The 144,179-nt window shown below is 40.4% G+C and overlaps 1 protein-coding gene across 1 annotated transcript; it reads right to left on the bottom strand.

Annotated features, from left to right (window-relative positions):
• Positions 1 to 21,268: 21,268 nt before the first annotated feature.
• On the bottom strand, positions 21,269 to 107,313 carry ADTRP (androgen dependent TFPI regulating protein). Its single transcript, XM_056132533.1, has 6 exons — positions 107,161 to 107,313; positions 96,764 to 96,898; positions 93,855 to 93,956; positions 49,990 to 50,105; positions 28,884 to 29,035; positions 21,269 to 21,303 (listed from the first exon to the last, which is right to left on the bottom strand). The coding sequence occupies exons 1-6, from the start codon at positions 107,311 to 107,313 to the stop codon at positions 21,269 to 21,271; spliced, it is 693 nt and encodes a 230-aa protein (XP_055988508.1).
• Positions 107,314 to 144,179: the final 36,866 nt, after the last annotated feature.

Here is a 144,179-nt window from a genome sequence, read left to right on the forward strand (position 1 = left end):
CCGTGCTTCTGCCCTCCCTGCCCTCTGATACCCCTCTATGTATCTACTGTGAATGTCTCAGGCATCTCAGGAGCCTTGGAATTAGGCTGGGAAGGAGGTTCAGTGATTAAGCACGTTCAGCAAAGGCTTTGTGGATAAGATCTTAGACTCACATGTTGGGATTTGAAACTAGAAAAAGTTTGAGGGACTGGAGCAATAATGCAGCAGGAAGGGTGTTTGCCTTGCACTCAGTTGACCCTTGTTCGATTCCCAGCATCCCATGTGGTCCCCTGAGCACCACCTGGAGTAATTCCTGAGTGCATGAGTCAGGAGTAACTGAGTATGACCCCCCAGAAAAGCAAAAAAAAAAGTTTGAGATCCCATCTGATACTAGAAATATTTGTTTTAACTTAATACACCTAGGGCCAAAGGATCAACTTATATTTTACCAAAGAAATTCAGGGACTCTCTGATGAAAGATCTGTTCATATAATACAAAAAAAATCCAACCCAAAATTTAAAAAAAAATCATTCTATTTGCAGTAAGGTTTGAACCCAAGATCTTCTGTGTGAAGCATGTATTCTATCACTGAACTACATCCCCTGCCCTAGTCTCTAGGTTGTTTTTGATTTTAATTTTACAACTCTTTCATTTAATAGCTCAAGTTGGTACAAGCTTTGCAAGCAGCAAGGTCAGAAGCAGGGGAAGGAGAAAGAAGCCAAAAAGTTACGGGGGCACTTTAGTCTCTGATTTTCAGAGAAGAGATCAAGAAACTATTTCTATCAGTATCCTGCAAGGGGAAATGTTTTTGCTCTGATCTCTGACCAGAATTCTGGTGGGGCTGGAGGCAGTCAGAGAAAATGTGTTGGTTTCAGAGAGCACGAGGGAAGTGGCAGGAGAAACAAGAGTTGGACTTACTGGGTTTCCCTGGAGTAACAACCTGAGAATTAAACTTTTTAAAAATATTTTTATTAGTGACAAACCAAGAGGTACAGTTGTAGACTTACAAATTTTTGTGCTTGGGTTTCAATTATACAATGATTAAGTACCCATCCCTCCACCAGTGCCCATTTTCCACCACCACGGATCCCAGTATCCCTCCTACCCCCCAATTCCCCCCATTCCACCCTGCCTCTGTGGCAGGGCATTCCCTTTTGTTCTCTCTCTCCTTTTGGGTGCTGTGGTTTGCAAAAGAGGCATTGAGTGGCAATCATGTTCGGTCTATAGTCTACTTTCAGCATGCTTCTCCCATCCTGGGCAGATCTTCCCAACACCCTTTATTTGGTGCTCCCTTCTCTATCTGAGCTGCCTTCTGAGAATTAAACTTAATGTAAGTTTCTAAAGAAAGGGGAAAAAGACCTCAATAGAGAAAGTGAGTAAGTATAGCAATGTTGATGAGCTGTTTTAACTGTGACACTTGGACCAGAAATAGTGAGTTTACAAGGAAGGCAAGACCATAAGGTTATTGGACCCAGAATTGATCATGGGTAGTACCTTATCTGCTCTGGAGGGAACTATTTCCTAGAGGGTCATAATATTGCTCCAGTATTTAGGATATCCCAGCGCAGGAAAAAAGCAGATGTCTGAGGAACTTGCCTATGTTCGGAGCCCTGAGACATCTCTGTGTCTGATTTATTGCCGAGGCAGAGGTGTGATTAAGTCACAGTTTTGTACTGATCGATGCAGCAGAATCAAGCTGACAACCACCCTCTTTAGGTTGACTGCACTCAGAACAGCTATCTGTTCAGCGAATGAACATGGACTGTGATATGGTGAGACCTCACAGCCTTTAAATTTGCTCTTGGAATGATGTTTCCAGGCAAGCGAAAGATAATCTCAGTGTTGCAAAGCTCAAAGGACAACTAAAAATTAGCTACAAAGAGCTTGTCATGCTTCCTTGATGTATAAAACATGAATACAGCCATCAGTCAGGCACTTTATGCTTAGAATAAACCTCACTTTACACACCTTGTTCACATTATTCCTATTTGTTCAGTGAGAGCAGCAACTTTTAATCTAAAGAGTTGAAAGATTCCATGAACGAAGAAGGGAAAACTGATGTTTACACATATTTTGACTTCATGCTGGAACCTGATGTGACTGATGACAGCTTCTTCCCTAATGCATGTTCTAGTTGGCAGTTTTGGTTAAAAATCTGGTATAAAAGAAAGAGCTTGCATGAAGTCTGATCAGGACTCCTCTTGCTAGAGAATTACAAGTGTAGCGGAGATATAAATATGAGCAGGATCATGTTGTGATTAGGTCAAGACCGGTCATGGCAGCAACTCTCTATTGACCATTGGATCGATGCCTGCGACGTGCTGGGTTTTTGATGCATGAAAGCTGATATTTACAAGTAGCTGATAAGTTTTGTTGACTCGGCAATATACCTAAGAATACATACATTCTGTTAGAGGTCAGATGCTGCTGTTGACAGTGATGACTGTGGCAATGATGATGATGAAGAAGATAATGTGGTTGAAATCTTACCCTTAATCATACCTTTTTGCTTCAGGATATATTTTGAGTAAATAAAGGGTCTTACTGGGTCCCTATAGTACTTAAGTAAATCAGGCTTAGTCAATATTATTATTATAATTTTTTTTGTATTGGAAACCTTGTGCTTAAACTACATTCAAAAGTAATACATCTTATGAGAATGGAGAGATAGTACAGTGGGGAGAGTGCTTGCCTTGCACACAGTGACCTGGGTTTGATCCCTGGAACTCCATATGGCTTCCTGGGCACTGTTAGAACTGATACCTGAGTGCAGAGAAAGGAGTAAGCCCTGAGCACCACTTTCTGTGCCTTCTGCACCCTCTAAGCCATACCTGTTAAAATAAGAACTTATCAAAATACATAAAAATAAATTATTGCATAAAAATTATCCTTCCTCTTCACTGCAGTTCCATCAAACTAGCTGTGTGACTTTAAGCAACTTATTTAACTTCTTTTGACCTTGTCTTCTTATCTCAACTTTTGAAGTGCAAGGAGTGAAGATGATGATCACTGCAAATAGTTTAGTTTTGTTGTGATTCAATGAATTTTAGTCAGTTAAAAACAAGTTATTCTATGGCCATGATCCAGAGACTCCCAAATAAATCTTGGAAGAGAACAAAAGACTGCAGAGATGCCTCTGGATCCCAAAGTTATCATCCAGTTGGGAGTTTAACTCCAGCTGTTATCACCGTACTTGAAATTTTAGAATTCCTGGACATCTCATACTCTCCTCCACTGGTGTATCGAGAGTAACACACCATATTTGATGGGGTGTAAAGTAGAAGACAACTAATCTCGATTAAAAAAAAAATAGCATGCAAGGCGCAACCTGTAACTACATGTTAATTATCTTATATACAAAGTTAAAATGGCTCCAGGATGAGATGTATGTAACAACCTTCACACACTTTCCTCTGAAGAAACATTTTGAGATCATTTTTAGCAGATTATTCAGAACAAGCAATATAAAATAAATTACTTAGGAACTGCTTTGGGGGCAGGTTTGGGTGGTGGTGGGAAATTTCAAAATAATGGTGGTGGGAAGGCGTAATGGTGGTGGGATTGGTGTTAAAATATGGACAGAAATGAATTATTGTGAGCAACTTTATAAAAATAAAATTAAATTAAAAAACAAAACAAAACATTTGTTCTAGATATTTGGATTTCCTTTGACCTTTTCCCCAAGTATCTGTTTTACAGAGCTGGCAGAACAGGCTTTTAGTAATAACAACAATACTTCTAACAATAGTAGGCCCAGCCGTGTGGGCATCATGGTCTACGCTTGTTTCTGGTGATGCAGTAACTGAGGACCGCACAGCCTATATCCTACAGTGAACAGGGGTCATTCAAGGCTAGGGACTGGATTTGGTGTCTCACATATGAGTCATGCTCGCCAGCCCTTTGAGTTATCTTCTAGCCCCAGTGAGTGCATTTTACCCAATAACTCCACTTCTCTGTGAGATCTTCCAAACAATAATTCAGCAACTATCTTCAGAGCAAAAGGCTTTTCTTTCTTTTCTATATCCTTGAAGTCTCAGATCTTGGTCCAGTAATTCCTGGTTGTAGTATTTATTTGATGCTTTAACTAAAAGTTAGGGAATTATTTTATTCATTAATTTTGGTTAGTTTTACTGGAAAACGAGATCAAATGACCTAGTTATTATTGGGCATGAGGAGTATAAATAGTCTTTATTATCATTTATAAATTTAAAATTAAAGAAAGAAGTCAGAGAGCGGCCAAGAGGGAGAAGTAGTTGGAACTGATACAAAGAAGCCCAGAATCAAGAGAGAGACTTATTTTCTTAATATATTTAAATACGTACATTATTGGGTTGGAGCGATAGCACAGCGGTAGGGTGTTTGCCTTGCACGCAGCCAACATGGCCGGCCCGAGTTCGATCCCTCCGCTCCTCTCGGAGAGCCCGGCAAGCTACCGAGAGTATCACGCCCGCACGGCAGAGCCTGGCAAGCTACCCCTGATGTATTCGATATGCCAAACACAGTAACAACAAAGTCTCCAATGGAGACGTTACTGGGCCCGCTCGAGCAAATCGATGAACAACGGGAGGACAGTGACAGTGATGTATATTATTATTAATTCCTATATATCAAATTACTTCTACAGTTACCTGCTTAGGAGAACAAATGTGTATTTCACAATTCTTAAAGCTAGAAATCTGAAAGCAGAGTATGATTCTGGCTTAGAGTTTCTTATATGATTGTAGTTAAGGTGTTGGGTGTGGCTATAATCTCATCTGAAGGCTCAGATACGGTGTGATACCTGCTTGCAAGGTTTTTCACAAGACTCTTGGTGGGAAACTTAGGTTTCCACTGGCCACTTTCTGGAGATCTTATCATATGCTCTTGTTCTTCAGCAACTAGCTGAGATGATGGCTGATTTTCTCCCCATAAGAGACTCCAGGGAGCGAACCACCAAAAGAGAAGTGTTTAAGATCCTTTATAAATTCATCCTGAAAATTAAATTTCATCATTTTTTCCATATACCACAGCTTCCTAGACGTTTTCCACTACTGATGCCTTTTTACCTGAGAAACTTTTACACAACCCCAGGGTCATAGGTATATAAAATAGGTGTATAAATAGAAGTTAGCGATAATAAATCATAAGACGTTTATTTTAAAACAAGCATGTAAGTTTTTTTTTTACAGTCCCCACATTCAGTGACCTATGGAGTTGCCACTCACAGTTTAAGAAGTGAGGCTTATCTAGTGATCCCTCAGAACACCCTGGTTGCAATACAGGAGGGATTTATGCAAAGTTGTGAATATCAGAGTGTTGATTATCTGTGACTATCCAGGAAATTACCTGCTACAACTTCCTAGAATTCAATAACAAATTAAAAAAAAAATCTCAACACCAAAAACTGGATCACTATCACTGTCCTCCCGTTGTTCATCGATTTGCTCAAGCGGACCCAGTAACATCTCCATCGTGAGACTTGTTGTTACTGTGTTTGGCATATTGCATACATAATGGATAGCTTGCCAGGTTTTGCCGTGCGGGCGAGGTACTCTCGGTAGCTTGCCAGGCTCTCCAAGAGGGGTGGAGGAATCGAACCCGGCTCAGCCGGGGCGGCTGCATGCAAAGCAAATGCCCTACCTCTGTGCTATCACTCCAGCCCAAAAACTGGATAAAAGACGGAATAGAAAATGCATGTAAACAATGCAAATTAACGTATCTTAAGTAAAAAATATCTTCAACCTTTCTCAAAATTAGAATACTGTCAGAATTACATTGAGGTATCATTTTTATTCACAAGATAATGTCATGCAATGCACTTTTGAGGATTTAGGAAAATCGGGCCTCATATTTTGTCAGGTGGTAAAACTTCTATGATGAACAATTTGGAAATAATTATCAAAAGTAAAAATACACATTTTCCTTCATCCAACAATTCTATTTTTAGGAATTTTTCCTAAGCATATTCTGTCACATGTGCAAAATGATGTTTGTATGAAGGTATTTCCATATCAACTTACAATAGTGAAAGATTGGGAACCATCTGAATTTTTGTCAATAGAGAAGTGATTGCATAACTATGGTAAAGTACATATAATAGTCCATGCATTTTATTTAAAAATGAAACAGCGCTCTTTAATTTAGAATTTTCTTCTGTATGTACTTAAAGATGTAAAAAAAAAAGCAGTGAAAGCAAAGTAAAAGGCAGTGAAAAAATATATATCCATAAAATAAAAGAATGGGAGACTTACACCCAAGATTAGTAGAGATGAGTACCAGGAGGATTGCTCCACTGTTTGGAATCTGGCCTCACATGCTGGGGGAGAAGGCAGCTCAGACAGAGAAGGAAAAACCAAGTAAAGGATTCTTGGAGAGCCCGCTTGGGATGGAAGAGGTGTGCTGAAAGCAGACTATAGGCCAAACATGATGGTCACTCAATACCTCTATTGCAAACCACAACACCAAAAAGGAGAGAGAGAGCAAAAGGGAATGCCCTACCACAGAGGCGGAGTGGGCTGGGGGGGATGAGGTGGGGGTGGTGGGAGGGATCCTGGGATCATTGGTGGTAGAGAATGGGTACTGGTGGAGGGATGTGTACTTGATCATTGTATGACTGAAACATAAGCACAAAAGTTTGAAAGTCTGTAACTTTACCTAATGGTGATTAACTAAAATTAATTAAAAATATATAGTTAGACTTAGGTTATTGCTAATTTTTTAAGTCTTTGAATGACCAACTGTCCTAGCATCATTTGTTGATAAGTTCATTTTTCCTCATTGAAATGCTTTACACTTTTGTAAAAATTATTTAGGAATGTTTTGTAGACTTATCTCTGAATTATCTCTTCTGTCCCATTGATCTATGTGTCTGTCTTTTTGTCAATGACAGTCTTGATTGTGCTAGTTACATAATCAGTCTTTATATCAAATATACTGATTTTCCCAACTTTCTATTTTTCAAAATATATATATATATCTATACATCCGAATATTCTTATATAGGAAAACAGCAAATCTGAAAGCATATATTAGGTACTGGAATTATAAGAGAGGAACTAGGTCATTAGGGAAGTAAGAATATGAAAAGACAATTAGTTTTATGTTATTTTTATTCATAGCATTGCAATTTTTAATTTTATAGTACATGCAATTATCAGCCATTCAAAAATAGCTAAAATATAATTAAAAGAATATTTTAATGATCTAAAATGATGGTGCCTTAATCTAAGTTGATAACATTAGAGATTAAGAAAAGTACAATTGTCAGAACATGATGAATAAGTGAACTGGGAAGCAGAAGAACTGAGTCAAGAATGGTGATTACCCAAGAATGGCTGAGATTAGTACCAGGAATTTTGCTCCATGACTTGGAGGTCAACCACACATGCTAGGGAAAAAGGAAGCTCAGATAGAGAAGGGAGCACCAAATAAAGGGTGTTGGGAAGATCCTCCCAGGATGGGAGAAGTATGCTGAAAGTAGACTATAGACCAAACATGATTGGCACTCATTGCCTCTTCTGCAAACCACAACAACTGAAAGGAAAGAGAGAACAAAAGGGAATGCCCTGCCACAGAGGCAGGGTGGGATGGGGGGCTGGGGGGTGGGAGGGATACTGAAATCCGTGGTGGTGGGAAATGGGCACTGGTGGAGGGATGGGTATTTGATCATTGTATAATTGAAACCCAAGCACAAAAATTTGTAAGTCAACAACTATACCTCATGGTGTCTCACTGAAAAAAAAAAAAGAATGGTGATTAGATTATTGCTATAAGAACTCAAGTAGATAGAAGATAGAGAACCTAGGAGCATCACACTTTAAAAGAAGATTATGTATATGATAAAACAATTAAGCTTTTGCTTTTCTTTTGTCTTTTAGGGGCCACACCTGGCAGTGCTCGGGGCTTACTTCTAACTCTATACTCAGGGATCATCTCGGGGGAGCTCAGGTCACCTGCGTAGAGGTCACCCCCTACCATTGTACTATTGCTCCTGCCCCTGATTAAGGTTTTTTCCTATTTTGGTCACACCCAGCGATGTGCAGGGGTTACTCCTGGCTTTGCACCCAGGAACTACTCCTGGCGGTGTTTGGGGACCATTGGGAATCGAACTGGGGTTGGCTGAGTGCAAGGCAAACACCCTGCCCGCTGTATTATCACTCCAGCCCCCTGATTAAGTTTTACAGAAAAATCAGAACACTTTGAAAAAAAATTGAGGTTATTCTTTTTACTAGTGTTTCATAAGCTTTTAGCAGTTAGGTATTATATTGAAAAATAATTCTGTAGGTACTATAGAAGATTCAATCCCTAGCTGATATTTGTCATATTTCTAAAAATTAAATTTCTGAAGACAAGTTGTATCCCTTCAGAAGATAGATTAAATGTGCCCAGATATTTGAACTCAGTGAGTATAAAAAATATTAAAAATAAAATATCTCATCTTCTTTTTAACCTCAGGGTACGGGAAGATAGGTGGAAAACAGATGTAGTTCCTGCAGCAAGTTGTTAATTAGATTGTGGCATTTACAAAACACAGGATAGTTTGTTTTACTATCTCTAAGAAAAGGGAGGAATCTAGTTAGCCACCAGAGGGCTCTCATCATTCCATTTACTTGTAAGCCTAGAACTATTAATGTTACAATGGAAAATACAGTTGAAAACCAGAAGAGAATATATATTCTCTTTTACCCCATTAACTTTATACCACCACTGTCAGGGCATTCTGCCAAGGCTTTTTGTTATTAGATGAAAGACTTGAAACTCAGCAAATGTGCTTTAAATACTGTGTCTCCAAATGTCAAGGAGGGCCTCTTTGTCTTTTGTGAATTAAAAAAAAGAAGAATATGTCTCTAGTGCTTTGTAATGCAAGAACTGATTGGGAAGAATTCCCATATATTGGGTGGCAAAAATAAGAATGTTTGCACGTGACTGTGGCCATGTTTGTTGAAACTTTAGCCCTGTGTAAATACTTAGAAAACTCTACACTTAAGATTATTATAATTTTGTTGCCTATTTCCTGTTTAATTCTGTTGAATCATGTGTATGTTCTCTTTCCTCTCTCATTAGTACCTCAATAAATGGAATGGACCTAGGATAACGTGATGAGATCTTTAGATTGATTTTGTGAAGTTATGCACACAAATTTGTTTCCCTCCCATTAAAATATTTTGTTTTGGTTTGGGGGCCACACCCAGCAGTACTTACAGCTGGCTCTTCTGCTCAGTGGACCATATGGAGTGCTGTGGATGGATCCTGGGTCAGCCTTGTGTAAGGCAAGCATTCTGCCTGCAGTACTATCACGCTGGCCTCTCAAAATCTCTGACCCCTGTTACCTTCTTCAACTAGTTAATGTAATTCAACACTGGACTAATTTCTAGAGTCATTATAGTATTCTATCTGTATAATAACTCTAACATAAGGTAAGTATTACACCCAGTTTATATTCTAGAAAACCCACCTTTGAAAGGTTGAATGAATACTCATAGATAGTAAATACTATGGAAGCAGGACTAAACTTTGCCAATAAAGCACACATATTTTCTAATGCAGTCTTTCCCCAATTCTCCTCCGCATAATAAGTACATGGGCTTTTATTTTGGAATTTATCTCCTGAATATCATCCTCCTCCCAATCTATTCTGAATTGTTCAGAATTTCGTTTTAATGGTGGTGTGGTTGTGTGATCTGTGTCCTCTGCAATGCCTACTGGAAATATAGCTTAAAGATAGGGGCAGAACATAACAGCACCCTCCACGTGTGGAAGGAAGGGAATAGTAGTGCTCCCAAATCCTCCATCATCCACAGTGGAGGGAACAATATTTAAACCCAGGCAGGTCTTTTGAATTAACTGTCATGGTTAATGACAAGAGACTCTAAAACCAAGCTCCAGGAAGAGAACAAGGCAGAGTCTCCTGCCCTCGCGCCTGGCTGTCCTCACCGGGGCCCCTTGGAGGATGATGGGTTGAGTTTCCCTCTCTGCTCCTAGCAGAGCTCTGACAGCTGAAGACCTCTGGGACCCAGCCAAAGTCATGCTGAGACCACTCTCTACACACTTGGACGAGGAACCGGCAGAAGAACCCAGGTGTGCGGAACCTGGGGCTGAGATCTCCAAGCCTGCTCAGTTTGGGACTGGGTCTCCCCCACCCATCTCCCCCACCTTCCATTATCTAGACAGTTACACCCACCAACTGCTGTGTAACCCCATCAACGACCATCGAGAGACTCTAAAACCAAGCTCCCTGAAGCGCAGCCGCATTTGTGGCTGCGCAACCTCTTATTCTTTAGTTCTCACTCTCAGAGAACCCGGCAGGCTATGAGATTATCATACCCGCCTATGCCTGACTAGGAACACCTGTAAAGATGATTAGAGGCTGCCCCAAGAGCCTCCATCCGTCTCGGAAAGCCCGGCAAGCTACCGAGAGTATCCCACCTGCACGGCAGAGCCTGACAAGCTACCCGTGGCGTATGCAATATGTCAAAAAACAGTAACAATGAATGATCCTCATACCCCTGACCCTGAAGGAGCCCCCAATATGTCACCGGGCTACACTTGCACCTGACAGGGATGAATGGAGACATTACTGGGCCTGTTTGAGCGAATTGAACAATGGGGTGATAGTGATAGTGGTAGTCATGGCTTAACCATGTATACTCTGCCCGTTCTAGTGACTAAAAACCTCTGACTCTGTCAGCTAGCGTAAATAGGCCACCAGAACAGAAATTCTGATCCTTAATGCAGATTTCATGTACTGATCACTTGTGTTAAACTTGTATAATAATAGGTCTTGTTTCCAATGGAATGCATATGGGCCCACTGCCCAAACGACAAAGGTTTATGAGTTTTCCGCTTATCTTTCTCATCAATTCTTCTGGTAAACAATGATCAGGATGATATATGGTGTTGGTTATAAAAATTTGTCTCCAAAAGAGTAGATATCACAATCAGAAGCTGTGTCCAAGGCCATAGCCTCGTGAACATTGCTAGCCTCTGTGAGGATGCATATGAACATGCATATGAGTAGAACAGATCCAGCATCTCACATGCAAGCTTCTAAGACTGAGCATTCTGAAATACCAAGGCTGATTTTAGTCACATGTGGAACAGTCTCAGAAGTTAATTTCCAAAGCAACACCACACATTTGGGTTTTCTTTCTGAAATCTGTTCCACCGAATGGGCTCATCTGAGGGAGGACAGATTGTTGTTTCCTTGGTTGGATGATGTAGGATTTCAGGAGACTCTTGAATGAAGAGAGGAGAGAGAATTTAACAAACAGAAGAAGAGGCTTATTATAGGTATATGAGTCACAGGGAATTTAGAATAATTTTCTGTGGAGGGACAAGAGAGTAAGGGTGGGTACAGAGCAGTTCTGGACAAAGGGAGAGAAGGAAGCAAGGCCTGGGAGAGGAAGAAAGAGATGTGAGACAGTCAGAGTTCTCCAGAGAAACAGAACCCATGGGATGTTCATATAATATACATATATCTACATCTTTAGATACATATGTCTATCTTATTAGATAGATGTATATTATATATTTCTATCCTTATTAAATAGGACATAGATGTCAAGACATATGTCTGTCATTACATTTATGTCTTATCTAATCTCTACTATACATAGATAGATACTTTAAAGAATTAGCTCATGCTATTTTAGAGTCTGACAACTCCAGTATATGTGGGATTGGGGTAGCAGCCTGGAAGTTAGGGAGAGTCAGTGTCATACGTTAGGCCTGGAATAGTTTTACGGGAGACCAAAGGGAAGAGTCAAGGCTGCTGTTCACGTCCCAGATTGACTGCTGGCAGAATTCCTACAAAGATATTCCTCTGTGTTCTTCCAAGCTGGGGCCCTTTCACTGCTAGAGAAGTGCATTGGGGCCTGCAAGTAGACGTAGAAAAGATCAGCCAGAAAACTCTGCAGGGTGTTCAAAACCATTCCAACAGCCCGGTGCTGCATATTCTTCAAAGTCACCTCTAGCATTGTCTCCAATACTAGCCACAAAAGGGGTTAACTTGATAGTGATTGATGGTACCAGAGTATTGAGAGTGGGTGTGGTGTGAGACATTCACTATTAAGATATAAAGCTGTACTCCTGGAACTTATACAGTATTTCCAACCAATGGTAAATTAACTAAAGAAAAAAAAACCAAGGGACCAGTTACAACACCAAATTTGCCAAGTTCCAGGGTGACAGGACATCTGAAGGCAGCTAAGAAAGGTGATGACTTTCCTAGGTGTTATTTAAAACAATCTTGTGAGTGTGCATGTGTGTGTTCATGTGTGTGCTTGGTGTGCTAGAGACCAAACCCAGGGCCTCACACATGCAGGGCAAGTACTTTACTGCTGAATCACACCCTGATCCCTATTTATAACAATTGGAATCTTCTTATATTCAACCTTTTCTGCTGCAAAATCCAAAGAAGTTTCAAAATGAATTCCCATGTACCAGTGTCTAACTTTGTACATTAGAAGGACCTAGAAGTGCTTTGGAAACTCCTACAATTTATTCCATAGCTCAGACCAATGCAGAATCTCTGGAGGAGGAATATGGGCACTAGGACTTTATAAGCTCCCAGGATGACACCTGTTATGTGGGCAAAACTGAGTAGCTCTGCAATGTACTCCTCCGTAGAACCAGAGATTTCTTAGCCTAGGGTCCTCTCATTTAGCTGATTTTCATGGTCATTCTAGTTGCTTCAGCTCAGAGTTATTTTATTTATATTACAATAATATTTTCTCAGAGCCTATACCATTCCTACATGTTTTAGTTTTTTGTTTGTTTGTTTGTCTGTAGTCACACCCAGCAGTACTTAGGACTTAGTTCAAATTTTGCTTGGGAATTATTCCTGGCAGAGTTCCCGGGATGGGATGCTGCGGAGAGAACCTGAATTGGCCACACGCAAGGCAAGAATGATATCTCTGGGCTCTGTTTCTGGTTTACAATGAAAATGTTTACCTTTACCCTTGTGAGACAGAAGGAAAGGTATGATCTACTCAATGCATCATAAAGGAGAAATCACCCTGGACTTCTTGGTTCCTTCATTTGTAAACAATGTTAATGAATTAGGATAGTGTCCCTTAATATTTATGACTTCAAATACACTCAGAATGTGACCTTATTTGGTGGTTGTGAAGAAGTTGAAGATGTGAATACTTAAGAATCTTAAAACAAAACTTTCCTGGAGTTAGGGTGGTTCCTAAAATCAGTAATTGGTGTTTATATAAAAGGAGAGGGAGATTGAAACACAGATTTCAGATTTTCTCTGAAATTACACAATAGACACTTATAGGTCAGAAAGTTATATAAAGATGGAAGTAGAGATTGAGGTCATCAATCACAAGCCAAGTATTAGGAGAAGCTTTTAGAAGGAAGATTCTGCTCAAGAGTCCTTAGAGAGTTTGTGGTGCTGTCTACGCCTGGGTTTCCGACTGCTAGCTGGCAGAGCTAGGAGGGAACCAATTTGCATTGTTTTTAAGCCATCCAATCTGCAATCTTTTGCTAGGAGACCAAAAACAGGATAGATAGAAATAACCACACTGTTTTGAGTCTGTTGCAACACAAATTCATTTATATTGTAAGTAAATCATATTAAAGTCAGCAACGGTAAAGTTTTAGCTAAGTGTTCACAGAGATCACTTAGATAGTGGGTGAAGAGACTAGCTTGATGCATTTCTATGCGAGGTGCCAAAACTATGGGAACTGTGTAAGGGAGAAAAGAAAGAGAAATAGCAAGTGCTGATTGATTATGGGAGGGGGTCAGGGAAGGCAATAAACTGAAATCAAAGATCTACCTATCCTGGGCACTTCTTACTAACCAGAATACAGGACTGACTGCTCTTTGATATCAGACTCAAAAACCTAGCTCCTTGTAACACACATGATCACATTAACTCACAAATAAACTAGAGCTTCACTGGCTTTCATCTTCCTAAAGATTGCACCTCAAGTTTACTTCCCTTCCATCTTCCCAATAAGCAACACAAATGATTCATGTTCCTCAGATATTTCCAGTAACTTCATTAGGCTATACAGGAAAGTTCCCCTTTCACGTAGTTAATACATTCACTCTAATAATCCCTGCCTATCCTTGGACACGGATGAACTCTATGTTTGCTTTTTGTTTTAAAGCAGGGATTTTATTCCCCTTATTTTAAGATTTACACTAAAATTCACAGCCCTAACCTCCACCGGAGGGAAACTGTGACTAAATTAGTGGCAGACAGATCTCCCACTTAGCTGGATGACATCAGTTACTCAAAGGTTGACATGGCAGGAAAAACCTAACACAGGAAAATACAGTCAGTGTCAATGCAATCTCCTTACAATGAAAAGAATTTTATTTAACATTTAAAAATTGGCAAATCTGTGTTAATGTATCTGTAATATGGCAACAGAAGTGCATTTTAGAAGGGAGCTAGAAATCTTTCTGTATGGAATAAAACACATGTAGACTGAGAGTTTTCAGAGTCACTTACCAGATTCCTGGCAAGGTAAAAGTCAGACTGTATTTGTTTTCCTGCCTCTACGTCATCGAACTTCATAATTTGAATCTTAATAAAATTAAGTGCTGAGTGAAAACAAATCCCTAAAGTGTAACCAAATATATCTGCTCAGGCCGGACTTAAGCCTCAGCGGAAGGTTTTGTAAGCTCTTGTAGTGGAAGCATTTTTTCTCTTCTTCCTGTCAGCATCTCAGAGGAGCTGAGTCTAACAGAACAGCTGCTAACAGCGAGCTGAAAAAACAAGACTTGGTTCTATGTTCCCAAAGGTGTTGCAGGATGGGAGGATGTAAACCTCTAATCTTAAATGCAAATGGTCCAAGTGATGACAACTATATCCCTGCCCTCAGGCCATGCCATGCCCATGGTCTGGTGATACATGGTAAAGTGCCTTGTTCAGTAGAGGAATGAACAGTACTTGGATTCTCTTATTGGACTTAGAAATCAATTACATTTTTATCTCAAATAAAATATCAGAAAATGAAAGGACAGAAAAGAAAGGGATCTGAAGCATATATTAATAGTACGAGTGTTTCTTCTAAGTTGCAAAGTAAATTGTGTTTCTGGAGATGTCTATCAAGAAAGATTAAAATCCATTGTTGGAGTAGAAACTGTTGGCTCCCATAGGTGTTTGGATTTATTTTTAGGGAGCCACATCCAGCTTGGAGGTGGGGCATATGGTACTGGGGCTCCAACCAGAAGTTCCAGAGGCAATGCTCTCTAATCCTGTGAGCCATCTCCTCAGCTCATGAGTTTGAATTCTGATGTGACCATGAGACTGTCTTAAATCTGAGTGTCAACTGTGTATTTAAATCTGCTATATATTATACACTGTGAACTGTGTAAAAGACACAGCGGTGCGGAGTCATTCCCTTGGCAAAGACAGTCAGTGTGCTCTTAATAAGTGTCAGTCTGTCTTCAACATTTCAGGATCTCTGTGACTGGCTGATAAGGTTTTGGGGGGTAAGAAGGAATCTTGGGAAAGTTCAGCCCTGGCAAAAGCTCTCCAGGAGTCAGTGAAATCCATTTTTCCCCCTTTGCTTTTGCTCTGTTTCCTCTCTTCTTAAGAATGGTGACAACCCAGTACCACATTTTATCCCTAACCATTAAGCGAGTCTAAATTCCTGTCATGCCAGCTCCAGAAAAATAAAAACTGGAATTAAACAGAATGGTATGTCACAGCTATGCCTCCTCTTTCCACTCCTCCAAAGGCATGCAGAATGTTGTTGACCCGTCGTGACTGTATAGCTCTATTTTGAGATGCTCTAACCATAGTGAGCTCCCTTGGGGAGGGCTGGAGAGCCAAGACACATACCCACACGGTAAAACATGATGAACAAGTGAGGTTTGTTCTCAGAGCTTGCACATAACCCTTCTGTATGTATTCCTTTTCTCACAATATTCCCATTTGAATGCAGCCAACCATATCTTCTCTCACATTAAACTTTGCATTTATCAAATATCCTTCTTTGATCGTTGAATATGAGTAAGTCAACAGGTCACCTCATGAGCATTTATATATTGGATTTGTGTCTCCCTATAAAATGGAAGACAATCTTTCGCAGAGATTACTCTGGTTCATTAGTTACATTTGGGGTGACAGGAAGAAACGGGTCCTTTTTGTAGTCCCAGAAGATTCAGATCATTAAAGTGCTAAAGTGTTATCTGTTATGATGAAGTTAAGAGTCAGACTAGATCTGACTAGTCTAGTCTAGTCAGACTAGATTCTACTGATAGCAGATGTTAACTATAAGGAGTGAGTGAGCAGGATCTAAAGGAACAATTGTCATGGGAACAACATTTATCATTGGTGTTCTTTAGTACTTTCGAATGGTGCAGTTAGGTCTTGTTAAGGTCATGGACAACATGTCCCTTGTTTCAAGGAACTTGCAAAAAAAATAGGGGATGTGAGATATCTTGGTCCTGAGCATTTGCAGTCACTATTTTAAATGGTGACTTTATTTAATCAAGGTAGGTATTGTCACATGATTTAAAGAAAAAAGACTCAAAAGTAATTTTCCCTGGCTTCTATGTGGTGAGAAATTGGATGAGGATTTGGATTCAGACCAGGTTTCTGCTGGTTTATGTTCTTTTCAGCATTCCATACTGTTATGGATAGGAGTGGAAGAGAGTCAGTTGATGCAGACTGATGGAATGCTGGTAGAATTGTTGTGACTATAGTTGGAGGAGGGAAGAAGCCCAAGATAATGGTAGAGCAAGTGCTAAGCATGTGCAAAGTCCTGAGGTTGATCTCAGCGCTCTATGGCTTCCCAAGCAAAGCTGGGTGTGGTCCCGGTGACCCCCAAGGATTACTATGTATGACAGTTACAAAAATAAGGTCTAGAAAGATGGTACAGTGGGAAAAATGCTTATCTTGCCTGCAGTCATCCTGGGTTTGATCCCTGGCACTCCAGGTGGTCTTCCAAGTAGTCAGGAGTGATCCCTGACCACAAGCCTGGAGTAAGACTTGATCATTGCCAGATATTGCACGCGCGGCGCACACACACACACACACACACACACACACACACACACTAAAACTTTCTAGAAGTGACTTTCCAGTAAGTTCTGATTTGACAATTATATATTCCACAGAGACCACTGTTTAGGAAGCGTACCCACTTTAAGGAAAATCTTAGGGATAGAAACAGAAATGTATTAAAACCAAAGGAAGGAGACTGGATTCAATTTTTTTTTTTTTAAGGAGACAGGAAATAAAAATTCCTGATGGTCCACCCTCCTTTTTGCTCTCATCCTAATTTCTCCAAAGGAAGGAAAGACAAAGCAGGGAGGGCTGCTGTTCAAGACCAGGATCTTCCCTGCCGTGTTCCCTGCACACACCGCCTGTTCAGAGGAGGATGTTCAGGGACCCCAATGCTGGGAAAGACAAGCTTTCGGAGGAGGGGTTGGGGGGCTGCGGAAGGGAGCCTGGCATTTCTCCCTTCCCCTCAGAATCATGGCCAGTTTCAATTTACATAACACAGCTTAATCCTCAGAAACAGGAGCCATGAGGCAGGTCTTTCTCTTTTTTTTTCCCCCCTCTCCAAGACACGGAAACCTTTATTTTTCTCCCTCCACCATAAACTGGGGCTGTTAAATAATATTGGATAATTGCACCTGTCGTATTCCCCATATTGTGCTGAGGAAAAATAATTGCTGGTTTTCTGCTTTGCAGTTTAGCTGTGACTCCATCATTTGACTTGGAGCATGTCATTTTCTCCCATTTTAGACTGTGTACAGTCAAACCGAGTGAAAGGACTCACGGATAGCAACCCTGCATGTGTGAGTGGGCGCCGGCCTCATTCAGCAGCGATTTCTAATTTATACAGCATTGAAAATCCACGGCTATAAATAAACAGTTCTGACTGGCTTTGCTGCCTACTCAAATGCTTTATTAAAAAAATAAAAGGCACCACCAACTGCATGAGACAGGAAAACAATGTCTGGCTATAGATTCTGATTTCTGACACTTGGACCTGGGGGCGTGCGTGAGGGGTGGGTGGGGGGGAACCCAGACAGGCTGACGTCAGTGATCTGCCAGGCAGCCTTCTGGGAGGCCGGCCCCTCTCCTCCCTCCAGCCCCCTCACCAGTCCCACGTGCAGGCTCAATGGGTTTGGGGATTACAATGTATGAAACTGACTTCCTGTTATGACAAATATTGCAAGCAAGTAGGTGCAGGGTTGCTGAAAATAGCTTGAGAAACGCAAGACCCTTTTGGAGGGAGGGCGGGGCTAATTATTGTTGAGGCAAATGCATTTAGTGTTCTCCCCCAAATCTGAATACAGAGCCTGAGCACCACTTGGTTGGACCAGTCTATGCAGCAGGTGGGGTCACCATTCCCTCTGAGAGTTTTCACTGAGTGGAAGTTCCGAACACCTTTTATTGTCTAAGTCTTGTGAAATCATGTCTTTAAAGGCATCTACAATAAAGAGGAAAGAACGTGGGCTTGGGAATCAACCATCATTGTGACCTTGGTTCAAGGCTTCTCATCCTCTGTCACAGCGGTATGCCCAGACTCCTTACACAGACTGGAGAGGACCAAGGGTCTATTCCCATCACTTTTCAAATATTTGTGCAGCTTGGCAAAAGCTTATACCCTGGTGGAGGGCTTCAAATGTGAAAAAAGAGAAAACACAATAAATCAGGGCCTTAAATTTTTATTTTTCCCAGAAATGATTTTTATAAAATTTCTAGCACACAGTATCAGAAATTATGTTCTCATTGGCAAAATAAGGACAGAACACATATCTGTGTAGACAAAAGAGATTGTGAAGTGCACATGGTTGTAAATTATACAATGCTGTACAGATTTTGTTGCCAGTAATTACTATTATTGGTTTGTAATCTATTTCCTAACTATGACAGGCCTAACACAAGGAAAATGTTAATAGATGTTCAAACAGGGTTCAATGTTTGTCTTTTGTGGCTTCTTTATTATGCTCCTGCAGCACTGATGAAACATTCCATGCTTGTGTTTGTGCCCAGTGGGAAAGGGTATGATGTATTTTTTGGTGTTGGAATAAATATTAACAGAGGTCAGTCATGCAGCAATCAAAGTTTAATTTGGTTCCAGGGAGAGTGAAGCCACAAATAGAAATGTGAAGCCCAAATCTTACTATGATTTGGAGAAGTATACAGCCCAAGTCATCTCTGGGGTGTGGAAAATTTGGGTGATCTCCTGTGAGCTTCACACTTGGGGAATTTCCACCTGGACAATTGCTTCTAGGCTCTTGGTGAGATCAAGGCCTGAGAGCAGTCAAGAAACAGAAGGTGTGAGAGGTGTTTCCGGCTCAATCCAAAAAGACACAGGACTCATATTCAAATGATAAGAGTAGGAACCAGGCCTTGACAATGAACTTGATAATTGTCAGTGTCATCTTAGTCTCCTGGATTACCCCTCCTACGGAGATCCAGTCCTCTTCCCTAAACCCTCAAGACTGCTCTTGATGTCTAATTAAACCATTATTCCTCCTGTATAATGTTATATTGCCCAGCACCAGAACTCATGACCCAACCCTATGGATTGGTGACAGTAGATTTGAACATATTTGCCCATTAGACAACAGTGATTTGAGATTTCTTTTTCAAAATGTGTGCGTAAATAAAGAACTATAAAATATCCACTAGAAAAAGTGGAGCAGGATTCATTAATGTGAATATCAAATTACCTAACAGTCTGCTTTGTTAAACCATGAAGTAACTCAGTAAAGTGCATTGTCAAAAGCAGCCTCAGCAATCTTCATTAATCATATCACTTCCTATTCAAATTATGCCACAGGTAAAATTTACATGTATTTAATGAATTAATATTTGAGTAATATTAATTATTTTAGGGTCACACCTGGCAGTGCTCAGAGATTACTCCTGGATCTGAAGTCAGGAATCACTCCTAGTGGACTTGGGGAACCATATGGTGTGCTAGGGATAGAAACCAGGCTAGGTATAGGATGCCTGTGTGCAAGGCAAGTACCCTACCTGCTGTACTATCTCTCTGATCACAGAGTATAATATATTATAACATTGTTACTATAGGTAAAGGTAAAAAGGTAAAGGCCCTCCCGTTGTTCGTCGATTTGCTCGAGCTGGCCCAGTAACGTCTCCATTGGAGACTTTGTTGTTACTGTGTCTGGCATATCGAATACGTCACGGGGAGCTTGCCAGGCTCTGCCGTGCGGGTGAAATACTCTCGGTAGCTTGCCGGGCTCTCCGAGATGGGCGGAGGAATCGAACTCGGGTTGGCCATGTTGGCTGCGTGCAAGGCAAACGCCCTACCGCTGTGCTATCGCTCCAGCCCCATTGTTACTATATTCAATGTTTATGCCTGCTCAGAATATCTTCTCACAGAGGAACGGATTTCCCAATATGTTGCATAATATTTTCTCTTTACCCTAAAAAATTTTTTTATCATACCAAATAGTCAACTTCAGATGAAATCATCTCTAGTTCTGTCTTGGTCAAAGGGAGAAATCAGTGAACAATCCATTAAAAATAGCTAGCACAAAAAAATGCTTATTTTAAAGAATGTTGGTATTACTCAAAAGTGGCAAAGTGGGAATTAGAACTAGGAGAAAAAGGCATATATTATATTTGGGGTGACAGGAAGAAAAGGGTCTTTTTGTAGTGACTTTCCAGTAAGTTCTGATTTGACAATAAATTATATATTCCACAGAGACCACTGTTTAGGAAGCGTACCTGCTTTAAAGAAAATGTTAGGGATAGAAACAGAAATGTGGTGCTCAGGCTCTGTATTCAAATTTGGGGGAGAACACTAAATGCATTTGCCTCAACAATAATTAGCCCCGCCCTCCCTACAAAAGGGTCTTGCGTTTCTCAAGTTATTTACATAATCTTGGTTCTTGGATTAAGTGTCTGGCCTCACACTGGTAACTTCTTATCTAAATTATTAGCATCCTTCTCTGTAAAGAGTTTGGATGATCCTCACTACTGTCTTCTCTAAATATCCTCTACCATCAACTCTTCATGAGCTCTTTTGGTCTTTGGCTAGACTTTGACCGTAACCCATTCTCCACTGAGGTCAGATGAAGGTTACAAATTCTGAAGAGCGAGAGGTGTTTGTAGTACATCCATTAAACCTTCCCAAAGAAACCAAGAGTTCACAGATTCAGCTATCTCCATATTGAATTCAAATATCAGCCCCTGTTCCTTTCTATTTTCTGTGCTGTTCAATGCTTCTCTCCACCATCCCACTACAAGAAAGAAAGAAAGAAAGAAAGAAAGAAAGAAAGAAAGAAAGAAAATGAAAACTCAAACGCATGTTTTTCTTCCTTCTTAATTCTTGGAAAATGGTGTGTAATCACTTCCTCTTCTTCTTTGGCTGTATCACTTCACCTGCACAAACAAGAACAGAGAGAAACCTCAGGCTCAGGGTTTCCCTACCACCACACTGTGGTGTGGGTGGACATTCAACCATTATTTGGGTCAGTAGAAAGTTGATAAATTTTTGCACAAATCAAGAAGGTATACTATAAGGAGAGGCAAAACCAAACCAAACCAACCAAACGAACCCCCCCCCCAAAAAAAAAACCAAAACAAAACAAAGCAAAAAACCCACACCTAAACCAAACCATACACCACTGCAACTAATGGAGAAAGAAGCAAACTTACTGCCCCTCCCTTTGACAGTCATACAACTTGCCACATGGTGCCCCTTCCCTCCCTTTGGCTTCTGAAAATATAGTATTAGACATTCAGGATTATTTTTATTCAATCAACACATTGGTATCTCCATAGTCAGTGATTATAAATTTTTCAATTAAATTTTGAAAATTCTGAAACTGTTGTTGTTGCCAAATGCAATTAATACTGCCTTGAAAACCTTTTTCAACTAAGCTCCTCATTTATCCCGGAAAATAGAGCCTTTTAAAGGAGTCTTGATCTGGTATTTGCTACAATGACCTCAAGCTCCTAATTCTATGCTTCACACTCTAAACAGAAAACATTAATTATATTGTAAACAGAAACCATTAAATATATTCTTCAAAATTTACTTTGCTGGCACTGTCCTTCAGAGGTTTTAGAAAATGATAACAAAGTATTACCTGTGGCTTTCTCAATACACTGATATCCTGTTAACTCCTCTCCTGAGCATACAGCCATTCTGTCATCCGTGTGTTCATACCTTTTAACCATTTAAAGGGCAATCCTCTCCTGCCTCCTTCTAACTATCAATCCAGACTACCCCCTTACTAATTTATCCAGCTTTAGAGGCTTCATACTGTTTTCAATTATGCTCCCACTTATCAAAGAATTTTGATGTGAACTATCTCTTCTCCAGTTAAATTTTTTTTTGTTAGATCTTTAAGTAGAAACAGTATCCCCTTATTTCTGAATTTTACAGATTGGACCTTTAATGAGCTCTTTTTTTTAAACTAAATAACACATAATTTCCTCATGGTCAAGAGTTCAGTTAATATAAACTTCTCAAATTTACTCCACGGCATGGCTCCTAAAACTTTATACATATTAACTAACCCCAGGCTCTAGCGTCTAATGACAAACCACATTCCATTTCTCCACCCCCAAGAGCCAAGTATTAAGAATATGTCACATTGAGAAATTGCAACTAAATATGAAGAAAAGCAGCTCAAGCAAAGTAAAGATGGTGGGAAGCTACTTTGAAGGAGAGTGGGTGCTCCTTTCCTTGGTTGAGTCTCTCACATCCAATACTATGAAGCATTAAGAAAGTCCCATATACCCAATACACAAAGAACTACCCTCTCCAACTGTGTTTTCAGGTACAAAAATTACTTTATTTTGCCTGGCATGATTATCACAGAAATCATATTTTCAAATATGTTTGTAGCTAATGGAAAGGGTCCTCATTCATAAATGAGGAGCCTTTAAGCTTGAGTCTTCAAAATTTACCTATCACCATATTTCCATAGTGATCATGATAAGGAGCTGGAAAATAAGGACTCCTATATTTTCTTATCAAAAATATTTCACAAAATGATTTTAAACTTAGGGAGAAATGTTGCTTGTTATCACCCGTTATTTCATAAAGGTAAGTTTTCCCAGTGATTACAGTTTGGTTAATTAGGAAGTTATGATCAACCCACATTTATTTTTATTCCTTATTTATCCTGTTAAATAATATCAGAAAGTAAATTTATTATCAGAACATACATTTAATGTTCATTTTGTGGAATTTTATTGCTGACACAAAAAACTAATTTTTTAAAATCAATATCACTATGCATACTGTTTGTAATTTATGCCTAAGTATTTTACTAGGTTCACAGAATAAATAAAAATAGCATTCACAAAGATTTACACATACGTATATACAACCAATAAACTGATAAACTTGGTTATGAAAACTTCAAATACTTATGGCTGGAGCGATAGCGCAGTGGTAGGGCGTTCGCCTTACAAGCGGCCAACATGGCCGACCCGAGTTTGATTCCTCCGCCCCTCTCGGAGAGCCCGGCAAGCTACCGAGAGTATTCGATATGCCAGACACAGTAACAATAAAGTCTCTAATGGAGACGTTACTGGGCCCGCTCGAGCAAATCGACGATCAACGGGAGGGCCTTACCTTACCTTACCTTAGTTTTAGTGGGCTGACTTGGATAAGGATGGAAGGCTGTTAGTTGGAGCATGAGGAATTAAAGCAATGAGGTTTAAGCATCGATGAGTAATAGTAAGTAAGTAAAGGCCCTCCCGTTGATCGTCGATTTGCTTGAGCGGGCTCAGTAACGTCTCCATTGGAGACTTTGTTGTTACTGTGTCTGGCATATCGAATACTCTCGGTAGCTTGCCGGGCTCTCCGAGAGGGGCGGAGGAATCGAACTCGGGTCGGCCATGTTGGCTGCGTGCAAGGCAGACGCCCTACCCGCTGTGCTATCGCTCCAGCCCCGATGAGTAATAATAATTCAAAATTAATGGGATGAAGATGTTACTAAAGTCTGGATGGACAAGGGACAAGACTGAAGAAGTGGGAGAAGAACTAATTCTGAGTAGACTGACTTTGAGAATGAGAAGACATTAGGATAAGAAAGAAAACTCTGATATAATTTTTGTAATGACCATTCTGAAAGTCTGAGGATCTAGTTCCTTCTTGTGTACAGGGTCAGCTCTCTGCATCTACCTACGTTCAGAGGTTGTCCCACACATTCCAAGTTTACACTGATTCCTAATCTCACATCCAATCACTGCTCTTGTCAGTCTCTTCAGTTTTTACCCACTAACAGGAGACAAAAAAATGGGTAGAGGCATTCTGCAACTGTGGCCAGTACTACCCCTCAGTCCAGTAGTTGACCTGGGAGAACCCAAACCTCGACAAGAATGTTTGTAGATAGATGGTAATGTTTACATATTAATAAGATAATATCTTAGATACTAATAAGTTGGAAGGAGTTCAGGGTCCTGCAGCACCCAGGTTCTTGTCCTAGACCTGCATTGCAGTGTTTCTTGAATACATTAGAAGCAGAATCACAAGCTATCACTCCATCTCTACTCAAGCAATCTACATTTTTAACAAGTCTCATAATTTGAGAGGCATTTAAAGACACAGTAAGGAATGCTGCTCTCTGACAGTGATTTTTTTTTTTTGGCTTTTTGGGTCACACCTGGTGATGCACAGGGGTTACTCCTGGCTTTGCACTCAGGGATTGCTCCTTGTGGTGCTGGAGGGACCATATGGGATGCTGTGGGAATTGAACTCGGGTCAGTCGCGTGCAAGGCAAATGCCCTATACACTGTACTATCGGTCTATCCCCCTCGGACAGTGATTCTTAATGCTGATTATACACTTAAATAACTGGGAGGCTTTAAAAAATATCCCCCGTTCTTTACTTTCAGAGACATGGATTTAACTGTCTGTAATAGATCTTAATATTTATATCTTGTTTGTCTTTGCTCCACACCTGGTGGTGCTCAGGGATCCCTCCTGGCAGAGTTTGGGGAACCATATGGCATTATAGGGATTGAATCTGGGTTGGCAAGGCAAATGCCCTACCAACTGCACTATGTATCTGGTCCTGGAATTGCTATATACAGAGTGATCATATGTAAAGTCCGGATTAAGTCCAACTACTGCTAGATGCTAATGACGCATATTGGAAGAGCCTGGCCTGATATTTTGTGACAACTCAGTACTAAACTGGTGATTCTCAATCAGACCAGACTATGTCTTGGGATTTCAGAAAGAGAGATGCCAGTTATTTCTAACTCTGATTAGCCTGATCTCTGTTTCACACTGTTGATTCATAAGTAACTGTTCTATCTTTGTCAACCTAGGCCCCATTGCTTCAAAAAGGAAGTTGTTGACTTTAATCATCATCAGCTGGGAAAATTGGTAATTCATGCATAAAATTGGAAGTTAAGAGTAGAATATCTTATAGAAAAGGTTACTCACTTTTTTTTCTGAGAGAGAATGGTATTAGCATTATTAGCGATAGGCCAGCCCCATACGCCAGACCTAATTCATTACCCCTTGATACTTCATTTATGACTTTATAGTATATTAGAAGGGGGAACTGATGTAGTCTATATGAATAACAAGAGAAAAGCTACTGACTTTCCTGTTCAGTATAACAGGACTATATGTAGCATGACCAATGTAGGAACCCAGACCATTTGGCACAGTATTCTTCCTCTCATTGCCTCTCACTCCCTCACTAACCTACTACTTTGAGTTTCGCTTTTAGCTAAAGATGTAAGAGGTAAGAATACAGGATTAGTCCTAGGGTTTTATAGACTAGGTCAAAACACTTGTTTAAATAGACACAGAACTATGGAGAGGGATTCACAGATGGAAGAATCACACAATTGATCGAGTTAGATTAAAGTGAGCCATGTGCACACTTGCAAAGCTGGTTACAACAAGGTCTTTACTAGGCAAGCTGAATGGTTACTTAGTCATCCTCTGAATTGAAGTTCATTACCACTGGTTCTGTGGTTAGATCGTGGCCAGGGGAGGGACAAAGCTATAATGTTTGACTCCTATTTCAATGCTCTTCTCGCTGTTTTGTATTACCTTTTCTAACATAAATCTTTCTTTTTTCTCAATACTGCTACCTTAAGTGTACCAAAGGCTCACTCAACCATGCTTCTGATACTCTGACAAATACTTGATTCTCTAATTGTTAGAATCACACTGTGATCTCTCTCTCCAGAATTCCTTTGCATGAAGCATCTTCTTGAGACCGAAGAGAAGAGCTATGGAATATCTTTCTGTCTGCATTGATGGATGCATTGAGTAAGTTAATAAAAATGGAGAATCAAAAATGGATGATACATGGTCCTAATCCATAAGAAGTGCAAAGTCAGGTGTAAAAACAAAGGAACAGAGATTATATTTAGGATAAGAGTTGAAGAATAGATGTAATGTAAGAGTAGTTGTAGGAGACTAAAGAATATGAGAGACAGAAGCCCATGAGACAAGGTTAATGCATGGGCTTTATGAATGAATGAATGTGTGAAGCAAGATCAATGTATGTGAAAATCAAAGGTTTGGTGGTATTGGGGCACACATTTGGATGAAGTTCAAGACCCAAGGCAGATACTGGCTCATAAAGACTCTATATGTAATTCCGAGGGCTTGTGTTTTCATCTATAAATTGGGTAAAGGCTCAAAATGTATTATGCAGAATAAGAAATGAACAAATCTGTTCACATAGATAGATCTGATTAGTTTTAGGCAATTTAAAAGTATTCACTTCCACTGAAACTTTGGTGGTTTCTCTCTTCATTCTTATCCAACCATTTGTAATAACTGTTCAAAAATATGTTTATCATCCTTTTCTGCTATCATAGAACTTTTTCACTCCTTTCTGTTTTAAGTATAGAGAGGAGAGACATATACTACTACAGTATCTCCCTCTTGTGTATTGTCACATGATCATTAACCTACATATAATGTGAGGACTTATATGTTGATATTGACCTAGTTGTCCAGTGAGATACAATTCTAGCGAAAAATTGGATATAGTACTAGCATTTAGGCTTATTAGCTGGGATTTTTCTTGAAAACAGTGACCCTCAACAATATTAAATGGGGGACTGGAATGATAGTGTAGTGGACAGGGTGTTTGCTTTGCACAAGGCCGACCCAGATTGGATTCCCAGCACCCCATATGGTCCCCTGAGCACCACTAGTAGTAATTTCTGAGTGCAAAACCAGGAGTAACCCCAGGAGCGACCCCTGTGAATCGCTGGATGTCACCCAAAAAGCCAAAAAAGTCAAAAAATCCCACCAAACAAAAAGACAATATTAAATGAAACACTTGATTAAAAAAAAACTTACTGTTCTCTAAAATCTAAGTAATTGAGTTTCTTTTTCATATCTTATTTATTCCAAATTTCCAGTGTTATTAGTTTCTTCTTTCCTACTTATCTTTGTTAAAAAAATACTTGAAGAAGTTACTAAAAATCTTTATCCAGAACATCAAGGAGGAAAAAACAGTTAGAATTAGATATTACCATATCTGAGTTGTCAACACTTTTTTCTTCCTGGATGATTTCCTGTGATTTAGAATCCTGATTTTTGGGGTAACCTTTAGTATTTTATATTTTGAATGTCTTCTTTTCAAGAAGATTGTTTTTGAGATTTTTGTGACCAGTTAAATTTTCCAAGATTAAGAATCCTGTGTGCAAGCACTCATATACACACAAAACCAATTGCAGTTTTATTTCTCTAGGGTCTCTGTCTCCTCTCAGAAAGACACATTCTTGTACTGAACCTTCTGAAACTGTCATATTTTTTTGCATACACGGGCTTATGTTTTCACACCAGTTCATAGATTGGGTAGAAGATGCCACTTCTGCCATTTCTATTTTGATAGAACAGAATGACATGTGGGTGTGTGATGTGGGGGACTGTATGTGACTCTTATTTTCCTTCTATCAAAATTAGGGTAGAGTTCCTGCACTTCTACTTAGATTAGGGGAAAATCATGCATTTTTCCAACCTAAATTTTTTGTAGTTGCTTTTCCAACAAAACAGTATCCTGGGGGTGGGAGCAGTGAACGGTGGAAGGAGAAGAATAAAATCTTCCATTTTAGAATAAACCAAGATCAGATTGTTGTTTTTTTGTTCTTATGGAAAAAAAGGTTCTACTTACCTATAATTAGAAAATCAAATTCCCTCTGCTTTCTGACATATTCCCATTACCCAAGTCCCTAAGTGAGAATTCTAATCTCAAGTACAAGATGATATTTTTACCTGATAAATGTTTTAATAAACAGCGAGAAGCATCCTAATAGAAGAGGAACAGGAACTCATCTAAAAGTTAGAAGAGTTAAGGGGATCGTCTAGACTCAAGCCCCTCAAAAATAAAGCCTTGACATTTCAACAGTTTGCACTATGAGTTATGATTCATCCCTTTCATAATCAGTTATTATTATTATTTATTATTTCTTAAGCCTCAAGAGAAGAAGACCCCGAGCCCTTACTATCTTTTGTCCATTTGTTTTTGGGGGGACAAGGCACAACCAACAGTGGTAAGGGCTTACTCCTGGCTCTGAACTCAGAGATCACTTCTGCTGGGGCTCATATGGAGTTCCAGGAATCTAGTCTAGACCAGCTGCGTGGAAGCAAATTCCCAATCTATCCACTGTACTATCTCTCCAGTCTCATAAGCCCCTGTTCTCATGCTGAAAATGAAGACATTTTACTCTTTGGGTGCTAAGTTCTCTGATAAAGAGTTTTTTTCAGTATTGCAGTTAACTTATGAGTTGTTAACTACCATGAGGGATGTAGGTTGGATGTGATGTGGTCCACGAGAAGTGTAAACATTCCCTAGCTTCTCCTTTGCCTATGTTGGTAAGCAGAATCTGGGTTCTTTAGACAAAGACATTAAGCATCACTGTCTTTGCCTTTGAATTTGTTTTTCCTTCTCTTTCTAGTATAAAGTGAGTGATCCTAAGAAAGAGTATTTCTGTAGATAAAAAGGAAACAAACTGACCCCATTTCCAGAAGTTGAGTGTCTCTCCAAATACGTAGATTCCAATGATAAAGATGTAGCTGAGAAAGAAGAAGGCTGCAATACTCAGTGGGCTGAGTTTGGAAAACACAGGATACACCCATGTACCTGTTTTAGAGTAGAGCCAGGTAATCCTGCAGAAAATGAAAAGTCACAATTATTAGGAAAACAGAAAGGGGAGCATTTTCAACTCAGTACAGTGGAGTTCTGAATTCTAGGCAGATGAAAAGAAACCATGGGACATTTGTCAACAGGGAAGATATACCACACAACTATAGAAGTCAGTCATTTTTGGGTAAATAGATATTAGTGAGATTTGTTTTCATAAACTAGGTTGACAATTTTAATGAATCCTGCCAAACACAGTAACAACAAAGTCTCACAATGGAGATGTTACTGGGCCCGCTCGAGAAAATCGATGAACAAAGGGAGGACCGTGACCATGACTAAAATTCAATGTTAGTCAAAGATTACAGGAGAATACAAAACTCATTAGAAAAAGAAAAGTGTGAGAATATGATTGTTTTCCTGAGAGGTATAACTTGTTGGACATAGTAATTTAACCTGTTAATATGCAGTCTACTTGTTAGCTCTCAGCCAGATAAGTGGGGTTAGCTTTTCTATAACATAAGTCAAATGTTAGTTTGTTAATTATTCAAGTCCACCGAGGGCAGAAGGCTGAGAAGAAGCATTGTTGCTCTGATGTGGGGAAGGCATATACTAGTTACAGTCTATAACTGGTTAAGAATACAAAATCTGAAACTAGATGTCTATGATTCACACTAATCCTGTCATTTATCAGCTACACACATTACCTTGAGTAATTTATTCAACTTTTCTGGTCCCCTGCCCTCACTTTACAAAGCAGAGGTGCAAATGGCATACACCTTACAAGGCTATTGTAAAGATTAGGGGAGTTAATGCATAAAAATTACACAGAATAGTGCTTACACATTATAACAATTTAATGAATTTAAAAGCTTTCCTTGGAGGAATGGCACAGTGGGAGCCTTCTCAGCAACCAGTTTTTGAAGTTGCTCATCTCCCGTAACAATTAGGTGGGCTAGGTTATGGTTCAGGAACAACATGCAAATTCGGATATCCCAGGCTGTCAAAAGAGTTAAGACAGAACAATGAAATTATACATTTAATTAGGCTTTCAGAAAGCCAAGTGTGATCTTGAATGTTCCAAAACCTAGAATTTGAACAGACATTTCTCCAAAGAATAATGTCATTAATGCCATTAATCAGGGAAATACAAATAAAAATTAGAAGATAGCATTTCACAATATTTTAGTGTGTTCTACAATATTTTTAAAAAGCGTTAAAGGGGATATAGAAAAAATAGGAAAGTTTTGCACTGTTGGTAGAAATATTAATTTTTTTATGTAATTGCTGGCTGGAGTCCTGGGCTATCATTAATACTTAACAGCCTGACTGCTCTTGAGAACTGCTTGGAAGGCCTCTTCACCAAAAACAGAAAACAATCTTGAGATTATTATTTTAATGTAAATTTAAGAGTCTCCTGCCCCTGCACCTGGCTGTTCTCGCTGGGGCCCCTAGGAGGGGGGCAGGTTGAGTTTCCCTCCCCACCCCAAGCAGAGCCCCGGCAGCTGAAGACCTCCAGAACCAGCCACAACCATGCTGAGACCACTCTCCACATGCATGAAGGCACCGGCAGAGGAGCAAAGGCATGTGGGTCCCGAGGCTGAGATCTCCAAGCCTGCTTGAATCGGGGTTGAGCATCCTCCACCCAGATCCTCCATCTTCCAGTGGGCAGGGGTCATCTTATTTTCTCATTCTTACTTTGGACAACCTGGCAGGCTACCGAATGTAACCTGCCCACACGGCAGTCTGGCAAACTCCCCGTGGTGTACCCAATATGCCAAATACCAGTAACAATGATGGGTCTCATTCTCCTAACCCTGAAAGAGCCTTGAATATGGCACGTTTTAAAATCTCAGGGCTTGGGCAAAGGAGACGTTACTGGTGCCTGCTCGAGGCAATCGACGAACAACAGGATGATTGTGATCGTGATTAAGTGGTAAAGCTACCGTGCTAAACAATATGGCAGTTCCTTGAAATATTAAAAATATAATTGACTCATAAAACAGTGGTGGCAGCAGTAGCAGTGGCAGAGTGGACCCAGAGTGAGTGTTCCTAGGAGACAACGATGTGGGATTCAAGCACATGGAACTCTGCTAATGCCCTGCCCACAGGTTAGAACGGTGAAAGGCATGGCTTCCCCAGCAGGTGACCTCTGATGTGGCTGCCAATTATATTCCCTCATATAGCCCATAAGAATGATTTCCAAAAGGGCTCCACATAATTACACAATAACAGCAAAATGGAAGGGAATATCCTAGAAGGGGAAGAATAGATCATCACCTCCAGACTCCGACAGGCACTATGGGAAAACAGCTCAGAACTCCACCACCAGGAGTGAAGATAGGAGTCTTGAAGCCTCAACAAAAATACTTAGATACAAAATCTCTCTGAGAAAAAATTCAGAAATTAAATGGTGAGGAGGTTCAATTAGTTTAAAGAAACAGTGGAGCAGGCAGTCAATCAAATGCAGGAGAAAATGAGAGCAGAAATAAGAAAATTACAAACAGAAGTGTCATTGACAAAAAATTCGTTGGATGAAATTAAAAACTCAATGGGTACTCTCAACAGTAGAATGACAACAGTCAATAGAATCAGTGAGCTTGAAGATGAACTGCAGAAGATGAGCTGCCTGTTCAGACAACAACAAAATAGCTCAATGGTTGGCAAAAGAACTATGAGATGAATTCAAGAGATACAACATAAGAGTCATCAGAGTCCCAGAGGGATAGAAAGACAGCACCAGTGAGGTCACGGTCACGGTCCTCCCATTGTTCATCGATTTGCTCGAGTGGGCCCAGTAATGTCTCCATCATGAGACTTGTTGTTACAGTGTTTGGCATATCGAGTACGTCACGGGTAGCTTGTCAGGCTCTGCCATGTGGACGAGATACTCTCGGTAGCTTGCCGGGCTCTCCAAGAGGGGCGGAGGAATCGAACTCGAAGTCAGCCATGTTGGCTGCGTGCAAGGCAAACGCCCTACCACTGTGCTATCGCTCCAGCCCGCCAGTGAGGTAGTTACAGCTAAAGACATCATTGATGAGAAGTTCCCAGAGCTGGAGAATGCAGCATCTAGATCCAAGAAGCCAAAGGTTATCAGCTATAAAAGACCCTAATAAAAAGACTCCAAGACATATCCTAATCAGAATGACATATATTATAGAGATATGTGTATTCACAAAATTAATAGTATGGACTCTCTCCCACCATGTGCACTTGGTGGCCATGAGCCTCTTCCCCACTCCGACATGCAGCCACAGCCAACAGACTCATGAAGGAGGGAACAGGACCTCCAGGCTGGTTGGTGATCAGTTGCAGTTTATTACAATCTCCTTCCTGCTGTTTATTCCATTCTCCCCGTGCACCCATTTCAATCTCACTGAGTGCTCCATTCCAGTTTCACACTTTGCCTCATTCCCATCTCCTACTGTCCCCATGTTCCTCTCGCTGTGCCCAGTCTAGCAGCCTTAGTCTAGAGCCCAACCCAAAAGGATGGGGAAATAATTACACCTAGGTGAGGTAGCACAATCAACATATGAAAGCCCTTCCATCTGGGGAAGTTCTTCTAAGACAAAGATCTCCTCCTCAAGGACAGAATTTCATCTAAGGACATAATTCTTCTTTCCTTAGTTCATAAACAATCATCTTAGATTTACTTCTTAATAATATTTCTAGTCACTTGGTATGGACACTGTAAGAGATATATTAAGCTTTATGGTGGCTCTCCTGGGGACATCTCACTATAAACCGCAGACTACAGTCTTTGGGCCAGATTAGTCCTTCCTAACCATAGCAGGGTCCTTGTCCAGTCACTTCTCCTTGGATCATGACAGAATTCGTCCACGACCATGCTCTTAACTTATTATAAATTTTATGGCATTTGGCCTGTCCTGATTTGATGATAAGGTAGCTTACAGCTTGCCCTGGGTCCATTCAATCCCTTTGTGGGACCCGGCTTTTGGGGTACTAAGAATTAAGGGCAACTGAGGCTTCAGTCAAGTAAGAATGACAGATGCCCAGAAGTAAATATTATCCAGAGTCAATTAACTCCCATTATAAAAGCATAGCATTAACTGTATTCCTGTGTCTATACAAAAAGGACATTGCTCTAAAGTAAACTATACAAAGGACATAAGGAAAGAAGAAAAGCAATATTTCACTTATAAATACTAAATTCAGGGTCCTTAGAAAGATCTAACCTTACAAATTACATATTCTGGTTAGGGAAAATGAGTGAATAACAGATAGAGAAATCAGAACACAGAGAAGTTAAAGATTGATACTGAGGAAATGGGAGTTCTTTGGGAGCACCGTGATGGGGTATAACCCAATAAACCTAAGCTCCTTGAGGCAGAGATAAACCAATGTTATCCTACAGAGATACAATATTGAAAGGAGCAAGATCGAAAAAGGAAATTACACACAAAGCAGCATCCATTATTTATAGCAGACCTATCGTATGAAACTTTTCAGGCCTGAGGACTTTGTGAGATATAGTTTAAAAAAAAACTTAATGAAATGAAGGCCTTACCAAGAATATTTTACCTGGCTAGACTCTCATTCAGGTTTGAAGGAATGACACACAACTTCATGGATAAGCAGCAGCTCAGGAACTTCATAGACTTAAAACAAACTTTAAGAGAAAGACTAAAGGGGCTACTGTAAGGCAAAACAACCCCCACAAACACAAAACCGCATGACAATAATCTCTCTCAATGTCAGTGGAGTAAATGCAACAATTAAGAGGCACAGAGTAGTAAAATGGATTTAAAAAACTGGAATCCAACATTCTGCTGCCTACAAGGAACACATTTAAATACCAGAACAAACACAGACTTAAAAAGCTGGAAAACAATTCTTCAAGCAAACAACTCCTTCAAAAAGGCCGGGTTGTCCATACTAGTATCTGATGACATAGATTTCAGACTGAAAAAGGTTAGAAGGGTGAGTGAAGTCTATTTCTTAATAATCAAAGGATATGTACATAAGGAAGAAATGATATGTTTGCACTCCTAAAAATATACACACCAATGAGAGGCTACCAAAATATTTAAAACAATTGCTAATAGACTTCAAGGACAATATTGGCAGCATCACAATGGTAATTGGAGACTTTACCACTGCCTTGTCATCTCTTGATAGATTAACAAAACTAAAACTCAGCAAGGAACTACTTGAAGAAAGAAATGGAAGAGAGAGGGCTAGTAGATATATAAGTATGTAAGGGCTTTTTATCACCAAAAAGTCGAATACACATTCTTCTCCAGTATACATGGGACATTCTTCAAGATAGACCACATGCTGAGCCACAAAACATACGCCCATAAAATCAAGGAGATAGAAATGGCATTGACAATCTTTTCAGACCATGATGCACTTAAAATAGAAGTTAATCACACACAGAAAATGTAAAATTAAATCAAACACCTGGAAATTAAACAGCTCACTTCTGAACAATCAGTGGGTTAGAGAGGAAATCAAAGAAGAAATTAAAGGATTCCTGAAAACAAATAAGAATGAGGACAAGCTATAAGAACTTGTGAGACACAGAAAAAAGCAGTTGCAAGAGGAAGTCTTATAGCTGTGCTAACATTCATCAGGAAGGAAGGAAGGGACTACATAAATAACTTCATGTGGTTAAAGGAGCCCAAATTAAGCAGGAATAAGGAAATAGTATCTCGCCTGCATGGCAAAGCCTGGCAAGCTACCCATCACATGTTCAATATGCCAAACACAGTAACAAGAAGTCTCAAAATGGAGACGTTACCGGGCCCGCTGGAGCAAAATCAATGGACAATGGGAGGACAGTGCTAAAGGAAATAGTAAAATGTAGAGCATAAATTAATGAGATGGAATTCCAAAAACAATCTAAAAGATCAATAACCAAGAGCTGGTTCTTTGAAAAAATAAATAAGATTGATAAACCACTAGTAAGACTCAGGGAGGGAGTGGGGAGAGAGAGAGAGAGAGAGAGAGAGAGAGAGAGAGAGAGAGAGAGAGAGAGAACCCAAATAAAGTGAATCAAAAATGAAAGGGGGTCATCACAACAGAAACCCCAGAAATTCAAAAGATCATCAGATTACTTTGAGAAACTTTATGCATTAAACAAGAGAACCTAGAAGAATTAGATAAATTCCTGAATTCTCATAACCTCCCAAGGTTTAACCAAGAAGATCTAAAATACCTGTACCTGAACAGACCTATCACTATGAGGAAATTGAAACATTAGTCAAAAGTCGTCTCCAAAACAAAAGCCTAAGCCCAGATGGATTCTCTAATAAATTATTCCAAATCTCTAAAGATTACCTACTGCCAATACTTTTCAGGCTTTCCCAGTAAATTGAAGAAACAAAAACACCCAGTTTCTATTAAATACATATACCCTGATATGAAAAGCAAACAAACACACCACAAAAAGCAGAATTACAGACCAATACCCCTGAGGAACATAGATGCAAACATCCTCAACAAAATACTATAAAAAATCCAACAACTCATTAAAAAGATCATATACCATGAAAAAATTGGTTTCAATCTGGGGATCCAAGGATGGTTTAACATTCATAATTCAGTTAACATAACACACCATATCAATAAAATAAAAAATAAAAACCATATGATCATATTAATAGATACAGAGAAAGCATTTGACAAGATCCAGCACCCATTCATGATAAAAACTGAACAAAATGGAAGTTAAAAGAACTTTCCTTGGTATAGTCAAAAACACCTACCAGAAGCCCAGAGTAAGCATTATCCTCAATGGGGAAAGATTAAAAACCTTCATTCTAAGATCAGGTGTAAGACAAAGTTTCCACTCTCGCCACTTCTAATCATTGTAGTACTGGAAGAACTTGCCATAGTAATAAGGCAAGAAAAAATATCAAAGGCATTCAGATAGGAAACGATGAAGTCATGCTCTTTCACTATTTTCAGATGACATGACACAACATTTAGAAAATCCTAAAGACTACACAAACGACTTCTAGACACAATAGATTTGTATATTAGGGTGGCAGTTGCAAAATTAATACCTAGAAGTTCATGACTTTCCTATATACAAATCATGAAAGAGAAGAAAGTGATATAAAAAAAATTCCTGTTCACAATTGCGCTTCAGAAAATCCAGAACTTCAGTATTAGCTTAATTAAGGAGGTTAAGGACCTGTATAAGAAAACTACAAAATGCTACTCCAAGAAGTAAAAGAGAACATGAGGAAATAGAGATCATCCCCTGCTTATGGATTGAGAAAATTAACATTGTCAAAATGACAATATTTCTCAAAGAATAATGTATATTCAATTCAGTCCCTATAAGGATATCCATGACATTTTTCAAAGAAATAGACTAAACAGTTCTGGAATTCATATGAAACAATAAACCCCCAAGAATATCCAAAGCAATCCTTGGGAAAAAAGTAGATGGATGATATTACTCTCCCCAACTTCAAACTCTGCTACAAAGCAGCAGTAATTAAAATAGCATGGTATTTGAATAAAGACAGACACACAGACCAAAGGAATAGAGTTGAATTATCCTGACAGACTCTCAAATTTATGATCACTTAGTCTTTGATAAAGGAATGGGAAATATGAAGTGAAGCAAGGAAAGCCTCTTCAACAACTGGTGCTGGGAAAACTGGGCAGCTACATGTAAAAAATGAACTCAGACCTCTTTCTAACTCCTTGTACAAAAGTCAAATTAAAATAGATTAAATATCTCAACATCAGACCTGAGTCCATAAGGCACATGGAAGAAAAATAAGCAAAACCCCCTATGACATTGAATCTAAAGGTGAAACACCACTGACCAAGCTAGTGGAAGAAAAATCAAGAAATGGGACTACATTAGAACAAGAAGCTTCTGCACCTCAAAAGAAATGGTGACTAAATTGCAAAGACAGCCCACAGGATGGAAAAATTACTTACACAATACTCTTCTGATAAAAGGAAATATCAAAGGTATGTAAGGCACTGATATTTCTTTGCAAGAAAAAAGCATCCAACTGGGGAAAAGAAATGAATAAAAAATTCCTCAAAGAAGAAATTCAAATGGACAAAAGACACATGAATAACTGGTCTACATCACTATCATTAGGGAGATGAAACTCAAAACAACAATGAGATATCGTATCATCTCACAACACAGAGATTGGTACACATCTAAAAGAACAAATACAATCAGTGCAGATACTGGGAGATAGGGATTCTTATTCATTGTTCATGAGAATATCGACTGATTCAAAAAGAAAATGGTTGGTTATTCCTCACAAAACTAGAAATTGAGCTTCTATTTGACCCAGAAACACCACTTCTGGGAATATGCCCTGCGGGCTCAAAAGTACACAGCAGAAATGTTATTTGCACTTCTATGTTCATTGCTTCACTATTCACAATAGCCAGAATCTGGAAACAACTTGTGCCCAAGAACAACAGACCGTGGGATAAAGAAACTACGGTACATCTACACTATGGAATACTGCATAGCCACCAGGAAAAAATGAAGTCATAAAATTTGCTTATAAGTGGATGGACAAGGAGAGTACCATGCTGAGTGAAATGAGTCAGAAGGAGAGGGACAGCTATAGAATAACTGCATTCATTTTTGGGATATAAAAAATAATATATAGTATGAGACTAATATTCAGATCAGAGAAAAACAGGGGCCAAGAGGACTGGTAAATGGTTGGAAACTTGCCACAAGAGTGTCTGGGGTGCAGGGCAAAGGGCAGTCAGGATAGACAAGGGACCAGTATGAGAATAATAGTTGAAGTGATCATTTTGGATAGGAATTGAGTGTTGAAAGTAGGTAAAGGGATATATCTGATAACCTTTCAGTATCTATATTGCAAACCATAATGCCCAAAAGAATATACATACACAAGTATACATAGATACATATATATGTATATATATGTATATATGGAGAAGGCACGTGTAATGAGAGAGAGAGAGAGAGAGAGAGAGAGAGAGAGAGAGAGAGAGAGAAGTGTCTGCCATAGAGGCAGGCAGAAGGTGGGGTTGGGAGGGAAGCTGGAGAGTTTTTTTCTTTTGGGGTAACATCCAGTGATATTCAGGAATCACTCCTGGTGGTGCTCGGGGAACCATATGGGATGTTGGGAATCGAACCTGGGTTGGCCACGTGCAAGGCAAATGCCCTACCCATTGTGCTATTGCTCCAGCCCCAAAACTGGGGATATTGATGGTGGGAAATGTACAATGGTAATTGGGTTTTGGAACATTATTTGACTAAAACCCAATCATACACAACTTTGTAACCGTGTATCTCGTTGTAATCAATTAAAAAATAAATTTTTTAAAAAGAGAAAAATATTCTCATAATTTGGCAATTCTGCTTCTGGGTATATACCCAAGGAATAAAAAATAAGGCCTCAAAGAGATCTTTATATGCCCATGTTCATAATAGTTTTAGCCACAATTGACAAACTATAAAGGCAATCCAAACATCTATCTACAGATAAATGAGTTTTTTAAATGAACTATTATGGGGACTGGAGAAATAGGACAGAGGTACTTGTTAGGTACTTGTCCTGTACTTAATTGAATACTGTTCAATTCCCAGCACTCCATATCGTCTCCCAAGCCCTCTAAGAAGTAATCCCTATGAGTAAGCCCTGAGCACAGCCCTTTGTGGATCCAACACACACACACCACACACACACACACACACACACACACACAAATTAAAGCAAACTATTATTATTCAGTCTTAAAAAGGAATGACGGTCTGAAATATATTTACAAATGGAATGACCCTTGATAATATTATGTAAAAATAAACAAGCCACTTACAAAACCCCTGCATATTGTGTTATCCATTTAGATCATTAAATTCATAGAAACACAAGTTAGGATAGTGGTTTCAGGGTCTGAGGAGGGAAGTACGGAAGGGATACAGAATTTCAGTTTAGGCAGGAAAGTTCTGAATCAATGATGGTGAGACAACAGCACTGTAAAATTTTAATGTCATTAAACTAAATAAAGGTAAAGGCCCTCCCATTGATCGTCGATTTGCTCGAGCGGGCCCAGTAAAGTCTTCATTGGAGACTTTGTTGTTACTGTGTCTGGCATATCGAATACTCTCGGTAGCTTGCCAGGCTCTCCGAGAGGGGCAGAGGAATCGAACTCGGGTTGGCCATGTTGGCCACTTGTAAGGCGAACGCCCTACCCGCTGTGCTAAACTAAATATTTTTATTGTCTAGATGGCAAAATTTATATTACATTTATCTTACAATAAGCACATTTTAAAAAGAGGCAGCACTCTTAGACTTATCTATGTATGTGTGTGTGTGTGTGGGGGGGGTGTTACTTGATTTCTGTCTTGGCATGTTCTCCCAAACTTACCTAGAAGTTACTCTTATGTAAACAAAACTTTATTAGATTGAAAACAAAAAATAATTTACAGCAACTCTGTGAAGTGTGTTCCTCCTTGGTCCATCTTAGAGTAATTTTGACAGTATTTTTTTCCTGCACTCTGCTTCTCAGGACAGGATAGAGATGGGGTAAAGGACAGAAAATAGATAACCCCGTTCAGCAAGGCATAGGCATTTGAGTCTAAAGACAAGAAGTGAATATAACTCTAAATGGGTTAGCACAGCGGTAGGGTGTTTGCCTTGCACACAGCCAACATGGCCGACCCGAGTTCGATTCCTCCGCCCCTCTCGGAGAGCCTGGCAAGCTACCGAGAGTATCTCGCCAGCATGGCAGAGCCTGGCAAGCTCCCCATGACGTATTCGATATGCCAAACACAGTAACAACAAAGTCTCCAATGGAGACGTTACTGGGCCCGCTCGAGCAAATCGATGAACAACGGAGTTGCTTTTATAAAAAAAACAGATTTTAATAAATCTGTTTATATACTTGAAGAGCTGGAGCAATAGCACAGCGGGAAGGCATTTGCCTTGCATGTGGCCAACCTGGGTTCAATTCCTCCATTCCCCTGGGAGATCCCGGCAAGCTACTGAGAGTTTCCCACCTCCAAGGCAAAGTCTGGCAAGCTACCCATGACGCATTCGATATGCCAAGAACAGTAACGACAAGTCTCACAATGGAGACTTTACTGGTGCCCGCTTGAGCAAATCGATGAACAATGGGAGGACAGTGCACTACAGTGCTATATAGTTAAAATTAGTCCTTCCTAGTTCTTGTACACACTTATAGTCCATGAAAATAACATTCCCTAGATACCCGGGAAGTTTCTGTTTATTCACTTCAGTTTTGTTTCCTGAGTGTACGGTTTGTATAGAAGAGTTCTTGAGGTGAGGTTACAAAACCTGTGCTTTCAAAGAAAAAGAAAAAGTGCAAAGAGTTACAGAGGGGTTAACTGACAGTAAGAAATATATATTATATATATATATATATATATAGAGAGAGAGAGAGAGAGAGAGAGAGAGAGAGAAAGAGAGAGTACCAACCAAGACTGAAGTCATTTAACAAAGGAGAATCAGTAAGGTATTGCTTAAAAATAAGGAAAAAGGAGGAAGGAAGGAAGGAAGGAAGGAAGGAAGGAAGGAAGGAAGGTGCTAATTTGACTAACTCTTATGCCCACCCAAGCACTGGGGTACAGCATATTCTTAAAATTTTGAATGCATATCTGTTTATATGAAGTCCCAAAACTTTGGTTCCCCTGTATGCAGTTGCTATAGACAGTTATTAATTGCTTAACCTACCAATACTGCAATCTCTAAAACTGGGAAATATATATAGTAGTCTCACAAATTTTAGTTAATCTGATGCTACCTTCATTACTAATTCTAAGAGGTAAAGGATTCTAAGATTAATGACCTTTTGAAGTTATCTGGAGTGTGAATCTAAGTAAGTCAGAGTAGACAAGCTAGGGATGTAATTTATCAATAAAGCTATTCCTTGCATGCAGGTGACATAGCACTTCATCATCCATGCACAAAAAGTAAAAATAAAAAATAAACCAAAAAGTGGTAGAACACTTGTATATTTTATAGTTTTTCTTCATCCTAAACTTTTTAGTCCTAAATGATTATCATGAATTTTCTGTTTTTGTTGTACCAAGGTATGGAAATAGAAATCTACAGGTTAGAGATCAGTAGACTAGTATGAGTTTTGTGGGGTTTGGGAAATTATGTACTTCAGAATATAATTCTTAAAGAGTTAAACATCATACATGTCGTTCTCGTTCAGCAAAGTTAGTAGAATAAATGGAACCTCTGCTCCAAGGTTCTCATGATGATTTCATACATAAATGTGTGTGTGTGTGTGTGTGTGTGTGTGTGTGTGTGTGTGTGTGTGGAAGAGGAGAGTATGTTTCTTTTTTGCCTCTAATTACAGAAGACAAGAACAATTTCTATTAATCCCACAAGTTAATGGAAGACTCTCCCCCACACCCCCACCCCATCCTTGCCTCTCACAATCTCATCCTACAGGGAGCAATCCCATAATCTTCGAAGTCCAATCTTTCTTGAAAAATTCAGGTCTGAATTCCCAAAGGGAAGTTTACAAGGCAAGTCATTTTCAACCTTGGCTCAGATGTGTCCTGAGCAATCAAACCATAGTTTTGGGAATGGAGCCCAGATATGAGATTTTTCAACTTTTTTACTTACACCCAAAACTATTTCTTTCACAACTTCTCTACATCTATTAATGGAATCACCATCTTGCCAGTCTGCTAAGTAAAAATTCTTAGACTTATCCTTGATTTTCCCTTTCATTTGCCACCTACGTACCAATTAATCTACAAAACCTATTCTGTTACTTCTACAATGTGTTTTAGATTTGTCCTTCCCTTCCTGATTTAATCCTCTTCAGGCAATCCTATTCAGGCTGTTAGAGAAATGCCTGATTTCTCTAATAGCATTTTGGCTGAGAAGGAACTGAAGTTTGGACAAGAGGAATGGGAAGTATAGATAACCATTTCTTCTCCTAGACATCTATCCTCCAGTGCTCTTCAATCTGCATCCTGGCTGGGCTGGATCCCAAAAAGGGGAAATATGCAACATCTTTTTAGATTAACTTACATGAGGGCTATGGTGGGTGTCTAGTGTGAAAAATCAGACTGGGATTCTGATCCTCACTATAATCTCAGATTTAAAACATTACAGTGCATCTGGTTATTTATAAAAGAAGTTTATCTTTCAGAAAAGATTAACAGTGGCTCTCTAGTAAGATGTTTTACTACAATGCAACATCAGGAGAAAGAGGGTCTTGGTGACATGGCTGATCACAAAGCAATGCTTAGAAGACCTTTCTGGCAGTTTTTTTTAAAAAAATATATCCAGTAGTAACTATGCTTTAGTATCTATGTGTAAATGGGTGCATGAATTAAAAGATGCATTACATCTGACAACTTTTCTGTGGGACTCCACCTGAGTGTTAGAATAGTATAGAATAAAGGAATCGGTGGCTGGAGAGAGAATACAGCAGGTAAGGTGTTTGCCTTGCAAGTGGGTGGCCCCACTTTGGTCCCCAGCATTTCATATAATCCCTTGAGCTCAGTTGGGAGTGATCCCTTAGCATAGAACAAGGATGTGGCTCCCTTCTCCCCATCCTCCCATCTCCCAAGAAAAGAATCATTTCTCTTGTTTCATAAGAACTTGTTGCCAAATGCCTTCAAAAAGACATCCCATATGTATTGGACTATAATGACTTATCTGTTGACCCTTGCCCTGACCATGTAACAACTTATACACAATAGAGACACCGAAAGTGTTGGTAGATGTTTGGTTTGATAGTAATGCATTGTAGGCCAGATAAGGCTGTTGTCTGCGTCAGTAGCATCTTTCTACTTCTATCAATATAGGGGGCTAAAGGGAAATAGCATTGTTGTTTTGCTAGTTGTGGGCTGGGAGGCTACCCTTATAAACCTCAGTGGATCCAGGCAGAGATGCTGGCCTTTGAACAGTAGGTCTTATGACCTTACAGTATGTGTGGGAGAGCAATGCTCAGGGCGGATTCAATATAAACAAGTGTGAACATGCACTGGATTATTGGAATTCTTTGGAAGCTGAAGTCCTGAGGTCTGAACCAATCAGGGTGTTCCAAGCACCTGAATGTGAGATAACACTGGAGTAATGAAGAAGCTGTAACTAAGAGCAAGACATGGTAGTTAAGCTGAGATTCCTAAAGATGACAGGAACGTCTGACTAACTTTCATTTTATAGCCTTTCATTCTATTTTGTTTCCCATGTCTTGCCACTCATTTTAAGTACAGCTTTCAAAATAGCATTTTGAAAACATAATTCGTTGGCAAAGTCTCCCCTAGTCTCCCATCTCCCACCCTGCTTCCACACCATAAAAATAAGAGCCAAGGGACTGGAGTGATAGCACAGCGCGTAAGGTGTTTGCCTTGCATGCAGCTGACCCAGGTTCAATTCCCAGGATTCCATATGGTCCCTTAAGCACCGCCAGGAGTAATTCCTGAGTGCATGAGCCAGGAGTAACCCCCAAGCATTGCCGGGTGTGAACCAAAAAAGCAAAAATAAAATAAAATAAAATAAAGTAACAGCTAAGTCACACATCTTCTTTGCTGTTTTCAACCTCTACCTGCACCTACAAGTCTCTGAGAGATGGGAGACTCAAGTAATATTTCTTATTAGTCTATTTCACTACAGGTATAGTCAGTGCAAATTGCTGACCACTTCTAGAATGTGTACTGCACTCTTTTAAAACAAAAAGAAATTGAATTGAATCATCGTGTAAGGTTCCAACACTTGTCTCTTCACCAGTGTACATTTCCCAGCATCAGTGTCTCCAGTTTTCCTCCTGCCTTTGGACTGTGCTTTTTTTTCATTCTCTCCCACTTCACGTGCAATTCAGTCGGTCCTCAGAGTGCAGATTCCATGCACACCTTTCAGGAAACCCTTCTCCTGCAAATGCTCTCACTCTTCTGCCTTTCTGCCACTTCTCACCTGCTGTGCTTACATTTTGTATGCCTGGCTCATGTCTGCTTATTAAGTATAAACACAAGACAGACAGGTTTTGGTCTCAAATAAAGTTGTATAAAAACTTTTTTTTTTCTGAAAAAAAAAATCCCTGTCTTAGGGGAAATATTTGTTCAGTGAATGAAAAATCAGCAGTAGGAACATTTCTAGTTTCCTCCTTCTTACTACTGTTTCAGACAAAGGTAAGTGAGAAGTTTGGGTAAGTCAGAAGGGAGGAGCAAGTCATCATATTTATAGGTGACTAATGCTTTCCAAAGGAAATGGAAGATTTGCAGTTATTGCTACTTTGCAAAGTTTTATTTTCCCACTTGGGTTAGCCCTCCAATTTTGCAATCTAAAATAGCTAAAATCAAGTGCCACATTGGAGGCAGTCCCCTGTTTCAGGGGATATTTTTAGGTCTCGTAACATAGTCTTAGCAATGAACTGCTTCTCTGGCTCAGAGTTATTGCTGGTTTTCTGACTCATGGTCGTTTCTCACGCTCTTTCTAGTCTGAGCTCATATTCTTTCCCTCGATCCTGCTAAGTTGTTTCCCTATTTGACCATCCAAACGGACACAGGCCTAACAGCTGACACATAGTCATTTCCCTGAAAAAGAATACTTCTGTGGATATTTGCAGTTTGTGGAAATTGTTGCTGGTCACCTCTGCTGTGAGGGGCTGTGGACTCCAGAGGGGACATACGGCTGTCGATGGTAGGGAATGGAATTTGAACCCACCTATTCAGAGAGTGAACAAACAGAGGGCAGTTAAAAAATAAAACAACCACCCCCAAGTGCTCACAAACAATTGTCTTTGGTTATTTCTGCTGACAGTGAGTTCTCTTGGACCAAATTTTGTTTCAGTGCTTTATTACTTATAATCTGGAGTGATAGCACAGCGGGTACTGCATTTGCCTTGCACAGGGCCTGTAGGATAACATTGTTTTGTTCTGCCTGCATAGCCTCAGGTAGTTTAGATTTATTGGGTTGCTCCCATTCCTCTGTGCTTATTTGTAACTTCTTTTTTTTGTGCTCTGTTGACTTGTAAATATTGTTTTTCTCTTCTCCTTAAGTCCTTTGCATAGTTTATTCAGAGCAATGTCCATTTTGTATGGACACAAGAAGACAGTATATGCTATGCTTTTGTAACATGACTCTCAGTGATATTTTCCTTCTGGGAATCTGTTCTCTTGATTTAAGCCTCAGTTGCCCTTACTTCCTAGTGCCCCCAAAGGAAGGATCCTGATGAGGGACTGGATGGAACCAGGGTGAGTGGTAAGCTATGTGCTACCCTGGCATTGAAAAGGGTCTGGCCAAAGTGCCTAATGCTTAACTATAAGTTAAGAGCTTGGTCATGAACGAATGCTGTCATGATCCAAAAAGCAATAGCTAGATTCGGACCCTGCTAGGCTTAGGAAAGATTAATCTTGCCTGAGTGCTGTAGTCTGAGTCTGTGGCAAGATGTTCCCAGGAGAGCTGCCCTACAAGCCTCACTGTAGCTCTTATTGTGTCCATACAAAAATAACTAGTATTAAGTCTCCTGCCCCTGCGCCTGGCTGTTCCTCGCTGGGGTCCCTTGGAGGGGAGCGGGTTGAGCTTTCCTCCCCGCCCCGACCAGGGCTCCGGCAGCCGAAGACCTCCAGCACCAGCCACCACCATGCTGAGACCACTCTCCGTACACATGAAGGTACTGGCAGAGGGACAAAGCCATGCGGGTTCTGGGGCCGAGATCTCCAAGCCTACTCGAATTGGAGTCGAGCATCCTCCACCCAGATCCTCCAAATTCCAGTAGGCGGGGGTCACACCCACCACCTGGCACCCTGGCGCCGTGTAATCCCATCAACGGCCAAGACTCAGAGACTATAAAATCCAGCTCCCGGAACCGCGCGGCCGGCCGCGCGACATCTTATCAGGACATCTTTTTATGATATCTTATTATCTCATTCCTACTCTGGACAAACTTGCAGGCTATCGAATATAGCCTGCCCACAGGGCAGAGTCTGGCAAACTCTCCGTGGCGCACCAAATATGCCAAATACCAGTAATAATGATGGGTCTCATTCTCCTAAAGAGCCTTGAATATAATCTCAGGGCTAGGATGAAAGAGACGTTACTGGGGCCTGCTCGAGGCAATCGACGAATAACAGGATGATGAATGAATGAATGAATGAAAAAAGATGTTGATAGAGTTATTGGACTGAGGAAAGGAGAAAAACACCTTAGGAGATATTTTTCCTTTGGGCAGTCAGGAAGGGCCTTGGAATATCCCAGGTGGTGTTTCCTTTGAACCTGGTAGGCCCTCAGGAAGGGCTTTCTTATGCTGATTTTGCTACCAGACTGGGAGAAGTGTAGGCCCAGAGTGCCAGGGAGTTAGAGAGATAGGAGAGTTGGAGTCAGAGCTGGAGAGAGCTGGAGAGATGAGAAAGAGTGCAGGGTGGCAAGATGGACCACGAAGGGACTAGGAAGGGGGACACAGAGAGAAGAATGTAGAATACAGGAGCAGGCATGTGGAGAGAGAGAACCCAGGCTGCAAGATGGAGCGTGGAGAGACGGAAATGAGGGGCTAGAATGGGAGACTCAGAGAGATTGGGGCAGGCGCGTGGGGAGAATGGAATAAACGGCAACTGATCAATGAACCGATTTGTTCCTCATCTCCTCCTCTGTCTGCCCCATGATGCAGTCTGTCCTGTCCGACCAGGGGAGTGGCCCAGGGTTCCCGGAACCTAGGCAGTGAAGGGGAGAGCTGCCGGGGTCTCCCCTGATCGCCCCCAGAGTATTATACAGTGGCTGACCTGGGTTCGTTAAGGCAAACTACCTCTCGGCAAACTACCAAGAGTATCCCGCCCACACAGCAGAGCCTGGAAAGCTCCCTGTGCCATATTCGATATGCCAAAAACAGTAACAACAAGTCTCACAATGGAAACGTTACTGGTGCCCACTTGAGCAAATTGATGAACAATGGGAGGACAGTGCTACAGTGCTATTACTTATAAGGTGGTGCCCATAAAAAAAAAAACCACTCCAATTCCTCATGATATGCACCTGCCAGGGTCAGGTATCTGTCTCCTCCTTTGCCATCCGTTCAATAGCTAACCCAAAGGCAAAACTTCAAACTAAGAACAGAAGGCCATGGTTTTTTCGTATCCCACCCCCTTTTGACATTTAAGGGCATATTTTACCTTTATAAGTTGCTGTTGCACATACCTGACCATGAGAAAACAGTCGAGAACTGAATTTGGAAATAGGTGACCTGGTTTAAGTTTCAGTTCCAGCTCTGATGTGCCTGCCCATTTGACTCTGAGAGAAAAGTCATTTAACCCATTGAGGTTTCAGATTTCTCACGCTGAATGATCTCTAAGTAACTTTCCACCCCTCAACCCTCCATGTTTTCTTTGCAGATTGATTGAGACTGTCACTGGTTGGCTAATATCAATTATCCTGAATGACCAGAAATGTCATCAGTTAGTGTCTTTGTTTGGTTCCTCCTTAACATACCCTCATCAGTCAGAATCATCTTTCCTGTATATGTAAACATTTCACACTTCTACTTAAAGCTTTTCCACAGAAAAGGCCTCCATTTAAATCCATGGATGTGAATTTGAACAAGCTCTTTACCTGTCTTGTATCTCAGTTTACACTCAGCTGCTTCTCCCTGATGTAGATATTGTTCCCACCACCTGCAGGGCTTTTCCATATCTTTGTTGATTTCCTCATACTTATTTCTTGGATTACAGTTGAGATATTACTACCATGAATACAAAGTACTCAGCATCCAATAGCATCCCTTACTTATAGTACCCCTATATAAACTCAAAACCTGTTTTCTCACAGATTTGCACTCTCTCTTTATTTCTCTCTCTTTTTTTCTCTTTTTCTCTTTCTTTCTCTCTTCTTTCTCTCTTTCTCTCTTCTTTTTCTCTTTCTCTCCCTCTCTTTCTCTCCCTCTCTTTCTTTCTCTCCCTCTCTTTCTCTCTCCCTCCCTCCCTCCCTCCCTCCCTGGAAGGCCCTAAAAGTTTGCAAGCATAGTGTCTCTGTACACAATAAGGAACACTCAGATCTTAACAAGCACTGCTGTCAATTAATTACAGAATGGATGTATGCAGTGCTTGTACCTGATTCCCATACTGTTGTTCCCCCTTTCGGAAACTTCCTGCTCAGACACCTACAGGCCAGGTACTTTAGACCACTGTGTCTCATTGTTACGGCCATCATTTTTTTCCTCCAAAAATCCCAGTGGCTTTAGGTGTTCTTTTAGATTCTTTGTCTCTGAAGATAAAATATAAGATCTGAATTTGAGGGCCAATGTCCAAGTTGTTAGTTAAACAATCAAAATATTGAGTTACCTTATATTTTGATTTTAAAAGTGACACTTGGGCAGACTAATTAAAGTCTGCCAAAAAATAGAAGGAGGAATGTCATGTGCCCTACCTGTCAAATGTCACCGATGTTACAACAAAAAGAAAGAGCTTTACATAGTAGACTCTTACCCCAGGTCCCATCGTCTTATGTTTATCATTAGGGATTTATTCATTTGGGTTGTCACATCACCTGCTGTATTTATTCTCATGCTGTTTGTAAGTATCACTGTACTGTAAAACTGTTCTCCTGTTGTTCATCGATTTACTCAAGCGGGCACCAGTAATGTCTCCATTGTGAGACTTGTTATTACTGTTTTTGGCATATCAAATATGCCATGGGGAGCTTGCCAGGCTCTGCCATGCAGGCAGGATACTCTCGGTAGCTTGCTGAGCTCTCTGAGTGGGACAGAGGAATCGAACTGTTCATAAATATTGTTAAATATTGTTATACTATTGTGCTGTCTCAGAATACCTATCAACACAGTTCTCCAGACATTATCTACCAGGAAGCAACCAACTTAAACCTTATGTCCTAAAAGTGCTTTCAGTTAAAATGAAAAGGAGAATAGCATAGATCATCTGGAGATTTATTGAACAAGGACTTTATTCAAGACAGAAGAAGCAAGAAGGATTTTGGTCAGGAGATGGGAGGTGCAGAAGAACAAAAGTAGAAGACATAACAAAAGGAAAGAAAAAGCCAGGGAGCAAGCATCATTGAGTTCTCTGCACAAAGTTCTTGGCTTTAAGACAAGGCTGATGGTAAAGCCTGTCCAAGTTCTTTGGTATGTGTTCTTTTCCTGGATTCTACTGGTGGAAGGACACTGTGCCAAATAAACTCCCCCAAACTCCAGTCACATAAGGATTGAGATTATTTAGATTGTCAGATATGAACAACATATATACTTTTAGAATAAAGGAGGGACATTGTGATGAACTTCCAATACAGTTACTATATGGGACATAGCCTTTTTTTGGTGAAGCAAAAGCATGGCAGAGGATAATAAGGCTATAAAATGAAAAGGGTTTTTTTTCCAGTTATTGGGGGAAAGCCAAGTGCTTTCCCTTGATTACAAATCATTGGGAAATATTTTTATTTTGGGTTTTTTTGGGGTTACACCCAGTAGTGCTCAGGGGTTTCTTTCGGTTCTGCAATCGGGAATTACTTCTGACAGTGCTCAGGAGACCATATGGGATGCTGGGGATTGAACCCAGGTTAGCAAGCTCGCCACACTCTATACTATCACTCCATTAAAACACTTTAATTATACCTCAGAGAGCTTATCGTCCATTATGGTCCCCTGAGAACCACCAGTAATTAGCCCTGAGCACAGAGCCTGAAGCAAGCCCTGGTCACTGCTAGGGTGTGGTCCCCAAACCAAAAACAAATATTTTCATTTCAAATATAAATGAAAATTGGTATTTCCTTGTTGAAGATAACATGTGTCACTTTATAGCTCTTCATGAGCGGGAGAGAGGAGCTCATGTATGTCGCATGTGTTTATGCACGACTCTGTATTTTGGACACTTAAGGGTCTTCCCGTAAATAATCAAAGTGAGGTAAAAATCCTTGCTTACAATGTGAAATATGGATAAAGCAGTTAACTCAAATGTCAACTCAAGATAAAAACACTCATGGAAAGCAGTGTTTTCTTCTGGAATAGTCTTTACGTATTAAATTAGAAACCTAATGAATTATCTTTATATAGTTCTTACCTGCCCATGTAAGAAAGACAAGCAACAGACAAAAAGCTGAGTCCTTTCTTCTTTGACAGATAGGAATGTGGCCTCTGGAAGATTTCAACAAATGACAAGGGCAGTATCAAAGTATGCTATAGGAGAAAAAGAAACAAATCGTGTCAGGATTGACTATCCACAGTACTTTCTACTTGACTATCCACAGTACTTTCTACTCCTTCTCCAATATAACTTCCTACACAATTATCAGATGAAACTCTCGGAAATTTGACTTAAATTGTACTCCTTAGATGCCCAAGGACCTATAATGGCTCCCTACTGCCTATTATGCTGGTCCAGACTTTTTTGCCTTTGCTTTGCAATGTGTTATCTCCCTCACTGTTTCTGCTGACTAGAGCTTGCCTCTTCTGATACACTTACACACCACCCACACTCATTCCAGGCACACGTTCCTCCACTGTGACAAGATTTTAATCTCTTTTGCACTTGGCACACTTGCTCTCACCATTACGCTTTCTGGTTATGCCTCAACACTATGCGGGATGTGTCTTCTCTCCCTGTATCCATGTTCTTGGTAGTCAATCTTCTGAGATGTCTCCAAATAGTCTTCTCAATTATTTCTCCCATTCGATTCTTACCCATATATAAACTGAACTATGTAGTCTAGCACTTATGGTGTGCATTTGCATGTTGGAGTAGGGTGGGCAGAGAATATAGCTTGGTTGTGTGTTCATTCTTCATTCCATGGTACCATGGACGTGTCCTGTTGACACGTGGTAGATGCATAAGGTATGAGAGATCCTTTTTCTGAAAATTTTTGTCTGTCCACTTCTGCCTTGCTTCACCCATTCCTCCATACCTATTGGTTTTCCCACATCTTTCAGATCCTTAAATTACATTATCAAGAAAACAAACCAGGGGGTATGGTGCCACCAGCAGGTCAATCTGTACCTGTGAGGCGAGTGCATCAGCAGCCTGATGGCACCGTCAGACTTTCAGATACCCCAAAATTGCTGCTGTGCCTTTGGCCAGATCCCAAAAACTTGGGGCAAAATTTACCAAGAAAGTAAATGGCCAAAAGTTAGGTATGTGGAAGACTCACCCACAAACCACCTCCGACTCAGCTATATAATTGGAGGCATGGCCTCTCTGGTTCCTGATCGAACTGCTTAACGGCCATGATCCCAGAGACTCAGAAATGAATCTCAGAACCCAAAGGCAGAAATGCATCCTGTTCCTGCAGTAGGTTACTGGGGCTGGGCCACTCCAGGTGGGAATAGGTTTTGTGCCTTGGCCTGTTCCCCTTGGCAGCCCAGTGACCACCATCCTCCAGAGGCCACTGGACAGTCAGGTTTGGGCATGCAGTAACGAGACACACAGGGCCTCACCGCATGGGGGTGGAATCGGCCCTTTCCTCCCCATCCCAGTGTGACCCCGAATCGCTGTCTACAAACAGCCTCTCTGGCTTCTGAACAAGATAATTAATGGCCATGATCCCAGAGACTCAGAAACAAATCTCGAAACCCAGCGGGTCTTGGCAGAAACACATGTGGACTGCATACAAGGTGGTTGCCACCTAAGAGCTTATTGGAAAGCCAGGTATGAGCCAGCGGTGACAGGGCAACTGCAGTCTCATGGGAAGGGGGATGGTACCAGCTCGTCCTTCATGCCCTACTGAAGTCACAAGTTGCCCACCATGAGCGGCTCTCTGGCATGACCATGGCTCCAGAGGCAAAAGGACTTAATCCAGAGCCCAGCAGTTTGCGGCAGAAAAGTGAATGGACCATGAATTAGACTACAGCACCATGCTTCCCCAGGAGGGAAAGGGTGTTGCTCCCTTCCACCTTTTTTCCCCCTGGTAGCAAGGTAGCTGCTGCCTCAGAGCTTATTGGAAAGCCAGGTATGAACCAGAGGTGACGGGGCAACTGCAGTCTCATGGGAAGGGGGGCGGTACCGGCTCGTCCTTCACATCCTACCAAGGTCATGCGTTGCCTCCCAAGAGTGGCTTTCCGGCATGGCCATGGCTCCAGAGACAAAAGGACTTAATCCAGAGCCAGGCAGCTTGAGGCAGAAAAGTGAATGGACCATGTGTTAAACTACAGTGCCATGCCTCCCCTGGAGGGAAAGGGTGTTGCTCCCTTCCCCCTTCTCCCCCCCCCCCCCCGCCCCTCACTCCAGCAGCAAGGTGGCTGCTGCCTCAGAGCTTATTGGAAAGCCAGGTATGAGCCAGAGGTGATGGGGCAACTGCAGTCTTATGGGAAGGGGGAGCAGTACCGGCTTGTCCTTCACGCCCTACCAAGGACACGAGTTGCCCCCCACAAGTGGCTCTCCAGCACGACCATAACACCAGATGCACAGAGACTAATCTCGTAATAATCTGGCTCTTTACAGAAATCCAAAATCACGAGGACACTATTGCGGGAATTTCTATACAATAACGGTGCATCTTTTTATCGAAATAATGAATGTAATCAATGTAGAGAAGAGTTAAGTGGAAATCATCTGCCTCACGCGCATTGGGAGGGGTGGGAGGGGGGTATATTGGGGTTCTTGGTGGTGAAAAATGAGTACTGGTGAAGAAAGAGATATTTGATCATTGTATGACCAAGACTTAAACCTAAAAGCTTAGTAACTTTTCCCACAGTGATTCAATAAATAAATATAAGAAGAAAAAAATAAATAAAATTATGAAAAAAAAGTAAGGTGAAGTTCATGCCCAATTCAATCAGCTAATCAGTGGCTGAATAAATAGCAGTACTCCTACGTTAAAAAAAAAGAAAATAAAACAAAACAAACCATTAGGAAAGAGGTTTTATTAAGCACAAGGCTACCAAGTCTAGGGGTTGGAGCAATAGCACAGCAGGTAGGGCATTTGCCTTGCACGTGGCTGACCCGGGTTCAATTCCCAGCATCTCATATGGTCACTCTAGCACCGCCAGGAGTAATTCTTGAGTGCAGAGCCAGGAGTAACCCCTGAGCACCTCTGGGTGTGACCCAAAAGCAAAAAAAAAAAAAACAACCTACCAAGACTAGCTCCTCTCTCGGTTATGCAGACTGATTCGGCAAAGGTGATTGGATGTATGTGCAATGACCTTTCATGAATAAATGAACATATTTGTTAAGCCATACTCTGTGTTTATTGATACTATTGATACTATTGGTCAGTTGTATTATGTTTGTATATGTACATTTATATCCCTCTTGGAGAGCCCGGCAAGCTACTGAGAGTATCCTGCCCACACAGCAGAGCCTGGTATATTACCTGGCATATACCCTGTGGCGTATTCAATATGTCAAAATCAGTAACAAGTCTCAAAATGGAGACGTCACTAGTGCCCGATGGAGCAAAATCGATGAACAGTGCTACAGTGATACATTTATATACATATATTTTCCTTAGGGGTCATACCCGGTAATCCTCAGGGGTTACTCCTGGCTCTGCACTCAGGAATTACTCCTGGCAGTACTCGGGGACCATATGGGATGTTGGGGATTGCACCTGGTTTGACCATGTGCAAAACAAACACCCTACTCACTGTGCTATTACTATACTCCAGCCCTATCTATCTATCTATCTATCTATCTATCTATCTATCTATCTATAATTTTTTTTGGATTTGTAACTATCATTCCTCTTTCATCCTTGCTCTTCAATTTTCTCAATTCTTGGGGGGCCACTTGTCTCTATCCTGTTTCTATTTCTGTTCCTGAACCCCAAAGTGGCTGGGTCACGACACAGTTGCTATAGTAACTGAGGCCTACCGAAGCCATGTCACCATATGCCCATGCCCAGATATGTGCTGGCACCCTGAGTGCTGGTTCTGGGTGCTGGTATGATTGCTGCTTTGCTGGCAGTCACATCAAAATTGTGCTTCGGCAAAAACACAATTTAAAAAATGTAACAAGGAGCTGGAGAGATGGGGCTATGTGCCCAGTACAGCCACCTGCCTTGTTGTCTGCTGCCTCCACTCTGCCTCAGTCAGGAAGACTCACCGCTATCAGGAAGCATCAACTGTCCCATTATACTGGCCATTGATCTGGCAGATTTTTAACCCTCCCCACAGTCAGCAGCTTCTGCTCTCTACTTTAATGATCATTTAGAACAGGATTCTTGCAGAATAATGTGGTGTGTTTGCATTAAGAGCAAATGAGTTCACAGTGATTAATGTTTTTACAACAAATGACTCAGAAATGCATGATTGGTCACCTCTTCCAGGATCTTGCCCTTTGCAAGTGACATTCAATTGGATTTCCAAATGAATTCTCTCTGATGGCTTCTGGGAAGTTTACTTCAGTGATGTCATTAGTGATGGGCCATATACTTAATACCAACAAAAAGGTCTTAAAAAGAAGCTCTTTTTGGGGTAGTAAGACTGAGGAAAAGAGAAAGACCACATTCTATGAGCTTTATGAACATCGAGCTATTGCAAAGAGCCGATTATCACCCAATAAACTTCTTGATTTTCAAAATGTACTGATATTTCACCTCGTGTTGACATAACTTTTTTGACCTTTTAAGTTGGCACAGTTTTCAGAACAAAGGGGAAATTCAGTAAGCGAAAAATCAAATATGTTTTCTGCTTCCAAAAAATCTAATAATTAAGCTAGGATTGACACAAATTAGAATGCTGCCAAAAATTACTGAAAACAGTGACTCATTCTGTATTTCAATTAACAGTTTCTCAGTTTCCCTTATAAACAGTGAAGCTGACAAAAATTAATTATCTCAGAGGGGGTAAAATATTTCCTTCCAAAGTAAACAAAACATCATTGGTTGAAACAATAGTCTGTGTAGAGGGGATGGAATAAAGCTATCTTCCCTTGTCAACTACACCATCATTTTGGTAGATCCGCCTTGAAAGATCTCATTCCAAAAGCATGGATTTAAAGGATAATGTGGTTCCACCCCATTCTTTCTACTAAATTACCTTCTCTTCCTGACCTTCGTGTTTTCCTATAATCTAAATATTTTACAGAAAAACCATAAATATGAAATATTTAATTAAGTACTGATATGCTAATTGCACTCCATATTCCTTGGGTGCAAAATGACCTTTTAAGTACTTGTAGATAAGTACTAAAATTATCAGCATATAGAAAATTCTTGCAAAGTTACGTGAGTGGTAACCCAAAATATAAACTTAAAGTTACTCACCTCATACTAATAAGTAACTTCCTTGTGTATGAGAGAAACCTATAAAAGTATGCATTTGTGTGGCCTTAGGAAATGGGCAAGCCCTTAATCAGTGGGGTGAATTAATCTGTATTTCATTGAATTTCTGTAGGGTACAAGGAAGAATTTATAAGGCAAGGATAGGCATACATTTAGTATTTGTGAATGCCCAAGAGCTTAATTTTCTCTAGTGAAAAAAATTCAGGAAGCCTACACATTTTACAAATAAGAAGTATCACATTAAAATATGATCTTTGACCCTTTTATTTTGTTTACTTGCTGAACTGACTCTTGTATTGAATTGACTGAGTGAAACAAGACAATTTATTTTTAGCCTGGTTATTGAGAAACTTTAGGTGCTATTTAGATGCTTTAGATGCTAAAACTCAGGTGCTATTTATACTAATTTACTTAACATGTGCCCCTTAATATTTATCTTGGTATTCTCCTCCTTCTTCCACTCAGGAAACACTTGGATCTGAGAATTTCTTTCTTCACTTGGTTCTTTCACATCTGAGGTCCTTTCCTCCAAGTTCCCATGATTTATTTATTTATTTATTTATAAATTTATTTTTGCTAATGGATAGTTATTTTTAAGTGAAGTTTAATTGCACTGACAAGACCTCATTTCTGGGTCCAATAAGAAAGATCATTTTGCTTAAGTGTATTCAATACATCTTAATTTTATTATTTGAGAAATGGAAGCCTGTAGAAAATCTCCTCAGGGGCAAACACATGGTCAAAACATCAATTAAAATGTAAGTGTAAATGCAGTATACGTGAAAATGAAGGCAAAATAAACCTTAACAGAATGCCATTATACCAAAGCTTGTTATTACGCTGCTGGATCTTTTCCTTAAGTCTGAAAATTTCTTTGATAAAAATGCAAAATAATTATTTTCTGATTTCTAGTAAGGCAAGCTTTGATTTCGATCATGCAATAAAAAGTTAAGAACTTTTGCCACATTTTTTACCCACTGTAGCTTACGTTTTCCTATAGGTTGGGATAATTCTGATAGTTTGTCTGGGAATTCTTTGCATCTAAAGCAAAGACTGTTTATATTCTCTAGGTCTTGATGCTGTTTCAAGATATTAGAATTTTAACATCTGAAAAAAAAAGATACGATTTATGGAAACCTGAAAATATAGACACGTGTGGACTTTTTTTTTTTAAAAAAAAATAACTCTCACATAGAGTACCTGCAGGAATCATTTCAGTTTCAAACACTAAAGTTTAAAAGATAATTGGACTTGTAAAAATTTTCTTTTCCACTCTCTAAGAACTCAAGTACTCAGGCTAGGCATTACTGTAATTAGGAGTCCTGTTAAAATGCCAGAACGAATTGGAAAATAAACTACTCACAGAAAAAAAAAAAACCTTCTCTTTGACATCTAAATCTATCTAGTTGGGCTGACCACCAAACTGGCAAAATTTTAGAAAACAAAGTTAAAACCAAGTTTTATTTACTGTAAAAGAATAGCATTGTTCATTTATTCTAAAATGCAACAAAAACAAGATGGATCGATGATAGATAAATAGGTTTATGATGTAAATACCATAAACTAAATGGCAGGTCGTACAGATGCTCACTGGTAAAATTCTTTCAACTTTATTTCATGTTTGAAACTTGGATAATAAAATGTTGGGGATCAAGTTAATAGTCTTTACTAGCCTAGAGAAATGAATTTCCCCCACTGGACTGAGAAAGGGAAGAATATCATTATTTATGCACCCATGGGTATTGAACAGATTGTGAAATGAATTCAAGTTGTCTAAGAAGAGATCCTAAGAGACGTCACTTACTATACACTGTTGCCTTGGCCAATATTTCAAAGCAGCACTCTTCCACTAGGAAGTGAGTCTGCTTTGAAAATTTTCAGTCTGATAAAAGTGGCTATTTAGAATCTTTTAAGTTAAGGATAAGACAGATATGGGAACTTAGAATAGGAATATTCCTATTTCCCAGGTAAATATTTTCCAGGTAAATATTTCTATTCCTATTTCCCAGATAAATAGGAATATCTGTCACTTCCTGTCCTCTTCTTTTTCTCTTCTCCTCTGCCCCCCTAAAGCACCCAAATCCCTTCCTCTACTTTAATTCTCTTAAGCAATAATAACACCCTAGACACATGCTGTAATCACTTACTCATTACTTCTCATATTCAAACTTGATTCACTTTCCCCTTCAAATACTTCCCATAGCTGCCTATTCTTTTATCTTGCCCAGAATTACCTCCCTAGCTTCCCCTTATTTTTGGTGAATAATCAACAGTGCAGTTAGACCAATGTTCTTAAAACAAGTTTTATGTTGTTATTTCCTGGTCAGAAACTTCATGGTACCATACTTTTCCACAGTATGTCAACAGGCTACTTTCTTTCAGATGTAAACTAGTCTCCTAAGCATTCTTGCATTTAATTCTGTTTTCTCTCCAGGATTTCTATTTTCTCATTTAACTCTTCTTTAATTTTTCTATCCCATCTAGCCACATACCTTTCAGATGTCTTACAGCCAAGAACACATATATTAATGTGACAATAAAAAATCAGACTATTGAAGCATAAATACATCCCCAAAAAGTCTTGCTGAGCTGATATTATTGGAGATTAAAGAAAGAAACTGAATGTACTTAGATACTTTTTTTATTAAACAAAATTGAATTTTCCCACTGTAATTAATCCTCAAGAACATTTCAAGCATCACATTGGTACTCAGTTTCCCAAATGAAGCAGAGCTCTGAAGGGTACCTTATATCAAAAACAGTTCAAAGATCTCTGTGCCATAAACTGATAAAATTTGAAAGCAAAAAATAAAACAAATCTATTGAAGAACATTCTGCAAGTAAGAAGATACTATTACATAATTATGTGGCTGTTTGATAATCAGAGCAGTACATGGATTCCAGAAATACCATTCCCCTCTGGGTGTTTTTGTTTGTTTTTTCAATTATGAGTCAGACAACAGCCAGTATTTTATTGTCTGTTTAGAGCTTGGTGTGTAGGCTGTACACCCTGTTGATGACACAGAGATTGGAGACATTTAGAATCAATGGTAATGCTGATGTCCTTTTATTGCAAGTAAAAGCATCACTGAAGAACCCATCTTGCCTCTTGGTGCTGGATCAACAGTCCTTTCTGCAACCTCTCGGGCTATGTCACTTGCATGTCACACACACCCCATGTCCTGAAGCATCAGATACTCACTTTCTTTCCTCCCACTCATCTACTGGGCTGCCCCAGACTCTTTGCTGATTGATTATATCCTGTTTCATTTTTGTATCCTGTAAATTTCATGTATTTTTTATTCTTGTCCTGAAGTATTTACTGGGAAGAGCAGCAGTGCTGGCAGATGCTGCAGAAGCTGGGAAAAGTATTCGTAATGCCTTCCTGTCCTTCGCCAACTACAAGACCAAGATGACTGCCTTCCAACGTCCTGATGGATCTATCACATCTTCCAGAAGGGCAATAGAGAGGATTATCCATGACTTCTAGTTGGATCTCTTCGATAGCCACATCCACCAGCCTACATACCAAATCCTGCAGGATGGATATGTCGTTCACAACATTCTCCCTTCCAAAATCCTACATGCCATTTTGTCCGTAAACAAGTGAACAGCATCAGACCCAGACAAGGTCAGACCCGAACATCTGAAGAATCTGCCATCGGTACTCATCAATACACTGGCTCGGCTCTTCACACACTACCTGTCTGAATGCAAGGTTCCGTCCCAGTGGAAAATCAGCAGGACTATACTACTGTACAAGAAGGGAGACATCCATGACATTGCCAACTATTGCCCTATCTGCCTATTGTCTGTCATCTACAAGATGTTCACTTGAGTCATCCTGAATAGGATTGGCAGAACACCAGATGAAGGACAATCATGTGAGCAAGCCAAGTTCCGCAAAGGATTCAGCACCATTGACCATAGCCACATAATAGCCAAGCTCATCGAGGTTTCTTGGGAGTTCAAGATGCTGCTCTGTCTAATGTTCATTGATTTAAAGAAGGTCTTTGATTCTGTTGAGACAGAAGCAGTCATCGAAGCCCCAGCTAAACAGGGCGTTCAAACTCAATACATCAGGATCCTCCGTGAGCTGTATTACGGATTCACTACCAGGATTTCACCATTCTACAAAGAATTGATCATCCATGTCAAGAGAGGGGCTCAGCAGAATGATACCATTTCACCGAAACTCTTCAGTGCCACCCTCGAGAATGTCATGTGATGACTGGAATGGGAAGGAATGGGAGTGAAGATAGATGGTCGGCAACTACACCACCTCCAGTTTGCTGAAGACATTGTTCTAATAACACCAAACATCAGCCAAGCAGCACAAATGCTGACCAACTTCTACCATGAGTTGAAAAGTCAGACTACAGCTGAATCTCACGGAGACAATGTTTATGAGAAACGATCTCATTCCTGATGCTCCATTTGCTCTCAATGGAACGACCATCTCCGAATGCAACAGTTATGTGTACCTAGGTCGAGAAGTCAACATGACAAATGACCTGGCACCTGAGTTGTGCAGGAGGAAGAGTGCGGCTTGGAACGCCTTCAAGAGCATTGAAGAAATAGCTAAGAGGATGAAGAACCTCTGGCTCCGGGCACATCTCTTTGATTCCACTGTTCTTCCTGCATTAACATATGCCTCAGAGACCTGGGTCCTACGAAAACAGGATGAGAATGCTATTTGGGTCTCCCAAAGAGGAATTGAAAGAGCTATGCTTGGAGTATCACGCTTCACTCAAGTGAGAGAAAGAATCCGGAGATCTGACCTTTGTCCCTCCATCGACGTCAAGAATCAGGGACACTGTCTCCTTTGCCAAGGTGTCGAAAATCAGATGGGCTGGACATGTAATGAGATTTGGAGATGACCGCTGGACTAGAGCCGTTACCAACTGGATTCCATGGGACATCAAAAGATTGCATGTCTGCCCACCTACCAGATGGTCAGACTTTTCCGTCAAGAGCCTGAACAATTGGTTTGAGGTTCTTTGTGTTCCTAGAATGAGCAGATGCCATTGGGCTACACTAGCACGTGACAGGGATGAATGGAGACATTACTGGCACCCGCTCGAGCAAATCAATGGGTAACGGGATGTCAAGTGATCAAGTGATCAAGTCCTGAAGTAGGTAATAAACTCTGAGCTCTGAGTGCAAAGCTCTCATTATATATTTTCGTAAATCCCTTATACCCTTTGTATAATTCATTCCTTTTTTTTTTTTGCTTTTTGTGTCAGACCCGGTGATGCACAGGGGATACTCCTGGCTTTGCGTTCAGGAATTACTCCTGGCAGTGCTCAGGGGACCATATGGGATGCTGGGAATAGAACCTGGGTTGGCCACGTGCAAGGTAAATGCCCTACCCACTGTGCTATTGCTCCAGCCCCAATATATTCTTTTTTACTGCAATTATCTGATCCTATGTATCATAAAGTAGAAGTAAGTCTTTAACATGGCCTGCAGAGCCTGTTATGATCTGGTGCCTGTCCTATCAGTGTTCATGCCCCACCTATTGCTCCACCCTACCCCAACGCCCTAGATACTCTGAAATACGAGCAGACTTTCCTGTATCACTGTTGGTAAATTGCCCTGCTCCTTGCCCACCTCACCCGTTCCATTCTACCTTCCTCTCATCTTATAGGACTCAGCAGAAAAATCACTTCTCCTAGGGAACCTTTAAAGAAAGAAGTCTGAGACCTTCCTTTACCCATTTAGACCTCCTCATGGTGAACCCCAGAATAACTCCACAGTAAGGTATTTACTTCATATAGTGGCCAGACCTCTCTGAGAAAGAAAAAACTCAAGATTTAAGGCTGCTGCCATGTTTATCAATGTCTAACAAGACAGTCAACCAGTTTTCTTCACTTAATATACATGGCAACTCCAAATGCAACAGTTATATATACCTAGGTCAAGAAATCAACATGATGAATGACCTGGCACCTGAGTTGCACAGGAGGAAGAGAGCGGCTTGGAATGCCTTCAAGAGCGTTGAAGAAATAACTAAGAGGACAAAGAACGTCCAGATATGAGCACATCTCTTTGATTCCACTGTTTTTCCTGCATTAACATATGCCTCAGAGATCTGGGCCTTACGAAAACAGGATGAGAATGCTATTTGGGTCTCTCAAAGAGGAATCGAAAGAGCTATGCTTGGAGTATCACGCTTCACTCAAATGAGAGAGAGAATCCGGAGTTCCGATCTCCGTTAATGCTCAAGAATCAGGGACGCTGTCTCATTTGCCAAGGCATCAAAAATCAGATGGGCTGGACACGTAATGAGGTTTAGAGATGACCGCTGGACTAGAGCCATTACTGACTAGATTCCACGGACGTCAAAAGATCGCGTGGACGCCCACCTACAAGATGATCAGACGTCTTCATCAAGACCCTGAATAAACGGTTTGAGGCTCTGCATATTCCTAGAACGAGCAGATGCCATTGGGCTACGCTAGCACGCAACAGGGATGGATGGAGATGTTACTGGCACCCGCTCGAGTAAATCGATGAGTAACGGGGTATCAAGTGATCAAGTGATCAATATATATGGCATTGATGAATGAATCAATGCAATTAATTGAGTGGGGTTGATGGGGAAGAAGGGGTTGAATTTATGCTTGGGGTGGAACACGATCCTTTCTGCTGGGAGAAGATAGCATCTGTAGCCAGAAACAACTGACATGGGAACCAAAAAAAATTAAAAAAAGATATTAGGGTCACAGAGTCCATCTCACTTCAAGCTGGTCATTCTTACTCATTGTCGTAGCAATAGAAAGCCCCCCAAATCCTGAAAGTAGGTGTTGTTGGTAGGGAAATCTGAAGATGTGATTTCTGGGAATAGCTCCAGTGCCCACACTGGAAGGTCACCATCTGTGAGTGGGTTGTCCTACAAGATGGTGAAAAACGTAACCAGCAAAGGCAATTCTCACTTCCTTGAGGGACCCACAGCCTGTGAACTTCCATTCTGAGACTAGGCTAGGTGGAAATCTGACCCGGCTCTACCCAATACGTTTTTTTGTATCCCCTCCTCTTCATCAACCTGTAATCTACCCTTCCTCCTTCCTTCTATGTCTGGTTCCACATGTCACACATGAAGGCTTGTTTCTAAGACAGATGGGCAACTCTCTAGAAAGCTGCTCCAATTTAAAGGAAAGAGACTGTTCTTTTCAAGGACGGGAAGTTTCTGAAGTGTGAGGATCTGCTCTTGCCTCTGAGCCACTCTCTTCTCAGGATACTTTCCCTTCCTTAGAGATCTCATCACAGTATTAATAAGGAGCTTAGAACATGGTCAGCTGGTTCCCTGGGAGGTTACAGCAGTTTTTGGAAACTTCCTATAGGTTAAAGCTCTGGGACAAAGTTTCAAACTTCCTCACTAGTTATCCAATGATGAATTAATTTCCATGTTTCCTCTCTCTTGCCTCTGTCTTTCATTTGCTGACCCATCAGGGTAATCCTAAAGGGGCAGTTAATTGTTCTGTAAAAATAGAAGTTACTCACTGGTGAGTTGACCAAATGCAAGCAGTGTGTTGATTTTGGGGCTGGAGTGATAGCACAGCGGTAGGGCATTTGCCTTGCGTGAGGCCAGCCGGCCAAGCCAGGTTTGATTCCTCCACGATTCCTCTGTCCCTCTCGGAGAGCCCAGCAAACTACCGAGAGTATCTCGACTTCACGGCAAAGCCTGGCAAGCTACCCGTGAAGTATTGGATATGCCAAACACAGTAACAATGAGTCTCATAATGGAGACGTTACTGGGCCCGCTCGAGCAAATTGATGAACAATGGGAGGACAGTGTAATGCTTTAGTGTTGATTTTGATTTAGTCTATATGGGGAGGGAAAAGGAGCACATGAGCTCACTGTGGTGTCTTACCAGTAGAAAGGGAAATGACTGGGAATGGGGCCTAGAGAGGAGAAAAAGAGAACATGTTTGTTTGGGAAATTCCCTCATTTCATATCCAACAAATATTTAATGAGAAGCAGTGATTTCGACGCTATAAGAAATGAAAAGAAATACTAATGAATTTCAACTTATATTTGCTGTGACCATATAGTGTCAAATGAGGTCGATGCTATTCTAACATCTTATGAAGACTCTCAAGTATTTATTTATTTATTTATTCTTTTTTGGTCACACCTGGTGATGCACAGGGGTTACTCCTGGCTTTGCAGTCAGGAATTATTCCTGGAGGTCCTCAGGGGACCATATAGAATGCTGGGAATTGAACCCGGGTTAGCCACATGCAAGTCAAATGCCTTACCCACTGTACTATCGCTCCAGCCCTGAAGACTCACAAATATTTAACAACAGCACAGAGCACTGGACTAAGCCCTAATTGTTCATAATGGAAGATAACGATCTCTTGCTTACTGTGAAGAACTAGTTCCCTTGGGCAACTAGATAGAAATCTTCCTAACTCCAGGGTTTTTCTTTTGCATTTCTGGTGGTATCTCAATGTCTAATTATTTTATACCATGTCACCAAATTGTTTTATCATTTAAAACATTTTCTTTATAGATGTCTGGAGAGACAGTCCAGGGATTAAGGCATTGCCTTACATGTAGTCAACCCCAGTTTTGCCCCGACACTGTACATGGTCTCCCAGCATCTCCATGAGCAGAAAGCCAGGAGTAAGCACCCTGGCACCAATTTATATGACCCTAAGTTCTCCCCCCACCCCCGGTCGCTTTAATTGTTTAATTAAAAATAGTTATCACATAACTTAATCTCAAAGGCAGGAGTGAGGGTGGATGGTGATTGGACAAGAGGTGACATAAGGATAGTGGTAGAGGATGGTACAGTGTCCTAACTTTATACATCAATGCTCTAAACTTCAACACACTTGTAACCACATTACCTATATTAGAAATGAAGACAAAGTACTCTACAAAAGTATTTTCAAATATAAATTATAAATTTCAATTAAATTATAAATTTCAATTTCAAATAAAACCCTGCTCCTGGAAGAGAACAGCGCAGAGTCTCCTGCCTCCACACCTGGCTGTCCTCACCGGGGCCCCTTGGAGGAGGGTGGGTTGAGTTTCCCTCCCCACCCTGAGCAGAGCCTCGGCAGCTGAAGACCTCCGGTTCCAGCCACAGCCAGGCTTAAGACCCTTTCCACACGTTTGGACGAGCCTCACACATGAAGGAACCGGCAGAGGAACCAAGGTTTGCGGGACCCGGGGCAAAGATCTCCAAGCCTGCTTGGATTGGGACTAGGCCTCCTCCACCCAGATCCCCCATCTTCCAGTATGCAGACATTACATCCACCAACTGTCCCTGGCGCCATGTAATCCCACCAAAGGCCAAGACCCAGAGACTATAAAACCCTGCTCCCAGAAGTGCGCAGCCACATTTGTGGCTGCGCGACATCTTATCATCTAGTTCTTACTCTGGAGAACCTGGCAGGCTACCAAAAGTATTCTGCCCACACGGCAGAGTCACAATTCCTTAAGAATTGAAAACTCCCTGTGGTGTATTCAATATGCTAAAAACCAGTAACAATGATGGGTCTCGTTCTCCTGACCCTGAAAGAGGCTCGAATGTTGCACTTTTTAAAATCTCAGGGCTAGGATGAAGGAGACGTTACTAGGACCTGCTCAAGGCAATCAATGAACAACAGGAAGACAGTGATACAGTGAAATTTCAATTATAAATAATATTTTCCTTATAAAGATCAAAGCAAAAGATATGTCTATAGGATATCAAAGTGAAGGTGTCTAGTAGGGTGTCACTCAAGAGAAAACTAGCTGGAGGTAAGGAACTTGGGAACCACCGAGTTAGATATAACTTTTGTTAGTGGTGGTAGAGATAATAATCAAAGGAACAATATGTGTGAGAAGAAAAGTTGTAGGAGGAAATGCTTTCAAACTTCATTATCAAACCTGCACATCATAGATGATGTAGAATCAGTCATTGTGGAAGGTTACATGTCCATTGCTAGATGTTTAGCATTACTCTTGTCTTCTATTCACGGTCCTAGGGACACTTCTCACCCCCACCTACTTGTGACAATTTAGACATTGTTAGTTGATCCTTATAGAAAGGAATCAATCCCAATAGAGAATCTCTTTTGAAAGTTATGGGCAAAGGAAGAGCATCATACAGTAGAGTGCTCAAATGTCTAAGGGCAAACAAAGAAATGCTATTTCAAGAAAGATGTGAACAAGTATTTAAAGAAGAGTATGGAACTCCCTGGTATCTAGAGATGAGACAACTATGCTCTATCATACACATTTACCTCACCTCACACTGTATCATCGCCAATCTATGTATACCAGGATCTTAAGTGGCAACACAATTACACAATTCCTTAAGAATAATAAATTTTAAAATTATTTAAAAAATTTCAAATAAATAATTAAAAATCAAGTCAAACGTGATGCTTAAAATAAATCTTACATATAATTTAAAAATTTTAAAGTTTAGAAAAACAAAAGCTGTGATGCACACAGATGCTTGCTTCTTGTATTTTTTAATTGTTCTTTCTTCTTTTTCCTTCTTTCCAGACTAAGTCCTACATCCCTAATCCAGTTCCCTGCACATTTGGGTTTCAATAAAATGTTCATGGGGGCTGGAGCGATAGCACAGCGGGTAGGGCGTTCGCCTTACAAGCGGCCAACATAGCCGACCCGAGTTCGATTCCTCCGCCCCTCTCGGAGAGCCCGGCAAGCTACCGAGAGTATTCGATATGCCAGACACAGTAACAACAAAGTCTCCAATGGAGACGTTACTGGGCCCGCTCAAGCAAATCGACGATCAATGGGAGGGCTTTACCTTTTAAAATGTTCATAATATGCTTATTTTTTCTGATTTTTTAAAAATGAATCACCATGAGATACACAGTTACAAGGTTGTTCATAGATAGGTCTAAGTCACACAATATTTCAATACCCATCCCTTCACCCGTGTACATTTCCCTCCACCAATGTCCCCAGTTACCTTCCTGCCACCCTCCTCACCTGCCCACAGCCTACCTCCATAGCAGGCACTGTTCTTCACTCTCTCTCTCTCTCTCTCTCTCTCTCTCTCTCTCTCTCTCTCTCTCCCTCTCCCTCTCCCTCTCCCTCTCCCTCCCTGTCTCTTTGTCTCTCTCTCACCCATACTCTCTCTCTCTCTCTCTCTCTCTCTCTGCGTTATGGTTTGCAATATAGGTACTGAGAGGTTATCATTGGAGCCCCTGGAGGCTGGGAAAAGGTTTACAAATAAAAGTGCATAAAGTTCATTACCATCTTTCTCACCAACATCAAGGGTGCTAGAAATATAGACACATTTGTAATGCTAAAATTTAGGAAGCTACATGCCTATTTGCCAAGATCCATCCTGGAAAAGAAGGACTGGGGCACAGAGACAGATTTCCTGAGGCCAAGAAATTGGGCTCATTTTCGTACCCTGGTCTTCTCAGATAAAATAAGACAAAATTTCTCAAAAGGTCATAAAATTCCCACTATCATAGATAAATAAAAATGTGGCTCTTATGAGTTCCTAGATGTGTTATAAGAGGGAGGGTAAAAATACAAATGCTTTTATTCTCAACCATTTTGTGTCAGAACTCCCTGGAATAGCCCTCTGGAATGATGATTTAGTTTCCAGCACCTCCTTCCTCCCACCCCCAACTCCACCCCCCCCCCATCATCCCCCAAGCACAAAGGTTTTTGTTTTGTTTTGTTTAGCTTTGTTTTCCAAACTAAGTGCTTATGATAAAATTCTTCCTGTCAAAAACAGTGAAGTACTGAATCCTCTGCCTTTATGAAATTATTCTGCTTTCAAAGTAAGATGACTCTGCTATGTACCACCTATGTTTATTGCAGTACTAGTCACAATAGCCTAGATCTGGAAACAACTGAAATGTCAAATAACAGATGAATGGATAGAGAAGTTGTGTGTGTGAACAATGAAGTATAACTCAACTATAACAAAATATAAACTCTTGACTTTTTCCTACAAAGTGGATGGATCAGGAGGGAATCAAGCCAGTAGTAAGTCAGAAAGAGAAAGATAAATATTGGATGATCTTATGTATATGTGGTACATAATAAACAAAACAAGGGAATGGACAGTATTCGATAAAACATTACTGATAATAGGGGGAGGTGAAGGGAAGGATGTTATGGACATTGGTGGAGGAATATTGGCAATTTGGTGGTAGATTTGGTGTGATAACATTATACCTGTCACTGTCACTGTCCACCCATTGTTCATTGATTTGCTTGAGCGGGCACCAGTAACGTCTCCATTGTGAAGCTTGTTACTGTTTTTGGAATATCGAATATGCCACAGGGAGCTTGCCAGGCTCTGCTGTGTGGGCAGGATACTCTCAGTAGCTTGCCAGGCTCTTCGAGAGGGATGGAGGAACTGAACCTGTGTTGACTGCGTGCAAGGCAAATGCCCTACCTGCTGTGCTATCTCTCCAGTCCAACATCAACCAATGTTACCTCAATACAGAAAAACGTTAAACTAATTAAAACCAAAACTTGATGCCATAATAAAAATAAACTTTATTGCTGTTGAACTGCTAAATTTTCAAGTTTCATAGCAACCACAGAAGAACTTGTGCTATTTACATTGGTGGAGTATTTCTTATACATATGTTAGCATACCTCATGACTATCTAGTTTTTCCATCAAGAGGAACCTGAAGTTGACCCTGAGAAGTATATTTTTTCAAGGTTAATGCCCACCAGGGCAATAGCAAAATGAGGGGGAAATTAGTGTTTTATATGATTTTAGAATTTTAGGGAAGAACTAATTTTTCAATAAATATTTCTATCCTCTGACTACCTTTCTCACATCATGCTACCTCTGTGAACGTTTCTTCCTCTTCTTAAATTTCAGCCCCTGCTCTCATCTTCTCTGTTCAATAGCTTCTATGAACACTTTTTTTGTCAACATAAATACCCAGCTATCTAACCAATATGCCAGGAACGGTGGCAACAAGAGGAAAGTAAAGACTGGAAATGGTTCTGCTGGAGAGCATCCGTTTTTGAGCCACAGTACCAGTGAGAATAAAACATCATCTCTCTCTAACAGAATATGTTAGTTACCATGACTGCACATCTTTTCAAACATAAGTCATAAACATAAACAAGTAACGTAACATGTCCCACAGGTATTTCAAGGTGTCAGTAATCTCTCTAGAATTTTCCTCATAGAACCTTTTGTAGAAAATCATACTTCAGAGTTTCAATACTTAGAGTGTCAGTCAGAGACTCTGAAGGCGGAACTTCCAATTGCTCCTTTTCTTCCTCTAATGCCCTGTAGCCTCAGAACATGCCACTCTGCTCCTAGTTCTGGTGCCAAGAGGGCATATAGAGATGGTCAGAATAGGGACAGATTCATTTATTCTTTTATATGATAATATTTATTAGAAACTTATCACATTCCAGGTGCTGTGTAAGGTTTGAGAGAGTAAATGTGTTTCCTACTCTTGTAGAACTTACAGGATTTTTTTTTGGTCTTTTTTGGATTTGGGGCCACAACCGGCAATGCTTAGGGCTTACTCCTGGATCTGTGCTCAGGGATCACTCTTGGTGCATTTTGAGGATCATATGGAGTGCCAGGGCTTGAACCTGGGTTGGCCACTGTCACTGTCCTCCCGTTGTTCATCGATTTGCTCGAGCGGGCCCAGCAACGTCTCCATGGGAGACTTTGATGTTACTGTGTTTGGCATATCAAATACATCACGGGTAGCTTGCCAGGCTCTGCCGTGCAGGCGAGATACTCTCGGTAGCTTGCCGGGCTCTCCGAGAGGGGCGGAGGAATCGAACTCGGGTCAGCCATGTTGGCTGTGTGCAAGGCAAACGCCCTACCGCTGTGCTATCGCTCTAGCCCACATGTAAGGCAAATGCTCTAACTACAGTATTATCACTCTGGTCCCAGACTTTACAATTTTACTAGGAAAACTTTCTATCAAATAATTAAAAAGACCCACAGAAACCAATTATGGTATGTTCTACGAAAGACTCTATGCATAAGAAGTGGAGGGACATATTTTAAATAAAGCCCAGCAAGCTACCGAGAGTATCCCACCCACACGGCAGAGCCTGGCAAGCTCCCCGTAGCATATTCAATATGACAAAAACAGTAACAAGTCTCACAACAGAGACGTTACTGGTGCCTGCTCAAGTAAATCGATGAACAACAGGAGGACAGTGCTCCAGTGCAGTGCAGTTTAGGGAAGATTTTTCTGAGTTCAATTTAAACTGGAGCTTAAATATAATAAGGGGGTCAAAAATCAGAATCTTCTAGGCAAGAAGGAAAGCACTTTCAAAGGCTCTCAGAAAGTTTGGAGGTGGTGTGCTAGTTTAGATAAGAAGCAACAGTGGGTACCAAGTTGTCGACAATTTGGCTAGAAAGTGGAACATTTGACACATATTTTGTGGAGTTAGAAAGGACAAGGTTAGCTTGTTGGATCTGATGGTGATAGGATGGAGGAAGGTGTCAAGTTCAGTGCTGGATTCTTTCTAGAGCCTTTAGGAGCACCGTGGCTCCACTTTTAGAGACATAGAAATGCAGGATAGGTTAAACAATGAGTATGGCTTGGAAATGAGTATGCTTGTCAGTACACAAGGCATGTCATGTTTGTGACATGCCTGCAGATGTATTTATAGAAGCAAAGTCAGACAGGCTCCTAAGAGATACACATCTGGAACTCAAGATGCGAGCTGGAGATCCAGTATCATGGATGGAATTAAATCCACAGGGATGGATATGGTTAGAGGGGAAAGAGTACCAGTTAAAAAAGAAGGCCAGGGAAGGTCTGGAAGATCAGACTCATTTAGACGGCAGATAGACGACACCAAGGCAAAGAGTAAGTTAAAGGAATAATAGTCTGCATGAGATCAACAGACCCAAGAAAGCTGAGTTTTCAGAAACACCGCTGAGAAGTCAGTAGGGAACAAACACAGAGGTAATGGATTTGGCAATATGGGGACAACTGGTGACCATGTTAGAAAAGAATGTGCTGGACAGGTATAGGTGTCTGGGTCTGGGGTAACACTCCTAGACTTTCTTTCATTGGGAGACTACCTACTTTTCTTATGGCTTGAATCACAGTGTCTGAAGGAAGCTTCTTATTTATCACTCATTTGCACCTTGTAAATTATGTTGAAAATCAGACTCAGAAGAAAACAAAGTTTTAACTTGCTTTTTTCCCTGTGTTTCAGAAGGTAGAAAGACAGTGTGATCTTTTCCATGAATTTGTTTTCATCTTCTCTTACTCAGTTTGAAAGAGTGGACACCAGAGAATGGTTTGGAAAGTTCTGAGAATCACTATAAACGTAAGCTATAGCAGCAATGTGGTTTACTCTACCTAACTTGCAAAAATGTGCTATCTGAGAAATTGAGGTATGGCAGGAAGACACCTATCAATGCTGGCAAAGACCCCATTTAAGGTCATCAGACACCTTGGGGGAGAGTTGAGAGTTTAGTTTTTGAATTCTCTTAACTGGGGTTAGGTGGGGTTCCCTTCCTCTTTGCGAGTAGGTCTTGGTCATTTTGTAGTTTTGTGTTTAGAACTCCCATTTTGGCATTAACGAGAAAGTGAATCAAGTCACCCTTAGATTTTTAAAATGCAACTTTGACACAGCTTGCACCAAATATAGGGAAAATCATCCTCATGCTTTAGTGTTGTGTAGCATGGGTAACTCTATACTAGAAATCTGATCACTTTGATATATCGCTTAATGAACAAGAGTCTTTTGTTTTCTTAATTGTGCAAAACCTCTGGGAGTTTCTCCTCCAGGGAGAGGATGAGAATTAGAAAGGAGAACATTCCACCAAATTCCTATATAATTATAACTTAATCACTTACTTAATCACTTAACTTCCCGTTACTCGTCGATTTGCTCGAGCGGGTGCCAGTAACGTCTCCATTTGTCCCTGTCGCGTGCTAGTGTAGCCCAATGGCATCTGTTCGCTCCGGGAACATGAAGGGCCTCAAACCGATCGTTCATGATCTTGACGAAGAAGTCTGACCATCTGGTAGGTGGGCGGCCACGCGGTCTTTTGACATCCCGTGGAATCCAATCAGTAACAGCTCTAGTCCAACGGTCGTCTTTAAATCTCATTACGTGACCAGCTCATCTGATTTTCGACACCTTGGCAAATGAGACAGCGTCCCTGATCCTTGATCGTCGACGGATGTCAGAACTCCGGATTTGTTCTCTCATTTGACTGAAACGTGATATTCCAAGCATAGTTCTTTCTATTCTTCTTTGGGAGACCTGAATAGCGTTCTCATCTTGTTTGCGTAGGGCCCAGGTCTCTGAGGAATATGTTAATGCAGGAAGAACAGTGGAATCAAAGAGATGTGCCCGGAGCCGGAGGTTCTTCGTCCTCTTAGCTATTTCTTCGACGTTCTTGAAGGCGTTCCAAGCCGCTCTCTTCCTCCTGCGCAGCTCGGGTGCCAGGTCATTTGTCATGTTGACCTCTCGACCTAGGTACACATAGCTGTTGCATTCGGAGATGGTCGTTCCATTGAGAGCGAATGGGGCGTCAGGAACAAGGCTGTTTCTCATAAACATTGTCTTCGTAAGATTCAGCTGTAGTCCTACCTTTCCACACTCACGGTCAAAGTCGGTCAGCATTTGTGCCGCTTGGCTGATGTTTGGTGTTATTAAAACAATGTCATCAGCAAAGTGGAGGTGGTGTAGTTGCCGACCATCTATCTTCACTCCCATTCCTTCCCATTCCAGTCGTCGCATGATGTTCTCGAGGGTGGCACTGAAGAGTTTCAGTGAAATGGTATCACCCTGCCGCACCCCTCTCTTGACATCAACGATCACTTCTTTGTAGAATGGTGAGATCCTGGTAGTGAATCCGCAATACAGCTCACGGAGGATCCTGATGTATTGGACTTGAATGCCCTGATTGGCTAGGGCTTCAATGACCGCTTCCATCTCAACAGAATCAAAGGCCTTCTTTAAATCAATGAACGTTAAACAGAGCGGCTTCTTGAACTCCCGAGAAACCTCAATGAGCTTGGTTATTGTGTGGATATGGTCGATGGTGCTGAATCCTTTGCGGAACCCTGCTTGCTCGCATGGTTGTCCTTCATCTAGTGTTCTGCCAATCCTATTTAGGATGACTCGAGTGAACAACTTGTAGATGACAGACAATAGGCAGATTGGGCGATAGTTGCCAATGTCATGGATGTCTCCCTTCTTGAACAGTAGTACGGTCCTGCTGGTTTTCCATTGGGACAGAACCTTGCATTCAGACAGGTAGCAAGTGAAGAGCCGAGCCAGTGTATTGATGAGTACTGACGGCAGGTTCTTCAGGTGTTCAGGTCTGACCTTGTCTGGGCCAGGTGCTGTTTGTTTCTTTACCGACGAAATGGCGTGTCGGATTTTGGAAGGGAGAACATTGGGAACGACATATCCATCCTGTGGAATTTGGTATGTCGGCAAGTGGACATGGCTATCGAAGAGATTTGAGTAGAAGTCATGGATAATCTTCTCCATTGCCATTCTGGAGGATGTGATGGATCCATCAGGACGTCGGAGGGCAGTCATCTTGGTCTTATAGTTGGCGAAGGACAGGCGGGCGTTACGAATACTTTTCCCGGCTTCTGCCGCATCTACCAGTACTTCTGCTCTTCTCTCTTTTGAGGTCTTCCTTGATCGCATCTCTGCACTGCTTTGCGAGCTCAGACGTTAGCTTGCGGTTGCCTGAGGCATGCGCCAAACCACGCTGCCGAATTAGCTCAAGAGATTTCGAAGATAGGCGATTTTTTGTGGCTATCTCTCTCTTGGCGTTCCTCGCACATTCATGGAGGTGCTGAACCAGTCGATCGTATTCCTTGTCAATGTTGTCAACAATGGCATCTTCCCATGTTGCCGCAATAGTACCAAAGAGTTCCCAGTTGGTGGTCATTCTGGGAGTTCTCTTTTTGAACTTTGCAGCCCTTTCTCCCCGCTCTGTGAAGTAGAATTTTGCACGATGAGACGGTGGTCCGATCCCGTTCGAAATTTTGGAACAACAGCGACATCAGTCAGGCAAAACCGTCGATTGAATATGATGTGGTCTATTTCGTTGTGGAATCGTCCACTGGGAGACTCCCATGTCCATCGTTTAGATTCTGCCTTCTGGAACTGTGAGTTACCATGAATGGTCTTGGTCGACATGATGAACTCAGACAGTCTCTCACCCTGTTCTTTCCATTCTAGGCCATGGGTCCCAATGTGAAGTTCTTCAGCTGATCTTCTCGGTCCTATCTTGGCATTAAAATCACCCACAATGATCTTGTAGGAGGTGTGGTCTTCTTTATAGAACTTCTCTAGCTCCATGTAGAACTTCTCGATTTCTCTTTCATCATAATGAGATGTTGGTGCGTAGACAACGAAGATAGAAACTGCAGGCAGTGAGCCACATCTATTCAAATGTAAACGTCCGATTCGGGTTGTTAGGCATTCAAATGAATCAATGATCTTGGCCAAGTTTGCGTTGACAAGGACACCAACGCCTCCAACACCTCTTTTATCGCATGTTCCAAGGAACAATTCTTCTCCAGTGTTGAAAACGGCATGGTGAGATTTGTGCCTTCTTGTCTCGGTCAGACCAATGATGTCGTACTTGATCATTCGCGCTTGTACCATCAGGTCCTCGATGGATGCATCTGATGCTAGCGTACGTGCATTGAAAGTACAGACGATCATTTTTGTCTTCCTTCGTTGTGGCAGCCTAGGTCAGCCTTGAGATTTTGTCGGCCTCTCCTTTCTCATCCTTCTCAGTGCTGCCATGTTGGTGAATCCTTCAGGGTCAGGTGAATGAGACCAGTTGTAGTTACTGGTTTTGGCATATCGAATACACAATGGATAGCTTGCCAGGCTCTTCCGTGCGGGCGGAATACTCTCGGTAGCTTGCCAGTCTTTCCGAGAGGGATAGAGGCTTTTGGGGTGACCTCTAATCACCCTTGTAGGTGTTACCATATTTGAACCCTATCAAATATGGTACGACAATTCCAGAAGATGGGTATTTAGTGTCTTATGATGTGTCCGGAAAGCGTCCTGGAGTGTGGCGACGGCTGGGTAGTGGAAGTAGTGAATTATAACTTAAAATTATTAAATAAAAGCCTTTGGAATAAGCCATAGGGAACAGGGATATTGTCCCTTAGAGATGGAGGGAGGGAAATATTACTTTGTTGTTAGTTCTCTTTGCTTATGTTGCCCCTTCAAACGATTTCTGCATAGCAAAAGGAAAAGACACTAAAAGGGAGAAAATATTTGTATTTAACACATTAGATAAAGAGTGAATACCCAAGATCTATAAAGCAGATACAAAGCTCAACAACAAAAATCCAACAAACCCGTGAAAACAGATAAAGGTAAAGAATAAGAACTTTCTTAAAGAAGACATAGGGATGGTTGTTGTTACTGTTACTGTGTTTGGCATATCGAATATGTCACAGGGAGCTTGCCAGGCTCTGCGGTGCGAGCGAGATAACTCTCGGTAGCTTGCCAGGCTCTCCGAGAGGGGCGGAGGAATCGAACTCGGGTCGGCCATGTTGGCTGCGTGCAGGGCAAACGCCCTACCGCTGTGCTATCGCTCCAGCCCTAGGGATGGTTGTTAGGATATAAAAAAGTGCTTACTAAAACTTATGACTAGGGAAATGATAATCAAAGCAACGAAGCTTACAAGTGGAGAATGGCATACATCAAGAAGTCTGAAAACAGTGTTGGCATGGTTGTGGTTAGAAAGGAACTGTCATTCGCCATAGGTGGGAATGTCATCTGTGTCGACCTCCATGGAAAGCAATATGGAGACATCTCAAGAAAGAAAGAATAGAGCTCCTATATGACCCAGCGATACCACTTTTGGCATCTGTCTCCCCAAAACTCAAAAATATTAATTTAAAAGAATCTATCCATACCTATGTTCACTGCAGTACTTAGTACAATAGCTAAGAAATGGAAATAACCCACATGCCCAAGTACAGATAAATGGATCAAGAATTTAAGTTGCTTTCCATACTTGTGGACCTGAGTTTATCCCATACTAGTTCTCATGGCTGTGATTTTCTCTTTACCTTATGATAGTCTGGCCATGGAGTCCAGCTTCATAAAATTGTTTCCTACTTATTTTTTCATTTTCTACTGGCTAGTCATGACATAGCACAGTGGTAGGGCGTTTGCCTTGTGCGCAGCCATCCCGGCCAGGCCGGGTTCGATTCCTCTGCCTCTCTTGGAAAGCCTGGCAAGCTACCTGTGACGTATTTAATATGCCAAACACAGTAACAACAAGCCTCAAAAATTGGAGATGTTACCGGGCCCACTCGAGCAAATTGATGAACAACGAGAGGACAGTTTGACAGTTTTGTGTCTGTTTTAAATATTATAACATGACTTATTTAACTTGGTATATAACTTGGCTTATTGAACTAATTCTTTGTGTTCCTGGAGTGAACAGATGCCATTGGGCTACACTAGCACATAACAGAGTCGAATGAAGACATTACTGGCACCCGCTCTAGCAAATTGATGAGTAACAGGATGTCATGTGATCAAGTGATTTAACTAATTATCTTTAGTACCTTCCCTACCAGCAATGCAAGGGGGTTGAGAAGTCTTTGATTCCAATTAAACTCTTATTCTGTATTTCCATCCAGGATTTTAGCTCTTCACCATCAGAAGCAGGAGAGGTAGTACAGTGGGTAAGGCAAGTTGTCTTGCATGCAGCTGACCCAGGTTCCATCCCTCTACTTCAAATAGTCCCCTTAGTCCACAAGTAGTGATTCCTGAGTGCAGAGCCAGAAGCCCTGAGCATCACCAGGTGTGTCCCACAAGAGGAAGGAAGGAAGGAAGGAAGGAAGGAAGGAAGGAAGGAAGGAAAGGAGGGAGAGAGGGAGGGAGGGAGGGAGGGAGGGAGGGAGGGAGGGAAGGAGGAAGGGAGGTAGGAAGGAAGGGAGGTAGGAAGGAAGGAAGGAAGGGAGGAAGGAAGGAAGGGAGGAAGGGAGGAGGGAGGAGAGAGGAATAGTAGTATCATTTGGATAAAATGTTTTCCACTGCTTTATCATTTTGGACCTTCCCCCACCCCCCAACATTTACTTTCCTTGGGTTCTGGAAGCTCCTTTTGTGTCTGACATGTTTTTGCTTTGTTCATTTTTCATACTTCCAATGAGTAAATTTGCTGACAAGTTTTTTCCTTTAACACTTTGAAGTTCTTATTTTACCCTTTCCTGGATTCTTGGTTGCAATTGAGAAATCAGCTATGAATCAGTAGCTATTTCTTTTCAGGAATTTGCCGTATTAATCAGCAATCTGCCTACTTCTAGGAACATCTTTGTGTGTCAGTTGTCCATGAGGTCTTAACAAGTGGTTAGATGTCTGCTTTCTGTCCTACGCGGTATTTTAATGAAGTTCTCAAATCTGAGACTTATTTTTTTAAAAATTCATTCTGGGAAAATGAGAAATTACTTTATATTTCAACAAAGAAATATAACTCTTTGTTGGTGTCTCTTATCTTTTGGTTTAATTTTTTTTTTTGGCTTTTTGGGTCAGACCCGGTGATGCACAGGGGTTACTCCTGACTCTGCTCAGGAATCACTCCTGGTGGTGCTCGGGGGACCATATGGAATGCTGGGAATTGAACCCAGGTTGGCCATGTGAAAGGCGAACACCCTACCTGCTGTGCTATTGCTCCAGCCCCTAGTTTAACTTTTGGAAATTTCCATTACATTCTTGTTATTCAATTAAGCATTTAAAATAAGTCGTTATGGTGCACTCCATTATTGGGTTGCCCACATTCTAGTTCCAGGGTATATAATTTTTCTTTACTTTATGAGCACCTCCCCCTCTCTCATTTCCCAAATAAAATCATGTTAATTAATCACTCTCATTGTCACTGTTTTCCCATTGTTCATCGATTTGCTTGAGCTGGCCCAGTAACCTCTCCATTGTGACACTTGTTACTGTGTTTGGCATATCCAATACATTATGGATAGCTTGCCAGGCTTTGACGTGCAGGCATGTTAATTAATAAAAAATTAAATAACAAAATAAATATTTAAATATTTAATTGAATATAAACAGCTGTCTTATTGTTTCAGATTATCTCCCCACTGCAAAGCTACAAAGCGAAAAATAGCAGTCACTCTGGCCTGTTTCCTTGGAATGGCCAGCTTCCTACTCATGTTAGAGGTTGTGGCCATAATCTGGGAGAAACTGAGAATTTTTGGATCATTCAGAATTCCATTAGTAAAAAAAAACAAAAAGAGCCTATGGAGGGATTCTAAGAAAGATGACTATAGGGGTGTAGTTCTAAGAAATCATTCTCATTGGAAAGAAAGTCAGAGAAACTTCTCTTTGAATGGGCTTATTCAAGGGAACTGACCAAAAAGATGTGGTGAATCTCAAAAGTCTTTGAGACTGGTCACCACTGACTCAGCTGCCTGCTATATGAATTGTGCAATTCATAGGTGCTCGTCTTATGATAAACTGCTGCGAACCTCATGTCTGCAATCTCCTCATACATCTGCTCTCCACTCCCACTGGATAATAATAACTTTTCTTACACACCTCATAGAAATACTCTCATTAGCTGGCCCTGACCTGAAATCAGGTGGAGGGGAAAAGGGTTTCTAGGGCTTATCCTCTGCAATGCAAAAGAGAGTGGAGAAAGGGTTAAGGGATTTCCAATTGTCAACAATTTGGATTAGGCCATAAAGGTCACTTATTTGACTTTATGGTGTGCATAATAATTTTATTTCTTACTCATCACATTACTGATTATTAAGAACAATTAATATACTATTTTTAAAATCTCAATATTTAGAGAGATTCATTACTAAAAATCACACAACTTGATAATGGCATAAATGAGGCTGAAAGCAAAACTCTAGGTTTCTGGTACTTAAGCCAATTCTTTTCAATGAAGAGAAAATTAAACTTGTAGAAAACATCTGAGATCAGTCATTTTAAAAACTTAGACACAGAGATAAGAGATTTTGTCTCCATTTGCTGTGATCTGACTTTAAGGGATCAAAGTCCAGTATCTTTACTCTTGATAATTTAGCCCTTTCAATTTTTTTTTTTGTGCAAACAAACATATAGCAGGAGTAAAAATACACTTAGGAGGATGAATGATTCAGCAGGTGCTCCATTTTCTCATGTCCTGTACCAGGGGGTTTCATAAATAATTTGCACCATATTATAAAAGCTACCACCCTCAAAAACGATTGTCATTCACGTTAAGCATGCAATTCAATATTTCACTTACCAAATATCATCCAAGTATTTAAGCTAGTGTTTTTAAAATAATTTTTTGCCAGGTATAAGATTTTATGATCATCGTGCTACTGACTCCATTATTATTAGGTTAGTAAAGTATTTTAAAATATGTCAGTAAAAAGTATGCATATTAATTAAAATGTTCCCACATAGAAGCCTTAAAGTTAATTCCCTGGGTTGATTGGAGACAAAAGGCTTTTATTAAATACTTCTTAGTTGTTAAGTATTTAAGTATCTCTGCCAATCATTACTACAAAAGAATATTTACTGTTTCATAGAAAATGATGAAAATAAAGAGGACGACTAACCATCATATACTGTCTGTGAGATTCACATGTGCTAACAGCAGCAAATACAGAATTTTATTTTATCTGGTTGTGGGGACACACGCAGTGATGCTCAGGCCTACTCATGACTCTATATTCAGGAATCACTCCTGGCATGGCTTGGGGGATCATCTGGAATGCTGGGGATCAAACCCAGATTGGTGTGTGTAAGCAAGAGTCTACCCATTGTATTCTCTCTCCAGTCCCAAATACAGAATTTTTAAAGCAAAGGTCTCATCCTTTTGTTCTTGATCGGCATGCCAGATATCTAAAACCAGGTTTTAATTCTGCATTTAAGTAATCATAATTAGATCATTATTGAGTGACTAGGTGCTCACTGACATGCCATTAACAGATGTGCTCCCTAATAGCATCTGGAACACATTTAGTTTTCAGTCCACTATTAAATTATTACAAGTATACACTTAATCTCGGTGTATAACCGCTGAATATAAAAGCAGGACTCCCAATTTGAGCAAACTTTTCAGTCACCATGCCACACACATACAGATTCAGGGGACCACCCTAGTCTTGCATGTTTAACACACAAGAACTCCCTAGAAAATCAAGCTTTTTCTGTCTTATGTCCTCACTACTCTTTAGCTTTTCTATAGTGCGAAATTTTAAAAGAAATGGATGAATCCAGTGAATCCACAAAAATGATAGAAAGACAATAAGCCTGATAAATAAGAAGAGTTGTTGAGATTTAAAGGTTTGGCAAAAACAGTAGCACTGTAGCACTGTCCTCCCATTGTTTATCGTTTTGCTCCAGCGGGCACCAGTAATGTCTCCATTGTGAGACTTGTTACTGTTTTTGGCATATAGAATATGCCACGGGGAGCTCTCCAGGCTCTGCCATGCAAGCGGGATACTCTCGGTAGTTTGCCGGGCTCTCCAAGAGGGACGAAGGAATCGAACCCAGGTCGGCCGCGTGTAAGGCAAACGCCTTACCCCCTGTGCTATCACTCCAGCTGGGGAAAACAGTAGTTAATACAAATAATTTATTCCTTGTATTAAGAGAGGGAAAAGGGCAGGATAGAATTCAGAAACTTATTATCCTCCCTGTGAGGTAGGAGTCCATAAGAAGAGTATAGAAAACAAGGGCTGGTGTAGCCACCACTATGAAGACTAGATATTAAAGTGTGCTTATCTCAGCATTATTTGCAATTGGAAGACAAAAAAACCCCTAAATATCTGCTGATGAATAACTGGAGAAAGATGATGCAGTTTATAAAGCAGATTACTCAATAAAAAATTAAGAATGAACTTTTGCCACTTGTGAATACATGGATAAACCTTGAGAGAATTATGTTAAGTGAAGTAAATCAGATAAGTACATACCATATGATTTCACTTATATGTGGAAGGATTGAACAAAACACAACAAAATAAAACCCAAGAACAGAGAACAGAATAGTGGTTGCCAGAGTGAAGCAGTTTGGGGAATAGATAAAGGGGTCTCAGTAGGTACAAATTTCCAGTTAAAAAAATTAACAAGCCATGGATATGTAATAACGTACAGTATGGTGACAGCAATAAAAAATTTTTGCTTAGTTAAAATTTGGAAGAGTATAAATGTTCATTTTGCATGATGATGGCTTTATTGTTCTCTTGCAATGTATACAAATATTAAATAATTATGTTGTATAGCTGAAACCTATTTAATGTCGTACATCAGTCATGCTTCAATTTTTTTAAGCTGAAGAAACATTATACTGGCTAGTAATCCAAGGACCTAATGATGAGAGGGATAGAGAGAATTTGGACAAACCTGAATTTCCAATTAAGCACAAATACTGCTGTGTAGGTGAAGAGAAGGTGAAGGGGTCAAGGAAAGATATTTAAGGGCTGGTTGGAAACCTGTCAACAACTCATATTCAAGGCAAGGTTGGGATGCCACAATTGTCACAGTGCCTGTCTGTTGAATTATGAAGTTGAATTAAGAAGTAAATCAAAGGTTTACTTTTCCTACACTGGTTATCTAATCAGGTTGGGCTATCCATTTGAATCTAGCAGAGAAAATTTAACACCCACCAGGTTGTTCTTGGGCATCCTCACTTCTGTTCTGAGCCCATGAAACTTCTGCTTATTTCCTACCCACTTAGGATTTCTTTCAGAGGTCTTTCGAATTTTTGGTTATGAGTTTCTGTATTCTAGTTATTCTCCAGCATAAAATCATTCTTTCCAATGTTAGTATTGTACATGGTTGCCATGGAAGTGAGGATTAATTGCATCCCACAGGAGTGAAGACTTACAAGCAAACCCTCAAGGGTACCAAATGATTTAAATTATTCAAATTCCAGGCAATCTCTTAGAGGACATGTGTACTTTTTGGTTATTAATTACATTTGAACCTGATTTTTATACTTAAGATATCATTTCAGCTGGTAATTTTATATTAAACATAGCTTGTTGATAGATAATCACTGGAAAATAGAATGGTAAAAAAGTTACTCTTTAATAAACATTGAAAGTTTTCTGAATTGCAGTTTTTTAAGAAAGGAAAAATATTTGTATCATATACTTAGAAATAGAAATTTCCAGGTCTCAAGAGACGAAAAAAAGCAGGCACTGTGGACTGGTTGGTTCTAGTTATCTAAAACCTTAACTAGACTGGTAATCCTTTAGCAGTTCATTATCAGAATCTCCTATTTACCTTAAGACTTCCTGAGGGGCAGGAAGGTTTCATTGTTCTTACTCAGCTAGCTCTGCTTCCTAATCCCACCTTGGCTTCTGATTTCACTGCTAAGCTTTAAGCACTCATTTTACTTCCCATTATTTCTCAGGTGAATGCCATTGTAGAACCTAACCTGTTTTCAATTAAGAAGGGGATGGAATGAAAGAAGGGGATGCTAGAAAGTGTTCTGAAACAAGAGGAAAAAAATACTCAAACACCAGGGCATGATGACTGATTCTTTTTTCATTTTTGTTCAGAAGCTTTAGAACAATGCTTTGAAAATCATTTTCCTGTGGTACGCCACTGAGGCATCTACTCATCGACTAGTATACCTCTATCCACCCCTTGAAACATGGCATGTTCCTCTGCCTAACACCATGTACAAAAGTAAGATCAAAATGGATTAAAGACCTCAACATCAGACTGGAAACCATAAGGTACATTGAAGAAAAAGTTGGCAAAACCCTCCATGACATTGAAGCTAATGGTATCTTCAAAGATGTCACACCACTGACCGAGCAAGTGAAAACAGAAATGGATAAACTAAGAAGCTTCTGCACCTCAAAAGAAACAGTGACCAAAATACAGACAGTCTACAGAATGGGAAAGGATATTTGTGGAATACACATCGAAAAAGGGGCTGATATCAAGGATATATAAAGTACTGGTTGAACTCCACAAGAAGAAAACATCCAACCCCATCAAAAAATGGGGCTGTTGGGATCGGGAGTTCCCTAGCCCTGGGAGGCGCGGAGAGACCAGATAGACACAATTCCTGCAGGAGTAAAAACGGGGTTTATTTAGACCAGCATGCTGGGGCTCCGCAGCATACCCCAAAAATGGGCAATGGCTGAGAGCCCCGAACTTCTTCAAAGGGGATCTTATATAGGCCTTCACTGGCCGTTACAGCAAAGCCCGCGCATTTCATAGCCAATAGATTTGTAACAACATATACTTTCTTAACCAATCCATTTAAAAGTACCTCACTCCTTAGCCTATAGATTCAAAGATCAGCATTTATGTACATCAATTGTCAGCACAAGCAAGGTTATAGCTGGAATCATTAAGCCTTAGGTAATCTCCCTTGACCATCCTCATTTTGAGTTACCCAAGTCTGCAGGGTGCTTTAGTGAGACAATACATTCCAGGAAAGGGCAATTTCCCCCAACCACCCGCATCCTGGGGAGGGGGGGGGGGCTGGAGTGATAGCACAGCGGGTAGGGCGTTCGCCTTACAAGCGGCCAACATGGTCGACCCGAGTTCGATTCTTCCGCCCCTCTCAGAGAGCCCGGCAAGCTACCGAGAATATTCGATATGCCAGACACAGTAACAACAAAGTCTCCAGTGGAGACGTTACTGGGCCCGCTCAAGCAAATTGACGATCAACGGGAGGGCCTTTACCTTTGCCTTTACCCGCATCCTGAGTTATCCTTTACCCAAATCTGCAGGGTGCTTTACTGAGACAATACATTTAAGGGACTGTGAATACACCTGAATCCTGTCACACTTGGTTTAGAAAGAAGTTATGCCCTGTTCACTTTCCAAGTCCCCTCTCCCCCAGGTGCAAAGCAGCCAAGCAGTTTTACAGAAAGCAATGTTGCAAGTTAGCTAAAGTACACAAAAATTTGATGCCCTAATATGGATTCTTTCAGGGCAATGAAATGAACAGAAACTTTCTCAAAGAAGAAATCCGAATGACAAAAAAGCACATGAGAAAATGCTCTACATCATTAATCATCAGGGAGATGCAGATCAAAACCACAATGAGATACCATCTCACACCTCAGAGACTGGCCCACATCCAAAAGAACAAAAGCAACCAGTGTTGGCGCAGATATGGCGAGAAAGGGACTCTCCTTCACTGTTGGTGGGAATGCCGACTGGTTCAGCCCTTTTGGAAAACAGTATGGATGATTCTCAAAAAATTAGAAATTGAGCTCCCATTTGACCCAGCAATACCACTCCTGGGAATATATCCCAGAGAGGCAAAAAGGTATAGTCGAAGTGACATCTGCATTTGTTTGTTCATTGCAGCACTCTTTACAATAGTCAGAATCTGGAAAAAACCTGAGTGCCCCAAAACAGATGACTGGTTAAAGAAACTTTGGTACATCTACACAATGAAGTACTATGTAGCTGTTAGAAAAGATGAAGTCATTAAATTTACATACAAGTGATACTACATGGAAAGTATCATGCTAAGCGAAATGAGTCAGAAAGAGAGGGATAGACATAAAAAGATTGCATTCATCTGGGGGACATAAAGTAACAAAATAGGAGATTAATACCCAAGAGTAGCCGAGATCAGTACCAGGAGGATTACTCCATGGCTTAGAGGCCAGCCAGGCATTCTAGGGGAAAGGGCAGCTCAGATAGAGAAGGGAGCACCAAATAAAGGGTGTTTGGAGGATCCTCCCAGGAGGGGAGATGCATGTTGAAAGTAGACTGTGGACTGAACATGATTACCACTCAATGCCTCTTTTGCAGACCGCAACACCCAAAAGGAGAGAGAACAAAAGGGAATGCCCTGCCACAGAGGCAGGGTGGGATGGGGGGGATGGGTGTGGGAGGGATACTGGGATCCATGGTGGTCAAAAATGGGCACTGGTGGAGGGATGGATATTTGATCATTGTATAATTGAAACCCAAGCACAAAAATTTGTAAATATACAACTGTACCTCATGGTGTTTCACTCATAAAAAATTAAAAAAAAATTAAAAAAAAGAAACATGGCATGTTCCTTGGTATTGTAGTCATTGTCAGTAGCTTATTTTCTCTTTGTGTTGTGAACCTGCCTAAAGTATTTTATCCTCACCTATGTGAATGGTCTAGGGTATCTTAGAATCGAATGGTACAATAGATTATAGTAAATAGAAAAAGACCATGATCCAAAAAGTGTAGATCAGACTATAGGTGGAAAAAGATAAGGTAACAGACTTTTCTCTAAGTCTTCAGAAAGAAAGTAGTTTGCCAGTACCTTGATTTTCCTTATGAGGCCCACTGTTTTAAACTTTATGATCTCTAGCTCTCAAAGATAATATAATTATTTTCTTTTAGCTTATTGTTTGTGTACCTTTTTTTTACAGGAATAACACTGAACAAATACCTACATCATAGTGAAGACTAACTACCCCATTCCATCAAACTGTTCTTGCACAAATTAGCAGAGTTCAAGATTCCTGAATACGATGGAAAATTTTACTCAGTCATCTTACTAAGCTTTAAGCAGTTTTTGACAGAAAGCACTTCCTCTTTCTTAAGACAGTTTTACATTTAACTTCCAAGATACCAAAATATACTGGGTTTCCTCCTAATTCATGACTTAATTGCTGCATCTTTCTGCATTTTTTCCCAAACACCAAGCAGTGGAATGTTGTAAGCCCAGTTCTGGGATAGCGTCTATAACCATATTCATTTCCTAGACAATCTTACCTAATGGTAAAAATAATCATTATAATAAGGACAATCAAATTTATGCCTCCAGACATAAATTTCCCCAGGCTCATGTTATCCAATTGCCTACTCTGCAAGACTGAACATCTCTTTTATTGCCACAACACAGCAAATTGTATTGACTCTGTATTGAACATCTATGCTGAGCATAAATATATAGTAACCACTGTCACACTGTCACATCCCCCGTGCAAGTCTCTATCATCTTTAACTGCACTGCCAACACCTTCTAATTGTACTTTATTTCTTCCTTCCTCAGCACATTTCCTCTATGCATGCCCTAAGTTTTATTTCAACAGTGAATGTGATGTTCTTGCAAACTCAAGCAAGATAAATAAGTGAAAGGTAAATGATATAAGTGAGTGCTGAGGAAGAGATGCATATTCTATAATAAAATGTAATTTAATATATACGATATATGTTATAGCAAAAATTATAATACACTCTAAAACGGGCCTCATGAATTAAATAACAGTACTTATATATCATATCATATTATAGTAATTAAAAATATATATGCGGAAAGGTAAATAGGCTTTTCCTTAGCCTTCATATTGTTTTGTTTTTGTGCCACATCTGGTGGTGTTTAGGGCTTAGTCCTTTAGCCTTGGCTCCATGCTCAGGGAGCATTCCTGGCAGGTCAGGGGACCATATGGGATGCCAGAGAGTGAACCAAGGTTGGCTGTGTGCAAGGCAAGCACCCTACACCCTGTACTATTGGTCTGACCCAGTCTTTACATTGTTAATACAGCTTAAATATTAAAACTACTCATTCAGGAAAGCGAGTAAGGGCTTCTTGAAAAAAGTACTTTTTCTAAACATACTAAGAACAAAAATCTTAAATCTGTGTAAGTCATGTGAGGCCTAATCTAAACACTGACTACAGTTGTAGCAGTCTCCTCTTCATTCACTTGGAGTCAAGTCAACTGTCCCTCCTCTTGTTGCCTATCAGTATGTCTACTCAGGGTCTTGTACTTGTTCTCCTTTATGAGGAGAGGCAGTCTATGACCACCCTGATTGCCCAACGTTGCACTAAACCATTTCTAACCCCCCCTCAACACATACACACATATGCACACACACATATACACACACACACACACTACTCTGTTCCTTTTTTTTTCCTTTTGGGTCACACTCGGTGATGCATAGGGGTTACTCCTAGCTCTGCACTCAGGAATTATTCCTGGCAGTTCTCAGGGGACTATATAGGATGCTGGGGATCAAACCTGGGTCTGCCACATGCAAGACAAACACCCTACCCCCTGTACTATTGTACTATTGCTCTAGCACCACTCTGTTCTTACCTGCTTTATTTTTAGTTTAATACTTTGCCCACCTGGCATTGTATCACTCATTAATATTTTGCAAGTTAATTATCTTTTCTATTCAAATATGTATGTCCTACAAAGTCTTTTTTTGTAACAATCTTGCTTAATTTTGTAATCCTCAGTCTCTAGAAGAGTGCTACTATGTTAGACACTCTATAAGTGTTCACGAACACAAAATTAGGCCAATAAAGTATCTTGTTTTATTAATTACTCTATATAACTATAATATACATATAAATAAAACAATACTTATTTGGTATTGATGTATATTATTGATATATAATCAATAATAATATATTATATATCAATAATATATGGCCTTTTTTTTAATATGTCTTAGGTGGGAGCGATAGCACAGCGGTAGGGCGTTTGCCTTGTATGCAGCCAACATGGCCGACCTGAGTTCGATTCCTCCGCCCCTTTCAGAGAATCCGGCAAGCTACCGAGAGTATCTCGCCGACACGGCAGAGCCTGGCAAGCCACCCGTGATGTATTCGATATGCCAAACACAGTAACAACAAAATCTCCCATGGAGACGTTACTGGGCTCACTCGAGCAAATCGATGAACAACAGGAGGGCCTTTACCTTTACCTTTGCCTTCTTAGGTGGGAGCCCATATATCATATTTTTCTTTCACCTCACAGAGGTAAAAACATTTCTAAGCACACAATAACTGACTTGAAAAATGAATAATTTTTTTGTCTTTTTCATTTAGACTGAGAATTAGGAATCATCTGGGAGCCCTCTTTACAAATATAGGTTCAGTGATGTCAGTGTATCTTATTTTAAAACCCAGAGATGAAATTTCGAGGTACATAAACCTAAAATTTTACATAAAGTTTGAGGCTGAGAACCAGTTAAATAGTACAAGAGTTAGGATATATGTCTTGCATATGTCCAATCTCCCGCATATTCAATCCCTTGCATTGCATGTCCAGCAGAACACTGACCCTGCAGGAGCACCTGTGTTGAACCACCTGTCCAGCTGAGCTGGAATCAGCAGGTGTGAATATCTGAGGACTTCTTGGGAGGTTCATCCCCTTCCCAAATTTTTATGGCTGTTTTCCATTGGAAAGGGCTCATATCTCCTCAGATCTACAGAGGGGTCATTTCCCTGAGGCAGAAGGGGCCATAGTACAATGGGTAAGGCATTTGCCTTGCATGCTGCTGACAAATTGGCTCCCCAGCACCTCATATGGGCTCCTGACAGGAGTGACCCCTGTGCACAGACCCAGGAGTATTCCCTTAGCATGTCAGTTCTGCTTCACTCTCATCCAAAAACCTCCCCCAGACAAACAAACAAATAAAAACAATGTCCCCATGGTTGAAAAATGCCACAGGGAAATCCATTAAGAGATAAATAGATTATGTAGGACTCTCAGCCTCAGGGAAAGGCAGGGTGGGAATCAGGAAAGAGGAAAGATGAGTTTGTAATATGTGATGACATACCAGAGCCCTCTTTAGTACTCATCAATTTCTTCTTAGAAGCCTAACAATTTCATACCAAGAATATTTGAATGAGGGAGTGAGTCAGAGCCAGGTGGGTATGGGTTTTGTGATGAAAAATATTTTACATGTCATGACTGAGGAAGAATCTGGAAGGTTTAGAATCTCATTCTCCAGTAGATCCATAGAAGGTTCCAGACATTGCAGTCATGACCATGTATTGATCACAGGCAGAAACCATCCATCCATGTCATTAATATGGCACTAATCACATATCAATTCGTTACAACACCTATATCAGTATCTTGCATTCAAATTAACTGGTTTCAGTGGCATATTTGATATGCCCAAACCAGTAACAACAAGGCTCACAGTGGATACATTACTGGTACCCGCTTGAACAAATTGATGAACGGGAGGACAGTTCTACAGTGCTACAGTATTAACTGGTATCGTACTGTTTTGACCCTGAAAGGGTATGCTATCCTCATCCAGATTAAATATGGTAGAAGGCAACTTACAGATCAAATAAACCTTCATCAACAAAAATGTAAATCAAGGTGTTACACACATACTAGGTACTTAATATCTTTTAAATGAATAAATGACATCACCTTAAACAAACTTTATTTGGCATTCACTCCAATTTAAAGAATCAAGTAAGCCCTGTCTATTAGCACTAAATTGTTTTGAAGATTTTATTGCTATCCAGGAATCCTTTGAGATTCTAAATCTCTGTGATCATGGGTTGAAAATTCTACATAATGATTATCTTTCATTTATGCAGTTCTTGATTTTGTGGTTTTTTTAAATGTTGAAAGCATCTAAAACTGTTCTCTAATATATTCCACCATCTTTTGGGAAAACCTGAACAATTTAGGTTTATTTCCAGAAAATTAAGTTTCTCAACTCCCTTCAGGTGGGAATCCGATAGTTTCCTTAGTTACTGAGTCTTCTTACTGCTATTTAAACTTGTCTCCTCCAGTGCTATCTTTAGTATTCATTAGGTTGGACTTGAGTTAATGTTTTTCTGGCAAAACCTGGAGGAATACTTCACCATTCTTATTCTACTTTCATGAAAACTGGAGACCTGATTAGTAATAAAACAGCTAGTTTGATCTACTTTAAATAAGCCCATCCTGGCAAAAATAAGGGTATTTAGGGTATGTACAAATGACATCTCTCTACAGGTTGCATAAATTTCTCACTGACTATTTGGGCTCTAGTGATAGCACAGCGGGTAGGGCGTTTACCTTGCACAAAGCGACCTGGGTTTGATTCCACTGCCCCTCTCAGAGAGTCCCGCAAGCTACTGAGAGTATTCTGCCCGCACGGCAGAGCCAGGCAACTCCCCGTGGCGTATTTGATATGCCAAAAACAGTAACAAGTCTCACAATAGAGACATTACTGGTGCTCACTCCAGAAAATTGATAGACAACAGGAAGACAATGCTATAGTGCTAGATGTAACTATCTGGTTTGAAAAAATCTGTCAGAGATAATGGTGAGGTTTGAATAATCTTACTGCAATGGCAGGTCTCCTTGGAGCTAGAAGAGTAAATAGGAAAATTCTAAAGACTTGATGAATTGTGGATTTTTTTAGAGCCACGCTCTGTCAAAAGTGAGAGTGATGTTTATTAATTTGACAAACACTTCTCATAAAACCAGGGCAGCATCGTAAATGACAACAGAGAAAATCTGCAGCTAATGCTAGAACAAACAATGTAAGGACTATTGTTAAACGAGAAATGTTCAGAAAAGTGTGACACTTGTGTGAATGGAAATAATTCTAACATTGTGAAAGAGAAAAAGGAGCAGTACAGAGAGAGAGAGTCCCTTTAGAGCAGGGCAAGTCAGCCCATGACCATCATCACTCTAGTTGTCTTTGTAGTTCTTTGTTGGCATTTTTCTTTGTCTTTGGAAGGACAGTGTAGAAAGTAGAATGTACAAAATGATCTGATAAGGTTCATTTCCATATTCTTTTACACTGATATATAAGAAGTTAGCATAGAGAGGGGGAGTAGGAGAGAAAGAGAAAGAGGGAGGGAGAGAGAAAGAGAGAGAGAGAGAGAGAGAGTCTCGAGGCTCTAGACCAGGAAGATTTAATGATTGGGAAGAAATTACTCAGAAATTACTCAGAGATTTAATCTGGAAGAGGAAGAGATGCAGTCAAGAGGATAAGTTGGAGCAGACACCAAAGGAAGATGGAAGTTGGAAGATAATTTTATTAGGGACTCTCAATATTGGTTTTGCTGATGCTAACATTTTTTTCCCCTAGAAATAATCCTTTGGGGAGTTTCTACAGTAAATCTAGCTGAAGTGCATCAAATTTGTGTCTGAAGCAAAGCAGACTGTTTTCTTCTTTTGTTCCTTAGTTACTATTGTCCCACATCCTTTGACCCTTAGTCCATCTCTCTAAGGGATGTATGATACTGATTAATCAGGGGACAAAGAACAGAGTTCACAGAAACCCCCAATTTGTGAGAGTACAAAAATCTCTTAGATTGCGGCTATGCAGTATTGCCCTGCTAAATAAGCTCACAGATACAATATATATTACCAAATGCTTTGCTTCCAAAATTATTAAAAATCCATATGGCTGTTTAGTAAGGTCACAAATGTTGGAGAGCATCATCATAACTATTTGGAGGAAGTCCAACATTGCATTCATTCATCTGGAAAATGGAACCCCAAAGTTGTAGGAGATTGTTAGGCTGTAGAAAAACTACTAGATGAACCCATCCCAGTTCCTAGGACAGATAGTCATTTAAATTTGACCACAGATAAAAGACAAATTTAAAACACTGCTTTTTAATTAGAGTAACATCAGTGACACACATCACTACTTTTCTTAGGCTAATTTTAGGTTTATTAGTCTACCGATGGGAATTTTGTATTTTTTTAAAGTGAGAATTCTCACTTTTCTGTTAATCAAGCAAAAGTGATGTCCTTTCAATTGCCTGATAAATTGTGAAACCAGATCAAATCTCAAGTTCTGCACTTACTATAACAAAAGGCAATGGAGTGAAATAGCCTTAGTTTGAAATCTTAGCCATCCCATAATTGTTTTTACTTTGTTAAAATTCTTTTTCCTTAATTTTAAATTTTATTTTAATGCAGATAAACCAACAAATGTTGATACAATTCTAGAGTTGAAATTGATCAGATACCAAAAGTCCAATACTAAAATCAACAAGTATAAAAATCAATTTAATGTGAAAATTGCTATATGTGATCTCAGGCATAAATCCTAAGAGCAGTAAGAATTTATTTAGCTGTTTATTGCTAGTTGAATCTTCTGTATTATTTTGTTATTGTTGTTTTTTGAGTTTAGTTGGCTTCTATGTTACTTTCCCATCTAATTTGCTGTGCTCCTACTGGAATTTCACTATTGAGGAATTAGTAGCTGCCTTGTGGCCCATATGCGTGGTCTAGAGACTTCAGGATCTATGGTCTAGGCTAATGAATTGGGTGCGGGGACCGTGTTGCCACAATTTTTAGCTGCTTAGCGTGCATCTCCTGGGAGATTTAGTTGGAAATCAGCAGAGCAGGGCCAATGCGTGGGACAACATGGTGGTGGCTGTAGGTGGTGGGCGCGGGGCTTACAATAGTATTGGGGAGTTGGGGAGAGGCTTCCCACCATGAGATCTCAGCATGAAAATCAGGATACCTGAAACTATTTGCAGTTTGGCGTCTCTACAGAAAATATTAGTGAAGTGATCGAGTTGAGCTGCTAGCATTGCTGCAGCTGTGAGGTGTGGGCGTGGCTGCCCAGACTTTGGCAGGGTGGGTACTCAGTCCCCTCCTTCCAAGGGCAATCCATGGCTTTCAGCTGCAGGGACCACTGTTTCTATGAATTTTAGCTGCTTGGCATGCATCTACTAAGAGATTTAGGAATCAGTAGAGGGGGCCAGTGGGTGATTCAACATGAGTCTGGCTGTGGAAAGAGGGTGTGGTTGCTCAGGCATTTGAAAGTATGACGAAACCAACCCACTTTTTAAACTGTGCCCCCAGGAAAATCACCTAACCTCTATGAGCTTTAAACATGTTTTTAATTTGTAAAAATCAAGATTATAATTGGTATTTAAAGGAGGATGAATTAAATCAGGTAATGCATGAAAAAATATGCTTCATTCCAAGCAAAAGCAGAAATGTTTCCTAACTAGGTGTCTCAGGTTATCATTAAAGAGAAATTGAGAAAGGAGGTAATAGTATGGAATAAACAAAGTGTTGAGGGTTGGGGAATTGCTGAGAGGGAGAACTTATTTCATTCAAAGTGTTTGGTGCTGAATGCTAAATTAGCTGAGAACTTGGATCTTTTAGTTGGCCAATAGACAGTATCTCACTGAAGACATAATTAAAGTGAAAATACATTTTTTCCTGGGGTGTGAGATATATGAAGGACAGAAGTTGGCCAACTAATGGACTGAACTGTGTTCTAAAATTGGAAAACATTTGAGTTGTAAGACAATGGAAAAGTTGGGGTAGAAGAGAATCTGAGGCTCCTTCACATCCTACTTCTTTGTAATTTTCCCTTGGTTTTAGGAGAGAGAGACAGAAGAAAAGTACTAGAGAGGCATGGGGGTTGATGGAAGGGAAACTGGGGACATTGGTGGGGGGAAATGTACATTGGAGGGGTGGGTGATGGAACATTGTATGACTAAAACCTAACTATATGAAGCTTTGTAAATGTGTATCTCATGGTGATTCTATAAAAAGAAATAAAATATTTTATTTAGCAGCCTCTCCTTACTCGTCTTTCCCAACAATTGGAGGCTCTGTCAGGGTCAGGGGAATGAGACCTGCTATAGTTACTGGTTTTGGCAGATCGAATATGCCACAGGGAGCTTGCCTGGCTCTGATACCTTATAAACTGACCTTATGAAGGGACTACTCTGAAAGTAAAGACTGAAAACTTTCACTGTAACTTTGAAAATCGCTTCTGTAGGCAACTCCAGTGATTCATATAGCACATTTCTTCTTCTAACACATAGACAACCTGGCTTCAACTCTGCTTGCTTAGGTCACTTTCAGTGATATTCATAAGCCAGTGGTCTGAACATTTCAGAACAGGTTCTGCTTACTATTCTGCCCCTGAAAAATAAATTCATGAATAACAAACCAACTGAGACTATAGTTATAAAAATATACACTATTTGTGGCCAATAGTTCTGATCCCTTCCCACTCCGAGTGGAGGTCCGGCAGCCGAAGACCTCCAGAAGCAGCCACAACCATGCTGAGACCACTCTCCACATGCATGAAGGTACCAGCAGAGGAACAAAGGCATGCAGGTCCCGGGGCTGAGATCTCCAAGCCTGCTCGGATCGGGGTTGAGCATCCTCCACCCAGATCCTCCATCTTCCAGTGGGCAGGGGTCATCTTATTTTCTCATTCTTACTTTGGACAACCTGGCAGGTTACTGAATGTAACCTGCCCATACGGCAGAGTCTGGAAAACACCCCGTAGCGTACCCAGTATGCCAAATATCAGTAACAATGATGGGTCTCATTCTCCTAATCCTGAAAGAGCCTTGAATATGGCACTTTTTAAAATCTCAGGACTAGGACGAAGGATATGTTACTGGTGCCTGCTCGAGGATGATCGTGAGTTCTGATCAAATGTTAGCTAAGAAGCTGCTGTGCGAAGAGAGAGACTTTGGATGTTGGGGTGTACTTTTGTTCGTTTGGAGCCTCAGTGGTGTTCAAGGTTACTTCCAGCATGGTGCTTAAATAATCAAGTAGTGCCAGGAATCAAACTTGGTCCTCCTGAATGCAGAGTCTTGAACTATCTCTCCGGTCTTGGGGTGAATTTTTAAAAGTTTGCTTGATTCCATTTCCGGACAGTACAGTGATTCAAATAGCACATTTGAACCACTGTGCTGTGATACCTACATACCTATGTTCAATGCTTTCTTAACTACAGCTATTAAGAAGTTGCCTGCTCTGATACTTGTGGTTTTCTTTTCAATGACCTCACAGGTAACTTGGTAAAGAATCTTGCCTGGACACCCCATGCTCTCAGTGACTCCAAATACAGTAACAGTTTTTGTTCATGTGGCATTCTCAATGCACTCTTTAACTAAATAGTGGAAGGAGAGAGGGGTAGGTATCGATAGAAATTGGGAGATTGAGAAGTCTGCAAGATGTATACACCTACAGGCCACACACACACACAGGGGTGTCTGCACACACGGATATACAGAGATTAATTGACTTGCTATATTCACGAAATTTTCTGCGTACTCACCATTGCATGATTCAACCATACTGGAAATACATTATCTAAGTCCTTTGGGTAAATAAGTTCTCTATCGTATAGAAAGATGATCCAGAATGTCAAAAACACAAACTGAAAAACAGACACAAAGATAGCATCAGCAAGGTTTGTTTTCTTCAGAGCTTTCTAAGACAAGAAAAACAGCAAAATAAAAAAATAAGTATCAGTCTTGAAGATAACTTGTATATATATTATAGAGGTGTAAAATTAACAACACTTTTGTGGACTTGCTATATTAAATGAGTTAGGAATCAGTTATTTTTCATTCTGGAAGACAGAGGATATAGATAAATAAGGTTTTCAGACCATTACACCATTTTATCTTAGTCAATTTTAGCCATGTCTCTCTTTCCTGACCATGGAGTCACACTGCTGCTTTGCCTACTCTCTAAATAGGCAGGAAATCAGAAAGGCTGTGAGAGTAGTCACAGGCTCCCAGGAGAATTCACATGCTTGCTAATTGGGAGTTGGATCATTCTTGAGAGCTTTTAGTTGATTCCGTCCTATTTATTCTACCTTGACTGTGTGTGTCTTCTATGCTACAAAGTAATATGGAAATAGAAAAAAATAGCTATTTATCTGCTTCTCTCATCTTCTTTAAGGACTCACTTTATAAACCTCATAAAAATGAATAACTAGTGGCTGGAGCGATAGCACAGCAGGTAGGATGTTTGCTTTGCACACAGCTGACCCAGGTTCTATTCGCAGCATCCGATATGGTCCCCCACACCTCCAGGAGTAATTCCTGAGTGCAGATCCAGGAGTAACCTCTGTGTATCGCCAGGTATGACCCAAAAAAGCAAAATAAAAATAGAATATGCAAATTTATTGTTCCTAAGAGGGTTTTTTTTTTGTAGACTCTTTAAGATTTTCTGGTATTTCATGTCATCTGAAAATAGTGAAGAACTTGACTTCTTCATTTCCTATCTGGATGCCCTTGATATCTTTTTCTTCCCTAACTGCTATGGCAAGTACTTCCAGTATTATGTTGTGTTGAATAGAAATGGGGAGAGTGGGCAACTTTATTTATGTCTGATGTTAGAGGGAAAGCTTTTAGTTTTTCCCCTATTGAGAACAGAATTTGCTGTGGGTTTGTGGTAGATGGCTTTGACTATACTGAGGAAAGTTCTTTCAACTCCCATTTTGTTGAGAATTTTTATCCTGAATGGGTGCTAGATCTCGTCAACTGCTTTTTCTGCATCTATTGATATAATAATATGGTTTGAATCTTTCCTTTATTGATATGGTGTATTATGTTGACTGATTTGTGAATGTTAAACCAGCCAGTAATTCTCTTTTCTTGTGGTATCTCTGTCTGCTTTTGGTATCAGGGTCACAGTTGCCTCGTAGAAACTGTGTAGGAGTGTTTCTATTTCTCTAGTTTCCTGGAAAAGCCTGAAGAGGATTGGTAGGGTCCTCGTTAAAGGTTTGGAAGAATTCACTAGTGAATCCATCTGGGCCTGGGCTTTTCTTTTGGGAGAGACTTTTGATTATCATTTCGATTTCTATGGTAGTGATAGGTCTGTTCAGGTATTCCAGATATTTTTGGTTCAGCCTTGGGAGATTATGGGAATCTTTTGAATTCCTGTGGTTTCTGTTGTGATGTTCCCCCTTTCATTTCTGATATGGTTTGCGTGCCCAAGAACAGATGACTGGATTAACTATGGTACATTTACACAATAGAATACTATGTAACCATCAGGAAAAATGAAGTCATGAAATTTGCTTATAAATGTATGGACATGAAGAGTATCATGATGAATGAAGTGAGCCAGGAGAGAGACAGACTTAGAATGATTGTACTTATTTGTGAGATATAAAAAGATAGAAAAAAACAGTATGAAACTAATATTCACAAACAGTAGAAAGAAGGGCCAGGAGGACTAGTCCACTGTTATAAGACTGTGGAGGACGGCAGTTAGGATAGATAAGAGACTACTATGAAAATGATAGTTGGATATGACCACTCTGGACAAGAATTGAGTGCTGAGAGTAGGTAAAGCAATATTCATGATGAACTGTCAGTGCCTGTATTGCAAATAATAATGTCCAAATGAGGGGACAGAGAGAGAGAGAGAGAGGGAGAGAGAGACAGAGAGAGACAGAGAGAGACAGAGAGAGACAGAGAGACAAAGAAAAAGAGAGACAAAGAAAAAGAGAGATGGGATGGGGAGAAAAGTACCTGCAATAGAGGCAGGCTGGGTGGGGATGGGGAATTGGGGATGGGGATGGTGGCAGTAGGGAAACTGGGGACATTGGTGTTAGGAGAAGTACACTGGTGAAGGGGCAGGTATTGGAACTTTGTATGACTGAAGCCCAATCATGAACAACTATGTAACAGTGCATCTCACAGTGATTCAGTTAAAAAAGAAAATAAACTCCATGTTATATTAAATGAAATAAATCAGTAGAAAAACTTGACTTTTAGAATATTTATGAAGGTAGAGGAGTAAGTGTCCTGCAAAGCAAAACTGGAAACACCAGAACTTGTTGTTTTATGTTATTTGAGTTTGGGGAATTTTATTTTGCAAATAAGCTTGAAGTCTCAATATTTTAGGAAGCAGAACAATGACAGGTGGAAAGAGATAGTTATTTTTAATTCTAGGCACTGCCGAGCAGCCTGTGTGCTCTTGCTCAGTTTGTTCCCAGTTTAACTAATGAATGAAAACATGGGCAATGTCATATTAATGTGGACAGCTCAGTAAACAAGCTTACTGTCCTTGTGCATATTCCTTGCTTCTTCCCAATATGGTGTGGTCATTAGACAGTACATTTATGTAAATAGAATTGCTCTGGTTAACATTAATGGTTTAAGAAACACCTTAGACCCAGACAGAGTATTGAGCCCTATTACATGACATATACATCTTTGTACTTACTGTAGATATTGGGAAAACCAGTGTGGTGAAAAGCCGATCTCTTAAAGCCGTTACGAACGTTATGTGTTTTTTCCCTTTTATTCCTTTCAGCACATCTTCCAGGCAGGCGATCCCATAGAAAATGGCCTGCAAGAACTGAATTCATTACAACAAATGAGGACATTTTCATTTCGTTTAATTAATACATTCCTCACTGACGTAAAGCTCTGTGCCTCTGGGAGCAATGTTGATTTGAAAAGGAGGGGGCTATTGGCTGTTTTGGTAGGGAGCCAAATCAAGAGCTGGTCTTCCAGTCTGCTGGGTTCTGACCTTGCTCACTAAAACTGATTGAGTAAAGTCATTTAGAGGATAATAATGTGTACAGTATTTAGTGTAATGGACATGAGATAAAATGGAAGCAAAATAAAGTCAGCTTTAAAGGCGAATATAATGAGATTGATACCTTGGTGGCACAGAGGTAGGGATAGGCCCCACCCCTGCCAAAATAGTGTAAGGGCTAGTCAAGTGCTAGTCATAAGGATGGATATGCTTAGGTCTCTTCCTAGGAATAAAAATTGATAAAAATGACTAGTGCTACAATCCATCAGAGAAGCCAAAATCTGGGTTGAATTTCATGAAGCAACTCTGAGCTCTCTTTAGGGAGAGGCACAAAATGTTACCATGATTATTAGAGGAAGAAGACAAAGCTCCTCCCTCCTTAAAGATGAAGTTCCAATTGGCCAGGGAAGTAGTTCAACGGCATATGCTGCATGCCTGAGACTCCCATCTATCTCTGGCACTGCCAGTAATAGCCCTGATGGCCCTTGAGAGCTACTCGGTATGACCCCCAAGCCTCTGAGCACTGATCCTCAAATAAGGGAGTATCCAAAGGTCTTTGTAAAGAAACAGGATTGAGTGAAAAATGACCTAAATCTGAAAGAGAGAGGGAGAGAGAGAGAGAGAGAGAGAGAGAGAGAAGAGAGAAGAAAGAAGAGAGAAGAGAGAGAGTAATCCGTGGACTCTGGAGCCTCTTTAGATTAATTGAGGTCTCTGAAGCTAGGGGTAAGGGTGGAAAGATCTCGTACAGTAAAGGAGGGTTTTGGTTTCAGATGAAACCAAAATTTGGTCTAGTGGGTCACAATGATACCAAGTTAGATTGTTTTGAGATAAACGCGTCAGAATTCATCCTATTCACTATCAAGCACTGGGTTGGTGTAAAAGTTCCTGCATGGACTCCGCTCGAAAACTCTGACATAGGTAAATCCTTAAGCCTGGGAAGCTTCCTACTGGTGGATAGGAATGGCTATTGGGAGCCTCTGAGGGATGAAAAGCTGAGAACTGGCCTCTTGATTTTTCTGGACTGTAATAAACAAAAATTTAAAAAGGACACAGAGATCTATCAGGGCAGAAAGCTCTCCCAGCGATGTCCTTGGTAGCACCAGCAGCATCTCTGTGCTTGGTGAAAATGTAGGACCTTAGCCCTACCACAGACTGTAGAATCAGAATCTCTGGCGATAGGACCCAAGAATATGTTTTATCACAAGCTCTTTAGGTGATCTTACCATAGAATATACATCAAGAACTACTGGAAGAGACATCAATTGATCCCTAAACAATCTAACCAAGAATTCAAAGCTATAATAGCAGACTGATTTATCCCTTATTTTATGCTAGGCAACGATATAAGTTTTGATATCTCATCAAACCCTTATGAGATAATCCCTCTAATATGCAGATGAGAACACAGGCAAAAAGAGGTGAGCAAACTTCCCTAAAGTCTCATTAATTCAGAAGGATTTAAAACTCAGAGCCTGGTGCTGGGGTTCTGGACTGTTTCTTGTTTGTTTTTTAATGTATCCAGTTTCTTAGACCAATTCATATAAAGCACTGTAAGAGATCAGAAGAGACAAAGTTATCTCTGGGTGAGAGAATTTAGGATGACTTCAAGATATACTGATGCCTAATTCCCACCTCCAGGAATTGTAATTTAATAGCCTGGGGGAGCGGTTTTGATGTCAGAGTCTAGACTTTAAGATTTAACAATTTCTCCCAGTTGATTCTAACTTGATATCCAAGGTGGAGAGCCACTTGCCCTGGTGAACTGCCATTTAGGAATATATGCCTGATTGTATCCAGAAAGACCTAGGGAATTGAATGGAAAGGGAAGAAGAAAGTACAGAAAGGACAGAAAAAGGGAAGGAAGAGAGAGAAAAGGGAAATAAACACTGGGGAAATACCCTCAAAGAGACAGGACCGGCAATGGGGCAGCAAAGTAGCAGAGAAGGATCAGGTGGTAGAAAATTAGCCATGTTCAAGAGCTCCTTGGCCCAGAGAGATGGGGAAAACTTCCAGTAAGAAAGGGAAATCCCAGCAGGGGCGGAGATGGGGTGGCATTTGGCCAAAGCTTTAAATTCTATGAAGACATTACCTCCTCAACATTCATCATTATTTTTCTTGACACTCAGTCCTTAGGGGCTATGTAGAATTTGGAGTACAGTCATCGGCACATAGATGATAGACGTCACCTCCTCTACCCTGCCTCATACCCCACCCTTCCTCCCCCAGCTCTAACCTCTCCCCTGGTTTCACTTCCATCTGCTCAGGCCATGGCAGGCAGCTGCTTTAGCTAGGAAGGGCAGACATGGGGCCTGGGCCCTAGTGAGGAGGTCTGAGCCATTCTGTCAACACAGCAATTAATCAGGCACCGAGCACTGAGTGTGTGCCAGGCTTTCCCTCTGGAGGCCAGGCGCCTCCACCCAGCATGGGAAGCCATGTGACTGTCTTCCTTAGCAAGGGTTTCTAGAGTTATCCCAAGTTAAGTGTGCCCTGCCTTTCTCTTGCTCTTCCCAGTCACAGGAGATGGAAATTGGATTGGAGAAAAAGAACACATTACTCAGAGCCTCCAAGGCTTCTCCGTCATCAGTAAAAATTTGTTCCACCCTACAAACTTGCCAATCACTGTTCCCTCTCCTCTCCCCAGCCCCACGTTATTTCAGACATATGCCACATGGTGAGGAGCCAACTGCGTGCAGAAGGCAGCCTTGTCTCCATTGAGCTTAATCCGTATTGACGTGCTATTATCTGCATCAACAGGAGTATTTATGGAGCCCCTATGTAGGACCTCAAGAGGAAGGTGCTAGGGTGCGGCCAAAAGAAATAAATAGTCAAGAACTAGGGCATAGGGGAGCCAAGAAGCAGAGTTGGATGCCAGGAAAGGAGGTGCCATGAGCTCACTCTGTAGGGAGACTTTCCAGAGCCTCAAGGGCAGGTTTGGCTCAGCTCCCTGAACCTGACAACAGTCTGTTCATTCTCTAAGGACAATAGAATGAAATGTGTATAAATGTGAACACAGATTGCCACCATGGAGAAAACGCTAGCTGAGAAGAACTGAATTGGAACTCGCCTCTCCTACCCCTTTCAGATGTAAGCATTATAACCCTCAAGAATTTCAGAAACTGACAGCCATTGGAACTATGGTCATAAAATATATAATCAAGTGGAAACAAGGGCTCTCTTTTTCAAAATTACTAGTTCCGTTCTAAGAAAAGGAGGTCAGAACACATAATATTCCTAGGGCAGGATAAGCATGTGAGGACAGTGGGAGATGACAACCATTGATAAGTCACGGTCGGTCACGGTCACAGTCCTCCCTTTATTCATTGATTTGCTCAAGTGGGCCCAGTAACGTCTCTATCGTGAGACTTGTTGTTACTGTGCTTGGCATATTGAATATGTTGATAAGTTAGATGATTGAATTCAAGAGAAACTAACTGTTCACTTATTGATATTGAACTTCTAGCTTCTGAAACTCTGAAAAGTTAGTTTTGTTGTATGGGCCACCTACTCCCTGGCATCTTCTTATGGCAGTGCTGACTAACTAATATAGTTGTCACATTAAAGTAAGTCAATAACCTGACTTTGAAGAGTGTTTTGGCAAAATTATACTCAGCATTCTCAAGTGCCTTGGTGCCCCAAACCAAAGAAAACAATATCTCTAAGCTCAAAGTTGACTTCAGAGCTGCTCTTATGATTTACATATTTTGTTATTAGTCCTTCCCTAATTTTATTTCTTCTTGAATGCATTTTTATGGAATGTTGCTGATCTAAGTTTGTTTGTTGTCTTCTATTTTATTCTGCTAACAGATGCGCTTAACATCTGGTAGTTTATTTACTTTAAAAAATTATTAGTGAACTTTTTAACATTTTCACATTTTGTTTCATTTGTACTTACATATATGATTGTTTAAGAAACCATGACTAAGGGATCTTTGGTTTTTATATGTCTTCACAAAAATCTTAAAGTTATAGAAACTTATCCTTTCTAAATCATCAAATTTGTTTCTTGTCTTTGAGTCAAAACCCTCTTAAACTACCTCAGGAAATGAGAGTTTCTCCCATTAAAGTCACTCCAAAAAGGGAGATTCCACAAGTGTTTTGGGCAAGACATTGCAGCTCTTAGTGGATGAGTTGAGTGATCCAATGGCCAGCTCAACACTCCGTGTCTGACTTCAAAGTCTGAGACTTCCTTAGGCTTTGCCTTCAAATGATACAATTCAGTGGAAGACTATTTAAAAAGAAATCAGCATATGAGAGCTACTTATGATTATTTTCACATAACCTGGGTGGTGAGGGATGTAATATCTGGTGCAAGTATTAAAGGAATCTGCCCAATACACCTGCATTGCTATAAGACTATTTCAGTCACCATGTATATGTATTTAGCTTAAGAAATATAAAAATGAGGTGCCAGAGAGATAGTACAGAGGAGAGAGCACTTGTCATGCATGTGTCCAACCTGAGCTCAATCCCCAGCACCCCATATGGTCCTTGGAGCATCACCAAGAGTGATCCTCCTTGTTTACAGAGACAAGAGTAAGCCCTGAGCACTTCTGGATGTGGCCCTAAAACAAACAAAATGTGTAATATAAAAAAAGAATTTAAAAAGCACATAGGAAAAGAAATGATAGAAAGAACACAAACTGGAATGAGAAGGAAAAGTAAATTAAAAAAAAATAAAAGAAATTATGATTAGTAAGGAACAAGTTGTAAGAAAAAATAAGAATCCTTAACCAGGTGTTAAAGAGTTAGTACAGAAGTTAAGGTATAGTGCTTTGCATGTAGCCAAACTTGGTTTGATTCCTGTCACTGCATGCCACTCTCTGAGCTGGGAGGAGCCCCAGGCCTTTTGAACCTCTTGGGACTCTGCCAGTAAAATAATTCTTAGTCAGAGTTGTTGATCTTATGACAACTGGTTTTGCTCTAGCAAGGGTGACTATATGGTCAAGAATCTTACAGGAGGGATTGAGTTCTCAAAAAAAGAAAAAGTGGTTCTTATCAGTTGGAACCTTTTTATTATTATCTATTCAAGCAATTCACATTTACAGAGTGCCTGTTAGATGCCAGAAATTATGTTATATAAAGTAGAAGTCAGAGCAGGCTCCACATCAATCTTTCTTTATGAAGAAGAAAAGAGGAGGGCGAGGAGCAAAGGATTCCACTGGTGGTGAATGACAGTGCAGTTTTACGGATTCTGCTGAGCCAGCCATTTAGAGTTGCCCTGCAGGAAAGCCTTAGTACCCAAATCAATCAATCATCATCACTCCCAACAAGGGTCCCCTAAAACTTGCTGAAATAGTTTCCTTCTGTGGAAGGACAAATGTTCAGCTGTAACTAAACACCCCTTATTATGGGAGTCATGGAATTGGTACTTTTATGATGGGGAGAAGAAGAGAGTGTGTCTGGGGACCACAATAGTGCTCCATTTGGAGGAGTTGAGGAACAGATATCCACTTGAGATCCACAGTGAGCAAGTGTCAGAGCAATTACACCAGCAATCTGGGTCCAGACACCAGGTCTCTAGCCACTAATCTCTACACAAGGTAAAGAACAAAAATGCCACAATTTACATATATTACAATGTCTATTTGGGGCGTTAGTGGTAACTACTTCCTTCTACCAACCCTCATGGTTTGAAATGTCTGAGAATCGAGAGTAACAGTCTTAAAAAATTTTGTGAAAGAATTAAATTAATCTACCTCGCTGAGCCTTAGTTTTGTATATAAGATATTAACCAATGATAGAAATTGAATCCCCCCCCCACAAGTAATGAGGTAGGAGATAATACATAAATAGATTCCCATTTTGTCTTTGTTTGCAGGATGACTTAGAGTCTGGATCAGTCAGGGTTTCTCTTTCTTGACCCTGCTTTGCTCTCCTTGGGACATATGTGACTAGGAACTGTTGTTATTGTGAGAACTGAAGATCAAGAAGTCAGAATTCCTTGAGGTTCCAAAAAGTTTATGAAGGGGAGGCAAAGGTAATATATGGTAGGGAAGAGCTGGGAAACACTGGAGAAACCCAACAAAAATCTTCCCCGAAGATCCCAGTTGTATGGATCACCTTGAACAAGTAAAATTCCAGAAAGGAAGTTATTTTCAGAGGAAGCAACCCACATGAAGTCTGCAAGTCAAATTAAAGCTTATACTCCCCTGGTATCAGTGATACTCCATTGTTGTAAATAAATTGGATAGAGAGGAAGGGACTCAACCTGCACTGGGAACTGAAGATACTAGGTACCCAAGCCAACATGAGCCCCAGTCTCCTGCACTGCTTTGTCTCCATAACCAGCTTCTAAAGACTTTCCCAAATAGCAGCACACACATCTCTGCTTGCACCTGAGATCTCCACTTCCAAGACCATCCAGATGTTCACCCTTGATTGTGGCAGGGAAAGCAACATCTCCATCTTGGCCCTATTCTAGCTGGGAAATCAGAATACATGGTTTACAGAGGGAGAGTCTTAAGCAGTGTGCATGTGGTGGGCGGGGGGGAAGAGTGACCCATGCATAGATCCATCACCCACCAGCCTTGGAGCTCAATGAGCTGTCATTCTACTAACTTACTCTTACCTATTATCACCTTCACTCAGAGGAGATGACTTAAAGCTCATTTTCTATCTCCACTATTACTGCCTACAGAATGCTGAGTACTTCTGAGTGCTTCCCCCATTTCAAGTCGCATTTCTTTTTTGATCACTCAACCATTATGCATCATTTCTATTTAACAGTTGTAGAAGCAAAAGGCACAAAGAAATATCTGTCTCAGGGTCACAGAGCCAATAAAGATCAATTCCAGGGATACTGGTCTGAGACCTTATGCATGTAACCACCGGAACTTCTAACAGAATTGACTCTCTGTGGGGGTAAATTTTTATCTCTGACCCTCATTTTGGTAGATTATTACATCTAAACTGTCCTTTCTTTGTTTTCCTTTGGCACCAGGTCACTTTGACCAACTCTTAGTGGCACCTCCCCTTCCCTAGCACCTCACCTGCCTCTCTTCTGAATCCTCTGAGATAACTTCAGTAGGAAACGAGGCATGCTTAGAGATCAGACTTGCACTAAAGAGAAATCATCTCTTAAATGGAGACATGACTTATTCATTCAACCAGAAATTAAAATTATTTAAGGGAGATAAGGTATATATTCTGGAAAGCAGGATGAAAGAATGACTTCGACAAGATTGAGGGAAAAAATTTTTAAGAGTTTTACAGCAATTAATGGGAAATGTTACTTTAAAAATAATTTTTCCTTCGGTCTTTGGGTCACACCCAGTGCTCAGGCTTTACTCGTGGTTCAATGCTCAGGGATCACTCCTGGCAGTGCTCAGGAGCCCAATATTCAGGGCTGGGGGCCAATCCCAGGTCAACCACTTGCAAGACAAGCAATTTACCCACTGTATTCTCTCTCCAGCCCCCCAGAATTTTATGAATTTATAAGCACAATTATTAGCTAAGTAATGATAAGTTAACTTTAATCAATCATTAGGAAACACAACCAATTAATTGGCATATGAGACCTCAAGAACTAAAAACTTTAAGTCCCAATATTTCACCTTAAATAAGATATTTAAAATTTCTGCTTAAATGGATCTCCTGGAACTCATTCAACCCACTCCTGCCAATTGGAAAACTGCATTAAGTCACACTTTCCAGATGAGACCTAACAGAGTATAAAAGGAAATAGCCTCCAGCAAACCCCTCTATGCTTATTTCCAAGAGCTAGAAGATGTCATAAAAGACTCCATTTCTCAAGAATGCAGAAAAAGTGGAGTTCAAAACAGTGCCCATGTCTTTATTATGGACATCCTGTTTAAAGGCTGTAGACAGGCTAGCGGGGACTTTGGAGATCAAATTCTTGTTTTGGAGTTATTTTCAATTTGATCAGAATTTTAAGACATATGTGGGTAGAAATTAGAAAAAATACTATACATAAATAAGCAGAGATTGAGAGAAGTTATACAAAAAGAAGGAAAAAATAAGTGTGTTGTAGAAGTTTTAGCAAGAATTTTAAAGGAGAATATGAGATCTTGGGTAGTTTATGAAAAAAGCGAAATGGAGACCATGCAGTAGGTCTTTCATTTGGGGCCATGAATATGGGAAGAGGAAGGACAGCAAGGATCCTAGAAGTCATCACATTGGAGAAGATCTAGGACTTTCTGCAGAAGACACCAGCCTTCCTGGAGCAAGGGGAACCCAAAGGTTCCACACACAGGTGAAATCTCAGGAGTTGGGAGTTGGTTCCATGGGTTAGGAGGGAGCCACTGTAGTTTCTTGAGTAACAAACCCCACTTCTCAAGCTGAGTCAGAGTACTGGAAACTAAAACAGTGCTTTAGGAAGATTAGTGGAAGATTTGGATAGATAATAAGAACAATAAAGAGATGGTCTAGCTGTCCAGGACAAATACAGAGTCTGTAATGAGGGCATTGGAGCGATAGCACAGCGGGTAGGGTGTTTGCCTTGCACGCAGCAGACCCGGGTTTGATTTCCAGCATCCCATATGGTCCCCCGAGTACCGCCACGAGTAGTTCCTGAGTGCATGAGCCAGGAGTAACCCCTGTGCATCACCAGGTGTGACCCAAAAAAGTAAAAAAAAAACCTTAAAAATTAAAAACAGAGTCTGTAATGAGAAGAGCGGTGAAATGGATGAATAAAGGATAAACCCAGAAAAGGAAATACCAAGGACTAGGTAGCTGATTAGAGTAACACAATATGATTAACAACAGCAAATAATGGTATCACCTTAGATAAAAATGGTATCTTTACCTTAGATAAAAAGGTTCTGGGACATGCAACTGAACTAATGAAAAATTAGGGAGGTGGTTTGTGGGAATAGGTAAAAAAAAAATCTGATTTTAGCTATGCCTAAAGATGCATACTGTAATCTGGGTTTGAATTAATCCTGGCTTTACACATTCCTCTTTTCCAACAAATCTTGTCAATCAATAAACATTAAATATAATGTATATTATATAAAATACTCTAAATAGCAATAAAAATATCAATAAGTTATATAAAAGCTTTCATTAGGGTTTTTTGATTTTCTTCTGATTTTCAAAAAAGTGTATAACTTAAACACGCAAGTCACCTTGATCTTTTCAATCACAGTATATTGCTATATTCAGGCTTCAAATTTTTCAGACCTGAATTCAAGGCTAGAAAATGAACAGATAGGTATCAGAGTCTCTAAGCCTCTTTGATTTGAACTCTGTTCCTGCTTTCATATCAGAATGTTATTTTTCCTGATCATACATAAACTGTACTGGGGATTATGATTCCAAAACTTTGGAAAATTTTATCTAGTTTTAGAAATTAGGTGTTTCTATTGACACTGAATTTTAATCTGAAACATCAAGTAGTATCCCCCAAATACATAGCATTTCTAGCTTGTAAACTAAAAATTATTTTACCTATCCTCAGAACACTTACAGAATCAATTTTTCTCCTATTTATGCACACTTCATTCATCAGAATATGATCAGTTTGGCCAGGAAGACAAAGAAAAAGGATCTAGTCACACAAGTGGTTTTTAAACCGTCTAAAACATTGTGTAATTACCATTTGGTTAGGTGATTTGTCCTTTAAGATGAAGCCTAAGCCTATAAAAAAATTGAAGTGGGATCTGAACATAGCAAAATGTGTTTTCTTTTCTTAGATAAATCTGTTAGTGTCTGTGTGCTGTAAAATGGCATTATTCCTTCATTGGAAATTGCACTTCCTACGCAACATACGCTATTCTGCCTTCTCTCTCAGACTTCCCCATGCAAAGTTCAAAATCTCTCTTGCATTTGTATCAGTTCCAGGTAAAACCATCCATGCGGTCTCCCATTTGAACTCATTAGAGAAAAGCTCCAAAGATAAACTTCCTCTTCAGGCACATTTAATAATTAGCCAGCCCACAATGGAGCTTTGCATAATTTTCTGATATGAGCTTCTCAGAGCAAAGAAAAGAGAAAGCCCAAATTCACAAGCAATGAAGAAGGAAGACAAATTATTTCATATGCAATAAAGTCCAAAGGAGATTTGTGTAGAAAGCACCCACACTATAAATCCTAGATTGCTTCCTGGTTTGCCCACTTACCAGGTTCAGGAAGGTCAAATACTTCCACTTCCCGCCATCCTGAAAAATGAAGGATTTCCGTGTATCTTCTTCTTGTAGTGAGATAAAATAATTGAGGAAAATATACCAGCTCAAAACAATAAAATGGTATATGGTAAATGAAATCTTCATCATGGATGGCTGTTTGACCAGAAACCTGTATGTGTTCCCTAGCTTCCCTCTGGTGTCTTCCTGCTGGGTCACAGCCAAAGTCTTGCCACAGACTACAGATTGTAAAACACTCCCCTCTCGGATTGAGAGTTTCAACAAGGCTGAATTTTGCTTCTCTCACCGGCTCTTTTCCTGAAAATCTTAGGAGACAGAGTTATTGCTGTTTTCAGATTATTTTTTATTATCATTTATTATCATTATTATTGTTGTTGTTGTTGTTTTCAGATACAGTCTGATCTTAAAATTTGAATGAGTTTCAACATTTAAGCATTGCATTGGGCAAGGAACCAGGAAAAGCAAGATTATGTATTATTTATGTGGGTTTGGAGCATTGTGAAGTGAACTTACCAATACAAATACCAATACACTAATGAAATACCACCACGGTTGTATTCTCCCTCATTTCTTTTTCATTCAGAAATGAAAAGAAGATTGCAATAATATCTCTTGATAGAATAAAGGGCAGAGAAAGTGAGGGGGGAGGGGAGCAGGGAGAGACAGAGGGAGGGAGGGAGATTGTGTAGGAATGTTTAGGGCATGGGGAGAAGAAAAGAGAGAGAAAGAGAGAGAGAGAGAGAGAGAGAGAGAGAGAGAGAGAGAGAGAGAGAGAGAGATGTAATCCTGTTCCTGAGGTCTCTGAGAGAAAAGATTCCTGAAGTAGCATTTCTGAGACTGCAGGGAGCAGCTACAAGGAATTTTTGTTTGTTCTACATATACCTCAGAGAACCAAGGGGTACCCAGAGCTGTATTCTATTTGCAGAGGTGTTCCTGTGCCTCGGGAGGGGTGAAGCATAGGAAGAAGTATGTGGCCACAAACCCAACATACCTTAGAAATTGCTGGAAGGGAGTGAGTCATTGCTTTTCCTTGGATAGGCCAAGAGTGTGCTTGGGCTGGGAATTTTGTGGAACTAGGTTCTAGAAGAGAAGGCACCTGAGAGAGGAATGGAAGTGCGATGTCTTGTGACATCAGCAGCTTGTATCCCTGAGCAACAGACTCACAAAGTTCTGAACAAAAGCCATAAGGGAAATACTCCTAATGTGTTATATAGTTTTGTAGTTATATGGAGGTTCTGTTTGATGGTTTAACCCGGGTTTACAAATGTAGAAGACCAAAGGTTGCCAATAAACTCATCAAAAAATGAGGGCAGCCGATAAAGACACTTCCCAGAAGAGAAAAGATAGATCATTAATAGACATAGGGGGAAATGCTTAGTCACTTGTTATCGGAAATGAAAATCAAAGCAACACTGAAATATTTCACACTAGTGAGAAAGGCATATATCAAAAAGACTAGGAAACAACCAGTTTTATTGGGGATTTGATGAAAAAGAAACAGAACCCTGTTTTGTTGTGGAGAATGTTGGCAGTTTAGCCTCTGTGGAAAGAAGTGGGGAGACTTCTCATAAAACTAAGAATAGAGGGGTTGGAAAGATAGGGCACTTATATTGCATGCAGATGAACCAGGTTCTATCGCTGACATGCCATATGCTCTCCTGCACACAGCCAGGAGTAATTTCTGAGTGCAGAGCCTGGAGTAATCCCTGACTATCACAAGGTATAGCCCCCAAACAAACAAACAAACAAACAAAAAAACCAACAAAATAAAGCAAAAAGCTAACAATTAAACTTCCATATTATCTAGTAATTCCATTTCTTGGCACCTACTTCCAAAATACGAAAAATATGTATTAATTTGAAAAAATACACGCACACTTCATTGTACTCTGTGCATTGCAGTGCCAAGTAAAATAGCCAGGATATGGAAATAACACAAATGTCTAATGACATAAAGAAGCTGTGATGTAAGTACACAATCAAACACCGTAGCTGTAAGAAAAGTTTTGCAGTTAACGTCAGTGTAGATGGAACTGGAAGCCATCATGTTAAGCAAAAGAATTCAGAGGGAAAAGGACAAATACCAAAAGGAAAAAAAGGGAAGAGATAGGATTAAACAACAACAAATCCCAGGCCTTGGCTTACAGATTTTTGGGGCTGGGGTGAGGAAAATGAAGGTTACAAGTGATATAGGGACAGTAGTAAAGGGTCTTGGACACTTGAGTGCTGGAGGGATGCAGTGATTTGCATATCAATATCCTAAACATTCACACTATTGGGACCATGTTGAATAAACTATCATACAAATAAACACAGGAACAGAAAACAAATTTTAAAAGACTAGAGACTGTACAATGGCTGCACAGAAACAAAATCAAACTCACCTTCCAACAGTCATGAGATCCCACACATCCGGAAGCTGAAGATGGGGGGTGAAAGACCTTGAGTTGGCATTAGAAAGTCTCCACTGTAACTTTATCAAGGAAAGGACAGCCTGGGGGGTGGGGGGACAGCACACAACTCCCTGGCCTTGGTTAAAATGATAAATGAAAGTAGCAGCTAATATTTTTTAATCGTCCTTACTATCTGGCAAGCGGGAATATATCAGTTATTGTACTATTATTTCAGTGCTTTGCCCATAGTGACTCACTTAATGCCATAGGCACCATTATGAGGTAAGTGCTATTATGATCCACATTTTCAGACCAAAGAAATGGGTGTCTAGACTGTTAAAAGACTAAGAAAAGACTGAGACAGACTGCTCTCTAGCCATTGTACCCAATCAGAAAGAAATATTTGCTCCTCATTCCTTCATGTTGTTTTAACCATGTTTCTAAATTCTACAGAAGAGCAGGGATTCAAAATAAAATAGGAAAAAGGAGAGGAAGACTTTAGACTAAAATATCTAAAATGTGTGTTTGTAAACCTGGAGACTGGCCTTTTAACATATTCCCCCCCCCCCCCCCCCCCCGCTTTAGCCTTAATGGCCAGAGATAAAGGCTCTCATAAATATTGGTATTTATATTTATTTGGAAGATAAACATCGTTTGATATTGGAATATAATAAATGGCAACTTGTAGTATATATGTAATACAGGAGTATTAAATATAGAAACACGCGGTTCCTTAATTAAATATATTCCTTATAAAATTTTCCACAAAAGTGTTTCCTAAGGGAGTTCTACATTATGATCCAATTCATATCATAATCTGCATCTCTGGTTGAATAACCAGATAAATTTTCATGACGCACTTTGGCCATCTGTCTCGCTCTCTCAGACCAGGTGGAGCATTGTGGAACAATCATTGTGTCATTACACAGTATTTCAAACTGATGCATACTAAATCTGCTGTTAGTTTGCCTTTCACCAAGTATCTGAAGATCTTCAATCCTAAACGGGAAAAGTGATAGAGGAGTGGCCACTGAGTTAAAGAAAAATGTAAAAAAATATTTTTAAATAATAAATGCTAAAATTATAAAATAAACATATATTATATTTTGATTTGACCATTGAATAGACACTTTCATTATTAAAAGTCATGCTCTTGAAGTAACACTGAGGGAGATTAGTACACCATTCAGTTTCACTAGTGCAGGTTACCAGCTACCTATTAGGCTCTGGGGAATCCCTGGAAAAATAAAAATTGGTTTTATTTTCACCCCTGCTTTCATGTAGCTTATTTTCTAGCAGGGGAGATAGACATTAAATAATATATCCAGGCATTAATATATAATTGTGCTAGCTCCTGTGAATAACATATACTGTGGACTGTGGACTTCCTAGCAGGAAACAATATTGTCAAATCTGGGAATAGCCAGGCATTTAGAAAGTTGACCATGACCATATCTTAAGTAGGGACAGTCCTCAATCCTCAAACACTCCCCAAATATGTTGACTATCTTTCTTTATGAAATTTTCCTCCGTCTGCTCCTTATATATTGGTGATTCCCAGGAAGCTGGTTTAGTCCATTGCACATCTCACTGTGCAGAAACCATAGTGATTTTCCCCAATATCACAGCTTTAACCACTACTTTGCAGATTTTGACCACAAATTTTAAACTTTTAGTCCTACTCCTCTCCCATCCTCATCTAGATTCAAATATACCTTTAATTCTCTGCTGGACATCTGCTGACGTCCAGGTCATATGAACCTTAAAGCTAATATATTAAATTAACTCACTATTTTTCCTAAGGGCTGGAGCGATAGCACAGTGGGTAGGGTATTTGCCTTGTACATGGCCTACCTGAGTTCGATTTCTCCATCCCTCTTGGAGAGCCCGGCAAGCTACCAAGAGTATCCGCCTGCATGGCACAGCCTGGCAAGCTCCCCATGGCATATTTGATATGCCAAAAATAGTAACAACAAGTCTCACAATGGAGACATTACTGGTGCCCACTTGAGCAAATCAATGAACAACTGGAGGACAGTGCTACAATGCAGTGCTATTTTTTCCTAAACCCAACCTTTACTCTCTACTCTGTCTTCTGAAGGAGATTTCCTTGTCACTACTCTTTCCTTTACCCTCCAGTTACAAATAACCACCAAATCCTGTGAAGTTTAGCTCACATATAAAACTCAAATTTGTCCTCTTTTCTCCATTTCTTCTACCACTGGCATAGAATATTTCTCCCATTGTTAGAGAAACTCATCCATGGTTTTCCTGATTCTCATGTTAGTCCCTACTCTGCTCTTCATAGAGCCAGGGAGTAGGAGTATAGAGAAGAACAAATACCTCCCAGGTTTTAAGCCCATTTACCATGATAATAACACTTATAATGTTCAAATTCTATAACTCTTGATAAAAATCCACTAACATTCTTCAACATCACTTAATTGACGCAATCTTCCTCCCCCATCTGTCAATATCATGTCCCAGTGACTGTAGTTCTGTCTCCTGTTTCTGATAGTTTCCTCATAACATTTCTCATTGGTTCTCTTATAGCTGTCCATTAAAATACTGTTCAGTAATTTCCTTCCCTGGGAGCCCTTTCCCAACCTTTCCTCAACCTTAGCTTGAATCACTTGTCATGATCACTTGTCATCCCATTGCTCATCGATTTGCTCAAGTGGGCACCAGTAACATCTCCATTAGTCCCTGTTGCACGCTAGTATAGCCCAATGGCGTCTGCTCACTCCAGGAACATGAAGTGCCTCAAACTGTTTGTTCAAGGTTTTGATAAAGTCTGGCCATCTCGTAGGTGGGCGATCATGTGTTCTTTTGATGTCCCAAGGATTCCAGTCGGTAATAGCTCTTGTTCAGCAGTCATCTCTAAATCGCATTGCGTGTCCAGCCCATCTGATTTTCGATGCCTTGGCAAACAAGACAGCGTCCCTGATTCTTGATTATTGATGGAGGTCAGAATTCCGGATTCCTTCTCTCACTTGAGTGAAATGTGATATTCCAAGCATAGCTCTTTCGATTCCTCATTGAGAGACCGGAATAGCTATCTCATCCTGTTTTCATAGGGCCCAGGTCTCTGAGGCATATATTAATGCAGGAAGAATTGTGGAGTCAAAAAGATGTGACCAGAGCCGGAGGTTTTTCGTCTTCTTAACCACTTCTTCGACGCTCTTGAAGGCATTCCTCACTGCTCTTCCTCCTGTGCAGTTCAGGTGCTAGGTTGTTCATCATGTTGAGTTCCGAACTAGGTACACATAACTGCTGCATTCGGAGATGTTTGTTCCATTGAGTGCAAATGGAAATGTCAGGAACGAGTCTGTTTCTCATGAAAATTGTCTTCATGAGATTCAGAACAGTCCGACCTTTCCACTCTCACGGTCAAAGTTGGCCAGTGTTCGTGCTGCTTGGCTAATTCTTAGTGTTATTAGAACGATGTCATCAGTGAAGCAGAGGTGGTGTAGTTGACAACTGTCTATCTTCACTCCTATTCCTTCCCATTCTAGTCGTTGCATGATGTTCTCGAGGGTGGCACTGAAGAGTTTTGGTGAAATGATATCACCCTGCCGAGCCCCTCTCTTTACGTTGATGATCACTTCCTTGTAGAATGGTGAGATCCTTGTGGTTAATCCGTAACACAGCTCATGGAGGATCCTGAGGTACTGAGTTTAAACGCCCTGTTTGGCCAGGGCTCTGATGACTGCTTCAGTCTCAACATAATCAAAGGCCTTCTTTAAATCAATGAACGTTAGTCAGAGCGGCATCTTCAGCTCTCAAGGAACCTCAATGAACTTGGTTATCATGTGGATATGGTCGATTGCGCTGAATCCTTTTTGGAACCCAGCTTGCTTGAATGGTAATCCTTTGTCTAGCATTCTGCCAATCCTATTCAGGATGACTCAAGTGAAAAACTTGTAGACGACAGACAACAGGCAGATCAGGCAATAGTTGCCGATGTCATGGATGTCTCCATTCTTGTGCAACATAATGGTTCTGCTGGTTTTCCATTGGGACGGAACCTTGCATTCAGACAGGTAGTGTGTGAAGAGCCAAGCCAATGTATTGATGAGTACTGATGGCAGATTCTTCAGGTGTTTGGGTCTGGCCTTGTCTAGGCAGGGTGCTATTTGCTTTTTTACCGACAAAATGGCATGTTGGGTTTCTGAAGGAAGAATGCTGGGAATGACATATCCATCCTGCAGAATTTGGAATGTGGGTAGGCAGACATGGGTATCAAAGAGATCCGAGTAGAAGTCTTGGATAACCTTTTCCATTGCCCTTCTGGAAGATGTGGTAGATCCATCAGGACGTTAGAGAGCAGTCATCCTGGTCTAGTAGTTGGTGAAGGACAGGAAGGCATTGTGAATACTTTTACTGGCTTCTGCCGCATCAGCCAACACTGCTGCTCTTCTCTCTTTGAGGTCTTCCTTTAACACTTCTCTGCACAGCTTTGCGAGCTCGGATGTTACCTTATGATTGCCTGAGGTCCGCACCAAACCACGTTGCTGAATGAGCTCGAGAGTTTCCAAAAACCTACCCAACCTTAGCTAGGCCATATAAAATAACTTCTTCTGGATTTCATTAATAGCCTGAGTTCCTCTTCAAATTTTATCTTGATTAGTATAAGTTCAGTTAAGGTGCTATAGAAAACTATCAAAGAGAAGGTGTCTTTAAATAACAGAAACTTATTTCCCACAGTTCTAGACATTCAAGTTCAAAAGTCAACAAATTCTGTTTCTGGTGAGAACCAACTTTTTCTGCAAGTATCTTCTTGCTGTATCTTCACATGTCAAGAGGCAAGAGATTTCCCTGGGGCTATTTTTTTTCTTTTTCTTTTTGGGTCATACCCAGCGATGCACAGGGGTTACTCCTGGCTCATGCACTCAGGAATTACTCGTGGCGGTGCTTGGGGGACCATATGGGATCCTAAGAATCGAATCCGGGTCGGCCGTGTGCAAGGCAAATGAACTACCCGCTGTGCTATCGCTCCAGTTCCCTGGGGCAACTTTGTTAAGAATATTAACCTTATTCTCTGGGCCACTATACTCATGATCAAATAGGCTCCCAAAGGCCCTCCATGATAATATATTTTGGGTCAGGACTTTAGCACATTCAAATTTTTTGAAAAAAAAATTATTTAGATAGTGCAATTAGTAATTCATTTTCCCTATGCCTTTTGATTCAATGATAATGCATTTAAATTCCTAGATCTTATCATGAGCTGGAGCAATAGCACAGCGGGCAGGGCATCTGCCTTGCAAGCATGTTGGCCGACCTGAGTTCAATTCCTCCACCCCTCTCGGAGAGTCAAGCAAGCTACTGAGAGTATCTCACCCACAAATCAAAGCCTGGCAAGCTCCCTGTGACGTATTCAACATGCAAAACACAGTAACAACAAAGTCTCACTATGGAGATGTTACTGGGCCCACTCAAGAAAATCGATGAACAATGGGAGGACAGTGACAGTGACAGATCTTATCATTGTACTGGGAACCTATTAAGAAATTAATGAGCCCTGTTGAATAAATTAATATATGCATACCTGATGCAACTAGTCTCATGTGTCTTACTATAGAGTTGACTTATTGGTCAAAAGCTTACTACAGTGAATGTGTTTATCCACCTAGTTATTTCTGGGTTATATGGAGGAGGTAGAATATGACAATGAATGAGATATAGTCTAAGCCCTGGAGGAACTCAGCCTAGTAGCAGAGACAGATATATAAACAAAAAATTATAGCACGGTGTAGTAAGTACTATAATAGAGATATGCATAACGTTCTAATGGAGCCTAAATTATCCTGCACATTATCCTGTCATTCTAAATTTACAGAAGATTGAGTTAAAGATGACTGCTTGAGTACATCATGGGAAATTCCAGAAATGTGTAAGAAAAGATAAGGACTAAAGTGATCTCACTGAGCAAAGCATTTATGGCCACTAGCATCGATGATGGTTTCACTGAATAGATGTTACATCCCCTAGGCCAGCTCCAGAGAACTGATACACGAAGAATAAGGATTCAACCTGATCTTAAGCACACTGTGTGACCCAGGCTGGTTCAGTAATCAGTCACACTGGCATATTAATTTCTTCAAGTATGAATGGAGCTCAGGGAAACTGGGGTGGTAATACCTTCCTAACTACATTATCTGATAAAAGGAGACCAGGGCTGGCTTTTAAATAGACTGAAGGGAAGTTGTAAGATATATATATATATATATATATATATATATATAGGCTGGAGTGATAGCACAGCAGGTAAGGCGTTTGCCTTGACCCAAGTTCGATTCCTCCACCCCTCTCGGAGAGCCCGGCAAGCTACCGAAAGTATCTTGCCCGCACAGCAGAGTCTGGCAAGCTACCCGTGATGTATCCGATATGCCAAACACAGTAACAACAAAGTCTCACGATGGAGACATTACTGGGCCCCCTCGAGAAAATCGATGAACAACGGGAGGACAGGGGCAGGGACAGTATATAGATATATATATTGATTTCCACTCTCGGAGAGTGGAAATCAATATATATATATATACTGTCCCTGCCCCTGTCCTCCCGTTGCTCTCGGAGAGCCCGGCAAGCTACCGAGAGTATTCGATATGCCAGACACAGTAACAACAAAGTCTCCAATGGAGACGTTACTGGGCCCGCTCGAGCAAATCGACGATCAACGGGAGGGCCTTTACCTTTTACCTTGATTTCCACACACACACCAGGAAGAAAACTGAGGAAGGAATTCAAAGACTTTCCAAAGTGATTGGCCACAGATAGTGTGGTAGTTCAGGCTAAGAAGGCAATAGAGATAGTTGGGTTAAGTGAAAAGTTTACATGTGGAGAGTGGTTTCATTCTGATGCAAAGAACTCCTTTCTCAATGTAGCACTGCACCGTAGCACTGTCCTCCTATTGTTCATCAATTTGCTAGAGTGGGCCCAGTAACGTCTCCATTGTGAGACTTGTTGTTACTGTGTTTGGGCATATTGAATATGTCACGGGTATAACTTCCAGGCTTTGCCATGCAGGAAAGATACTCTGGGTAGCTTGCCGGGCTCTCCAAGTGGGGCAGAGGAGTTGAACCCTGGTCGGCCATGTGCAAGGAAAACACCCTACCCATTGTTCTATCAGTTTAAATGTTTCTTTTTCAATTGAATAATCATGAATACACAGTTACAAAATTGTTCATGATTGTGTTTCAGTGTACACCCATGTTCCATCACCCATCCTTTCACCAGTGTGCACTTCCCACCACCAGTATCCTCAGTTTCCCTCCCAACCCTCTCCCCAGCCTGTCTCTATGGCAGGCACTTTTCTACTCTCTCTCTCTCTCTCTCTCTCTCTCTCTCTCTCTCTCCCTCTCTCTCTCTCTCTCTCTCTTTTGGCCATTATGATTTGCAATATAGGTACAGAAAAGTTATCATGTTTCTTCCTTTACCTACTTTTAGCACCTGGTTCTTATCCAGACTGATCATTTCCAACTATCTTTGTCATAGTGATCCCGTCTCTACCCTAGCTTCCCTCCCACCACCAGCACTTGTGGCAAGATTTCAACCATGAACCATTCCTCCTGGCTCTTTGCTCTACTGTCCTTGGGTATTATTCTCATATTATGTTTTTTCATATCCCACAAATGAGTCCAATCACTTCACTTAGCATGATACTCTCCATGTCCACCCATTATGCACAAATTTCATGACTAGCCATCTGCACTTCTCTGTTCATTGCAGCACTATTCACAATAGCCAGAATCTAGAACCTGAGTGCCTGAGAACTGATGACTAGATGAAGAAACTATGGTACATCTATACAATGGAATACTATGCAGTTACTAGGAAAACTGAAGTCAGTTTTAAGCTTTAGTCATATTGTGAGATGTAACCATATTGTACTTACCCTTGACCAGCACAGAGTTCATTTCCTTTATAATTTACACAAATCTCTAGGGTTCTCATATAAGATCTACAAAGCCTACATTAGAAAAGGTCACTTGTTTTTCTTTTTGGCCACACTTGGTGATACTTAGGAGGTATAAAGCCAGGAGTAACTCCTGAGAGTGCTTGGAAGACAATATGGGATGCAAGGGGATAGAACCCAGGTCAGCTATGTGCAAGACAAGTGCTGTACTATCTCCCCAAGCCCCGAAGTCACCTTTTTCTCTAATAGAAAAAAAGAGTTCCCTAACTAATATAGTCAGAAAATATGAGCTACTCTAGTGGTATCTTTCATAACTTGGGGCCCTAAGAATTATTCTAGATGCAGGTAAATTCAAGGTGCTAATAAATATTTGTTTGCATACATCTGATCAGGTATTGTATTCTCACCATCTACCTAGAAGATCTATAACCCTTGGATTTCCTGATTATTACTACCCTCTTTACTCAGTGTGTTTGTGTTTCTCCATAATCCTTACTACCTGTAAACCAATGTTTATCCTCACTGCATTTTAGAAGCCCTCTCCTTAGTGAAATGTTAGTAATTCTGGAAATAATTAGACATGCATGTAATACCCAGGCTTGACTTTCATTTGGCTTCCATCCGTATGAAGCCAAGATGCAGGGAGATTTACCTCTTCATTCTATTAGACTCTGCATTTCCAGAATCATTGCTAATTTTTATTATATGTGGCTGTAACACAGCGGACTCTTTCTAGCACATCTAAAAACTTTTGCTTCCCTCTGAGGGCATTTCAGTTGCCCTGCTTTTTAGATGACCAGGGGACCGAGAGGTAGTACAGCATGCATGAAGCTTGTCTTGCATGTGGCTGACTCAGGCTCATCCCCTGCTTCCCATATGGTCCCCCAAGCCCTGCCAGGAATTAACTCTGACCACAGAACCAGGAATAAGCCCTAAGAACTGCTGCATGTGCCCTCCCCTGCCCCCCCCCACATAAAAAGACCCCAAATAGCAAAATAAATAAAATTAAAGACCAGAATATTCAAAAAAGTTACCCCCTCTGAAGTTGTTTGATGAGAGCATGTGTGGGTATCTTTTCAGGCTATGAGAACTTTCTTGTGCCACCACTTTTCCTGCAGCATTGGAAATTTTGATTTAAATTTATCCTTTTATTTAAGCCTCCACTATGCCTTTATAGAGGAATTCAGTCTTACACAATGATCTTCTCAGATTCATTGAGAGTAACAGTTGGTAGTTGTTGATGTTACATATTCAATTAGGAAATCAAAGAAACTTTTCTGTCTACAAGCATAAAACTGGCTCATATTGTTTTTAGTTTATATCAAGCACAAACTGCTTGAAGTCAAATAATCCAGCCTCTTCATCATTCAGATGATAAAATCAAAGCTCGAAGAGTTAAGATGTGCCCAAAGTCACATAGCTATTACTAGGGAAACAGTGACCAGAGCACAAGTCTTAATCCAGTGAGTTTCACTGATTCTTAAAAAAGTCTGTTAGGTACCCAATTTTCTAGAATTTTCAAGAGAAGAGTCTGTGGTAGATTCTGATTTTTCTCATCTTGACATAGTTATTGCATACTATATGATGTTTTAAGTTTCCTTCTTTCATCATTGTTTTTCCATTTGAATTACTTCCTCTAATCCCTGTGAGAAAAAGTGTGCTGACAACCACAATTTTATTTTATTTATTTATTTTTTAAAAATTTTATTAGTGAAACATCATGAGGTACAGTTGTAGACTTACACATTTTTGTGCTTGGGTTTCAGTTATACAATGATTGAATACCCATCCCTCCACCAGTGCCCATTCTCCACCACCACTGATCCCAGTATTCCTCCCACTCCCTATTCCCCCCATACCACCCTACCTCTGTAGCAGGGCATTCCCTTTTGTTATCTCTCTCCTTTTGAGTACTGTGTCAACTACAATTTTAGCCTTAGAGATAATTCTCCTTTGTTTCTGTAAAATACTTTTAAGATTAGAATTCATCGTTGGTAAATTTTTTGTTTGTTTTCAGCACCACTTAAAATTATTTTGCAACTTCCTTTTGGCTTCTATGGTTTTAGATGAAAAACATATTTTTTGTTGAATTAATATTAATGTATGATTTCGCTCTAGCTGATTTGAAGACTTTTAGGAGTTTTTAGGTTTTTTGTTTAATTAGGATGGATTGTGCCATGAATTTTTTTTTGGCTTACCATATTTAGAAAACATTCAAGTTCTTAAATCTGTAGACTTATGTCTTTCACCAAATTTAAGAAATCTTTTAACTATTATTATTTAGTGCTCCTCAATATAATTCTTTCATTTTCTTTATTTGAAACTCAAAAAAATGGATTTTTATTCTTTTGTTATATCTCATAATATTCTGGGTTTTAGTTTTCCCCCAATTTATTTTTATGTTTTTTAAATAAGCAAATTCTGATTCTTGGTTCTGAAGTTCTGTGACTATCTTCTGTCATCACCATTATAACATCTGAAGAGTTTTGTTTTCCTTCTTTCTGTTCTATAATTTGCATTTGGCTCTCTAATTATATGTGTGGGGCCTTTCCAGGAGTGCTCAAGGTTCTGAGGTCCATTCTTAGAGATACTTGGCTTATCTGTATGGGCCTGAGAGTTCAGTGCTCATCTGGTCATGTGGTAATAATACTTGAACTTGGTGGTGCTGGGGGCCATCAGGGCCACACATATAGGTTCTCAGTGTGGCATGTAGTTCCTGGAATTGAATTTAGAGTAAGTCACGTGCTCCAGGCTTTTGAACTATAATCCCTGGTTTTGCTTGGTTAATAAAGGAGTTATTTTTTCCTCACATTATCTTTTATTATTTTGTTTTGAGAGAACTTATTTATTGAAGCATTTTGTTTTGTTTGTGGGCAATACCCAGATGTTCTCAGGGTTTATTCTTGGCTCTGTGCTCAGAGATCACTCGGGAGGTGGGGGGAGGGGAAGGGGATCATATGGGATGCTGGGGATCAAACCCAGGTCACTCACATCAAAAGCAAACACCATACCTGCTATTTTATCACCAGCTCTTTACTGAGGTACTGTTTTTTTCTTTTTGGGTCACACCCAGCAACGTACAGAGGTTACTCCTGGCTCTGCACTCAGGAGTTACCCCTGGTGGTACTCAGGGAACCATATGGGATGCTGGGAATCAAACCTGGGACGGCCATGTGCAAGGCAAACGTCCTATCCACTGTGCTAATGCTCCAGCCCCTACTGAGGTACTTTTTAAATAAAAACTATGGTAACATCTTTGTCAGATAATTCCAGTATCTTATTTATCTCAGCTTTAGTGTCAGTGGATTATCTTTTTTATTTCAAGTTACGTTGTTCTGATTCTTGGGATGACCAATTACTTCCAACTATATAACAGATGTTGATTACTGTCCTAAAAGTCTGTAAATCCTGGGGAAAAAGAAATGGTCCAAAGGGCTGGGGATGATGCTTTGAATACTGGAATCCCAAGTTTGATCCCCAGCATTGCATGTTACCCCTAGAACTTTTGAGTACTATAAGGAGTGAGCCCTAAACACCATCAGATGTGGCCCCCAAACCAAGAGTTTCTGAGTCCTATAAAGATATTTAATTTCACGTCAGTTATTCAGTTTTGGTTTACCACATTGAACATGACTGAATTTTATAGGTCATGCTTCCAATGATGAATCTAATTTTATAAGCCTTTGTGATCTGTTCAGTTTATTTGTTTTGTTCATCTGATGCCACTGGGGTGGCCAGTATGACAGCCAAAAATATCTTCAGAAAATACCAAAAGTTCCATGGGGAAAAATTCATCCAAATCCAGAACCACTACTCAAACCAGAAAAATTCAGTGTGCCCAGTGTTGAGTACATTATGATTATGTAGGAAGGAAGGATGTATTATTCCCCCAAAGCATACGGGATCATTTTGGGATCACAATTTGTTGTTGAAAGCACTAACTTATTTGGGCTGAGGTGAGAAAAGGGCTTTATTTAGCCTTTTCTACATCCACCCATACTTGTACTCAAGGAAGATACTTGTTATGCCTCTATAATGGAGAAGGATTTGATTTCCTGTATTAACCAGCTCAGAGACTAATCTAGCCTTTGACAAACAAGGAGTCTTTTGTAAGGAATTATTGCTATCAGGTTTCAAGGTGTAATCCTCTTAGCATTTTATATATATATATATATGTGTGTGTGTGTGTGTGTGTGTGTGTGTGTGTGTGTATGTGTGTGCATGCATACATGTATATGTTTATATATGCACAAACATGCAGTTATATGTTCTATTTTAAGTTACTTTGATAGAAATTGTTTTCAGACCACAGATGTGTGATTAAAAAAATAAATGAGTGTGGGTGTGGCATGGTCTCTTGCCTGCCACGTGAGTTCGGTGGCCATGTGCCGCTTCCTCACCCCAGCCTGCAGCCGTCCATGCCAGCAGATGCATGAAGGAGGGAACTGGGCCATCAGGCTGGTTGGTGATCGGTTGCCAATCATTCCATTCTCCCCACATGCTTGTTCCAGTCTCACTAAGCTCTCCATTCCAGTCTCACACTGCCCCTCATTCCCATCTCCTCTGTCCCCCATGCTACTCTCCCCATGCCCAGTTTCACCTCCGAGCATTCAGGGTAGCAACTACACCTAGGTGTGGTAGCACTATCAACATCTGACCACACTTTCTTCTGGGAAAACTCTTCTATGACAAAGATCTTCTTCTAAGACAAAAACACTCAAGGGCATGTTTTTATCTAAGGACATACTTCTCTTTTCCTTAGTCCATAAACAATCATTTTAGATTTACTTACTTGTTAATAATTTTTCTAGTCATTTTGTATGGACACAGTAAGAAATATATTAATCTTATAGGGTGGCTTTTCTGGGGACATCTCGTTATAGATCCCAGACTACAGTGCTCAGGCTAAATAGTTCTTTCCTAACCCTAGCAGGGTCCTTATCCAGTTGGTACACTTTGGATCATGACAGAATTTGTCCATGACCATGCTCTTAACTTATAGTTAAATGCTATGGCACTTGACCTAGCCTGTTTTGGTGCCAGGGTAACTCACAGCTTGCCCTGGGTCTATCCAATCCCTTCCTTGAGACCCTGCTTTTGGGGTGATAGGAATGAAGGGCATCTGAGGCTTAAGTCAAGTAAATATGACAGATGCCCAGAAGTTATTCAGAGTCAATTAACTCCCAAGTTACAAAATCATAGCATAACTGTCTTTCTGTGTCTATACAAAAAGAACTTTTTTCTAAAGTAAGATATACAAAAGACATAAGGAAAAGAGAAAAGTGACGCTTCACTTACAAACACAAATCCAGAGATCTCTGAAGAGTTTGACTTTGACAAGTTACTTTACAAGTCACTACTTAGGAGAAATGAGTGATTAATAGACAGGGGAAGCAGAACACAAAGGAGAAGCTAAAGATGAATACAGAGAAAGAGGGGGTGCTTTGGGTGCTCCCTGAAGCATTGGGATGGGTATTAATTAGTCCTTAAGGCAGAGGAGAAAGCACAAATGGAAGTTATCCTACACTTGTTAGTTTTTTATAAATTTATACATTGTTGAAATAACTTTATGTTTTAAAGTTTTTTTAATTCTTTTAAAAAATGACTTTACATTTTAAAAGCTTAAAAAAACTTTTAAAGGTTTGTGAATTTCTATCTAGGAGACATAAAAAGTATTTAATACAAGGAAGAAAAATGCTGTAATTTTTAAAATCCCCTTAACTTAAAAAGAAAGAAAGAAAGAAAGAAAGAAAGAAAGAAAGAAAGAAAGAAAGAAAGAGAGAAAGAGAGAAAGAGTGAGTGAGTGAGGGAGGGAGGGAGGAAGGAAGGAAGGAAGGAAGGAAGATACCAGATTGTTTGCTATAGAATTGACTCATTTGCTCAAAAGAAGTCGCTTTGGATAATTGTTTCCTGCCCTCTGAAGAAACGTACTATTCTTAAACATTATGAAAATTAGATGAAATCTCACAGGACACTAATTTACAAACTGTATAAAGTTTAAGGCCAAATCTGTTGTTCTCTTTGGTTTTCTTTGATTGCCAACCAACTCTAATTATTACATGTTAATTATTTATCTTGAATTGTTTCATATTACTTGGTTGGCTAAGACACATCCATGATCACTAAATGTTTTACATTATTCTCGTCTTCATAGTTTTAGGCTGTTAAAATGATTCCCATTTTTATTTGGTTCCAAAAATAAGTATCACACCAATATAAAATTCCAAAATTTTAACACTTAAATCTGGAGGAATTTCTGCCAAAACCTGCTGGGTTCCAAGATTTGCTCCTGAGTCTCTGGGATCATTGGCCATTAAGCAGCTTGATCAGGAGCCAGAAAAGCCGTTTGTGGGTGATGACTTGGGGTCTCGTTGGGGTGGGGAGGACAGGACCGGCTCTACCCTCATCCCATGAGGCCCAAAATGTCTGTCACTGTGGGTCCAAACCTGACTGTCCAATGGCCTCTAGAGGATGGCAGCCACCGAGCAGCCTGGGGGAAGCAGGTGGAGGGACAACACCCTTTCCCCCCTAGGGTGGCCCGGCAACAGTAACCTATTGCGGGTTCCAGATGCATTTCTGTCAAAAGCCGCTGGATTTTGAGATTTGTTTGAGTCTCTGGGATCATGGCCATTAAGCATCTTGATCAGGAGCCAGAGAAGCCGTTCGTGGGCAATGACTTGGGGTCTCGTTGGGGTGGGGAGGACAGGACTGGCTCCACCCCCATCCTGTGAGGCCCAAAATGTCTCTTCACCGTGGGCTCAAACCTGATTGTCCAGTGGCCTCCGGAGGATGGCGGCCACCGAACCACCTGGAAGAAGCAGGCCGAGGGACAACACCCTTTCCCCCCTGGGGTGGCCCGGCAACAGTAACCTACTGCGGGTTCCGGACACATTTCTGCCAAAAGCCGCTGGATTTTGAGATTTGTTTGAGTCTCTGGGATCATGGCCATTAAGCATCTTGATCAGGAGCCAGAGAGGCTGTTCGTGGGCCATGACTTGGGGTCTCGTTGGGGTGGGGAGGACAGGATCAGCTCCACCCCCATCCTGTGAGGCCTTGTGTGTCTCGTCTCGTCACTGAGGGCCCAAACCTGACTGTCCAGTGGCCTCTGGAGGATGGTGGTCACCAGGCCGCGAGGGGGAACAGGCCAAGGCACAAAACCTATTCCCACCTGGATTGGCCCAGCACCAGTAACCTACTGCAGGAATTGGACGCATTTCTGCCAAAAGCCTCTGGGTTTTGAGATCTGTTTCTGAGTCACTGGGACCATGGCCATTAAGCAGTGCAATCAGGAACTAGAGAGACCATGCCTCCAATTATATAGCTGAGCCGGAGGTGGTTTGTGGGTGTGTCTCCCACATACCTAACTTTTGACTGTTTACTTTCCTGGTAAACTTGGCCCCAAGTTGTTGGGGTCTGGCCAAAGGCACAGCAGCAATTTCGGGGTATCTGGAAGTCTGAAGGCGCCATCAGGCTGCTGATGCACTCGCCTCACAGGTACAGATTGACCTGCTGGCGGCACCATACCTCCGTTATTCTGACGTTTTTATCTAACTTTGTTTCTAAAGATATCAAAAGTTTTGCGATTTTTTAAGTGTTATTTTACTTTTTCACCTGCCTATCTACCTGCCAAGATTCCGAAAAAGACATTCAAACATGATTTGGAAAAGACCTAGACAGTTGGTGAAGTATAACCTTTTACTTTTTTAATATTTTTTTATTTTATTGAATTACCATGAGAGTATTACAAAGCTGTTCATGATTGTATTTCAGTCATACAATATTCCAACACCCATCCCTCCACCTTTTATCGTCAAGGGGTCCTCCCACATGAGGCTTTTTTGTCAATAAACTTACTTTGTCAATAAAAACCAGGGGGTTGACTTTTTATTTATTTATTTATTTTACTTTTAGCCTGATAAAGAACTACTGTACTTCAGGTCTAGCAACAACATCCCCCTACCTACTCCCATTATTATAATAAAACTGGCAGGTTTTTATTTTTTTAATGTAGTTTGGACTTTAATCGACTTAGTGTGAGTTTTCTTGGTCCCATCATCCTACAATAACGTTCTAAGTGCACACCGACTCAGGAGCTAAGAGAAAATTCACTGGAATTATAAGCCACTGGGTTAAGTGACCATGTAGAAAAAGCCAGAAGCTGTTCTACCACCAATGACATCATTATGGTAATGCTAAGTAAGAGAAAGAGGATCACTGAGGAAATGTTTATAAGGTGCTAGGTGATTTAAATGTCACTCAAATTACTTTGTGTCATGTTGGTGAGGAGGACAGCATGCAGTTAAAATGTCAGCTTCTAAAGAAGTGTGTGGGGGGTAAGGTGAGGGGGCCGGCACTTTGGTGGAGGGTGTGGTGTTGTGACAGTACATGCATGAAACTCTATCATTAGCAGTGTTGTAAATCACATCACCTAAAAGAAAAGAGAAAAAGAATTTAAACCAAGTATTCATTTAATTAACCTCGTCTGGCTCTTAACTTGTCTCCTAACATATACCACACTCTATGTAGCTATTGCTGGTTGGCTTTGTGTACATGGATGCCTCTGTTTCCACATGTCTTCTTTTCCCTTCTTTAATAAATGTTAAATGACAAAAAAATAAGTGGAAAAATAGAAATAAAGACGTGTGAATTCAGTGGCCCAGATGGTGAGATCCAAGTTCAGTGAATCCTACAGTGAATCCTGGCATCTTGTCTTTCCATCATTATGAGCAGGAGCAAAAAAATTGTAACGCTCTCCTTACTTTCCTGGCCTGTAGCATGAGGAGAACATCATCCATCTCCTGGCCTTTCAGGGAGTGCTGTAGAGAAGATCTTATTCAGTAGTGAGTATTTGATGAGCTTTCGGTTGCATCCTCAGAAGCATTTTGAGCAAGTCTGTCTTCACAGACAGCTCCTGACAGAACCATCTGGTCAACAACAAGTTTGTCACTACTGGAAAGTGTGTTTGGAGAGCAACTTTTGCAAAGAAAAAGCTACTATTATTTCCTAGGACAGGTATAAGTTTAATAACAGACTCTCCATGTAACTAGTCTGGATTCCTTCCAGAAAACATTGCTGGGAACAACTTTCAAATTGTTATATTTAAAATACAATATAGGCCAACAATAAAATTTCAACTGAACAGAAGTCATGAATCAAGATCTGGGGCTTTCCATGAAGACTGTAATGACCCCAAATTTCCCAATTTCCCAGTAACTAAAAAAATGCAACTAAAATCGACCTAAAATCAAGGTTAGTGAATTGTCACCTCTGAGAGAATGTGTAAGTGTGTATGCATGCAGGTACATGTGAGCTGAAGAGCAGGTTTATGAGCAAATAAAGAAAAGAAGAAAGACAGTATTAAGCTCTTTTTCTTAAAAACATGGTTTTAATTGAATCACAGTGAGATACACAGTTACAAGGTTGTTCATTATTAGGTTTCAGTTATATAATGTTCCAACACCAGTGTACATTTCACCAGTGTACATTTCCCTACCACCAATATCTCCAGTTTCCCTCCCAACAGTGCTCCCCTGCCCACCACCACCAGTCTGTGCAGAATACGGATACTGACAGGTTATTATGTATATCCGCTTACCTACTTTCAACACTCAGTTCTTGTCCAGAGTGATCATTTATAACTATTATTGTCATACTGGTCCCTTCTCTATCCTACTTGCTTTTTGTCCCACACACACTTTTGGCAAACTTCCAACCATTGATCAGTTCTTGTAGCCCCTGTTTTTCCTGGCCTTGGATATCCGTCTCATACTATTTTTTTACACCTAACATATGATTGCAGTTACTCTATATCTTTCCCTCTTTTTCTGACTCATTTCACTCATCATAATTCTCTCCATGTCAATCCACTTATAAGCAAATTTCATGACTTCATTTTTCTATACAATGGAATACTATACAGCTCTTAGGAAAAGTGAAGTCCACCCTTTTTAAAACCAGGAATATACTAATTGATAGATGAAAGTGATTTGTGGATAGCAGAGAAAAAAGAAAAAGTTATGGGGGTATCTCTTTACTAAGTGTACAGTTTCAAAAAACTGATTATGAATGTATATACAAAACATTGTCCTTTCGTTGTTCTTGATTTGCTCGAGCGGGCCCAGTAATGTCTCCATTTTTTTTGAGACTTGTTGTTACTGTGTTTGGCATATTGAATACATCACAAGTAGCTTGCCAGGCTCTGCCGTGCGGGCAAGATACTCTAGGTAGCTTGCCGGGCTCTCTGAGAGGGGCAGAGGAATCGAACCCGGCTCGGACGGGCTGGCTGCCTGCAAGGCAAATGCCCTACCACTGTGCTATCGCTCCAACCCTATGGATGTATAACCCAAATATTATCTAGTAAGAAGTATTTTCTTTGGGAAAAGCATCAGATCATATGAATAACTATTAACAGTCTGTAAGAGGAGTGACAACAAAAGAGGTAAGTGTAGGTAGCCCTAAAAAGAAAAACACACAGAGAAGTAAGAAGTCCTAGGAGTTTTTTGAGACATGGAAAAGCCACACTTAGTAACTCAGAGATTAAAAAGAGAAAAAGCAATGAGTCACTTTGTCCCTAGTTGGTCTACTCTTCCACCTTAATCCTTAGCTAAGCAGGGAGGGAAACTGATTTGGGGATCATCTTCAGTTAACTCCATAAAAAAAGGAATACTTGTATCCCAGATTATCACTCTCTATAAGGTAATCTAGAATTTCACCCTAACAGCCACCTCTTGAACAGAACATTTCTGCTCCCCATCCTGGATGAAACATTAGACTAAATGTTTGTGTCCCTCCAATATTCTTATATTGAGTTCTTGATTCCAGTTTAATGGTATCTAAGGGAAAAAGTTCTTTTGAGAATTGTCACAAAGGTAGAACTCTTTCTGTATGGAATCAGAGGTCTCTTAAGAAGAGGTATAGTTTACTCTCTCTCTGCTCTCCACCATGCAAGGAGGAAATGAGGAAAGGCCATTTGTATACCAGAAAGTGGCTCTCAATTGTCACTGGATCTGTTGGTCTCTTAATCCAGGGCGTCCAGCCTTCAGAACTGCAAAGAGCACATTTCTGTCAGTCAGCTATATAGTCTGCGGTATTTGTGATATTATAGCGACCTGAAATGTCTAAGACAGTACTCATACAATGCTTCACCCATTTCTTTCTTTTCTTCTATTTTTTTCCCACTCAATAGGCATCCTGACCTTGGGCCATCCGGATCACCATCAATGCATGCAAGTAGCACTGGAGTTTGAACTTAACCATGATGTTGCATTTGTCAGACAAGAACTTAAACCATTGAGGTTTACCTCCATTTTGTTAGATAGAGACTTTTTTGTTTCCACTGCGTGAGACAAAAAAGATGGTGGATCTAATGGTCTAGTGTGAACTGAGACTGAACAAATTCAATTCAATTAATTAAATTAAAATTCAATTGTCTCAGCAAAGTTTTAGTATCAGGAAATAAATGGAGGTTATTGTTCAAAGACCTCAAGCTGTAGTTCTTAGATATTGGCTTTTCAAAATTATTAAACTATTTTCATGCAAAAATTTTAGTTGCTTGTTAATAATTTTTATCATTTACCTAAAACAAATATATTTTCTATATGGATAATAACTACCATGTTTCATTAAGTACTCAAAGGTCCTAGCATGTACCAAGCATTTTAAATGTATGTTTTTCCTTTATAAATTCTTAAAACCCTCTAAGACTATTATTACTATGCCATTTTATAATTGTAATTGGACAGTTTCAATCTGAGGATGTTTGTGGTTGAATAATTTGTCCAAGCACACACAAAACCCATTACATTCTTTATGAAGATTTGATCTAGCATTTTTGTAACTATTCCATAACTAAAATTATTTTTGAATGAAAAATTCACTAAAAAATTGAAATCCAAGTACTGATGAAATAGCTCAAAGGACTGCAAAATACCCTAAAGGGTTTTAGACTCAAGTTTGATCTTTGTTACTGCAAGACTACAGTTACCAGATGTAGCACTGGGGACGGACCCCCAGCACTGCAAGGCCCGAACAGCATCACATTGCTGACTGCCTTGCTCATTCAAGCATTGGACTGTCTGGCTAGGTTGGTTAAGTGTTGCCAGGAGTGACCCTTTGACCCCTGAGCATTTTTTGGGAGACCACTCCAAGCAAAATAAAATAATGTCCACTATCTAAAATTTTCTACTACCCTTTCTTTCAAAATAATGAATGAGCATTTTCCTTAATATTAGGCTGAATTTCCTGGAAGGTTTGAAAAATGGGAAGTTCTCTTTCCAAGTGGGGAGCCTTCCAACATCTCAATTCCCCAAGCGTTTCTTGTTCTTCTTTATGTAAAGAACTTAGAATAGAGCTTGCCACCTGGATTCTCCCAATTAAGTTTGCCTTCAGCGTCCTTGTCAGTATTGTAGTCATCGTCGTCATCATTATTATTGCCTCCACAAATGATCATTTGTTATCGTATACTTTCTAAAATCAGAGAACAGATTCCATCTCCCCACTCAGAGTGGGATCGGTGTGTGTGCTCAATAACGTCTTATAAAACAAATAAATCCCTGTGCTCATTATTAGGTCTTTCAGCAATGCATCTTAAAGCGGACAGCAGTTCGTTTCTGTTTCTAATTCATCTTTCCCCTGGAGGAAGAGGGAGATTGCCAAAATCCTGTCCTCTCTGTGACTCCTGACTATGCTGTAAGAGAAGGAAGCCTGCTTCTCTGTCCAAATAATGATTGACCTAAAGTCCCTCCTTCCTAAGGTGAATTCCCACCCCTCCCACCCATGTATGTCCTCCTTTAACTCTAACTCAGACCCAGCTATCCTCTGATTGGGCTGCTCACCCGGAGAAAAATCTTCTAATAGAAACAAAATTTAGTTTGAGCCTTGCACTTTACGGACACAATTTAAAAGGGTCAGCTGATATTTTTATGGTGTATGTCTAAAATGTTATGTTCCCAATTTTCCACTAAATGTTTCTACCAAACTGTTTATAAAATCCTGGGGATCTAGGAAGATTGAGAGCTTAGTTCTTGGTGTTCTTAGCTTGGTGCATAAGGAAAACCTCGACTCTGAGAAATTGAAGTTTTCCCTGCAACGTCACTGAACTAATCTGTATTTAGACCCTGTTATATGAGTTGTGCAAGCAACTACTTGTCTGGAGCACATCTTTTAAAGATAGATCAGTTATAGGTAATTATAGAGAATACTATATATTCTTTTTTTTAAAATTTTTTTTTATTAGTGAAACACCATGAGGTACAGTTGTAGAATTACAATTTTTTTGTGCTTGGGTTTGATTATACAATGATCAGATACCCATCCCTCCACCAGTGCCCATTTTCCACCACCATGGATAATATCCCCCCCACCCCCATCCCCCTATCCCCCCCTGCCTCTGTGGCAGGGCAATCCCCTGTGTTCTCTCTCTCCTTTTGGGTGTTGTGGTCTGCAAAAGAGGCATTGAGTGGCAAACATGTTCAGTCCATAGTCCACTTTCGACATGCATCTCCCCTCCTGGGAGGATCCTCCAAACACCCTTTATTTGGTGTTCCCTTCTCTATCTGAGCTGCCCTTTTCCTCTAGAATGCCCGACTGGCCACTAAGCTATGGAGTAATCCTCCTGGTGCTGATCTCAGCTATTCTTGGGTATTAATCTCATATTTTGTTACTTTATGTCCCCCAGATGAATGCAATCTTTCTATGTCTTTCCCTCTCTTTCTGACTCATTTCGCTTAGCATGATACTTTCCATGTTGTACCACTTGTATGTAAATTTCATGACTTCATCTTTTCTAACAGCTACATAGTACTCCATTGTGTAGATGTACCAAAGTTTCTTTAACCAGTCATCTGTTCTTGGGCATTCAGGTTTCTTTCAGTTTCTGGCTATTGTAAAGAGTGCTGCAATGAACAAACAAGTGCAGATGTCACTTCGACTATACATTTTTGCCTCTCTGGGATATATTCCCAGGAGTGGTATTGCTGGGTCAAATGGGAGCTCAATTTCTAATTTTTTGAGAATCGTCCATACTGTTTTCCAGAAGGGCTGAACCAGTCGACATTCCCACCAACAGTGAAGGAGTGTCCCTTTCTCGCCACATCCGCGCCAGCATCGGTTGCTTTTGTTCTTTTGAATGTGGGCCAGTCTCTGAGGTGTGAGAGAGAATACTATATATTCAACACTAGCCAATACTATGTTTGGTACTGATGGAGATTTTTATACCTCCACTGTTTAGTAATGCAACCACTAGCCATTTGCAGTATTAAACTTCTGACTGATCATTAGTACAACGAAGAAGTTGGAATTTGTTTGCATTCTATTTTAATTTACTGAGCTATCACTAGCTCTGAGTCTAGTGGCTACCATATGAGGGCAATGCAGTTATGTGTAACAAAACTTCCCAGTTTAGCCAAGTCTGAAGATTGAAGCTCAAAACCTTTAGAAGAAAAACAAGAAGAAGCTAAGACACTCTTCACCCTAAAACAGATCCCCATGTCAATAATGCTTGGCAATTTTTTAAAAAATGAAAACTATACATGTGTCAGCAATATCAAAGGGGGGAGACATACATAAATAAAAGGAAATAACTAGAAGATTTCTTTCCCAAAACACTTGGGAAAGAATTTTTCAAACAGAAATAATAACAATAATAATAATTTTAAAAACTAAAATAAAACTGGGAAGTGTAGCTCAGTGATAGAACTTAGTATGAGTGAGGCCCTGTGTTCAGTCCTTGGAATTGCAAAAGAAAATTTTTAAACAATAAATAAATGAACTGATGAGATTATACAGATTTTAACATAACAAAAGTAATCTATATAAAATCCAATGCAAATTACATGGAACATATGACCAAGATACCATTTTCAAACTTCCTGTGAAACTCATCAGTAACTGATTATATTTTATATCCCATTGGAAATGGAAAACCAGTGGGGAGTAATTGGATAATTATAACCACCTTGATATTCCTGATCCCGGCCAAATTTCTGGTTAGGAGTCCTGGGAAGGTTTCCTTCTCAGTTAGGTTTCATTTGGAAACTCTATCTACACCAACATATGGTCTCCCTAATAACCAGGTATCCTGAAGCTCACCCCCAAATAGATGTCACACATTAAACATTGTTCTCTCTTGAAATACAGTTCTTTTCTGAGAGGTCTCACAAGGTCATATTATGCCTTTGAATTTTTCAAAATTTATTTCAACTATTGAAATTCTAAAGAAATAAAATGGATAGAGCACTGGTCTCCCACACTTTTGATTGTACATTACTATCAGTAAAAACAAATAACAGTCAATGGTGAAAGGAAGAAAGCAGTCTGGAGAAGCCCGGTGAGTTGTTAAAACATTGCTTTTATAAAAGATTATCATTTATAGTACTGTAAATCACAGTACCTAAAACAAAATTAGAAAATTGAGGCTTGGAGAGATAGTACAGGTGGTAAGGTGCTTTCCTTGCTTGAAGTCAATTCTGGTTTGAATTCTAGTGTGGCATATGGTCCCCTTGTACCACCAGGAGTGATCTCTGAGCACAGAGCCAGAAGCAAAACTTAAGCACTGCTGGGTATGATCGCACCTGCCCCTCCCCCCAAAAAAAATTCCTAAATGGAAAGACATTGCATGTAAATGTGTTATTACCTTCAATCCCTAAGTTTTTTAAAGCTTACATTACTCTCTTTAAAAATTTTAGTGGAAATGTTTTTTATTTTTAAAAATTCCCACTGCTGCTTTTTTGGTTTACTATTGTTTACTATTGATTTGCTTGACTGTTTGTATTTAGCTTAAATCAGTATTTATAATAAAAATCATATATAATTTGAATAATAACAGTTACATGAATCATATTAATTCTATAATAATGTTCAAGGGCCTTTGCGTCATATGGAAAATTAAAAGTTATTATTCAGCATTCCTTGGGCTTTGATTTCTCATATTTTGTTTCTTCACATTTAATCTCTTCAGATGGGTTTCTTGTCATTTTATTATTGGAGAATGGTGGTAGAGAACAGAGCTGTAGAGACTGAGATAAATATGAGACTGAAATTAGGCATTGAATGTGGCTCCAATGTGAGCTAATTAATTACAATCTTTCTGGCAATAATTACTAAACTCCACTGTACCTGAGAAGTACTTGGGATTCTTGTTTAAAAACAATAGCACCCAAGAATGGCCGAGATTAGTACCAGAAATTTTACTCCATGGCTTAGAGGCCAACCACACATGCTAGGGGAAAAGGGAGCTCAGATAGAGAAGGGAACACCAAATAAAGGTGTTGGGAGGATCCTCCCAGGATGGGAGAAGCATGCTGAAAGTAGACTATAGACCAAACATGATTGCCACTCAATGCCTCTCTTGCAAACCACAACGCCCAAAAGGAGAGAGAGAACAAAAGGGAATGCCCTGCCACAGAGGCAGGGTGGGATGGGGGGATGGGGAGTGGGAGGGATACTGGGATCTGTGGTGGTGGGAAATGGGCACTGGTGGAGGGATGGGTATTTGATCATTGTCTAATTGAAACCCAAGCACAAAAATGTGTAAGTCTACAACTGTACCTCATAATGTCTCACTAATAAAAATTTTTAAAAAATAGCAATAGGTAACAGAGGGTAACAGAGGTAATGCAAGGGTTCCAGAGACCATGTCCTTTGCATGTAGCAAACCCTGGTTTGATCCTTGGCACTACATCGGGTCTCCTGAGCACAGAGCTAGGAATTGCCCCTGAATACAGCTGGAGCTATGCTTAAAACCAAAGCAACTGAATTCTTGATCCAAGAGATTTTGTTTCAGTGGACTTGCGGAGAGTTAAAAACTCAGAACTAACTCATAAAAATACAAATTCCCTTAGTCCCTGACATGTAGACAGTTTAATATTGAGCGTGATTGTATCACCCCCCCACCCTGGAAAAATATTGGTGGGAAGAGTAGAAGTGAGGCACCACCAATGAAATCTCAGTATTGAATAAAACATCCTAACCTTGGAGGGATGGGTATTTGATCATTGTATAATTGAAACCCAAGCACAAAAAATTTTTAAGTCTACATCTGTACCTCATGATATCTCACTAATAAAAATTTTAAAAAACTTATAAAGTAAAGTAAAGTAAAGGCCCTCCCGTTGATCATCGATTTGCTCGAGCGGGCCCAGTAACGTCTCCATTGGAGACTTTGTTGTTACTGTGTTTGGCATATCGAATACGTCACGGGGAGCTTGCCAGGCTCTGCCGTGCAGGCGAGATACTCTCGGTAGCTTGCCGGGCTCTACTTTTTAAAAAGTTATATTGCTTTAATAAATCCTTTAAATAAATTGAAAAGAATCCTAACTTGGTGAGTCATGATCATCACATGATAACCACTGTTCAGAAGCATGATCTTTGCTGCATCATTTCTAGAAATGGGAGAATAGGGGAAGAAGACATGTGGCTGTGGGGAGTAAGGGACGTGGTTTAAGTTCAGACACAATATTGGATATCTATATACAAATCTAAACATTTGGAATAGGTTTTCTTTCTCAAAGGTTGTTTGTTTTGAATATGACAATTTTAATCAACTAAATATGGCTTTAAGAATTACACCTTTAAAATTCTACACTTGCAAAGGCTGGGGATGTGGGGGTAGTTGAAGGGAGCCTGGAAACACTGGTGGAGGGAAGAAGACACTGGTGGCGGAATTGGTGCTGAACTGTGTTTTGTCTAAAACCCAGCTATGCATAACCTTGTAATTGATGGTGATTTAATAGCACTGTAACACTGTAGCACTATCTTCCCATCGTTCATCGATTTGCTCGAGCGGGCACCAGTAACGTCTCCATTGTGAGACTTGTTGTTACTGTTTTTGGCGTATTGAATATGCCATGGGGAGCTTGCCAGGCTCTGCCGTGTGGATGGGATACTCTTGGTAGCTTGCCAGGCTCTCCGAGAGAGAGAGGTGGAGGAATAGAATACAGGTCGGCCATGTGCAAGGCAAATACCCTATCTGCTGTGCTATCGCTCTAGCCCCAGGTATTTAATATTTTAAAATTAATTTCTTGAAGTATAATCAATGTGCCAAGAATTGCACATATTTAATACTTTTAGCACACTTTTCAGCTTTTCTTAAGTACCGATTAATTAAATTCATTCCAGGTAAATGGAGAGAAAACTGAGAGGTGGAGGGAGGGCCCCTAGACTTCCTTGTGTGCTGCAGGTCAGAGGGCAACAACTTCCCCACCAGATTTTGCAGTATGTGGTGTGAGGATAACGTCATCACTCCCATATGAAGCTTTCTCCATCAGAATAGTAAATGCTATACGTGTGTAAATTTTTAAGACATGGGAAAATTTTGCGGGTTGTACTGGAATAAGCAGTTGTTTTTAAAAAATTCTTTCATAAGACACAGGGAAAACTTTTTTGATTGCAAACAGAGAATAAATTACATTTGCACTCCTACTTTTTTTAAGGGCAGAAAGATGACTTCTATTATTGGAGATTCATTGTGTTCCAGAGGACCCCACTGATTGCTTGTTTGGGTAGGTGAGTTGGGCACAGCCCATCCAGGAGTGCATAGCAATGTAACAAGTAGCTGAACAAGTCTGAGCTTGCTCTTTGTATTACTATTTCAATGGATTGTATAGGCTAGATCTTTCTTTGAAGGGGTGAGTTGACAGTCACCCTATGATATCGTATGGAGACCTGACCTTTGGACAATAGTCTTAGGTTGCTCAACTAACCTCTACTGATTGTGGCTTCAAGTTTAGAATAGTTAAGTTCCCATTAAAGAAAGGGTCATGTACAAGGAAGTCCTTCCTGTGCTTTGCAAAATCCATCCTGCTGACACCCATCTGTTTTGTACTTCCTCCCTGTAAGTTTGGGCTGGAACTGTCATGTGTAGTACCTGACTAGATTAGGATTAGTATCTCTATTCCATAGAAGCATTAGGATAAATTCCCAAGCCAGTTAATTGGGTACTGTTTCAGAATAAACAGGGATGAGATGTTCTGGATAGGAAAAAACATTAGAAGCAAAAGATACAAAATGTTTCTGTTTTTGGATCCTACCTTTACCAGGCCGGGAGGATACCCACTGGCTTCTTCCTCACCTTGATCAAAGCAGTAAATGGCATTGCATGGCATCATGCAATTTCACACTCACACTATATGGGCCCAGGGGAATAAATGTTCAGAAACCCAAATTTCGGTTTGGAGAATCCACCCAAATGAACTTCCTTTACTTACTCTGCGCCTCTGTTCTCCACTCCCAGGCCCACCCTTAATCTGCAAGCGTTCACAAACATGTGGTATAAGCCTTGCCCGCTGATATGAGCAGGTGTGGGCTACCTGAGTCTGCCGAGAGAGAAAATCAGAGAGCTCAGCCCCAAACCTGACTTCCGGCGCAGGGGGGATTTCCATGCCCAGAGCTTGTCCTGCTGAGACCCGATCTGACTAGATCAGAACAGGGAGCGGCAGTCTCATCTCCGCCCAATCACCTAGCCTCTTAACCAAATCAGTCCTGGCGCTGGCAGAACGCTCACATGTGAACTCTTCTTAAGATTTGTGGGGTTTCCACAGAATGGCTTCTTTCTTTCTTTCTTTCTTTCTTTCTTTCTTTCTTTCTTTCTTTCTTTCTTTCTTTCTTTCTTTCCTTCCTTCCTTCCTTCCTTCCTTCTTTCTTTCTTTCTTTCTTTCTTTCTTTCTTTCTTTCTTTCTTTCTTTCCTTCTTTTTCTAAAGGCCACCACAGAGGCTGGGGTGTTGAAGAGCTAAGTTTCCTTGGAGGCTTCTTGGTCGTTCACAGGCCACTTGGAAAATAGAAAGAAGAAAGACAGCTTTGCTCTGGAGAGTCTCTGAGGCCCGCTCGCCTTAAGAAGCCTGAGAAGTTGTTGGCAGCACATCTGACCAATGAACCGTGGCAGCCATGACCACAAGCCTGGGCACAGTTGCTGGCACAGAACAACTGGGTCCTCCCCTCCCCCACCTTTGGTAAGTGAAAGTTCAGAGGCAACTCCCTACAGAACTAGCTGGAATCTGATGATGCAGAAACAGGGAGGAGAGAGAATGCATGATTGGGCAGATGCAGCTCAATAGGGAGGTTAAAAACACACACACACACACAAAACTGGACTTCCTTTAAAAAAAAAACTTTCTTTGCACCACCAATGTACTCTGATCCAGACCACAGCGTCAACAACCCTGAAAACAAGAGATCCAAAGTTCAACCACCAAATTTAAAAGTGTTTCCGTCAAGATGGCAGGCTGGGGTTGTGGGGTAGGTGGAAGGAAGTCTGGGAACCCCAGTGGAGGGAAGACACTTGCAGTGGGATTGGCACTGGAACATGCTATGTCTAAAATTCAACTATGGGTAACCTCATGATTCATGGTGATTTAATGAAATTTTAATTTCCCAAAGTATAATCCATGTGCAAAGAATTGCATGTATTTAATGTGTGTGATCTTAAGAATTAGGACATATGCAAACACTTGGGATGCCATCTCCACAATGGTAACAGACAAACTTAACACCTCCCAGAGTCTCCTTGTGTCTCCTGGATTTTTTTTTACACTGCTCTTTTGTTTGTTTGTGGTGAGCCTATTGAAACTCACATCTACCCTCTTAACAGCTTTCAAGTGCCTAATACATGTTGCTGATTACAGGCACTGTGTCTAGAGTGAGTCTCTGAAATGTGGTCATTTAACGTTAACTGGAACTGTGCTCATTGAACAACTCTTCATTTTTTTAATGTTTATATATATATATTTAATGAATCACATTGAGATACAGTTATGGTCTTACAAACTTCCGTGAATACATTACAGTCATACAATGATCAAGTACCTTTCCCTCCACCAGTGCCCATTCTCTACCACCAATGTTCCCAGTATCCACCCCACCACCTACACTCTATCACCCCACTACTACTGAGGCAGGCACATTCCCTTATACTCTCTCTCTCCTTTTGGGTGTTATAGTTTGCAATTCAAATACTAAATGGCCATCATATTTGGCCCATAGTCTGCTTTAAGCACGCATCTCCCATCCAGAGCGCAATTCTTCATTTCAAACTGGTTTTGCATTAATTAAAGATAAAAAGAAATCTCTAACCAGAAGAAGAAAAGGGCTTTAGAAGGATTTTCTTCCAAGAACTAGCATGAAATTATAGTGGTTTTCAAATATGTTTTAAAGGAATGGAATTTTTTTTTAACTTTTTTCTAAGCAAGACCCTACACCTGAAACCCAAATGATAAAAGAGATTAAAACAAAATTGTTTTGATTGCAGTTGGTGCTGACCCCAGAATCTACACCCTCTCCTGAGCATTTTCTTAATGACGAGGAGGGTCCAGAGGTTCACATGTAAAGGCACCACAATTTCCAGGACAGATGTAATGAGCCCAAGTATGAACAGGAAGAATTCTGGCTATCTAGTCATGTAGATTTGGGTTTGGATCCTAATGTTGTTTGTGAGATCCTGATACTAGCATCTTTGTATCCCAATGATGTTTGAAAAACCTATGGCCCTTCTTTAAGATAGTGGTACCTTGGTTGGTTTCCTCATGGTAAAATGGGGGTTATCATACATATATTGTTATAGGTTGGGAGAATGTAAAGTAATATATTCTGTACGATAAATGATATGTTCGCAAAAATTATTGTTGAAGTCATTATTGTAATAAGGTTTTAGAATATGGGGTACCTTGGCGTGAGAGGTGGGGGAATAAGGAAAAGAGAGAAGACAAAGAGGCAGACTCAGCTTGGAACTGTTTTGGTCTTTACCACTCTATCTGATGCTCCTTCCACTAAAGCATCTTAAGGTTAAATTTGGAGTATTCTCTTTAAAAAGAGACATTGGGGCAAAAAGATAGTACAGGGCTTAAGCTGCATGCTTTGCCTGTGGTAGACTCCAGTTACAGCTCCAGCACCATGTGCTACCCGAGCATCACAGGCTGCAGCTCTCGAGGTCCGTGAGCACATCTGAATGTGACCTTGAGAAACTTAAGAACTGCCAGAGTAGCCACAGGTAATCCCAGACACTGCAGGACACCTCACATTGAAATACAGACCCCAGTTGGCCAAGAATTCTCAGGAAGGACCCTCTTGTCTCCTGAGCAACGGGAGAACCCAAACTGTAAAATAAAATAAAAACAGATCAATCAAGAGATTCCGTGGCTTAGGCCCCTGGTGAGTCCTACAGTCAGGATATAGACTAGCACCACCACAACTAGAACGTGACCCATGATAAACAGCAGGACAAGCATCGCAATTAAGGCAGCATTGCTGTCAAAAGTGTGAGCATCTGCACTTCTATGTTCATTGCAGCACTGTTACATTAGCCAAAATCTGCAAAAAACCCAAGTGCCCGAGAACAGATGACAGGTTAAAGAAACTTTGGTACATCTACACAATGGAATACTATGCAGCTGTTAGAAAAGATGAAGTCATGAAATTTGCACATAGATGGATCAACATGCAAAGTATGTTAAGTTAAACGAGTCAGAAAGGGAGGTACAGACATAGAAAGATTGCACTCATTTGTGGAATATAAAGTAACAGAATGGGAGACTAACACCCAAGAATAGTAGAGATAAGGACCAGGAGGATTCCTACACAGCTTAGAAGCTGGCCTCACATTCTGGGGAAAAAGGCAGCTCAGATAGAGAAGGGACCACCAAGTAAAGAGTGCTAGGATTGCCCACTTGGGGTGGGAGATGCGGACTGAAAGTAGACTATAGATCAAACATGATGGCCACTTAATACCTCTGTTGCAAACTACAACACCCAAAAGAAGAGAGAGAGAGAGAGAGAGACAGAGACAGAGAGAGACAGAGAGAGACAAAGAGAGAAAGGAAATACCCTGCCACAGAGGTGAGGTGAAGTAGACAGGACAGGATCGGGGGGGGGGGGGGGTGGGAGGGATGCTGGGACCATTGGTAGTGGTAGAAAATGGGTACTGGTGGAGGTATGGGTACTTTAATCATTGTATGACTGAAACACAAGCATGGAAGTTTGTAAGTCTGCAACTGTACCTCACAGTGATTAACTAATAAAAAAAATTAAAAATAAATAAATAAATACTGACTTGATGTAACAAATAAATAATGTATCTCAGTCACAAAAAAAGCTTGAGCACGATAGTATCATGTGTGAGGTCCGGTGAGCAGCACAATAACATGTAAAAGTGCTACAATCATGCTTGTGTACGCCATTCAGTCATCACAATAAAGGAAGGGAAGGGTAGAGAAAACGTGAAAACCAAATGTTCATATCATGGTAAGCCAAATCAAGTACATCAGGAGTATAAAGGCAAATAGTGAATGATCATACTCTTGTGGAATAAAAAGAAACTAAGCAAGGGACTACACAATGGTCAATGAAAACACACCCGAGACTGACAACCATCTAGGAGATGGTGAGTGGGCAAAGGCACTTAGGAGCAGAGGCGATCTTGGCGCTTTGATGGTGGGCATGATGCAGTAATTTATTAGCTCGAGATTTTGTTAAAAAATGAAAGAGCAATCGAGATTAAACACAATAAAAATAATTTTAAAATTATTTTAAAAAATTTAAACATTTTCTTAGGAAAAATACAGAGAAGTAGGATTGGTGGGTTATACGATAGTTCTATTGGTAATGTTTTGAGAAATTTCTATATAGTTTCTATGGTGTCTACACCAAATTATTACGCACCAACAGTTCACCTGAGTTTCTTTTTCTCCAATTTTTGCCAGTATTTGTCATTTCTTCTCTTGTGGTGAAGGTATGTGGTGATATCTTGTGGTTTGGATTTGCATCTCATGCCTGATTTACTAGTGTTGAGTATCTTTTTATGTGCATGTTGGTCATTGCATAACTTCTTTGGAAAAATATCTATTTTTTTTTTAAAAAAAGGGATTAAATACACAACTCCCTGAATAGAGAAGTATTTGTAAGTAACACTTATTATGAGCCCAATATAAAGAACTCCTTCAACTCAAGAGTTAAATGGCCAAAACACCACAATGCAAAAATGGGCAAAAATCTTGAATGTTTATTACTCCAAAGGAGAAATACAAATGACTACAAACACATGGATAACATGCTCAACCTTGTTTGTCATTATGGAAACACAAGTGTAAACCACAATGTGTACCATTGTGTATCCTCTAGGATAACAAAAAATAGAGAAAATTGCAAGTATAAGTAAGGATGTGGAAAACATGTACCTCCACCACTGCTGAAGGTCAGAGTGTACAAAGGCAGATCCTCTGCAGAAGACAGTTTGGCAATTCCTTAACAAGTTAAGTAGGTTTGTTATTTTACCTGACAATTCTACTCCAAGAAAGAGAACGAGATATGCTCAAAGAACGAGATATGCTCAAAGGAAGTGAGTTAAATAAATGTCCAAACAAAAACTTGTGCACAAAAAAAATTTTTTAAAAATTTGTGCACAAATGTTTTAAGCAACACTATTACATTACAACATCGAAAAGGTAGGAATAACCCAATGTCTGTCAACTGAGAAGTAGATAAACAAAATATGGTTTATCTCTTATTCATCTACAGAATAAATCAATGATTGATACATCCTGTAAAATATATGAGTCTAGAAAAAAATTAATCTAAGTGAAAGTAGTCAAACATGAAAAGATAATATAGAATGACTACATTTATAAAAGCTATCCAGAAGAATGAGACATGCCATAAATAAGGCACTTACCTTATTTATGCACAGTACTGACCCAGGTTTGATCCCTGGCACCACAAGTGATCCTTGAGCACAGGCCCAGAAATTAGCTCTGAACACACCCAGATGTGGTCTTCCCTCCCACCCTCAACACCCTCCTCAAAAAAAACACACGCCTCAAAACATATCCAGAAGAGGAATACTTGATAACAGGTTATGTATATATACACCCCATCAACCCTACTAAATGTCTAGACACATCCCCCACCATCCAATGACCCTCATCTACCTGCTCCATCCCCTCCCACCTCCCTTCTGCCATCTCACTGGCTCCTGTTTCTGGAACCATAATTCTGTTGTCAGAATCTGAGGGTTTGTTTTGTTCTATATTGTCTGTTATTTTTCTGCACTTCTTTATATGCCATACAGTGAAATTGTACGGTATGATTTCTAGGGGCTGGGTAAGTGAGGATGGGAAAGTGACAGTGGCTCTCAGTGGTCCTTCTGAGTGGTGAGAAAGTTCTAGAAGTAGATGGTAGTGATATATGTATAACATTGTAAATATACTTAATGTTGCTGAGATATACACTTTGCTTATTTGAGGGGCTTCCCTAGCAATGCTCAGGGACTCATTTCTGGTGATACTTGGTCCGACACTGTTACAGTTCTGGTGATACTTGACCCAGCTGTGTTCAACTGACTGTTAGGCCCTGGACCTACAGGAGCTAAGTAGCAGTGACTGGGAGGTGCCACAGATGCTGGGATTGAATTTCGGTATTTTAACATACAAGGCGTGAGCTAGCTCCCTAAGCTAGCTCCAGAGTTAGTTCCCTGGCTCTAAAATATAAGATTTCTGTTGTATGAATTTTTAACAGAAGACACACAACACATAAGACAGGAAAATATCCATCTAGTCAAAATTATAACCTATGAACAAATAAATACTGAAATTTTGTTAATTCTTTAAAGTATTTTTTATTTTTACATACTTCATTTTCTATTACAGTAACATTGGCTTACAACTGGATAAATATCATAGTTACAGATTCGCACCTCAACAAATATATATATATATATACATATATATATGTATATATACACCCCATCAACCCTACTAAATGTCTAGACACATCCCCCACCATCCAATGACCCTCATCTACCTGCTCCATCCCCTCCCACCTCCCTTCTGCCATCTCACTGGCTCCTGTTTCTGGAACCATAATTCTGTTGTCAGAATCTGAGGGTTTGTTTTGTTCTATATTGTCTGTTATTTTTCTGCACTTCTTTATATGCCATACAGTGAAATTGTACGGTATTTGTATTTGTTTCTGGCTTATTTCACTTAGCAGATTCCAGTCAAGGTCCACCTATACTGTTGTGAATTAGCCTATGTAGTTTTGAAAAGTTTTTAAAGGCTTAGTCATTATTTTCACTTTTCCATTTTGTATCTGCATGAACATAACAAAAACACAGCCATGGATTAACAGGACATTTAGGTTAAAGAAAACTCCCTCCTTCAGGCCAAATGGAGTTGTCCCAGAGAATCAGTGTACTCTTCTTCCTCCAAGGATAATTTTCGAAGGAGAACTCTCTGTTGCACTGTAAAATACCAGGTTGGATATGATAAAACATTTCAACCCATTGGCTTGGATGTGCCTATTCTCAACTTAAGTGGAACTGCCCACATTTCAGACTTTGGCTTGTTAAGTTGCCCGGTTAAGTCCAAAACCCTTGCCTCTTCCCAAATAAAGGGACATTTCAGTCTAAAGGTTACTTCTGGAAACTTCAAGTGAGATTGAGACTTACTCTAGGGCAGGCTTTGAGAACCAGAATGGTGGACCAATATACCACCATTTTAGTCTCTTTTGCTCTTACTGTTATTCTTTTGAGGAAGAAGGGCCTCCCAAATGCTGTTCAGTGTGCTGAGCGTTATTCCCAATGGGTCAACTAGACTAACACTTAGATGTGCTATTGCTTTGAGCCCTACAACGCTAGTGATTACCAGAGCCACACCTGGAGGTGCTCAGGGGTCTTTGGGGGTACACCCATAGTTGCTCAGGA

Source organism: Sorex fumeus, unplaced genomic scaffold (genome assembly GCF_029834395.1).
Source record: "Sorex fumeus unplaced genomic scaffold, SorFum_2.1 ptg000094l, whole genome shotgun sequence".
In the NCBI taxonomy this organism is placed as follows: Eukaryota; Metazoa; Chordata; class Mammalia; order Eulipotyphla; family Soricidae; genus Sorex; species Sorex fumeus.

What these genes read in the sequence shown, in the direction of transcription:
- ADTRP (XM_056132533.1), bottom strand. Translation starts at nt 107,313, where the DNA reads ATGATGAAGATTTCATTTACCATATACCATTTTATTGTTTTGAGCTGG. An exon ending in ATTTGACCTTCCTGAACCTG is followed by an intron (nt 96,899 to 107,160) that starts GTAAGTGGGCAA and finishes TAATGAATTCAG; the next exon opens with TTCTTGCAGGCCATTTTCTA. An exon ending in ACTCAACTTCTGGAAATGGG is followed by an intron (nt 21,304 to 28,883) that starts GTCAGTTTGTTT and finishes TTGTTTGTGCAG; the next exon opens with GTGAAGTGATACAGCCAAAG.